The sequence below is a fragment of the Humulus lupulus genome, chromosome 4 (assembly GCF_963169125.1).
Source record: "Humulus lupulus chromosome 4, drHumLupu1.1, whole genome shotgun sequence".
Taxonomy (NCBI): domain Eukaryota; kingdom Viridiplantae; phylum Streptophyta; class Magnoliopsida; order Rosales; family Cannabaceae; genus Humulus; species Humulus lupulus.
Genome location: NC_084796.1, coordinates 52,327,749 through 52,471,927, shown reverse-complemented (window position 1 = coordinate 52,471,927; position 144,179 = coordinate 52,327,749). Strand labels below are relative to the sequence as shown.

At 38.9% G+C, this 144,179-nt stretch overlaps 1 non-coding gene across 1 annotated transcript; it reads left to right on the top strand.

Moving 5' to 3' along the window:
• Window positions 1-67,669: 67,669 nt before the first annotated feature.
• On the top strand, window positions 67,670-67,773 carry LOC133833276 (small nucleolar RNA R71). Its single transcript, XR_009892668.1, has one exon. It is a non-coding gene; the product is annotated as a small nucleolar RNA R71 (small nucleolar RNA).
• Window positions 67,774-144,179: the final 76,406 nt, after the last annotated feature.

The following is a 144,179-nucleotide window of genomic DNA, read 5'->3' as shown; positions in this document are numbered from 1 at the left end:
TGGCTCATCATGAAATCGTCACGACCCTATTCTATTTTCTTTTTCACGTTTTTCACGATTCAATAATACAAATTTATTACTAAATGATAGAAATTAAAACTAAACCTAAAAAAAATTAAAATACTAAAATTAAAGTGTTCATAATCCAAAACTTAAATAAAAATGCAAATAAAAGATTGAAATGCCTCCAAATTCTTTGTCCTTAACGTCATTTAGTCGGATGCTGAACTTCTTCTTCAAAATCAACTTGGATCCAGACCACCCCTCATGTCCTTGAGAGCCATAGTATCATGAAGAGATGCTCTTTTCTAGATATTGCATATTTTTTAAACTTTCTACCGTTCATGAAACAAGCAAGCTTTCTCACTAAAGATCTTTTTCACTTTCTGACGAATTGTTCGCTTTCCACCTTCAATCATAGATTTCTTCTTAGTAACTTCCAACCTATCACCCTCACTTTCCACCACAACAACTCTAAAACAATTTGGAACCTCCGTTGCTGCAAAAACATTAAATGTTACCTCTTCTTTTTGCACTCACAACTTCTACTCGCCTTTTTGCACATCTATTAAGGCTTTACTATTGGGGTTTTATGCCCTAATTAAAACCCAATTTCTTTGTAATCTCATTTATTTTCAATAAAAGAATAAAAATCATTTTTTTGACTTGGTCAATCACTATGCTCACATGTTTTATTTTCATAATTATTTGTTTAATATAAACTTCTATTAAATCCCGAGCATATAGCTAGTCATATTTATAGTGACGTAATCACAATGGAATATAAATATGATTATATGTTCAAAATAAGTTAGTCCTAAGTTTAGTCAGTGCACAGGATTTACACTGACTTGCCAATCTACGATATGATCTACTTACACATCGCAGCGTTATGTTCTTTCCAGAACATTAGTAAAGTAGATAAGATCAGATGTATTTGTTACATCGGACTGGACTGATATTGACAGTAGATAGGATAAGTAAACATACCGTTATTATCTATTCTAGTCATATCATATAGTTGACCATAGGTCAATTCAATCTCAATTCTGAGTGGTTAGTATTCTAACTGACTGTATTATTTGAGTTCTTTGACTTGTTCGTTACCAGCTTACCCTATGGACTAGCCCATACTTACATCTTGGGAACTCGGTAGTATAATTGAGTGGGAGTATTAATCATAGATATGAACATCTATAGCTTCTGATGAAGAAGTGAAACGATAGTTTCCTTTTAGTTTGGTTCAAAGTGCTAAATGATAGAATCTCATTTCACTAATTAATATTAGTTTGTTGAAATATCATTTATAAGGAACTAAGTGTTTTAAGGATAATATACAATGAGGGGTAAAACGGTATTTTAGTCTCATATCATTGTAGGCTGTCTATAGAGGAGTGAGTGACAATTATGGTTGTAACAATGGATAATTAATAGTGTATCTATATTTCTTATAGAGCGTTCTATGAATTCAAGAGTGCAATTCCAAGTCTTTAGTGCAGTCATGAGGAATTAATAAGTTAGTAAATTTATTTGTTTGATTTATGATAACTTATTGGAACTTGATTTCATAGGCCTATGGTCCCCACTATACCTTGGATAAAATCTTCTAGATAGTCTCAATTAATTGATTTAATTATCAATTAGAATTATCAAAGTTGACCAAGTCAATTTTGGATAGTTCCACAGAATTATGTAATTTAGAGAAGAAAAAAGAAATTAGGGCAGATTTATTAATTAAGATAAATTGGTATCTAAATTAATAAATAATGTTAAATCAATGTTCAAATTATAAATAATTAATTTGATAAAGGATTTAATTAAATTAATCAATAGAAAATAATACAGACCTTGATTTTAAGTCCAGCGAGCTTATAATCATAAGGGAAATTTCACAGGCCTAAAGGCCATGATAATTTCGGCCTAGGGCTGTTAATTGGCTATTATTTTATTGATTTTTTAATTAAATAAGTGACCTAATTGAGTCTATAAAATGAATGTTAAGTGAGAGTTGAAAACACAAGTCAAAACACAAGTTTAATCACTCGTTTTCTATTATGTTCTAGATTCTCTCTAGACATAAGTCATTTTCTAAGCCTCATTGTTCTTTTCTCTTCTTCTCTCTGTATCTATCTCATGTGTTGAGAATTGTCCACCCTAGTCTAGGTGATTCTAAGGATACTTTGGAAGGAGGTGAAGAAAATTGAAGAACAGTTCAGTTTCTTAGTAATGCTTTGCGACAGAAAGGGTACAAGGGTTAGAGAAACTGAAGGAATGACTCTTTTATTCTGTTGCTTATTATGTAAGTATTCTTATCATTATTTCTCTTTGAATTAAATTTTAGAAACATGTTCTAGGTTGTCTCTTATTAACTTGTTTAATATTACAATCTACATGAAAATAAATAAAGATTATGTATAAGATTTCCCAACAACTTGTCTCAGAGCCTTTGGTAAACTTTATTTTCATGCATGAACATGTTAAAAATTGAATTAGATGATGTGTTGAGTAATTGGATGGATTTCATGATTTTATGAAGCATATTGAATTCTATGTGATTATTAGCAATTTTTTGGTTATTTTGTTGTGTTGTCTATGCCATTAATTTTTATATATGTTTTATTTTGTGTTAAACATGGTAACAAATTAATTAGAAAAAATTTTTGGTTTGAAAAAATTTCACAAATTTTTTTTCATAAAATTTGCCCTGACTGCCCACGCGCTCGCACACCACACTACCACCACGCGCAGCGAACAGCCACCAGCGCGGTGAACAGTACCCGTCATGGGTACTGTTCACCCATAATTTTTTTTAAATAAAATGTGAAAATTAATTATTTATAGCAAAGCCAAAAATATCTGATTTATTTTTGCATTTAAAAATATTTTTTAAAATCAGATATTTTTGTTATTTGAGATTTAAATAATTAGATATTTTTACAAAGATTCAAATTCAAATTTAAAAATAGACTAACAACTTAATTTAAAATATTTTAATATATTTAAATATTAGAACTAAGATATGAGATATTTAAGATATTTTCTTTTAAATACTTGTTATTTTTATTAAACCTTTATTTGAAAATATAAATATATGTTTATTCTATAGTTTTTAATATTTAAATGTAGAGTCCAAGAACTTTACTTAGCTAGTTAGATAGTAGTAGTAATAGTAATAGCTAGTAGTAGTTGTAGTATATTTATAACTGTGGATTTTGGTTCAAGCCGGGACTTAGTTGGACACTCGTAGTAACACTTGTAGAATTTCTAAGTTTAACCTATAGTTTAAGAATATTAATTATAACCTAAGGTTTGATTAATATGACTGATTATGAGGGTGATATTTATTATATTATAAGGTTTAGATAGACCCAATAAGATATTAACACTTGTCTTGTGTATGTTTAATGAGAATTAAGTATTTTTTAGGAATAAGTTTATTAAGAGTAATATTTTAACATCCTAGGGTCTGCCAGCAACTTTGAAAACGTTAAAGGACTTAGTCAAGGCTGTTTACTCAATTCAAATTAGGCTGAAAAAGTGTAATTACGTGTATAATATTTCAGCGTATGTCGATATATCGCAGCTCTAGGGGGCGATATATCGCCATACGGGGATACGAAAAACACGTAGCTTCGCACGACAACCTCGACGAGCCTTGGGCATATGAAGCCAGGCGATATATCGGTCCATGGGCATAAAATTTGAATGATTTTGAAACCGAGCTCATTTTAATCCTTAACCTCTTGATAAGTCCAGAATCTTTCTGACCGAGTCTTCAGCCTCTGCTGAACAATTATTCAAATGTTTTTCAATTAAAAAGCCATTATTTTGTTCAAGTTAAATGAAGATCTTTTCATTCTTGAACTCTATAAATAGGACCTAGTATCCAGCCATTTCTTCATTCATCAAGCTGAGTTCAGAGCCTACAAGCTGCTAAGAGTACTTTAGAGTGTTAAACACTTGGGTTGGGGTTATAAGCTTAATAAACACTTGGGAAGTAAGGTTTATAGTATATTTCGGTTCGAGGTATAGTTCGGTCGTAGAAGCATTCAAGGTATTCCTAATTCTAGTTCCTTTCTGTATTGATTCTTACAGTTTTTCTACTCAAATCCTAACTCGTATTCTCTATTCTTGGTTAGGCATCTAAGATCTTGAACGAAGATTCTTGTTGGTAAGTATCATTTTGATGGTGTAGTTATGCTTTTAATCTCTATTCATTAGTATTCTCACCCCTCTATTATGGTTTTTAGGAGTGTTCCAAAGTCCCGATCTTGTTCTCACATCCCGGTATATTGGTAAGGAATATAGGATAGTTTTATATGCTTATATGTTATGTTGATATGTTATGATAAGTTATGCTATAATATGTTATGTTATATTTTCTTATGTTTCATGGTTATGATTTTCCCTACCTCAGATATTAGACAGGGGACGTAGATGGGTTATCATAAACCTACCATGTGATCTAACCTACCTCAGATATTAGAAAGGGGAAGTAGATGGTTTATCACATGTTTTAATGGCCATTAATAGTATAGTCTTATATGATGTACGTCTTTATAGATATATGTTTATAGCTTATAGTTTATGTGTACGATCATGTTTCATGCTTGTAGTAGATTTTCTTTGCTAGGCATTAGGCTCATTCCTTTATGTTTTATATGTGCAAGAAAATAGTTATGGCGGCAGGAAGGTTCTTGGCAGCTTGAGAATGTGTATTGAGGCAGGATGGAAACGGTGGATTGAGCGTTCGATTCGAGGATGAAGTTTTTAAGTCTTTAGTTATGTTTCTATGTATTATTTTTTGCACTTAATTTTGTAACCAATTTATTTAAGTTATGTTTTGTTTTATTTTCAAAACAATGGGATCCCATATCCTACTTATGAATTTTTGTATTTTTGAACCTTTACTTTACACTTTTAAATAAAGTTATGGTTGTTCCTTATGTACGTTTTCTTAAGATTAGTATAGTAGTTTCTAATGGTCCAAGTCTAGATTAGTTGGGTCGTTACATTAAATAATGTAAAATTTGTTAGATATTTTCATGGATATTTGAATTTATTTAACTGTTTTGAGATATTTTAGGGTTGTTATAACTATTAATATTTTTTTTAAATGGTTAAAATATTAGCTTATTGTTGTAACAACACAAGATCTTTTTTGAAAAATAGTTAAGTTATTGTTTTTTAAAATTTAAAATTGGTTAAATTTAGAAAAATATCATTTTTTTAACGAATTATCAAAATATTTTTTTTAATGGGATTTAAATTAACTTTGGTTAATTGTTGATAAATCATATTTAAATTAAATTAATATTTTTCAAATTAACCTAAACCAAGTTGATTGTTAATAAATGAAATTTAAATTAACTTTTGTTAATCGTTGATAAATATCATTTAAATTGACTTATTTTTGTAAAAAATTAATCAATTTTATTTTTTTATAAATTCTAGATAATTAATTGTGGTATTTTTGCAAATGAAATAAATTGTGGTATTTTTGCATAAATTAATAGAATTGCTCATATAGTAACATGATTAGACCCATCCAACTATAATGTCTGTTTGCACTATATGTGGTATTTTTTCAATTGGACTTAGATGCATATAATGGCTCATATGTTTGCTAGATATATGATTTTTGTCAAATAAAATATTCATAAAATGATAGGTTTTATTGGGGACCATTAGAAAATGTAAAGTTTAAATTTCTCTCTTGTGGGTGATCCCACTTGTGAAGGCCCATTTGTTTTGCAGGACTATAGTGGGTCTAATCAATTAATAACAATTAATAAAACGAATGTTTAAATTCACGTCTTTTGGACCTTGTATGGAAGTTTGGGGGCCTTTGTAGTGCGAACGACTTACGGGACTCAGCCCTCCTCCATACAAGCCCAATTGTTAAAGCCTATTTGCCTGAGTTTGACTTAACTGTATAGGTTCATTATATTAGTTAAACCTAAATATTGATTAGCAAAAATTAATTCTAAATTAATTGAATTTGTTTCAATGTGACACTTTAGAATTAATAGGAAATTATAGGATTTTGGTTTTAAAAATTTAATCTTTTCATATTTTTTGGAGAACCATAGTCATTAATTTTCTAAAAATAAATAATAAAAATACTATTTTTTATTTTATAATGAGCTTATTTTAAGAATTATATTCGATCGCCACCGTTGGTTTAACACAATCTATAACTTAATGGGGCCTCGAGACGCTTTGATTCGTCCCCATACGGAAGGTGTTTATTAGTTATTTTGCCCAAGGTTAGATTTCGAAAGACAGATAATTATTGGTCAAATTCTACTAGACTCACCCTTACGGTGACTACTAGGATTAAATCTATGATTATTGAAACCATTGGTCTAGCTCATAAAATAAGAGATTTTGTTTTCTTATTTTGATCGAATAGTAGGTTGCTAATAATGATGTCCATTATTAAATAAGTTTATAACTTTATTTAACTAGTGGTATTTTTTACTCTCGCCAACTGGGACAAGGATATCACAGATTAGCTAAAAACCTAAAGAAATAGGGATTTGATTATTTTGGTATTTTTTCTCATATCTTACATATTTTTGGTATATGTTGTGCGATTTCTTGAAATTTGTGTGAATATGAGTTTTATTGAGCAAAATTGATTGATTTCTATTTTATTGATCATTTGTAGCATCATTACGGTTGTGTCTACTCCCATCCTTTCTCAACTTTCGATAGAGAAACTCACTGGAGAAAACTTCCTTAAATGGAAGCAAAACATCAACATTGTGTTGATTGGTGACAACTCCAAGTTCGTCATGACCGAGGAATCCCCAGAAGTTCCAGCTGAAGGAGCTACCAAGTCTGTGAGGGATAAGTATGAGCATTGGCAGGCGGCTAACAACAAGGTGCGGTACTACATGTTGACTAGTATGGTCGACACTCTCAAGACAAAGATGGAGAATGTCGAGATGGCCTACGAAATCATGGATCAGCTCCACATGTTTGGTGCCAAGTCAACGCTGGCTCGTTTTGAGGCCACCAAGAATTATGCCAATGCTCGAATGGCACCCTCTCAACATGTTCGTGATCACCTGATCAAGATGACAAACTACTTTTAGGAAGCTGAACTGCATGGAGCAACAATAGATGAGGAAACTTAAGTTGACTTAATCCTCAACAGTCTCTCTCCAGCTTTCCTGCCATTCACCACCAACTATGTGTTGAATAAACTCAACTATGGTCTGACACAGCTCATGAACGAGCTTCAGACTTTTGAGTCTATTATGGGTGGAGCAAGGGAGGAGAAAACAAGACAACTGCTACTACTATTGCTGATCCAGCTAAGGTTAAAGCTAACCAAGCTTCATCTTCGAAAGCTGGAAACAAGAGGAAAGGTGGACAAAACAACAATCCCAAGCCTGCAAAGGCTGCAAAGACAAGTGCACAACCAAGTGTACAGAAGCCTAAGGGGAAGAACAAGAAAAACGAGAATGGTAAAGGTAAGTGTTTTCACTGCAAAGAGAAGGGGCATTGGAAACAGGATTACCCCAAGTTTCTAGCAGCTAAAAACAAAGGTAATGATTATAATTCATATATCTTAGAAAATGTGTTTTAGAGAATGATAAATCTGTTTGGATTATTGATTCTAGATCTACTAACCATGTTTGTAACTCTTTACAGCTTCTTGAATCATGGGAGGAAGTGGACGCAGGAAAATTAAAGCTTAGAGTTGGGAACGGAGCGTTCGTTGCGGTCCAAGGTAGAGGAATAGCTCGTCTGAAGTTTGGAAATAAATTTCTAATTTTAAACGACGTATTTTTTATTTTGGATTTTAGTAGAAATTTAATTTTAGTTTCCATGTTGCAATTAGAACAATTTGTTATGACTTTCACAAGTTCTAATATATATTTCATTCAATGGATCACAATTGTGTATTGCATGTTTTGAAAACGGGCTTTATATTCTGCGACCTAATGAACCCCTCACTCTTAGCAATAATTTATTCAAAGTAGCTAAACCTAGGACCAATAAACGTCAAAAGATCAATAACGATAATATGACGTATTTATGGCAATTGAGACTAGGTCACATTGGCAATGATAGGATTCAAAGACTCACAAAGAAGGGCCTTTGATGGAACTCACCTTAGGTAAATTACATGTCTGTGAATCTTGTATAGAAGGCAAACTGACCAAGCATCCATTCTTTACAAAGGGTGATAGGGCCAAAGAACCACTTGGACTTGTTCATTCAGATGTTTGTGGACCTTTGAATGTACAAGCCAGTGGTGGTTTTGCGTATTTCGTCACTTTCATTGACGATTACTCTAGATACTCATGTCTTTACCTAAAGCATAGGAAATCAGAAACATTTTCAAAGTTTCAGGAATTCTTAGCTATGGCTTAGAACCAATTAGGTAAAACGTTAAAGATCTTGCGATCTGATAGGGGTGGAGTATATTTGGATATGTAGTTCCAAGATCATTTAACTGAACTTGGGATTTTATCACAACTTACTGCCCTAGGTACTTCGCAACAAAATGGTGTAGTGGAATGCCAGAACAGAACTTTATTGGAAATGGTTAGATGCATGCTTAGTTACTCAACTCTACCAACTTCGTTCTGGGGACATGCAATTGAAACTGCGAACGACATTCTCATTGTCGTGTCGTCTAAATCAATCCCCAAAACACCTTTAGAATGCTGGAATGGTTATGAACCTAGTTTACGCCATTATAGAATTTGGGGGTGTCCAGCCCACATCCTGAGGAAAAAGCTAGAACCGCGAACTGAAGTTTGCATGTTTGTTGGCTATCCTAAAAGAACTCGAGGTGGAATTTTCTATAGTCATTCCGAAAAGAAAGTGTTTACTTCTACGAATGCTACTTTTCTGGAAAATGACTATGTCCAAAACTTCAAAGCACGCAGCAAAGTAGTTTTAGAGGATGAAATTCCCACTCTTCATCGTCATCAATGCGAGTTGATGATGAAATTCCCACTCTTCATGTCCAACCGACGCAAGTCAATTTAAATGAAGAAAGTACCATTGTTCCTGAGAAAACAGTCACAGAGCCTCGTCGTAGTGGGAGGGTTTCTAGGAACCCAGTTCGCTATGGTATGGATGGTGATGTTGGGAATTGTGCCTTGAAAGCATATGTAGTAGACATTGTTGTAAGAAATAAACAAATAAATTGAATTTGTTATGCATATATTTTATGGACTATATTATTCTGTGATAATATTATGTAAATATTAGAAAAATTCCTAAGTTCATATATGTGATCTCAAACATGTATTGGTATGAGAGGATTTTGTTTGAGATAAATGAACTTGAATAGTTCGTAGTAAAATAAAGTTACGGGATCTTTAGATTAATTACTGCAAGTACGGTCCACTAGTATTATGAATACATGTGATTTAGATTCGGATAACTAATGTAGTAGGACACTTTCGTGGAGGTACTTTATATATTAGAGAATATGTAGAACTAGACCAGATATGTTTATTAATACTTAGTTAAATACCATTTCGAAGTATTAATTAAATATATCAACTGATGATCATATACAAATAGATCTTAATCCTGAAGTTACTATGAACTCATGTTTATGTTATATGAGTTCTTTGATTCACTCATTAGGGCCTGTCAGAATGATCAGGCTAGAAACTTTTATTTTGAGAACTCATTAATGTAAATAGCTGGGGACATAGTATACAGATATGGAATCTATGCCTTCTTGCAAGAGATTGAATAATGATTCTCTTAAGGGTTGACTTTTGGGACTGAAAATGTTATTGAGCTCAAATTCATAATTAAGTTATGAATTAACTTTCACTAGTAAAATCATTGATACTTAAGGAAACAAGGTATAATAAAAAGGGTAAAACGGTAATTTTATTCCCGATTAATTATGAACCAATAGTAGAGGGTTAATTTGTATGCAATGATTATATCAATGGGCGCTTTATCATTACAAAGAACTTAGTAAATGAAATGTCTATAATTATAAGAGTGCAGTCTCATATTTATAGTGGAGTATTCATGAGATTAATAAATTAAGATTATTTAATTAAAGAGTTTAATTAATAATCTCAAATTTATTGGAGCTTAGAATTATAGGTCCATATCTCCCCACAACGGCTCTATCAAAACTATTCAAGGCAAGAGTTGATATAAATTGAAAAATAGTTGAAAGACATATTTAAGAAGAAATTTGTTCTTCGGGCCAAATATGCAATTATATGATAATAGTGATTAATTAATTAATTACAAATTAGTTGTAATTAACAAAATTAATTACTATTTAATCATAATATAATTTTTGAAATTATATTAAATAATTAAATTAATTTCGAAATTATATTAAATAATTAATTAAATTAATTTTGAAATTATATTAAATAATTAATTATAATTTTATAAATTATAATAAATTAAATATTTATTTTCGAAATTATTAGTTTTAATTAATTGGTAGAATTAATTAAATATATTTATTTGAGTGGGAGATAATAATTTGATAAGTTCAAATTGGATTTGAATTTAAAAGATTGATATTTATTCAAATAATTAATTATATTTGATAATTAGTTAAAAAGATATTTAATTTAAATTTGATTTCAAATTTTATTTAATTATCAGGTTGTTAGATTTTTATCACACAAAGTAGTTTGAATAAATAATTAAATAAAAAGAGAAAAATCAAATGTCCCTAAAAATTAGGGTCGTGCACGACCACACATAGTCCATGGACTGTGTGTGGCGTGCACTGCATATTTTTCAGGGACAAATTTTTCAATTTTATTTATTTAATTAATTAATTAATGGTCAAAGATTGGCCAAGGCCAAAGAATGCTTCTGAGGCTAGAAGTTTCCTTAGATTGGCAGGTTATTACATGTGTTTCATGGAAGGGTTCTCTAAGATTGCTACTTCCTTGACTGAGTTGACACGCAAGAACCAGAAGTTTGTGTGGTCAGACAGGTGTGAGAACAACTTCCAGGAACTAAAGCAGAGGTTGATTACAGCTCCAGTTCTAAGTCTTCCAACTAATCAGGAGAAGTTTATGATTTACTGCGATGCTTCACATCAAGGTTTGGGTTGTGTTCTGATGCAGTCAGGGAAGGTGATCGCTTATGCTTCACGTCAGTTGAAGGGGTATGAATAGAGATATCCCACTCATGATTTAGAGTTGGCGGCTGTGGTCTTCGCTTTAAAGGTATGGAGGCATTACCTTCATGGGGAGAAGTGTGAGATTTATACTGACCACAAGAGCCTGAAGTACTTCTTCACACAAAAAGACTTGAATATGAGACAAAGGCGTTGGGTGGAGTTAGTAAAGGATTATGACTGTGAGATTTTGTATCATTCAGGAAAGGCCAACGTGGTAGCTGATGCTTTAAGCGAGAAGGGTCCAGGATAGATTTATAGTGCGAGGCTAATAGCTAGAGAGTTAGTTGATGATATGACCAGAGCTAGTATAGAGTTGCTGGTGGGCCAGTTGACCAATATTACGCTACAGTCTACACTGTTGGAGAGAATAAATGAGGGTCATTTGGATGAGCCACAGCTGATCAAGATCAGAGAGAATATACAGTGTCTGATTTGGGCTTGCTGAGATACAAGGATCGAATATGTGTTTCGTTAGACACTGCTTTGAGGCGAGAGATTCTTGATGAATCTCACACTACACCTTATTCTTTGCATCAAGGAACCACGAAGATGTATCAGGATGTGAGATCGCTGTATTGGTGGCCGGGGATGAAGAGGGATGTAGTGGAATATGTGGCTAAGTGCTTGACATGTCAACTGGTCAAGGCTGAGCATTAGAGGTCGGCATGGTTATTGCAGCCTCTGGATATCCCAGAGTGGAAATGGGAGGACATCACGACGAATTTCGTGGTGGGGTTACCCAGGACTGTTGGTCAACATGATTCTATTTGGGTTATTGTGGATCGCTACACCAAGTCAGCTTACTTCTTACCAGTGAGGACTACATATACAGTTGACCAGTATGCAGATCTCTATGTGAGAGAGATCGTGCACCTCCATGGAGCACCGAGGTCGATCGTGTCAGATCGGGTCCCCACTTTTACTTCCAAGTTCTGGGGGAGTTTACAGAAGGCCATGGGAACACAATTGAAGTTCAATACCGCTTATCATCCTCAGACAGATTGACAATCTGAGAGGGTGATTCAGATATTAGAGGACATGCTGCGAGCATGTGTGCTGGACTTTGGTGGATCCTGGAGTAAGTATCTACCTTTGATAGAGCTTTCCTACAACAACAGTTATCATCAGTCTACCATTGGGGTTGCACCTTATGAGATGCTGTATGGTAGGAAGTGCAGATCTCCCATTCATTGGGATGAGACAGGAGAAAGGAGATACTTGGGCCCTGAGGCAATTCAGAGGACCAGTGAGGCCATTGAGAAGATTAGAGCTCGGATGCTCGCTTCTCAGAGTAGACAGAAAAGTTATGCAGATCCCAAGCGCAGGAATGTGGAGTTCCAAGTGGGAGACTATGTTTTCCTTAGAGTCTCGCCATGGAAAGGGGTGAGAAGATTTGGGAAGAAGGGCAAGCTGAGCCCTAGATTTGTACGTCCATTTGAAATCTTGGAGAGGAACGGTCAGGTGGCTTACAGGTTGGCCTTACCACCGGCGTTGTCACCGTGCACAACGTGTTTCATGTTTCAGCTCTTCGGAGGTATGTATCTGATGTGACTCATGTTTTGAGTTATGAAGATCTGGAGCTTGAGGCAGATCTCTTCTATGAGGAATAGCCAGTCCAGATACTTGACAGAAAGGACAAGGTCCTCAGGGGTAACGACCCAAAATTTACTAATAAGGCTTAAGGGCCTTGATTAGTGTGTCAGGAAGGCATAATTGCTTTATATGTGATTTAAATTATTTAATGCATGATTATGTGATAAGCATGCTTATATGATTATATGGGTATATGAGATGCATGATTATGAGTATTAGTATACATGTAGGCCCTGTTAGATTATAAGGGCATATTCATAATTTTGGCCCGTTGAGGGCATAAACGTGATTATTTGTGCTAAATTGTTAAGACCACAATACTATGTGGATGTATTTTCATTATATGACTCGAGGCGATCCTAGTGAGCGGTTTAGTGAAATAGTCACGGTGGGAATTTATACCCGGCTCGAGGGAGCCTGTGGGTATTTTTGGGAGTTTGGGAAATATATTGGGGATTATTGGGCATTGGGGAAACTAACTGGTGATTAATTAGATGACCTAATTTAAGTGGTAAATATTAGGAACACTTGAGGAATTAGCGGGAATTGGGAGCAAATGACCAAAGTGCCCTTAGAGTGATTAAAAGGCTTGGGGTTAATTGGGAGGGAAAAAGGGTCTTTTGATTTTTAAAAGGAGATAAATGATACATTCTGCTCATTTAGACTTTAGTGGAAAATTGTAGAAGGGTTAGAAACTGAAGGAAAAGAAAAGGAAAGAAAAACAAAGCACTCAACTCACCATCACTCTCCGACACAATTTCTTCTTCCCCTCTCTCTTTCTTGTGGATTTTGGAGCTGTGAACTCAGAGGAGGTCCAGGTTAGGTCTTGGGACTTTGATCCTTGGAAGTGGAGCTTAACTAGAATTAACTACTAATTAAGGTAAGGTTTAAAAGTTTTGTCTGAATTCTTCTGGAATTGTTGTGGTTGATCTCTGAATTTGATTATTGGATGGGAATTGAAGGACTTGAGCTTAGGTATTTGAGGAACTAAAGTCTGGAAGGGCATAGAAGGCAACCTAGGGTCAGACTCTCTCAGTTGAGGTAACAATTTCTAGTCTTGACCATTTGAGTTTCTGGGTTTCAAATGATGTTCTTGAGCTTCAAGCTCAATTCTAGTTTTCTGTGTTTGATGATGCTATTAGCTAAGTTTTGATGTTGTTAGGTCATGTTGGACGAGATATAGTGGATCGTAGGCTCAATTTGGAGTGGGTTTGTGGAGCTTTGGCTCAGGGAAGTTCAAGGGAAAACCCAAAAAAGTTTGCATGTGCTAGCTGTAGCGCTAGGTAAGGAGCGCTACAGCGCTAGGCCACATTTTCTGGGGAGCTTGAGTCTCTGACTCTAGCGCTATAGCGCCCACCATGTAGTGTTGTCCTGCCTCTAGAAATTGAATTTGGATATTTTTCTTAGGGATTTTTGTTTGGGGCTCGAGAGTTGATTCCATCACCCCATTTGGTGGAATTGGGCTTCCCGAGAGCTTGGGATAGGTTCCAAAGTTGGGTTACAGAATTGAATGTTAATGAGGATTTTATCTTACGGTTGTAACTAGGTGTACGCTAGGGCTCGGACGGGATCGTGCTCGAGGGTAATCTCAATTAGCCAAAGCGCTCGAAATCAAAGGTAAGAAAATTGCACTCGGTTATGTGGTAATGTTGGGACTTAGAGTTCCCTATACTTGCATGTAATATTATATGATGGTATTATGCCATGTGAACATGAAATAAATGGCCTAAGAGTTCCAGAATTAATATTGGCGCACAAGGACATGGCTCGGCCACTGGTAGGTGAGGTTAAATATATAATCACTGAGCTCTGCCTAAGCGAGTCTGAGTCAGTGGGACAATCAGAGGGTGCGGCCAAAGAGCGTTGACCCTGTATATTGTGATATGTTTATTGTTATTAATCTGATGGTTATGGCATGTTTATTATCTGGATAAGTGATGGTTGAATTTGCATTTGTATATTATTGATTGTGTATGCAATGTGACCTGCTAAGTATCTAATTGATGATTTGTGAATTATCTGACGGTTGATTATTGTTTATGCTTTGCATTATGGTTTTCTTGTTGGGCCTTGGCTTATGGGTGCTACGTGGTGTAGGTAAAGGCAAGGGCAAGGTGGACCATTCTTGAGTTGGAGAGCTCTAGGGCAGAATGTACATAGTCAACTGATCGGCCACCACGAACGAGGGATGGTACAGGGACAGAAGAACTTAAAGTGTCTATTTCGCCATTAGAATGGCTTGTGGTTGTACATAAACTTCAAAATTTTGTAAACTGTCCTTTAAAACCTATTTTGGGATCCCATGTATTAATCGTTTATTTTAATGAGAAATTTCCTGTTTATGACCAAAATATTTTAACCCTAACCTAATTACAACTTTAGGGTCACGTTTTCAACTATATGACTTGACTAGCAAGTCTTGCACCTTTATAATCACAAAGTGTAACAACCTTGGTTATTCAGGGTGTTAGAACTTGGTATCAGAGTGTCCTAGGTTTAAGGGTTCCTAAAGACTGGCTGGACTTGTACATTCGCCGCTAATGACAAGCTCGACTCAGGGTTTGGTAATTGTGTATACATGTTTATGTGCTTAAATGATTGGAAAGAAATATGAATGCTGATATCTGTTTGATTAATATGGAGCATGAGATACTGATAGGGCCTAGCCCTTGACTGTTGTGTGATGATATTAAGGCATGCTTATTAGCATTGTTGTGCATGTGGATGAATAATTGGATAAATTGTTATACCTTGACTGCTTGTGATTGGTTGTGTTTACAATGGTGATGCATGGAAAGATTGTTACCCTGTCATCATAGTCTGACCGCCGAATCGTTGATTGCAGATTAACTTGGATAGCTATACGTCCAAGACGATCTGTACGACTAACCAACACTAGGTCTGAGGCAAGGGATGATGACTAGGGCCAGAACCCTCCGCCAGTCCCTGAGAACTGGCAGCAGATTATGGGAGATATGCAAGCACGGCTTCAGAGCCAAGATGAGCAGATCTGACTTCTGAGACAGCAGGCTCCATCAAGGAGTGCTGCATCCATTGTGCCACCTGCAGTGGCACCAGTAGTACAGCCAGTGGAGGTTGGGAATAGGTGGGAACCATTGTATGAGCGGTTCAGGAGACAACATCCTCCAACTTTTGAGGGAGGACCAGATCCTCTAAAGGCTGAACAGTGGATGAGTATGATTACTACTATTCTAGATTTCATGAGGGTAGAAGTCCATGACAGAGTGGCCTGTGCCGCATATATGTTGAGAGAGGATGCCCGCATTTGGTGGGAAGTGGCATCACAAACCAGGGATGTTACTACCCTGAGTTGGGATGGATTCAAGGATTTGTTCAGTCAAAAGTATTACAATGTTGCAATCAGGGCAGCGAAGGTTAATGAATTTGTGGGATTGGTTTAGGGCAACATGACAGTTACAGAGTATGCCCTGAATTTCGATAGACGTGCGAAGTTCGCACCAGATCTTGTGCCTACTGATGTAGCTAGGTAAGACAGCTTTATCAAAGGGCTTAATGCTATGATAGCCCAGGATGTGAGAATTACAACAGTACCTAGGGGGACGACTTATGCCCAGGCTGTTGAGAAGGCTCTTACCACTGAGGAAGTGAAAAAATAAGATCTGGAGGGAGAGTGCGGCAAGACAAGAGGGTCGTAGAGCGGTGCCTCCATATTCTGGGTCTGGTAGGGGTGGAGGCCCCAGTGATCTAAAGAGGAAGAACCCTGACACTTCGACCGCTGCTGGTCCTGATAGGAGAGGCCGGGGTACTCAGGGTGGCCGTCAGGGAGGCGGTGATACATGGAGGAGCTATCCAGAGTGCACGAGGTGCAGAAGACACCATCTAGGTGAATGTCAGGCTAAGGCCTGTTATGTGTGCAGGGTGGTGGAACACCTCAAGAAGGACTACCCAACAATGAAGAAAGGGGAATCAGGGAAGGTGGACAGCTTGAATCCTGCTCGAGTGTTCACCCTGACGCAGGCAGAGGCCGAGGCTAGTCCCTCAGTGGTGACTGGTCAGCTTTCTAGCACTGGCTCTCCTTTTACTGTATTGATTAACTCTGGTGCTACACATTCATTTGTTTCTAGTAAGGTTATTGATAGACTGTGTAGACGTAGTGAGTATTGTATTGCGAGGTTTGGGACTATATTGCCTACATGGGAACTGATAGTTTCTAGGAGGTAGATTAGGGCACTGCCAGTGATGGTTGACGGTAGGGAGTTGTCAGTAGACTTGATTGAGTTAGACATGGAGGACTTTGACATGATTTTGGGCATGGATTGGCTGGTTAGATATGGGGCTACCATTGATTGTAGGAAGAAGATGGTGACCTTTGAGCCGGAAGGAGAGGATCCCTTTGTTTTCGTAGGTACAGTATGTGGACCCCGCGTACCCATGATATAAGCACTGAGAGCCAAAGACTTATTACAGGGAGGATGTATAGGCTTTCTGGCTAGTGTGGTGGATACCACTAGGGTTTTGCCAACAGGGACAGGGGAGACTAGATTGGTTCGTGAATTCTTGGATGTATTCCCTGAGGATTTACCAGGGTTACTGCCGCACAGGGAGATTCAGTTTGTTATTGAGTTGGCACCAGGGACAGAGCCAGTTTCGAGGGCACCATATATAATGGCACTGACAGAACTGAAGGAATTAAAGATACAGATGTAGGAACTTTTGGATTTAGGTTTTATTAGGCCTAGCTACTCGCCATGGGGTGCTCCAGTTTTGTTTATGAAGAAGAAGGACGGGACTCTAATGATGTGTATAGACTTCAGGGAGTTGAACAAGTTGACTATCATGAATAAGTATCCTCTACCAAGAATTGATGACTTGTTCGATCAGCTACAGGGAAAGAAGGTATTCTCAAAGATTGATCTTCGATCTGGTTATCACCAGCTGAGGATCAAGGATGAGGATATATCGAAGACGACCTTCCGAACGAGGTATGGGCATTACGAGTTTTTGGTCATGTCGTTGGTTTGACCAATGCCCCAGCAACCTTCATGGACTTAATGTCGGGTATTCAAGGATTTTCTGGATCAGTTCATCATTGTCTTCATCGATGACATTTTAGTATACTCCAGTTCAGAGGCAGAGCATGAATTACATCTTCGACAGGTCTTGCAGAGGTTAAGAGAGCACCAGTTGTACTCCAAGTTTAATAAGTGTGAGTTTTGGCTACCAGAAGTGACATTACTTGGAAATATTGTTGGGAAAGATGGGATTAAGGTTGATCCATCCAAGGTGGAGGTAGTGAGGGATTGGCAGCGGCCAAGGAACGCCTCGGAGGTTCGAAGTTTCCTCGGGTTAGCAGGTTACTACAGACGGTTTGTGGAAGGGTTCTCAAAGATTGCTGCATTGATGATGGAATTGACACAGAAGAATTTGAAGTTTGTCTGGTCAGACAAGTGTGAGAACAACTTTCAAGAGTTGAAGCGGCGACTTATTACTGCACCTGTGCTGAGTCTTCCTTTAGAGGAAGGAAAGTTCGTTGTTTATTATGACACATCGAGGTTGGGTTTGAGGTATGTGTTGATGCAGAACGAGAATGTTATAGCTTATGCATCACGACAACTGAAGGAGTATGAGCAGTAGTGGTATGCGCACTGAAGGTTTGGCGGCATTATCTGTACAGGGAGAAGTGTGAGATATACACTAATCACAAGAGTTTAAAGTACTTATTCACGCAGAAGGACCTGAACATGAGGCAGAGGCGTTGGCTAGAGTTGGTAAAAGACTACGACTGTGATATTCTATACCATCCGGGAAAAGCCAACGTAGTGGCTGATGCGTTGAGCCAGAGGGGCCCGGGTCAGCTATTTAGTTCCACTTAGATATCGAGACAGTTAGCTGATGAGATAGCCAGAGGAAGGATAGAGTTGGTGATGGGTTGGTTAGCCAACATTATTCTGCAGTCAACCCTACTAGAGCAGATTAAGGAAGGTCAGCTAGTGGATGCTCAATTGTAGGACGTTAAAGAGAATGTCTTAGCGGGGGTAGCTAAGGACTATTCTATTTCTGAGGTTGGTCTGCTACAGTATCAGGGTCAGATTTTTGTTCTGGCTGATGTGGGAATTAGATGTGAGATATTGGATGAATCGCATACTACACCATACTCACTTCATCTGGGTACCATGAAGATGTATCAGGATCTACGGACGTTGTATTGGTGGCCCGAGATGAAGAAGGATGTGGTGGAGTACGTGGCCAGGTGTTTAACCTATCAGCAGGTGAAGGCTGAGCATCAGCGACCAGTAGGGTTGCTTCAACCTTTAGGTATCCCCAAGTGGAAATGGGAGGATATTACGATGGACTTTGTGGGAGGTTTACCCAGGACATCAGGGCTTCATGACTCGGTGTGGATAATAGTGGACAGATACACCAAGTCAGCTCATTTTCTTCCGGTAAAGATGACTTATACAGTGGATCAGTACGCATAGTTATATGTGAAGGAGATTGTACGTCTCCACGGGGTTCCTAAGTCTATAGTGCCAGACTGGGATCCTATCTTTACCTCCAAGTTTTGGGGTAGTTTGCAAAAGGCTATGGGGACTCAGTTAAACTTCAGCACGGTCTTTCACCCTCAGACTGATGGACAGTCTGAGAGGATGATTCATGTGTTGGAGGATATGCTTAGGGCATGCGTAATTGACTTTGAGGGATCTTGGAGTAAGTACCTTCTGTTGATTGAATTTTCATACAGCAATAGTTATCAATCAATGATTGGAGTGGCTCCATATGAGATGTTATATGGGAGGAGATGTAGATCACCCATTCATTGGGACAAGATGGGTGAGAGGAAGTATTTGGGACCGGACATGGTTCAGAAGACAAATGAAGCTATTGAGAAGATCCAAGCTAGGATGCTTGCTTCACAGAGAAGACAAAAAAGCTACGCTAATCCTAACCGTAGAGATGTGGAGTTCCAGGTTGGGGATCACATGTTTCTGCGAGTTTCACCACTACGAGGGGTGAGGAGGTTTGGGAAGAAGAGCAAGTTGAGCCCTTGATTCATTGGACCTTTTGAGATCCTGGAGAGAGGATCAGACAAGTGGCTTACAAGTTAGCTTTGCCACCGTCGTTGTCAGGAGTTCACGACGTATTCCATGTTTCCATGCTGTGGAAGTATGTCTCAGATACGACACATATGTTGAAGTATGAAGACTTGGAAATACAGACCGATTTGTCTTATGAGGAGCGACCGTGTAACGACCCTAAATTCGCTAATGAGGCTTAAGGGCCTTGATTAGTGTGCCGGGAGGGCATTATTGGGTTAAATGTGATTTGAATGATTTTATAGATTTCAATGCATAATTATATGATTAAAATGCCTGTATGACTATATTGATGTTAATGTGATATATATTTGGTATTTGTGAGAACCACATTATTATGTGGGTAGGCTTGCAGAGCACGACTCGAGGCGATCCAAAGGCTAGATAGCGGGAAAAGTCACAATGGGGCTTAGCAGTTGACTTTGGATAAGTCATGGGTATTTTAGGTATCGAGTAGTTATTTAGACTATCGGGCTATGAAAATAAATATATGGAGATATATTTGAGGTTAGAAAGTCTAGTCGGGAATATTGGGGAATTTTACCATTTTTCCCTCAGGGACGTTTCCGGCACCCCGAGCCTCGGGTTTGATTTAACGGGATAAGGGTAGACTGAATTAGAGGAAAACAGTAGAACACAGAATAAACCGACCCTTTATTCAGCCTTTTCTCTCTCTTCTCTCTCAAGGAAAACACAAGAAGTAAACAGAGGAATTTGGAGGATTTCAGCTCGAATTTAGTGAATTGAAGAGAGGATTTTGAGGTTTAACTCAAGGATTATCCAAGGAACTTAATCAAGACTAAGGTAAGCATTGAATTCCCTTCTTTGTGGTTAAAAATTCTGAGTTCTAGCTGGGTGTTGAGATAGTTGCAATTTTGATATTTTAAGGTTGAATCAAAGCTGGAAGCGTGGGAATTAGCTGGGAACCTACCTGGATTTTTCTTAGAGAAGGAGCTCAGCTGAGGAGGTAAGCTATCACTCATGATGTAGAAGCTTAAATTCGAGTTTGCATGGCTGGTTAGGTGTTTTGAAGTTCTTGAGTTTCAGAATTGAAAAGAGATTTTAATGTGTGTTAGGTTGGGTTTTTCTGTTGAATTATGTTGTTTAAGTCATTCTAAAGGTGTTGGGATTAATTGGTTTTGAATTAGGGAGCTTTGGGATGATTTTGGATGAGGTTTAGATGTTGGAAATGGAGGGATTTCTGGGTTCGACGGGAAGGGTCGCGGCTCTGTTCTAGAGCGCTGCGGCCCTAGGATGAAGATGAGCCAAGAAGGCTCAGCCAAGGGTGAGTGTCGCGGTGCCCAAAGCAAGGGCCGCAATGCGTGTCTTCTCTCAGGCATGCCCTTGGTTCTGTTTTGAGGTCAGGGCCGCGGCTAGGCTTCAAGGGCCGCAGCCCTTAGATGCATACTTGAACGTTTAGGGCTTTAAAGCACGGGAATCTAGCCTAGAGTGCTCGGAAACCCTTGTTTGAATATTAATGGAACCCTGCACCTTGGTTGTGACTAGGTGATAAAAGCTAGGGCTCGGGAACGGATCGTGCTTGAGGAGCGTGCTCGTAATCAGTAATCGCAAAGATCAAAGGTAAGAAAACTGCACCCTGGTTGAATATCTGTAATGGGACTAAGGGTTCCCTATTATGTATGCTTGAAAGGATGGTATTATTTCATGCAAGCTAATTAGTGAACCAACGGCCTAAGGGTGCCAAGGGTTACACTAGCGCACAGGGCGCGGCTTGGCCACTAGTAGTCGAGGACAGCTTAATATGCACTTAGCTCGGTTTAAGCGGGCCGGAGTCAGTGGGGTAAACAGAGGGTGCAGCCTAAGTTTTCGACCCTAATTATTATGTGATATGAAAGTTATAAAGGATTGATTGCATCTTTGATTATGAATATATGTGCGGAATGGCTAATGTGTTTTATTTGATGAGAGTTCATGCTTAGTGAATTTACTATCTGTTATTATTGTTTATGTTGCACATCATGTTTTCTTGCTGGGCCTTGGCTCACAGGTGCTGCGTGGTGTAGGTAAAGGCAAGGGCAAGCTTGACCAGCCTTGATTTGGAGAGCTCTGCGAGCGGAATGTACATGGCCAGCTGCTCAGCCACCACGGTTGAGATTTAGGCAGGGAAGCGAAACCCAGAAATTGTTCATTTTGCCTTAATATGGCTGACAGTTGTCTGTATTTTGGGAAGTCTGTAATCCAACTTTTAAACTTTGTTTCGTTTGGGATCCCATGTATATAACTACTTAATTATATAAAATGAGACTTTTGAGACCAAAACCTTTTTAACCCTAGCTCATACATGTTTAGTGACATGTTTTTTTAAAATTAATGACTTGATTAGCAAGTCTTGCACCTTTATAAGTACACAGTGCAGTGGTCTTGGCTATCCAGGGCGTTACAGATTGGATCGGATTTTAGATCGGAAGGATAAGATTCTACGGAATAAGACAATTCCTCTAGCTAAAGTGGTGTGGAGGAATAGTAGGATCGAGGAGGCGACCTGGGAGCTTGAGTCAGCAATACGGGATCAGTATCTTGAGTTATTCAGGTAAATTTCAAGGACAAAATTCTTAGTAGGAGGGGATAGTTGTAACGACCCAAAATTTACTAATAAGGCTTAAGGGCCTTGATTAGTGTGTCAGGAAGGCATAATTGGTTTATATGTGATTTAAATTATTTAATGCATGATTATGTGATAAGCATGCTTATATTATTATATGGGTATATGAGATGCATGATTATGAGTATTAGTATACATGTAGGCCCTGTTTAGATTATAAGGGCATATTCATAATTTTGGCCCGTTGAAGGCATAAACGTGATTATTTGTGCTAAATTTTCAAGACCACAATACTATGTGGATGTATTTTCATTATATGGCTCGAGGCGATCCTAGTGAGTGGTTTAGTGAAATAGTCACGGTGGGAATTTATACCCGGCTCGAGGGAGCCTGTGGGTATTTTTGGGAGTTTGGGAAATATATTGGGGATTATTGGGCATTGGGGAAACTAACTGGTGATTAATTAGATGACCTAATTTAAGTGGTAAATATTAGGAACACTTGAGGAATTAGTGGGAATTGGGAGCAAATGACCAAAGTGCCCTTAGAGTGATTAAAAGGCTTGGGGTTAATTGGGAGGGCAAAAGGGTCTTTTGATTTTTAAAAGGGGATAAATGATACATTATGCTCATTTAGACTTTAGTGGAAAATTGTAGAAGGGTTAGAAACTGAAGGAAAAGAAAAGGAAAGAAAAACAAAGCACTCAACTCACCATCACTCTCCGACACGATTTCTTCTTCCCCTCTCTCTTTCTTGTGGATTTTGGAGCTGTGAACTCAGAGGAGGTCCAGGTTAGGTCTTGGGACTTTGATCCTTGGAAGTGGCTAAGGAGCTTAACTGGAATTAGCTACTAATGAAGGTAAGGTTTAAAGGTATTGTCTGAATTCTTCTGGGTTTGTTGTGGTTGATCTCTGAATTTGATTATTGGATGGGAATTTAAGGACTTGAGCTTGGGTATTTGAGGAACTAAAGGTTGGAAGGGCATAGAAGGCAACCTAGGGTTGGATTTTCTCAGCTGAGGTAACAATTTCTAGTCTTGACCATTTGAGTTTCTGGGTTTCAGATGAAGTTCTTGAGCTTCAAGCTCAATTCTGGTTTTCTGTGTTTGATAATTCTATTAGCTAAGTTTTGATGATCTTAAGTCATGTTGGACAAGATATAGTGGATTGTAGGCTTAATTTGGAGTTTAATTGAGGTTTGGAGTGGGTTTGTGGAGCTTTGGCTCGGGGAAGTTCGAGGGAAAACCCAGAAAAGTTTGCATGTGTTGGCTGTAGCGCTAGATAGGGAGCGCTACAGCTCTAGGCCAGGTTTTCTGCGGGGCTTGAGTCTCTGACTCTAGCTCTGTAGCGCCCACCATGTAGCACTGTAGCTCTCTCCTGCCTCCAGAAATGGGTTTTGGGTACTTTTCTTAGGGTTTTTGCTTGGTGGCTCGGGGGTCGATTCCACCACCTCGTTTGGTGGAACTGGGCTTCCCGAGAGCTTGGGATTGGTTTCAAAGTTGGGTTACAGAATTGAATGTTAATGAGGATTCTATCTTACGGTTATGACTAGGTGGATGCTAGGGCTCGGATGGGATCATGCTCGAGGGTAATATCAACTAGCCAAAGCGCTCGGAATCAAAGGTAAGAAAACTGCACCCGGTTATGTGGTTATGTTGGGACTTAGAGTTCCCTATACTTGCATGTAATATTATATGATGGTATTATGCCTTGTGAACATGAAATAAACGGCCTAAGAGTGCCAGAATTAATATTGGCGCACAAGGACGCGGCTCGGCCACTGGTAGGTGAGGTTAAATATATAATCACTCAGCTCGGCCTAAGCAAGCCAGAGTAAGCGGGACAATCAGAGGGTGCGGCCTAAGAGCATCGACCCTAGATATTGTGTGATATGTTATTGTTATAAATATGATGGTTATGGCATGTTTATTATCTTGATAAGTGATAGTTGATTTGCAGATTGATATTATTGATTATGTGTGCAATGTAACCTGTTGAGTATTTGATTTAAGAATTATCTAACAATTGATTATTGTTTATGCTTTGCATTATGGTTTTCTTGCTGGGCCTTGGCTTACGGGTGCTACGTGGTGTAGGTAAAGGCAAGGGCAAGTTGGACCAGTCCTGAGTTGGAGAGCTCTGGGGCAGAATGTACATAGTCAGCTGATCGGCCGCCACGGCCGAGGGATGGTACAGGTACAAGAGAACCTAAAGTGTTTATTTTTCCATTAGAACGGCTTGTGGTTGTACATAAACTTCGAAATTTTGTAAACTGTCCTTTAAAACCTATTTTGGGATCCCATGTATTAAACATTTATTTTAATGAGAAATTTCCTGTTTATGACCAAAATATTTTAACCCTAACCTAATTACAACTTTAGGGTCACGTTTTCAACAATATGACTTGATTAGCAAGTCTTGCATTTCTATAATCACAAAGTGTAACGACCTTGGTTATCCATGGTGTTACATCAGGAATAAGACGATACCTTTGATTAAGGTATTGTGGAGGAACAGCAAGGTCGAGGAAGCGACCTGGGAGCTGGAGTCAGACATGCAGAATCAGTATCCCGAGTTGTTCTGGTAAATTTCGAGAATGAAAATTCTGTATGGAGGGGTAGCTGTAATGCCCCAAAATCCCTAATGCAGTTTAAGGGTTGGATTAATAGGCTAGGAGGGGCATAATTGATTTATTATGCCATTAAGTTATTATATGCATGTTTATGTGAATTATATTATAATATGATGTTAAATGCATGCATGTGGGTCCATATTTCATCATAGGGGCATTTTGGTATTTAGCCCATTGAGGGCGTAATTGTATATTTCTATGCATATTGGTGAACTATTGATGAGGCCACATTATAATGTGGATTTGTTTGAGATATTCGGCATGAGACGGTCTTTGAGTGTAAGTTAGTGGTTTGGTCATAACAGGATTATGTTCGGGGCTCAAGGTGAGTCTCGGGGTAATTTGGTGAATAGAACGTTACCGGGAATTAAAGGGTAATGGGATATGGTTTATAGGAATTTGAGAATATTGGGAATAACAAGATAGGTGGGAAAGGACAGTTTTACCCTTGGGAGCCTTTAAAATACTTTAAATGACCTAGGGGCAATATGGTCTTTTCACCCTAAAGATATATATTAGCCATTGAAGGCTGTAGAACCTTGCAAGAAACAAAGCACTTATCTTTCTCTCCTGTACAACATTTCTCCTTCTTTTTCCTTTGGATTTTTGAGCTTAATTTGAGGAACCAAGCTAAGGAAGTGGACCTTGAGGGCTTACGGTATTGTTCCACCATTGAAGAGGGTTCTAAACTGAGCTTGAGGTGATCGCTAAGGAATCAAAGAGTCGATTGATCTCAAGGGTCATTCTTTTACTATTTCTCGCTCGAACCAGAGGTAAGAGAACTGCACCCCATATGTGACATGCATGGTTATTATTGAGACATGTTGAGTGTTTAAATGTGGACATTGATTGCATATCAAATGCTTAGAAAATCTTGCTTACTTGTGAATGGCACTGACCTATGAGTCAGGAATCGGCAATGGTGTAAGTATTAACTGTGAAGCTGTGAGCACTAGTCGTATGGTATTGGCTTAAGAGTCAAGAACTATTTTAGCGTGTTTAACGCAAGCTGAAAAGATTAGATCTAATCGACATATGCATTATTGTCTTGAGCATGAAATGCTTGACTGACCTTAAGTTCGATGATAAACAAAAGCGCTTGTCTAGTCTCATTGCTAGTCACTTAGAGCTAGGGCCAGAAGGCCTAGGTGACTACATCGCCACATGGCTTGGGTGCGGAGCCCAGTTTAGTGACTCACACAATAGTCACTCATCTGATTCAAGCTAGTGACTTACTCATCAGTCACTCATCTGTTTAAGCTAGTGACTTACTCATCTATCACTCATCTAGTTCAAGTTAGTGACTTACTCATCAGCCACTCATCTGATTAGGGCTACAAGCCCCAACAAGGTTACCAAAACCTTGAAGTGATATTCACTCATCTGTTCAAGACTATAAGCTCTGTATGATTATCATGATCATCATTTGATATTATATACATGCAGTAATGAGTTTTCTTGCTGAGTCTTGGCTCAGGGGTGCTATGTTGTGCAGGTAAAGGGAAAGAAAAGCTCACCCAGCCTTGAGTGGAGAGCTTAGGTGGCGATGTGTACATATGCGGCCGCTTGACCACCATGGACAAGGAGTTTCTCGGAGGAACTAAGGGTTAACCCTATTTTTGCCACTTAGGTCGGCGAGATGTAACTTTTGTACTGTAATGACCATTTTGTAATTGTAAATAACTTGTAAACGTTTTTATGGGCCCATGAACATTTTTATGTTTTATATAAAGTATATCATTTCCTTTTGATCGAGTTTTTCACCTTAACCTATTAATAATACCTACATGCACGTTTATAACCAAATGACTCGATTAGCGAGTTAAGCACGGTTCAAAGCTCACAGTAACGGTGTAATGTCCCGACTATTTCTAAGACCTTGGACCATTAAACACTTCTATGACATAACTACTATTTTGATACAACATAAGAAATAACATAACTTTATTTATAACCCAAATTATTGTACCAAATACAAAATAATGTATGAATATAATATATTATGGTATAAAACATGGTATGGGATCCCAGTGATATAAAACATAAAACATAAACTTTAATTTTTTGAATACCGATTGCGGAATTACATCAAAACATAATTTAAAAGACATAAAAATAATGTCATCCTCGATCAACACGCAGTCCATTCAATCCATTCATCCTTAACACACAAGCCAAGCTGCCATGAATATTTCCGCCTTCCATAATCATTTTCCTGCATCACACTAAAAATAAAGGAATAAGCCTAATGCCCAGTAAGGAAAATCTACAGAAAACATACATCATAACTCATAAACAGAATACTATATTATAAACATATACTATAAAACATATGACTATAAAAACATATATCATATAGGACTACAATATTAATGGTCATTAACTCATTAACATGGCATGTGTTAAACCATCTAGGTCCTCTGTCTACTAATCGAGGTAGGTTAGATCGCATGGTAGTATATGATAACCCATCTAGGTCCTCTGTCTACTAATCGAGGTTGGGTAAATCATAACTCTAAAGCATGAAAATGATAAAAAATCTTGGGGCTTGCTATCTAAGCAAGTCATATGCCCAAGCGACTATAAAACATATTCTTGGGGCTTGTTGTCTAAACAAGTCATATGCCCAAGGAATATAAAACATATTTATACATATACATATTATAGCATAAAACATATCATAACATAACATATAAGCACATATAATCTATCCTATTTTCCTTACCAAAAACTGGGATATTTTGGAATAAGAACGGGATTTTGGAATACTCCTAAATCCAATAGTAAGAATAGTGAGTATCTCTACAGAAAGAAGATGAAAAGAGAACTAAACCATCAAAGAAGAAACTTACTGAAAAGAACCTTAAGTTTTCAAGAAACTTAAACACCTAATCAAGAATCATAAACAAGAGTTAGGATCTGAAAGAAAATAAAAGAAAACTAAAGAACTATGAAAAACTGAACTTAAGGATAAGAATACCTTGAATGATCTTATGACTTGACCTAAACCTCGATACCGAAATCTCACTATATCTCACTTTCCAAGTGTTTAGAAAAGCTTAGAATGATAAAGCTTTTAACCCAAAACCCAAGTGTTTCTCTCTATAGTAACCTTAGCAACTTGGAGGCTCTGAACAAATGCTTGAAGAATTATGAAAATAGCTAAGTACTAGGTCCTATTTATAGATTTCAAGGAGTGAAACTAACCCCTTTTAATTTGAATAAATAAATGAATATAAAATGAAAAATGTTTGAATTTTCATTCAACAGATGCCCGGAACTTGGTCAAAATCGTTCAAAGGCAAGTCCAAGAGGTTAAGGGATGTTTTAAGCTTGAATTCCACGGAGTTTGAAAATGCAAGGGTGGGGCCGATATATCGCCCCTTATAGGCAATATATCGCCTCCTCTATGATCCCGAGCATCCGTGGTTTCGGTCGTGCAAAGTCGACGTGTTTTCCGTATCTTCCGTAGGCGATATATCTACCCCTAAGCTACGATATATCGACATACGTTGATATATCAAAAATGTATTTGCACTTTTTCAACATATTTTGAATTGATAAAACAGCTTTGGCTGAGTCTAAACGTGATCCTAACAGTTTCTGGAAAGTTCTAGAGCTTTTAGATCTTTCTTTTAATTAAACTATTCATCAATAATACTTAACCCCTTAATAAACATGATTATGACAAGTGTGACATTCTTAATAATTCTATCTAAACCTTAGGTTATAATGAATAATATTTCTAGAATCAACAGTATTAATCAAACCTTATGTTATAATTAATATTTCTAAACTATAGGTTAAACTTATAAAATCCATAACTGTTGCTTTGAGTTTCCAACTAAGTCCCGTCTTGAACCAAAATCCACAGAATTTAACATACTATATAAACTACTACTACTATCTAGCTAAGTAAAAATTCTGGGACACTACAAACGGTCTTGGAGTAACCAGGGCGTTACAATATTGGTCTAGACAGAATTAATAGGCTTGTAAAGGATGGTCCTTTAAGAGAACTATCTATTGGATCTCTCCCTGTTTGTGAATCCTATCTAGAAGGAAAAATGACCAAGAGACCTTTCTCTGCTAAAGGTTCAAGAGCTATAGAACCACTTCAGCTGGTACATACGGATGTTTGCAGTCCACTTTATGTACAAGCAAGAGGAGGTTATGAATACTTCGTCACTTTTATTGACGATTATTCAAGATATGGTTACCTATATTTAATTCAAATGAAATCTAAAATTTTTGGAAAGTTCAAAGAATTTCAAGCAGAGGCTAAAAAATAATTAGGTAAATCACTGAAAGTTCTTCGATCTGATCAAGGAGGAGAGTACTTGGATTTTGAATTCGAGGACCATCTGCGTGAGCATGGCATTCAATCCCAACTCACAGCACCTGAAACGCCACAACAAAATGGTGTTTTAGAAAGACAGAACAAAATGTTATTAGATAGGGTTAGATCAATGATGAGTTTCTCATCATTACCACTGTCATTCTGGGGCTATGCAATTCAATGTGCTCTATACATATTGAATGTTGTTCCATCTAAGTCTATCCAGAAGAAACCCATGAAATTATGGAATGGTTGTAAACCTAGTTTACACCATTTTTGAATTTGGAGGTGTCTTACACATGTGGTTGAAGGAAAGACCGAGAAGTTGGAATCATGCTCTGAAGTGTGCATGTTTGTGAGATATTCCAAAGAGACTAGAGGTGGAATTTTCTATAGTCCAAAAGAAAATAAAACATTTGTATCAACAAATGCAACTTTTCTTGAACATGACTATGTTAATAACCACAAACCTCGCAGTAAGGTTGTACTGGAGGAGATGGTCTCGAATGAAGCTGCAAAGTCACCAGCAACAACCAATGAAAAACGGCAAAAGGAAACTGCTAGTTCTAGTTAGAATAGTAGAGAGCCTCGTTGTAGTGGGAGGGTTAGTAAGCAACCCACATGCTATGAACACGAAGTTCAAATGCTTGTGTCTGACAAAAAAAAAAGATGATCCATTGACATTTAAAGATGCAATGAATGATTCTGACAAGGACAAATGGCAAGAAGCCATGAACCAAGAAATGGAATCAATGTATTCCAATTCTGTCTAGGTTCTTGAAGATCCACCTGAGAATATCAAACCTATTGGTTGCAAATGGATATTCAAGAAGAAAAGAGGAGCGGATGGGAAAGTAGAGACTTTCAAAGCAAGGCTTGTAGCCAAAGGCGACACACGGAAATAAGGGGTTAATTATGAAAAAACATTTTCTCTTGTAGCCATGCTAAAATCCATTCGTATACTCTTGTCCATTGCTGCGTGCATGGATTATGAGATTTGGCAAATGGATGTCAAAACAACTTTTCTGAATGGCTACCTTGACAAAACCATTTACATGTCTCAACCAGAAGGGTTCGAAGTAAAAGGTCAAGAGAAAAAGGTTTGCAAGCTTCTTAGGTCAATTTATTGACTCAAACAAGCTTCTAGGTCTTGGAATTTTAGATTTGATGACACAATTGAATCGTTTGGTTTTGAACAAAACGTTGACGAACCATGTGTCTATAAACAAATCAAATATGGTGTAGTAGTATTCCTTGTTCTTTATGTTGATGATATATTACTGATTAGAAATGACGTAACATCATTATCAAAGGTAAAGAACTGGTTAGCTGAACAATTCCAAATGAAAGATTTGGGAGAAGCCAAGTATGTTCTAGGCATTAAAATTCTTAAAGATAGACAGAACAAAACTTTGGCACTGTCTCAAGCAACTTGTATTGATAAGGTGCTAGAACACTTTAATATGCAAAACTCCAAAAAGGGTGATATGCCAACCCATTCTGGAGTATTCCTTTCCAAGGAGCAGTGTCCCAAAACACCTCAGGAAGAGGAAGATATGAGACAGTATCCCTATGCCTCAGCGGCAGGCAGTCTAATGTATGCCATGTTGTGTACAAGACCTGACATTTGTTATGTAGTAGGGATAGTCAGTCATTATCAATCCAATCCTGGATTGAGTCATTGGACTGCAGTGAAGAATATTCTTAAGTATCTTAGAAATACTAGAGATTATATGCTTGTATATTCAGGTGGAGACCTGAACCTCACTGGTTACACTGATTCTTATTTTCAATTAGATAGAGATAGTCAGAAATTGACTTTTGGATCAGTGTTTACTCTTGGAGGAGGAGCAGTAGTCTGGAAAAGTATTAAACAAACCAGCATTGCAGACTCCACCATGGAAGCCGAATATATAAGAGCTTGTGAAGCAGCTAAGGAGGCTATGTGGCACAAAAAGTTATATTCTGATCTGGAAGTAGTACCATATATGGATAAGCCACTAGTCCTATACTGTGATAATACTGGGGTAGTAGCTAACTCAAAGGAACCACAGAGTCACAAGAGGGGAAAGCACACCAAGAGGAAGTATCACTTGGTAAGAGAGATAGTTCATCGAGGAGATGTTGTAGTTATGAAGATAGCTTCAGAGCATAATCTTGCAGACCCTTTCACAAAGACTTTATCCATGAAATATTTTAAGGAGCATGTAAGAAACATGGGAATGAGAGAGATGCCTCATTTGCTTTAGGGCAAGTAGGAGATTGTTGGGAATTGTCCCTGAAAGCATATGTAGTAGACATTGTTTTAAGAAATAAATAAATAAATTGAATTTGTTATGTGTTGATGCTGTTTTTCTTCAACTTAAATATTTGAGCTATTAAACAATAAAATATTGGTGCAAATGAATAAAGAGGAAAACCAGAGGATTTTTATGTGGTTCAGCAGTTAACTCTGCCTAGTCCACGAGTCTGTGTCATTAAGACTTGGGAGTTTTCTGGAAACTTTTCAGAGAAGAGTTGCCCATAGTTTTCTCTCCAGACATCAGAAATTGGTTCTTTAAGAATGGTGCTTCCTTCTCTATTTATAGAGAAGGTTGCAGAATTCATTCCCACATATCTCGAGAAGATATTCTGTAAATAGATTAATATAATGCTATCTAATGCATTATTCCCTTTATACACGGAAATGTCCCATGAAGATTGGGAACGGATAACAGATTAAATGATATCCCTTAGATATTGGGATTGTACAACAATAAACATATTCACACATAACTGATTAACCGAGATGATTCATTAAATCTTTGAGATCAACAATTGTCATTGAACTTGCCGAGATTATCAATCGATCACGAGCTCGCCACCCAACTTCGTTTATGCTCGGAATAAGTAGATGTTGACGATGTTGTCACATCCGAGCTTGCACTTCCCGAGCTCAAGCCATCTCGCATGAAGGCAATCAGGGAAAAATATATTCATGTTTCAAACCATGGCCATTGCGAGCTTAGAGAATATTCGAGGCTACACATCCTCGAGGTCGTTGTTTACTTCAAAGAGGTCGGACGGTTGGATCACATGATGATCGCATATGTTTTTAGCTCACACCTGATGAACACAGTTTTCGAGGTCATAACTTCTTATCTCGAAATCTGGGTGTGACATTTTGCCCCTTCAAAAGTATCAGTTCAAATCCCATGAGAAGGAAACTTTTGAACTGCCCTTCTTGGAAATTGTACCATCAATTTTACTCGAGTGTGGACACGCTTCAGGCAGGTACTGGATGATCAGTGTACTTGAGTAGGTTTTCACCATGCCCACGTCTTCTCATCTGCCACTTTTTTACCGCCATTGCCACGCCTGTACCCGTTCGTTTGATCAGATACCAACTTGACCAACGGCCCAGATTAATTCGTTGTTTGACATTCTTTTGTGGCCTATAAATATGCTTGTGCCATCTTCTTCCCTTACTTTCGCATTCAGAGTTTTCAGAGAAAAGAGAAGAACAAAACACCAGAACTCAAAAATCGTTCGGCTCTTGCATGTTCTCCAAACCGAGGAAGCAAAATAACGTCGGCCTGTTCAACTCTGTGAGATCGTTCTTGCAACCTCTCCTTTGGTCATCCATTTCTTTGTACCCACCATCTACATTGTGTAAGTATCTGTTCTTGACCCCATATGTTCGTGTATATACTTTGTTTTTCCATGCATGTTTATGTTGTTGCACTTTACGCACATTTACTAGTTTTGTATTAGAATGCTTTAGTCAATATCGTGTAGTTCTTAGGCTCATCTGGTCTCATGGATTTCCAAGCCTAGACTTTGCATAAAAAATGCAAATATGGCTTTTAGTGTGTTATTTAGATTTTCAGATATCATACCGTGTAGACCAAGAAATGGGGTATAGAATTAGGGTTTTCAAATTGCACGTTTCCCCAAAAATATCACCTTTTGAGTAACCGCCAACTTTTTCCCTTAAAATTCGGGATCTTTTAAAAATAAATATGCCTTTCCCCCTTTACGTGGAATACACACTCCGAGCCTGATCTCGTTCTTTTGATCGAGCTTGTTTCGTAGTCTCGAGCAATCGAGCTTAGACCGTCTTGATTTTTGTCCTTAATCTCTTGTTCGTCTAGCCCTCACCTTTTTTCTTTCTTGCTAGATGTTGCAGAATTTGGAAAAGCGGTGGGGGTCAATGCTTGCGATTCCTTATTCACTGACAACCCCGGGCCTAGATTCACCCTTTACTCAGAACCAACGGCTGATTCGAGAGCACAAATTGAAGTGTGAGCAAGAGGATACTCAAGCTCATTTTCGACGCCAGATCGACGAGGTCGAAGAGAGAAAGAGGAAGAAACTTAGGGTCACAATCTATCCAAACCCAAACCCCGAGCCCAGACCAATTCCTCTCGATCCTACTCTTAAAGCGACGGTCGCATTTAAACCGGGTGAACTCAAATTTTCATTGATGGAAGAATCAGCAAATCACCCATCCACCTCGCAGCCAACCGCCATTCCCACCTCGAGGGGAGAAATTTTCGACGTCGAGCATTATTAGAGCTCGGTCTCCTCATTAGGGTAGATAACCAACATCTTAGCTTGCCACGGCCTAGGATTATCAGGCTCGATAAGGTTTTGAGCTCCCACCTCCAATGAACGGAGTTATTACGCCCCAGGAGATGGCCGTCCCGACAATAAGTTGAAGCTCGTGGCCTATAGCCATGAGCATATGAGGGCAGGAGCCTTATTTCCCTTGAAGTCCTTTTTTAAGGACTTTCTAGATTTTTTTGGGCTCGCGCCCTTCCAACTCCAGACCAACTTATACAGGGTCTTGTCAGCCCTGAGGTCGCTTTACCACGAGCTAAAGTGGGAAGGACCTTCACCAAAAGAGATTTTGTATCTCTTTTGCTTGAAAAGCAACCCCTCCCGAGCTCGGGGAGGAGATGGATTCTACTACCTCTCTAGCTATCCCAAGGAGAAGAAGATCATTGAGGACCTGCCGAACCATCCTCCCAACTTCAAGTTGGCATTCTTTTGGATGGACGGCCTAACTCCCTCCAGATATTATTAATTCAGAAGAATCCGTAAGTACACGATCCTTTTCCTCTCATGCTCAATTTTTTTTAAGCTCGAACCACTCATAATATATTCAATTTTCTAGCCAACTATCACCGCCCTACTCCCACAGACGAGATGAAGGAGCACAAGGAAACTTTTCTTCAACTCCCTTATGGTAGGCGCTCCTTATCTTTTCTTCTTCGTGAAGATAATCTTCGAGCCTGTGGTCTCCTGGAGAAGGATCAATCCATAGACGATAGGGCCTACAAGAAGTACACCAAGTAGGAGTTTGTGCCTCTTCCAACTGGCAGCCTTCCCCTGAGGCGAAGCTCTAAGGCATGATCCCCAGCTTTCCATCCTAGGAATCCGTGCTTGGGGAATGATGCCAATGATGAGGCCTCGAGCTCGAGTGATAGAGGTACGGTCATCCTTAGCTTGGCATTATGGTCTCCTTCGCTACTTAAGCATAAACCCAACACCCTGATCTTATGCCCAGATGATAGGGACAATTTTTATGTATGATCTTGGGTAGACGATAGGGTCCATAGGTTTGATAGCTGGCTAGGGAAGTACGACACAGTGTATAGTCTGAATGAAGTTTGGGATGGAATAGCCGTCCAATATGGGACAAACGATTATATGGATCTTTTGAGGTTGACTTCCACATATAGGGAAGGGACTCCCCCTGCCTCCTCTGAAGACAGGGGAATTACGTGGTCGTCGAGCACAAGCTCGGGGGAGAGTTCCAGTTAGGTCCCTCGTCACTTGGCTTTAATTCCTTTAACTGTCTGCATTATGCTAATTTTAGCGTCTTGAGATCGTTTTCTAATGTGATTTGATTGTGCATGTACTATGGACTCCGATCTCGAGAACGTGCTCGCCAAGGGTGAGGGGGCCAAGCAGAGCAAGTGCCTGAGAGCCTCGCAGAGGTCTAGTCAGCCTGCTAAGGTCCCCAAAAGGACCGAGGTTACTCCTCCCCCAGCTCCTACTATTTCAAGCCCTGTAGCAGATACTTCCCAGGTCAATGCTTCCACAATAGATGTTCCTCCCTTGCCTCCTGCCATCAAGATCCACCCAACGCTCAGCCCAACTCCGAAGAAACCAGCGACCTCAAAGGGGTTCCTGTTGTCGATTTCTACTCATGTTAATGAGTATGTCGTCGACAATGCTGCCGGGGCTCATGGAGCCACCCTTGGCTCGGACGTCCTCTCTCAGGTAGGCCAAAGCATGAATAGTCTTGAGGATCCTCAGTGACAGTTTTTGGTCAACGCTCGAGACTGTAACATCCTCTAAGACAAAAGTGTCGAGCTCACCGCCGCGGTAACCTCTCTCACTTTACTATTTGTAGAAATTTCATTTAGAGTACGCTCTAACTTGATTCGTTTGTGTGTCAGTCTCTTACCGCAGTTGCCCAACTAAATTACAAGCTGAAAAAGGAGGCCCATGCGAGCATGTCCTATGCTCAGGAGTTGAAGGATTCCCAGCTCAAGCTCGCAGATGAGTACAAAGCTGCGAAGTCAAAACTAGAGGCCGAGGTCAAAGAGATGAGCTCCAGAGTTAAGGAGCTTGAGGAGCTGGAAGCCAAGCTCGAGGAGGCAAAAAAAGAGAGCAAAGAGTTGAGCTCCAGGGTTGAGGATCTTGAGAAACTGAACGCCAAGCTCGAGGAGGAGAAAAAGTCCACCTTCAAGATCATGGAGGGCGAAAAGGCTCGTCTCCTTGAAGAGTTCGAGGAGAGGAAGGATCGGGCGGTTGACCTGGCCATGTACAGGATCTGGGCCAGCAACGCCAATCTTGACACCAGCTTCCTAGGCTCTTTTAAGGACAAGCTTTTAGCCGAATGGCAAGCTCGGCTGGAGGCAGAGGAGGATGTTGAGAAGGCTAAGGAGGGCGCTCCTTCCTCCTAGATCTCGATCCTGGGCTGCGTCCCTTTGAGCCTTTTGTAATAGTTTATAGCTTTTGTTTTTGTTTTTTATTCCCTTGGGGCAAAAACAGTTTATAGCTCGTACAAGAGCTACTTATGATATTTGTGATACCATATTTGACTTCCCTTTAATATTTTTGCTTTACATCTCTTAAATCGAAATATTAAGCAGTTTATATTAAAAGTTTGCCTTTATGTATGTTTATTCATACAAACACATGCTGGATTTTAGCTCGAGTTTCTATGCATTCTCGCATAGTTTGTTCGGTATATCCATGTCCAATCTTGTTATCTGTCAAGTTCGGAACTTACTTTTACCATGCACTCGAAAGTACTTATATGGCGTGTAAGGTAGGTAGTTTAGTTATATCCTACTTTTCTAGTTACTTTTCCTCGTCCTCGGGTAGCTCCCCAAAGTTATGAGGTTGAAACTATCTTTTTGCAATATATTCCATCTTCGATCTCGACTTAAATTGAAGTGGGTTTATTTATATCCCATCTTTCTGTCGATTAGTTTTAGCTGGTTTGTTCCAAACCTATTTAGGTCGTGTTTGGTTTGTAATCCATACACTTACATATTTTCAATCTAGTTATATCTAGATCACACTGGTTCACATATCTAGTCATATCCAGACACCTTTTAATATTTTGGTTATATCCAAATTATCTTGATTTGTGCATTTGGTTATATCCAAACACTTTATTTTTAATAATCTGGTTATGTTCGAATTATCTTGGTTCGCGCATTTGGTTGTATCCAAACATTTTACTTTTAATAATCTGGTTATGCCCAAATTATCTTGGCTCGCGCATTTGGTTAAATCCAAACACTTTACTTTTAATTATCTGATTATGTCCAAATTATCTTGGCTCGCGCATTTGGTTATATCCAAACACTTTACTTTTAATAATCTGGTTAACGGTCCAGACATTTGCTTGTTTTTGTGTATGCTTATTTTTGAGCAATTTTTCAAACTTATGGTATGTATAACATGGATGCCCCCTTAATATCCTATGAGTGTGACCATAGGTTATTAAATTAAGAGAATTTGCAAAAAAAATACAACATATTGAAATGGAAATGAACTTTATTCAGAGTTGACCAATTTATTAACAGAAGCTTAGTAATGATAAACAAGCATGGTTACAGGAAACATCATTCCTACATTATTGATAGTAAGGTCGCAGATGTTTGACATTCCATTCTCGTGGTACCAATTCTCCATTTAATCTTGCCAATTTGTAGACGCCAGGTCAAATAACTGACTCGATTTGATAAGGTCCTTCCCAATTAGGCCTAAGCATGCCAACGGCTAGGTCCCGCATAGCTAGGAACAAACGCCTTAACACCAAGTCTCTCAATCTGAATTTCCTGTCCCGAACCTTTTTATTGAAATATCGGGTAGCTCACTGCTGATATGCTGCATTTTTTAGTTGAGCTTCGTCCCGTCTTTCTTCGATCAGGTCCAGACTTACTTCAAGCTGGGATTGGTTCGAGGCTTGGTCATAAGCATGGCTATGAATAGTGGGTATTTCGAACTTGATTGGTAACATGACATCGCATCCATATGCCAGAGAAAAAGGGGTATGTCATGTTGAAGTGCGAGCTGTGGTTCGATAGGACCACAAGACTTGGGGCAACTCCTCGGGCCATTTTCCCTTAGCTTCTTCCAATCTCTTTTTCATAAAAAAATTTAGAGTCTTATTCACAGCTTTGACTTGGCCATTTGCTTGGGGATGGACCGCAGAGGAGAAGCTCTTCATCATTTTTCTCACAAAAATTGTTAAATAGTTCACTGTCGAACTGAGTAACATTATCTGATGCTATCTTCCTTGGTATTCCATATCAGCAGATTATGTTTTTCACCACAAAGTCCAAGACTTTCTTCGAGGTAATCGTTGCCAGAGGTTCAGCCTCGATCCACTTTGTAAAATAATCTACCGCGACTACTGCGTACTTAACTCCACCTTTGCCAGTTGGCAACGAGCCTATGAGATCAATTCCCTAGACCGCAAATAGCCATGGGGAGGTCATCATAGTTAGCTCAGAAGGTGGAGCTCGCATGATTGTAGCGAACCGTTGGAACTTATCGCATCTCTTAACATAATCAAATGAGTCTGCTTTGATAGTGGACTAGAAGTATCCTTGTCGTATGATTTTCTTCGATAGGCTATGCCCCCCAGTGTGGTCCCCACAAAATCCTTCATAAATCTCTTCTAGGATTTTCTTGGCCTCGGGTGGAGTCACACATCGGAGTAGTGGCATAGAGTATCCTCTCCGATATAGCCTTCCTTCCACAATAGTGTATCTGGGAATCTAATATATCAGTTTTCGAGCCTGGTTCCGTTCTATTGGGAGAATGTCGGTTTCAAGGTACTCAACTATTGGGGTCATCTAGGTCGGCTGGGAGTTAATCATGCAGACATCTTCCTGTTCAAGCTCGCTAATACTGGGTGTCGACAAGTGTTCAATCGGCACGACATTCAGCGCATTGACCTCGGTGGATGTGGCGAGCCTAGCTAGTGCGTCTGCATTTGAATTTTGCTCTCGGGGAACCTGCTCTATTGTATAGAACTCGAAATGTTCGAGTGTTGTTTTTGCTTTTTCTAAATATGCATCCATCTTTGTTCTGTGAGCCTGGTATTCCCTAAAATTTGGTTGACCACCAACTGCGAGTCACTGTAGCAATGTATCACCTTAGCCTTGAGTTCCTTTGCTATTCGGAGTCCGGCCAATTGAGCCTCATATTCATCGTCGTTGTTAGATGCTTCGAAGCCAAACCTTAAGGCAAAGTGAAATTGACTTCCAGTTGGAGTAATCAATATGATTCCTTCCCCCGATCCATTCTCTTTGGAGGACCCATCGACATAAAGTTTCCACAGCTTGCGGGCTGGGGTTATAACTTCGTCATCAGTCATTCCAGTGCATTCCACTATGAAGTCTGCCAGAGCCTGCCCTTTTACAGTTGTTCTCGGATGATAACTGATCTCGAATTGTCCGAGCTCAACAACCCATTTTAATAATCGCCCCGAGGCTTCTGGCTTAGACAAGACTTGCCATAGTGGTTGGTCGGTCAGCACATGGATGGGGTGTGCTTGGAAGTAAGGTTGGAGCTTTCGAGATGAGTGAATTAGGTTGAGAGCCAATTTCTCCATTAAGGGGTATCTTGATTCTGCCCCCAGTAACCTTTTGCTTACATAGTATATTGGCTTTTGTACCTTCTGGTCTTCTCGGACGAGCACGACGCTGATGGCATGCTCGGTTGTAGTGAGATATAGGTACAAAATTTCTCCCGTGATAGGTTTCGACAAGATGGGAGGTCCTGCGAGATGCTTCTTGAGCTCCTGAAATGCCAGATCACATTCCTCTGTCCATTCAAATTTTTTCCTCCTCTCAAAAGGTTGAAAAATGGAAGACAACGGTCTGTAGATTTCGAGATAAACCTACTTAATGCCGCCATCTGTCCTGTCAAACTCTGGACATGTTTATGTTTCTGAGGTGAGGGCATGTCAATTAATGCCTAGATCTTATCAGGATTAGCCTCTATTCCTCGCGCGTTCACAATGAAGCCCAAGAACTTCCCCGACGATACCCCAAAGGAGCATTTCTGGGGGTTGAGCTTTATGTTGTACTTTCGTAGCACGGCGAAGCATTCTTCGAGGTCGTCCACATGGTTATTGTTATGTGTAGATTTGACCAACATATCATCAACATAAACGTCCATGTTATTACCTATCTGCTCGGAGAACATCATATTTATGAGCCTTTGGTAGGCGGCTCCAGCATTTTTGAGCCCGAAAGGCATGACATTGTAACAATACAGCCCTTTATCTGTCACAAAACTCGTATGCTCTTGGTCTGGGGCATGCATGGAAATCTGGTTATATCTAGAATAAGCGTCCATGAATGACATAAGTTCGTGCCCAGCTGTGGCATCTACGAGCCGGTCGATCCGAGGTAAAGGAAAGTAGTCCTTAGGACATGCCTTATTGAGGTCAGAGTAATCAATACAAGTTCTCCATGTTCCGTTAGGTTTTGGAACTAGTACCAGGCTAGCGACCCAATAAGGGTAGAAGGCATCTCGTATAAATCGATTCGCCTTCAACCTGTCGACCTCTTCCTTCAGGGCTTTCTTTCTGTCATCGTCCAGGAGCCTTCATTTTTGTTGCTTCGGGGGGAAGTTCTTATCAATGTTAAGGGCGTGGCTCATCACATTCTGAATTATCCCTACCATGTCCGAATGTGACCATGCGAAAACATCCTGGTTCTTCCTCAAGAAGCAAATTAAGTGCTACTTTGTTTCTTCTGGAAGGTTTTTCCCTACCTTCACAGTTTTCGGGGGATCAACCTCTTCGAGCTCTTCTAGAGGCTCGAGGTCAGCCCTTTATTCTATTCTTGGATCGATCTCTTCATCTATTTCAAAGACTGTCCCATCCTTACTCTGAATTACTACAAGTGTTTGTGCACTTGTCTGCTTCTTCCCTCTCACGGAAATGTTGTAGCATTCCCTTCCTGCGAGTTGGTCTCCTTTCAGCGTCCTGATGCCGCTAGAAGTCGGGAACTTGATGGCCAGGTGCCTAACAGATGAAACTGCCCCCAGCCCTAATAGGGCGGGTCTCTCGAGCAGTATGTTGTAGGCCGATGGAAGATCCACCACTACAAACTCCATCATCTTGTTTGTCGAGACTGGGAAGTCTCCCAAGGTTACGGGGAGTTCGATGGATATCATACAGGCAATCCCTTCTCCTGAAAAGCCATACAACGTCGTTGCACAGGCCTTTAGGTCGCGAAGCGCAAGTCCCATCTTTTCTAAAGTGGACTTGTAGAGGATATTTATTGTGCTCCCATTATCAATCAAGACTCGGTGTACCCTCTTGCGAGCTGAAGGGTTATGACCAACGGGTCATTATGAGGGAACTATATGTAACGTCCTGCGTTTTTGGGTACCTTTAAACGACTTGGGTCGAGATTTTTTCCCCCGGGTTAAGAATATTATTTTAAATAATATTATATTTTGTTTGTAAGTATTCCATGAGTTATTGCTAGCCAAAATATGAATTTTGTGATTTTAAAAGTCAAGATAAGACTTTCGGTTCTGGACCGACACAAAAACCCTGATCGGGTAAAAATCTCGGAAAATAAAATGAAAAATCATGGCAATTATATTTTGGGCATAAAATACATTCATAAAAGTTAAAGTTTGGTCAAAAATAATAAACCTAAAAGAAAATGGAAATTTTAGGGCATTTTGTGTTAAATGCCTAATTTTACCGAAATGGGGAATTTTATTCCATGAATGGACCTTAGGTTAAATTTTATTATGTGATTAATTAAATTAAATGTGAGAGACATTTAATTTAATTAATTAATGTTAAGTTTGGTGATTAAAACTTAATAAGAGTGAAAAAGGTGTCAAAAGCCAATTTGGACTTTTCTTCTTATGAAACATTAATAACCTTTTTATAAAAAAATAAAAAAAAATTTGAAATGATCATATATATAGCAAGGGTTGGCCAGCCATGTGCTATTTTAGGTGGTGTGAACCCAACTTAATAAAGATAAAATCTCATTTTAACTAAGTCAAGTCAAGTGGGCAAGTGGGAGGAAAACACTTGAGTGTTTTTGAGATAAATTAGATAGTATATAACTCTTCCATTCCTCCCCAACCGACCACACCACCCTCTCTCATTCACTCATCGGATTTTTTAAGACCATTCAAAGTGTTCTCTCAATATTCAACCTCAAGAACACCAAGGAAAACTTGGAGGCTAAGTCTTGGTCTAGGAAGTATTTTCCCTAAGGTAAACCTTCACTAATCTAGGCTTTTGTAAAGTTTTAAGCTTAGAGTTTCAAATATCTAATTAACTATGTTGTTGGGGGAAGTTGGTGAGGGTTTTTGAAAGGTTTTGGAGGAGCCAAAGCTAATAGGAAGGCCCAAACCTTAAGCAAGAACACCAAAGAGGTAAAAAGTTTACTTTTGATGATTTTGTTGTAGGGTTTTTAGTTTTAAGCATTATTTTGTATATCTAATGCTTAAAGTTTCTTGTTGGTGATGTAATAAGGTTATGGTAGTTGTTTAATAATTTTTATGATGCATGTGTATTGATTTTTGAAAATGGGAACCAAAACCCCCAAGGGTTTTGTAGGATACCCTAAAACAAAACATGTTTTGAGCTGTGACTTCCAAGGGGTCAAGCAGCAACTGTATATTCTTTTTGTAAAATTAAATTGTACTGTGATGTTGTTGAGATTGAGTACATAAAATTGAGCTTTTGAAACACAAAAAAATGTTTAGAAATGAGTAAGTTATGCTATTTCAAAGTTTAGGTTAAAAACTGTTTTTTCGTATTCTTATTTTCGGAATCAAGTTTGGACAGCCACTGTATAGGGCAAATGAACCCAGTTTTTTCTAAAATTTTGTGGACATATTACTGACATAACTTATTATTTCACTGTAAAATTTGGTAAGAAAATATTGAACGGTTTGAATGTTATTAACTGTCAAAGTTTGGGAAAAATAAGGACTTGAAAATAAGGTCATTTTTACCTCATTGTTGGAAAATGATTTCACCAATCAAAAATGCTCATTTTGACCTAAGATTTTTCAAAGACCTAAATGGCATAACAAAAATGGAATTGGGAAATTTTGGTAACAATTGGGTAAGTAAATTTCAAGTTATGAACTAACGAAGTATATAGTTAAAAATGTGAAAAATAGGTTTTTCACACTTAGTGTAAAAATGAGATTTTGGAACATAAGGTAAAAAGTAAAATTTTGTTTATTTCAAGATATAAAATGGTAAGTCTTGAAATCATATTTTCACTAAAATTAACCCTTTGAGTTTAAATGAATTATTTTTATTAAAGAGTTTTTATTCTTTCTAAAAATAAGAGATTTAATTTATTAATAGTTAATAAATTAAAAGAGGGTTTAAAACCCTATATTTTGAGAAAATAATTAAATAAATTATTTTCCTAGTAAGTAAAATTGATTAATTGCTTTTGGAAAATTAATTAGTCAAGATGAGAAATTTATAACGGTTTTCCTAATTAAGACAAATTAGGCAATTTTCTTAAAATGATTTTTAGATATTAAAACCTTAAGAAAAATAAAAGGAAAATTTAAAGAGATTATTTTCTTTAAAAATAATTAAGGAATTTATTTGTATTTTCTGGATATAATACCGGCTAAAATCTTACATATTTTAACCGACTAGTCGAAAGTGCGGGTTAATAGCGATACCTTGAAAGAATAAGATTTTTAGCGGATTGTGGGAAATACCATTGTGATACCCGAGCCTAGGTATCGAGACCTTAGGATAGGTCTCCCCGAGACTTAGGGTTTAGTCTCGAATATTTTGTATGACTTTCCTTAATAGGTTTAAAACCAAATAAGGATTATAAATCCTTACAAATGACTTTTATTAAAATGACCAAACTGCCCAAAATAATAATAATGAATTATGAGTGCCATAATTAATCCGAGTATACTGTAGGGATAACTACAGTATTGGCTAAGCGTAACTGGACTGAACGTTGGAGGGTGAAAACCTGCTGAGCGCTAAGGACTCCAAGTAAGTCAACTTATATTGTATGGCTGCAACATGAAATGATTATTGTCTTGTATGTTAGTATAGGGATACATGCATATATATAGGCTGTCATAGAAAGTTGCTTAGAGACGTTAGTCTAGTGAGTGCTGATTTAGAAAATATGAACGGTAGAAGTCCGTCATATCCTAGACGGTTGATCCCCGTCACACTGCTTGATTTTATTTATGTCCGGTTCATTACCGCGACGAGTGGCCATGAGATGAGGATAAGCTGGTTAAACCTAGGGGCGCCAAGATAAATGGGACCTAAGGGCCCTCATGCTTACTTAATCATTGGACGGTTAGAATCCGAGCAAGTGCTCTGATAAGTTATTCCCGGATAGCAGCCGTGAATATTGGCCATTCCGTGAGAGTGCCTAGAGATACTAGGGGATGATAAGATTGAGTGAGGTTGAACACCCTAGGGGCAGCTGCTCACCAGCACCACTGATTAACATAGAAGTCTCCGTAAAACCGTGTAAATTGGATTGCACTCTTGAATAAGTAGCGATGCCCTAGGTAACACGATAGTTACCCTTGATGAGAATATTTATTGGCTAGATCTTAGTGTGGAGACTCGGTTCTCTTTTACAGATTAGCAATTATGTTGGAGGGCGCGTTATGCATGAATTGTTGGAAATTGTCGAGCATTGGTCTCGAATTATATTGTGATATAATATATCTGCTTGCTCTGGGATTTTTTTAGTGCAGGATTTTTATCTAGATGTGAATTAATTTATCCTTGGTTATCAGGCATGACCATAAGTTTGCCAGGACGCTTTAGCGTTCTTGAAATTGATTGTGTAGGGTCCGGATCCCTATTTCTCTATCTTCTTTGTTTGAAAGTTGATCTTACTAAGCGTTTTCGCTTACCTAGTTGTTTCATGTTGTAGGTAAGAGCAAGGGCAAGGCAGAGCAGTGAGCGCTGGAGTCTTCCTTGCAAATGTACATGTGGACCGACCTTTTGGGAAGCCTTTTCATTTTTGGAAATGTTGTGTAATTTTCCTAAACTAGGCTCACTCTACTCTTTATAAAACATGTTTGTAACTAAATGTTAAGTATGGCCATACGACTTTTTAAAAAGTTTTTTTTTCTATGGGTTTTTGAGACATTTTGTTAAATGAAAACATTTATATTTCCGCATTATCGAGTCTTGGAAATCCGGGTCGTTACACTATACATGGGATGCGTCATCTTCAGTAAAAGTTATGGGTTGTGATTCAACTCTTTGCTATTTCGGAGCTCTGGGTTTGGGTTCGTAGGGAGACCCGTCACCAGTTTTCAGCTCATTCACATATCTTTTCTGGGCATTCCTGCCCGATCTTACAATATGGGGTCCCCTTGAGATGGTTATGACATCTTCTCCATCAATCGAAGGGGGTCGTTCATCTTCCCGTACTCGGGAGTTGCTGTTTTGGGCAGGTGGTGCAGCTGCTGCCCTTTGGCTAGTGGAAGCCTGATTGGGGTTTTGATTTCTCACATATTGCCTGAAATATCCTCTCGATATCATACCTTCAATCTCATCTTTCAATTGCCTGCATTCATCGGTTGTATGTTCGATATCTCTATGGAATTTGTAGTATTTGTTGGAGTCTCTTTTCGCCCTTTGGTTTCTCATGGGGTCAGGCTGTCTGAAAGGGACCTGGTTTTCATTAGCTTGGTAGATATTCTCCCAAGACTCATTGAGCTCGATATACACCTTGTATATGGAGAAATATCTTTCCCCTTTCTTCTTCTTTCCCCCTTCCGCCTCGGGATTATTCCCTTCATTTTTCTTTCTTTTAGAAGGGTTGTCCCCTGAAGGTTTTGAGGTCGTAGGATCCGCCGAGGTCAAGGCAGAGTTTGTGTTTGTTGTTGTAGTTATGGGCTGAGAGGTCATATTCAACACTGACCTCGCCTCTTCTACATTAACAAATCTCTGAGCTCGTCGATTGAACTTGGTTAAGGACCTTACGGGATTCCTTTTCATATCCTCCCAGAGAGGACTTCCAGGCATTACTCCAGCTCGGACAGCCATTAAATGGCCACTGTTGTCGACATCACAGGCTCGAGCGACTTCCAAGTTAAACCTTGTGAGATAGCTTTTCAGTGTCTCATTTGGCTGTTGTCGAACATTGGTCAAGGCAGACACCTCGGGCCTAATGTCGACCACCTTGAATTGCTTTTTGAAATCTCTCCCAATAAGAAATCAAATGTCTCTTGTATTTTTCAAACCAGTTCTTTGCTGGTCCTGTGAGTGAGGCTGGGAACAGCATGCATCTGAGCTCATAGCACACATTACTGGCTCGCATGATTGTGTTGAACGTACTTAAATGACTGTACATATCTGAATTCCCATCAAATGGTGGGACATGAGGAATTCTGAATCCATGAGGAAACGGAGTGCTAGAAATATGCGGGGCGAAGGGCTAGAGTTCTTCATCGAACTCTTCGTCTCATTCCCAACCTCGTTCATTTTGTAAGAGCTTGAATGCTCTTTCCAACTGTTCAATCCTTTCTTGGACTGGATCTACGGGGGATCTGACTTGAAGCAGCAGGAACTGGTTATCGTTGATTACAACTCCAGTTCCCCGCCTCGGCGCGAGATGCTTGCGCCCGTTGAGATGGTCTCTCAAGTCCGAATTCGGGGGAATGTAACACCCCCGATTATGGTTTAAATGCTCCCGTAAATTTGTGTGATCACCTCGATTTCTAGTGTTTCTACGTTCCTGGTCGTATACACTTACAGACCTGATGTCACCTGAGCTTTCACTGACATGGCTCATTGCACGATTATTTCAAGATGGGTTTCTTGTTGGTTGTCTCGTCTCAATAGTGTGAGATCAAGACATTTGGCTTCTCGTGGGATGGGGACCCCTATGCTCCCTAGTAGTTTCCCCATTTCCACGCCTTCGCCCAGCTTGCCTTTCCTTATCACCATGGGTCGGTTGTTTGTTCCTCCGAGTTGGTGAGGGATGCCTTATTGGCGATGGTGGGTCCCTTATTTACAATGATGGTTGCCATCCATTACAGGGCCTAGAAGGCCCTGAGTTCGCTCGATCAGGTTCTGCAACATTCTGCGCGGTACCAGGATTTCGAGTTCGAGCCTTCGAGGGGGCTCGGCTATTCCCTACTCCGGTTGGTGCCTTCGCAGCTAGATTGGCAGGACCTCCAGCCCGGTTACTTCTCTGGGGCCTCGGCGGAGCAGGCTATTCTACTGGTGGCGGAGGCTGCTCCGCTCTTCGGGTGGCAATGTTTTTGCGCGGCCGCCCCCGAGGCCTACACAGTGAGATGTGAACGTCCTGTGGAGGCAGATCCTGGGCATCTTGCGGAGGTGGGGCCTGAGCCGCTTGCGCCTTAGCAGCTAGTCTGGCTAGTTCTTTGTTGCGTTTCTTAGTTTCTGCCAACTGCTTTCGCAGTTGATGATTTTCAAGTTCCACTATTGGGACGTATTGTTCAGGATTGTAGTACATGTCCTCGTCATCCCTGGGGGAAGGTGGTACCCAAGATTCGGATGAACCACTCCTCTCATCGGGGTCAGAATTCACCATAGGTTGCTTTCCAGGGCGCCAGGGGTATTCAACTTCATCTAAAATTTCCTCCTCGGGGATATTGGGATCATTTGCAGCCATTGCTAATCCGAGAAGCTTCCTGACCAAATAGACTCACGCACGTATTGTTTAATAGCTCTCAATGAAAGCACCAAACTGTTGACACTGTTTTTCGTCAACTTAAATAGTAGAGCAATTAAACAATAAAATATTGGTGCAAATGAATAAAGAGGAAAACCAGAGGATTTTTACATGGTTCAACAGATAACTCTGCCTAGTCCACGAGTCTGTGTTATTAAGACTTGGGAGTTTTTTGGAAACTTTTCAGAGAAGAGTTGCCCAGAGTTTTCTCTCCAGACATCAGAAATTGGTCCTTTACAAATGTTGCTTCCTTCTCTATTTATAGAGAATGTTGCAGAATTCATTCCCACATATCTTGGGAAGATATTCTGGAAATAAATTATTATAATGCTATTTAATGCATTATTCCCCATATACACGGAAACGTCCCATGAAGATCGGGAACGGATAACAGGTTAAATGATATCCCTTAAATATTGGGATTGTACAGCAATAAACATATTCACACGTAACTGATTAACCCAGATGATTCATTAAATCTTCGAGATCAAAAATTGTCATTGAACTTGTCGAGACTATCAATCGATCACGAGCTCGTCACCCAGCTTCGCTTATGCTCGGAACAAGTAGATGCTGACGATGCTATCACATCATACCATGGCCATTGCGAGCTCAGAGAATATTCGAGGCTACACATCCTCGAGGTCGTTGTTTACTTCAAAGAGGTCCGACGGTTGGATCACATGATGATCGCATATGTTTTGAGCTCACACTTGACGAGCCCAGTTTTCGGGGTCATAACTTCTTATCTCGAAATCTGGGTGTAACATTATGCATATATTTTATGGACTATATTATTCTGTGATAATATTATGTAAATATCAGAAAAATTCCTAAGTTCATATATGTGATCTCAAACATGTATTGGTACAGGAGGATTGTGTTTGAGATAAATGAACTTGAATAGTTCGCAGTAAAATAAAGTTATTGAATCTTTAGATTAATTACCGCAAGTACAGTCCACTAGTATTGTGAATACATGTGATTTAGATCCTGATCACTAGTGTAGTAGGACGCTTTAGTGGAGGTACTTTATATATTAGAGAATATATAGAACTGGACCAGTTATGTTTATTAATACTTAGTTAAATACCGTTTCGAAGTATTAATTAAATATATCAACTGATGATCATATACAAATAGATCTTAATCCTGAAGTTACCATGAACTCATGTTTATGTAATATGAGTTCTTTGATTCACTCGTTAGGGTTTGTCAGAATGATCAGGCTAAATGTAAATGGCTGGGGACATAGTATACAGATATGGAATCTATGCCTTCTTGCAAGAGATTGAATAATGGTTCTCTTAAGGGTTGACTTTTGGGACTGAAAAAGTTATTGAGCTCAAATTTATAATTAAGTTATGAATTAACCTTCACTAGTAAAGTCAATGGTACTTAAGGAAACAAGATATAATTAAAAGGGTAAAACGATAATTTTATTCCCGATTAATTATGAACCATTATTAGAGGGTTCATTTGTATGCAATGATTATATCAATGGATGCTTTAACATTATAAAGTACTCAGTAAATGAAATGTCTATAATCACAAGAGTGTAGTCTCATATTTATAGTGGACTAATCATGAGATTAATAAATTAAGATTATTTAATTAAAGAGTTTAATTTATAATCTCAAATTTATTGGAGCTTTTAATTATAGGTCCATAAGTTCCCATAGCAGCTCTATCAACACTATTCAAGGCAAGAGTTGATATAAAGGGAAAAATAGTTGAAAGACATATTTAAGAAGAAATTTGTTCTTCGGGCCAAATATGCAGTTATATGATAATAGTGAGTAATTAATTAATTAAAAATTAGCTGTAATTAACAAAATTAATTAATATTTAATTATAATATAATTTTTGAAATTATATTAAATAATTAAATTAATTTTGAAATTATATTAAATAATTAATTAATTATAATTTTGGAAATTATAATAAATTAAATATTTATTTTCGAAATTATTGGTTTTAATTAATTGGTAAAATTAATTAAATATCTTTATTTGAGTGGGAGATAATAATTTGATAAGTTCAAATTGGATTTGAATTTAAAAGATTGATATTTATTCAAATAATTAATTATATTTGATAATTAGTTAAAAAGATATTTAATTTAAATTTGAATTCAAATTTGAATTAATTATCAGGTTGTTAGATTTTTATCTGACAAATTCATTTGAATAAATAATTAAATAAAAATAGAAAAATCAAATATCCCTAAAAATTAAGGTGGTACACGACCACACACAGTGTACTGCATATTTTTCAGAGACAGATTTTTCAAATTTATTTATTTAATTAATTAATTAATGGATAATGCAAAAATTAGTTTTTGGATATTTTCATTAATAAGATAATTAATTAATTAAAAGATAAACTGTAAGTTAGTTACAAATTTATTTTTTAAATTTGAATATTTTCTTTCTAAGTAAGACTTATCAGAAAATATACAGATGATTCAAGATACTGAATTATTCGCTTTATGAATAGAATGATACTTTTCTATCTCTCCTTGAAGAAAAAAAACAGAACCAATTTCAGGCATTATTCTCTTGATCTCATGTGTTGAGTACATCAAGTAGAATCACAAATTAACTATCCTTTATTCTCTAAATGCCCACACACTTCTTGAGGTGTAGAGAACGTTGTGGAAGATCTTGGTGTGAGTACCTTGGAGCAGCGTGGATAGGAAGTTCGTTCAGATTACGAAAAGAAAGCAAGGACACTTGATAGGCATCAAGAGGTATGTTTTCTATTTTCTTGCTTATGATTAATGTATGTATATTAATGGATCTGCATATTTAAAGGTAGTTTAAATATGTTACAAAAAAAATTGGTTGTACACTGGGCCAACCCACCACCTTTCCGATGCGTATTAAGAAACTCGTTCCTAACAGGTGAAACCAATATGGTTATTGGTGACACTAGTGATGATGATCCATTGTCTTTCAAACAAGCAATGGCTAGCCCTGAAAATGAACTATGGCTCGAAGCCAATAAACAGGAAACAAAGTCCATGTACTCAAATTCTGTCTGGGATCTTGTGGAAGCACCTAGTGACTTTAGGGCCATTGGGTGCAAGTGGATCTACAAGAAGAAATGAGGTGTTGATGGAAATATCGAGACTTATAAAGCTCGATTAGTGGCAAAGGGTTATACCCAAGAAGAAGGTGTGGACTATGAGGAAACTTTTAGTCTGGTAGCCACAATTAAGTCCATTCGCATCCTCCTATCCATAATAGTCGCTCTCAGCTATGAGATCTGGCAAATGGACGTTAAGACAACTTTTCTTAATGGAAAGCTTGGCAAAGTCATTTATATGGATTAGCCAGAAGGATTTAAATTAGTTGGACAAGAAGCAAAAGTTTGCAAGTTAAACAGGTTCATCTATGGACTTAAGCAAGCTTCTCGTTCCTAGAACCTTAGGTTTGATGAAATAATCAAAACCTATGGTTTTGGGCAAAACATTGATGAGTCTTGTGTTTACCAACTGAAGGCAAATCAAATAGTGTTATTCCTGGTTCCTTATGTGGATGATATCTTACTCATTGGAAACAATGTTAAGAAATTGTCAGATTTGAAGAATTGGTTGAGCACTCAATTCCAGATGAAGGATTTGGGTGAAGCAAGTTATGTTCTAGGTCCAAATCATTAGGGATAGAAAGAACAAACTCTTAGCTCTATCTTAAGCAGTTTACATAGATAAAGTGCTTGAATGTTTCTCAATGACAAATTCCAAGAAAGGGTGTCTATTGTCCCGCAATGGAATTCATCCTTCAAAGAAGCAGTCTCCCCAGACTCCTGAAGAGGAAGATGCAATGAGAAAAGTTCCTTACGCATCTGTAGTTTGAAGTGTGATGTATGATATGTTGTGTACTAGAATAGATTTCTACTATGCAGTGGGAGTAGTGAGCTGGTATCAGTCAAACCCAAGACCGAAACATTGGATAGCAGTTAAACATATCCTGAAGTATTTAAGGCGGACTAAGGAATATATGTTAGTCTACAAGGGTGGTGTTCTGAACCCTGTAGGCTACACCGATTAATATTTTTAGACTAATGTCGATGACAGGAAGTCTACTTCTGGAATGGTGTTTACTCTTGGGGGTGGAGCTGTGATATGGAAAAGTGTAAAGCAGTCTGCAATCTCAGATTCCACCGTGGAGGCTAAGTACATAGCCGCAACAGAAGCAACTAAGGAAAGAGTCTGGCTAAAGAAGTTTTATTCGGATCTTGGTGTTATTCCAGAAATGGATAAATCGCTTGTGTTGTTTTGTGACAATATAGGAGCGATAGCCAACTCGAAAGAACCTCGAAGTCACAAGAGGAGTAAGCATATAGAAAGGAAGTATCACATAATTCGAGAATATGTGGCTAGGGGAAATGTGAAGGTTATGAAGATTGCATCTGAAGACAATCTTGCAAATCCGTTTACAAAGACACTACCGGAAGCTACATTTGATAAACATATTAAGGAAATGGGATTAGTAGAATTAAGGCATTAGTTTCAATTAGTGCAAGTGGGAGTTTGTTGGGGTTTTATGCCCTAATTAAAACTCAATTTCTTTGTAATCTCATTTATTATCAATAAAAAAATAGAAATCATTTTTTTTACTTGGTCAATCACTTTGCTCACATGTTTTATTTTCATGATTATTTGTTTAATATAAACTTCTATTAAATCCCGAGCATATAGCTAATCATATTTATAATGACGTAATCACAGTGGAATATAAATATGATTATATGTTCAAAATAAGTTAGTCCTAAGATTAGTCAGCGCATAGGATTTACACTGACTTGCCAATCTACGATATGATCTACTTGCACATCGCATTGTTATGTTCTTTCTAGTACATTAGCAAAGCAGATAAGATCGGATGTATTTGTTACATTGGACTGGACCGATATTGACAGTAGATAGGATAAGTAAACATACTGTTATTATCTATTCTAGCCATATCATATAGTTGACCATAGGTCAATTCAATCTCAATTATGAGTGGTTAGTATTCTAACTAATTGTATTATTTGAGTTCTTTGACTTGTTCGTTACTAGCTTACCCTACGAACTAGCCCATACTTACATCTTGGGAACTCGATAGTATAATTGAGTGGGAGTATTAATCATAGATATGAACATCTATAGCTTCTGATGAAGAAGTGAAATGATGATTTTCTTTTAGTTTGCTTCAAGGTGCTAAATGATAGGGATCTCATTTCAGTAATTAATATTAGTTTGCTGAAATATCATTTACAAGGAACTAAGTGTTTTAAGAATAAAATACAATGAGGGGTAAAATGGTATTTTAGTCCCATCTCATTGTAGACCGTCTATAGAGGATTGAGTGACAATTATGGTTGTAACAATAGATAATTAATAGTGTATCTATATTTGTTAGAGCATTCTATGAATTCAAGAGTGGAATTCCAAGTCTTTAGTGCAGTCACGAGGAATTAATAAGTAAGTAAATTTATTTGTTAGATTTAAGATAACTTGAGCTTGTTTTCATAGACCCATGGTCCCCACTGTACCTTGGATAAAATCATCTATATAGTCTTAATTAATTGATTTAATTATCAAAGTTGACCAGGTCAATTTTGGATAGTTCTACAGAGTTATGTAATTTAGAGAAGAAAAGAGAAATTAGGGTAGATTTATTAATTAAGATAAATTGGTATCTAAATTAATAAATAATTAATTTGATTAATGATTTAAATAATTTTTTAATTAAATTAATCAATAGAAAATAATACAGGCCTTGATTTTAAGTACAACATGCTTATAATCAAATGGGACATTTCACGGGCCTAAAGCCCGTGATAATTTAGACCTAGAGCTGTTAATTGGATATTATTTTATTGATTTTTTAATTAAATAAGTGACCTAATTGAGTCTATAAAAGGAATGTTAAGTGAGAGTTGATAACACAAGTCAAACACAAGTTTAATCACTCATTTTCTGTTAGGTTTCAGATTATCTCTAAACATAAGTCATTTTCTAAGCCTCATTGTTCTTTTCTCTTCTTCTCTCTCTATCTATCTCATGTGTTGAGAATTTCCCACCCTAGTCTAGGTGATTCTAAGGATACTTTGGAAGACTGTGAAGAAAATTGAAGAACGGTTCAGTTTCTTGGTAATACTATGCGATAAAAAGGATACAATGGTTAAAGAAGTTGAAGGAATGACTCTTTCATTCCACTGCGTATAATGTAAGTATTTGTATCATTATTTCTCTTTGAATTAAATTTTAGAAACATGTTCTAGGTTTTCTCATATTAACTTGTTTTAATATTAGATCTACATGAAAATAAATAAAGATATTGTATAAGTTTTCCCAACACCTACTAGTTGCTAAAAATGGCCTCCCAAGAATAATTGGAATATTTTCATCTTCCTTCTTATCAAGAATAATAAAATCTACAAGGAAGATGAATTTGTCCACCTTTACTAGAACATCCTCAATAATACCCCTAGGATGCTTTATAGAGCGTTCAGCCATTTGCAAAGACACTGTAGTAGGTCAAGCTTCTCCCCATTTTAACTTTCTAAAAATAGATAGAGTCATTAAATTTATACTAGCCCCCAAATCATATAAAACCTTGGTTTCTATTGAACCCCCTATCGAGCATGGAATATTGAAACTACCAGGATCTTTAAGCTTGGGAGGTAGCTTCTTTTGAATTATCACACTGCATTCCTCAGTAAGTGGCATTGTCTCATAATCCTCTAGTTTCCTTTTCTTCGATAAAATTTATTTCATAAACTTCACATAGCTCGGCATCTGTTAAAGTGCTTCGGCAAAAGCAATGTTGATTTGAAGCTTCTGAAAGACATCTAGAAACTTAGAAAATTGCTTGTCTATTGTCTTCTTTTGAAACCTTTGAAGATATGGGATCTTAATGTGATGCTCTATACTTATTTCTGGCTCCTTTTCTCAAGGTTTTCATTAAACTCTTCTTCAATTTTACCCTTTTTCTCATCGACCATTTTCGGTAACTGAATAGGCTTCTTACTTGGCTCTTCCAACTTCTTACAACTCCTCAAATATATTGCATTAAATTGTTCTTTTGGGTTTACCTCTATAGTGCTTGGTATGTTCCCTTGAGCACGGTTTGTCATCAAAGTAGCCAATTGTAACGACCCGGATTTTCAAGACTCGATAATGCGGAAATATAAATGTTTTCATTTAACAAAATGTCTCAAAAACCCGTATAAAAAAAAAACTTTATAAAAAGTTGTATGGCCATACTTAACATTTAGTTACAAACATATTTTATAAAGAGTAGAGTGAGCCTAGTTTAGGAAAATTACACAACATTTCCAAAAATAAAACGGCTTCCCAAAAGGTCAGTCCACATGTACATTTGCAAGGAAGACTCCAGCGATCACTGCTCTACCTTGCCCTTGCTCTTACCTACACCATGAAACAACTAGGTAAGCGAAAACGCTTAGTAAGATCAACTTTCAAACAACAGCATGTAGAGAATTAGGGTTCCAGACCCTACACAATCAATTTCAAGAACGCTAAAGCGTCCTGGAAAACTTATGGTCATGCCTGATAACCAATGATAAATTATATTCATAACTAGATAAAATGCTACACTCAAAAAATCCCAGAACAAGCAGATATATTATATCACAACTATATCTTATCAACATTTATATCCCTGCACTTAGAAAATCCCAGAGCAAGCAGATATATTATATCACAACTATATCTTCTCAACAAATATATCCATGCACTCAGAAAATCCCAGAGCAAGCAGATATATTATATCACAATATAATTCGAGAACAACACTCGACAATTTCCAACAATTCAGGCGTAACGCACCCTCCAACATAATTGTTAATCTGTAAAAGAGAACTGAGTCTCCACACTAAGATCTAGCCAATAAATATCCTCATCAAGGGTAACTATCATGTTACCTAGGGCATCGCTACCTATCCAAGAGTGTAATCCAATTTACACAGTTTTACAGAGACTTCTATGTTAATAAGTGGTGCTGATGAGCAGTTGCCCCTAGGGTGTTCAGCCTCACTCAATCTTGGCAACCCCTAGTATCTCTAGGCACTCTCACTAAATGGCCAATATTCACGGCTGCTATCTGGGAATAACTTATCAAAGCACTTGCTCAGGTTCTAACCGTTCAATGATTAAGTAAGCATGAGGGCCCCTAGGTCCCATTTTATTTTGGCACCCCTAGGTTTAACCAGCTAATCCTCACCTCTTGGCCACTCGTCGCGGTAATGAGCCGGACATAATAAAATCAAGCAGTGTGACGGGGATCAACCATCTAGGAGATGAAGGATATCTACCATTCATATTTTCTAAATCAGCACTCACTAGACTAACGTCTCTAAGCAACTTTCTATAACAGTCTATATAGGTGCATGTATCCCTATACTAACATACAAGACAATAATCGATTCATGTTGCAGCCATACAATATAAGTTGACTTACTTGGAGTCCTTAGCGCTCAATAGGTTTTCACCCTCCAACGTTCAGTCTAGTTACACTTAGCCAATACTGTAGTTATCCGTACAGTATACTCGGATTAATTATGGCACTCATAATTCATTATTATTATTTTGGGCAGTTTGGTCATTTTAATAAAAATCATTTATAAGGATTTATGACCCTTATTTGGTTTTATACCTATTAAGGAAATTCATACAAAATATTTGAGACTAAACCCTAAGTCTCGGGGAGACCTATCCTAAGGTCTCGATACCTAGGCTCGGGTATCACAATGGTATTTTCCCACAATCCGCTAAAAATCTTATTCTTTCAAGGTATCGCTATTAACCCGCACTTTTGACAAGTCAGTTAAAATATGTAAGATTTTAGCCGATATTATATCTAGAAAATACTAATAAATTCCTTAATTATTTTTAAAGAAAATAAACTCTTAATTTTTCCCTTTTAATTTTCTTAAGGTTTTAATCTCTAAAAAATGTTTTAAGAAAATTGTCTAATTTGTCTTAATTAGGAAAACCGTTAAAAATTTCTCATCTTGACTAGTTAATTTTCCAAAATCAATTAATCAATTTTACTTACTAGAAAAATAATTCATTTAATTATTTTCTCAAAATATAGGGTTTTAAACCCTCTTTTAATTTATTAACTATTAATAAATGAAATCTTTTATTTTTTAAAAGAATAAAAATTCTTTAATAAAAATAATTCACACTAAACTAAAAGTGGTAATTTTAGTGAAAATATGTTTTCAAGACTTACCAATTTATATCTTGAAATAAGCAAAATTTTACTTTTTACCTTGAGTTCCAAAATCTCATTTTTACACTAAGCGTGAAAAGCCTATTTTTCACATTTTTAACTACATACTTCCTTAGTTCATAACTTGAAATTTACTTACCCAATTGTTACCAAAATTTTCCATTTCCATTTTTGGTATGCCATTTAGGTCTTTGTAAAATCTTAGGTCAAAATGAGAATTTTTTATTGGTGAAATCATTTTCCAACAATGAGGTAAAAATGACCTTATTTTAAAGTTCTTATTTTTTTCCAAACTTTGACAGTTAATAACTTTCAAACCGTTCAATATTTGCATACCAAATTTTACATTGGAATACTAGGTTATGCCAACAATATGTCCACAAAATTTTAGAAAAAACTGGGTTCATTTTCCCTATACAATGGCTGTCCAAACTTGGTTCCGAAAATAAGAATACAAAAAAAAAAACAGTTTTTTACCTAAACTTTGAAATAGCATAAGTTACTCATTTCTAAACATTTTTGAGTGTTTCAAAAACTAAATTTTATGAACTCAATCTCAACAACATCACATTACAATTGAATTTTACAAAAATCAATACACAGTGGCTGCTTGACCCCTTGGAAGTCTGTGCTCAAAACATGTTTTATTTTTAGGGTTTCCTACAAAAATCAACACGCATGCATCATTAAAATTATAAAACAACTACCATAACCTTATTACATCACCAATAAGAAACATTAAGCATTAACTATACAAAATAATGCTTAAAACTAAAAACCCTACAACAAAATCATAAAAAGTAAACTTCTTACCTCTTTGGTGTTCTTGCTTAAGGTGTGGATCTTCCTACTAGCTTTGGCTCCTTCAAAACCTTTCAAAAACCCTAACCAACTCTTCCCAACAACATAGATAATTAGCTATTTGAAAATCTATGGTTAAAACTTCACAAAAGTCTAGTTTATTGAACTTTACCTTAGGGAAAAAAATCCTTCCTATAGCAAGACTTAGCTTCCAAGTTTCCTTGGTGTTCTTGGGGTTGAAAATGGAGAGAACACTTGAGAGAGTCTTAAAAAATCAGATGAGAGTGAATGAGGGAGGGAGAGTGGTCGGATTTGGGTGGTTAGAATGGCTCACACAACTCTTCAAAATATCCCAAAACCACTTGAGTGTTTCACTACCCACTTGCCCACTTGACATTATCCCTAATTCTTAATAAAATGGGATTTAAACTTAAATAAATTTTTTGGTTCATACCCTTTTTAACACCCCACATGGCTGGCCACCTATCCTAAAATACCCATTTATAATATATATATATATATATTTAATGGTGAATAATTAATTCATGAGAAGAAAAGTCCAAATTGACTTTTGATACATTTTTCACTCTTATTAAGTTTTAAATCACAAAAATTAACATTAAATAATTAAATTAAATGTCTCTCACATTTAATTTAATTAATCACACAATAAAATTTAACCTAAGGTCCATTTATGGAATAAAATTCCCCATTTCGACAAAATTAAGCATTTAATACAAAATGCCCTAAAATTTCCATTTTCCCTTAGGTTTATTATTTTTGACCAAACTGTAATTTTTATGAATGTATTTTATGCCCAAAATATATTTGCCATAGCTTTTCATTTTATTTTCCTAGATTTTTACCCGATCATGGTTTTTGTGTCGGTCCAAGACCGAAAGTCTTATCTTGACTTTTAAATCACAAAATTCATAATTTGGCTAGCAATAACTCATGGAATAATTTACAAACAAATATAATATTATTTAAAATAATATTCTTAACTCGGGGACAAAAATCCCGACCCGAGTCGTTTAAAGGTACCCGAAAATACAGGATGTTACAATACCTACAATTTATAAAGGTTTCGTCCTTGAAACTTAAAACAAATGAGGATACAGCTCCCTCATATTGTCTTCTGTTTCCCAGGTTGCCTCTTCAATGCCATGGTTACACCATTGCATCTTTACCAACAGCACCGCCTTGTTCCTCAACACTTTTTCCTTTCGGTCTAGTATCATAACCGGTATTTCCTCATAGACGAGTTGAGGATCCACGCTCAGCTGCTCATAGCTGATTACATGCAAGGGATCGCGCATGTATTTTCTCGACAAGGACACATGGAACACATCATGCACCTTAGACAGGGCAGACGGAAGAGCTAAACGATAAGCTATCTCAATGATTTCGAAAGGTCCAATGACCCTTGGGCTAAGCTTTCCTTTCTTCAGCAGCACATTATCACCAACCTCAAACACTAGGGGTCTCCTACGTTGGTCGACATATTTGCGTTGTCGATCAACCGAAGTTTGCAAGCGTTGCCTTATCTGTCGGATGTCCTCGGTAATCTGATCAACCTCATCTGATCCAAGAAACTTTCTTTCACCAGTCTCGTGCCAATGAATCGGTGATCGACATTTCCTTCCGTACAAAGCCTCATACGGAGCCATCTTGATGGAATCATGATAGCTACTATTGTAAGCGAACTTTATCAGTGGAAGCTTCTCATTCCGTGACCCTTGAAAGTCGAGCACGCAGGCTCTTAGCATATCTTCTAGGGTATGAATTGTTTGTTCGCTTTGACCGTCTGTTTGTGGGTGGAAAGAAGTGCTAAACTTCAGTTTAGTACCCAACCTTGTTTGGATTCTATTCCAGAATGTCGAGGTAAAACGTTCGTCGTGATCTGATACGATGGAGTTAGGTACACCATGCAGTCTCATTATTTCTGCAATGGAAATATCTTCTAACTTATGTGCGCCATAAGTTACCTTGATCGGAAAGAAATGAGTAGACTTAGTCAACCTATCTATGATAACCCAAATGGCATCATGCCCCTTGGGAGTGGTTGGTAGACCTGTAACAAAGTCCATAGTGACCATCTCCCACTTCTATTCTGGAATTTCTAAGGGTTGTAACAATCCGGCTGGCCGTTGATGCTCGGCCTTTGTCTGTTGACAAGTCAAGCAGTGTGCCACATATTCTGACGTCTCCTTTTCCATCCCAGGCCACCAAAAGTACTTCTTCAAGTCTTGGTACATTTTCATGGTACCCGGATGCATGGCATAAGGAGCATTATGTCCCTCGAAAAATATCTGCTTCTTGATCTCGTCATCGTCTGGAACACATATTCTGCCCTTGAACCCCAATTCTCCATCTTCAGAGATATGGAATTGTAGTCGCCCCTCGTTTCTCACTTCGTACATCAATCCTTGAACCCAAGGATCGACTAACTGCCCGCCTCTTATAGCTTCCATAATGGTAGGCGCGATAGAGAGGTTAGCCAATTGACCAACTACTATCTCTAAATCCAAGGTAGCAAGGTCGGCTTGTAACTGTGGCGAAATCTCTTTCATTGTCATCACGTAAGCACTTGGTTGTTGACTCAATGCATCTGCCACCTTGTTTGCTTTTCCCGGGTGGTACAGAATGTCGCAGTCATAGTCGTTAAACAATTCCAACCATCGTCGATGTCTCGTATTTAATTCCTTCTGAGTGAAGAAATACTTCAGGCTTTTGTGATCAGTGTAGATGTCGCAATGTATCCCGTACAGGAAGTGCCTCCATATTTTTAGGAAAAAACCACTGCTGCAAGCTCCAAGTCATGAGTGGGATAGTTCTTCTCGTAATTCTTTAGCTGTCGAGAAGCATAAGAAATTACTTTTCTGTGTTGCATCAGCACTGCTCCCAACCCACGGCCTGAGGCGTCGCTATAAATAGTATATCCCTCTATGCCATTAGGGATTGTCACCACTGGGGCAGTCGTCAATCTTGTTTTCAGCTCCTTAAAACTCTTCTTACACTTGTAAGTCCATTCATATTTGATGTTTTTGCGGGTGAGGGTAGTCATTGGTGTGGCTATTTTGGAAAATCCTTCCACAAATCGCCGGTAATATCCTGCTAACCCAAGAACACTTCTAACCTCGTGAGCATTTTTCGGAGATTTCCACTGCTTAACAGCTTCAATTTTGGCGGGATCTACTGAAATTCCATCTCCCGACACTATGTGCCCCAGAAAACTTACTTTCTCTAGCCAAAATTTGCACTTCGAAAACTTAGCGTAAAGCTTTTCGTCTCGCAGACACTGGAGGACCAGTTCCAGATGTGTTGCATGCTCTTCCTATCTTTTTGAGTATATCAGAATATCGTCAATGAACACAATGACAAACTTATCCAAATACTCGTGAAATACTTGATTCATGAGATCCATGAATGCTGCAGGCGCATTGGTTAGTCCAAAGGAAATCACTAAGAACTTGTAGTGACCGTAGCGCGTTCTGAAGGTCGTCTTTGGTATATCCGTCTCCTTAACCTTGACCTGATGATAGCTTGATCGCAGGTCTATTTTGTAAAATACCGACGCTCCTTGTAGTTGATCAAAAAGATCGTCGTTCCTCGGTAATGGATATCGGTTCTTGATTGTCACTTTGTTCAACTCCCGATAGTCAATGCACATTCTCATCGTACCGTTTTTCTTCTTAACGAATAAGATCGGGGCTCTCCACGGAGAATGGCTTGACCTTATGAACTTCTTGTCCAGTAACTCTTGCAGGTGTGACTGCAACTCCTTGAGTTCAGCTGGTGCCATTCTGTAAGGAGTCTTTGAGATCGGCGCAGTTCCCGGAATCAACTCTATCTCAAACACAATCTCTCAGTCTGGTGGAATCCCTGGGAGATCTTCAAGAAATACATCGGAAAACTTGCACACAACCGGTACATCCGATGGTTGTTGACTCATCTCTTTATCCTTATCCACTATGTTTGCCAGAAAACCAATGCACCCGTCACTCAACATTTTTCTCGCCTTCATCGCAGAAATCATGGGACACTTCTATTCTCTTGACGTACCCTTGAACTCGAATGGTTCTTCTCCTGCTGGGGTGAAGACCACTTTTCTGCGCTTGTAATTGATAACTGCTCCATATTTGGTTAACCAATCCATCCCAAATATGACATCGTATTCATGTAGGTCCAAGACTAACAGATCCACCACCAGCTCACGATTTTCAACCCAAACTAGTACGGCTCTAACCCATGTCCGCACCAGGATATCCTCTCCCGATGGCAAGGATACCCCACAAATAAATAGCATAGGCTCAGGACTTCTATTTAATTTTTCCACAAAGGATTCAGATACAAAAGAATGTGATGCACCAGTATCCATTAATGCATATGCTAAGGTTTGGGCGATAGAAATCTGATCTGACACCATATCAGATGGGTCAGCTCCTTTGTCGCTTTGTGTAAGCGCATAAACTCGAGGTGGAGCTTCAATTTTTTTCTGTTGGTAATTTCCATTGCCCTTGGCTGGCATTCAATAATCCTTAGCAAAGTTCCCTGGCTTTCCACAGTTAAAGCATACCCCGCACTCACGCCAATGGTGTCGGTTACACTTGTTGCACAGTGGCCATTGTTCAAACTCACGTCTTGGCTATTTGTTGTGACTAGCCATTGCCTGATTGGGAGGTCCCCCTTTTCTTTTGTTATATCCCCCAAAAATTGGTCTTGTGCCTCTCGGGTTTTTTGTTCGCCCCGAGTTCTGGCCGAACCTCAGGTTGAACCTTCCCCTTGGGCCATTCTGATTGGCCTGAAACTGTCCGGGGTTGTTGGGAGTGTACCTCCTGTCTTTGTTCTACTGTGGTTCTGGCTTGTCTGACACAGCCCAAAACTCTTGGCGAAGAACCCATTCCACAGCTTCAGCATACGTCTCCAGGCCAGCTCTACCAGTGTCTACACATCTGGCAATGTCTCTGCGTAGGCCCTTCATAAAACTCCAGGTCTTATTCTCTTCGGTGTTCACCTAATTTTTCACGAACCTAGATAGTTGATCGCATGTTCGAACGTAGTCCCGCACACTTGATGTTCCCTGCTTCAGATTTGTGAATTCATTCACTTTGTGCTCGATCATTGCCTTACTAAAGTACTTGCCGTTGAACAAGGTCAAGAACTCTAGCCATTCCATCTCAACAATATTATGCCATTTCTTGGCTGCGTCCCACCAGATGCGAGCATCTTTTTTCAGCATATAGGTTGCACAGACTACCTTCTCTCTCTCGGTAGTTCCAATGAAATCGAAGATTCTTTCCAAAATACTAATCCATTCCTCTGCCATTAAAGGATCACTGCTCCCCTCGAATATAGGTGGATTCTGGTTGCCGAACCTTTCTGATATAGGTTTTTCTCGGGCAGCTCTCAGCGCTTCTACTGGTTGTACAGGTTTCTCAATGATAACATGCGGGCCAGGGTTCTGTTCTTCATTATTTATAGGTGGTACTTCATTATTCTGAGCATTATTGGGTGGCATGGGGAGTCGTCCCAAGAGGGTGTTAAATATTTCAGATTGGAGGGCATCAGTGTCCTCTTGTCTCTTTTGCCCTCTTTCTATTTGGGCTCCCTGCGTCTCCACTAGCCTTTGCAGATTATTCATCTGCTCAGCTATCTTGAGAACTCTAGCAGCTTGGGTTGGAGCTCTAGCGGCAGGCGCGTTCTGAGCTCTATCAGCAAGTACGGCCTGGCCTTCTCCAGCAACACCCCTTCCTCTTTGAGCCCATTTGTCTAATTTCAAATCAAAATCTCATAAGCGCATAAGGACAAGAAGTTAATATTGACACATTTAGTTAATCAACCTAATTAAGCACGCCAAACATATCAAGCACAACAAGAAATCAACACTTTTTAACAAAAGTTAGCAACTTCATTTCATAACCTATACCATATACAACAACGTTTTAAGATTGGGTCGGCCAATCTAAGGGATTTACAAAATTAGCCCTAAAAAAAACGGACTTGTATCCTTGCTAGACCAGTTACTATTTTCCTTAATCATATACAAAGTATGTACATATTTCAAAAGTAAATGGGTTTCCAACACCTATGCAACCCCTAACCCCTAGTCGGTGTCGCTGCCATCGACCATATCAAGACATCCATCTGGATCCTCCTCGGGATCTTTCTCAGTCTGGTCCATCGGCTCCTCATAAGAAATTTCACCCGCCGCTGAGTTTGTCAGCAGCCACTTCCTCCACTGGTAGGTTCTCAGCTACAATTACACCAAATTCCTACAACCTAGTAATTTTGCAAGGTCTTTACAAAAAGTATCAACAAGACCCTCACAGCATAACCTAATCTAAGTTTTCCATCAACATATCCAGCTCTATGTCAGTATCCTTGTTCGACTGCTCGAGATCCTCCTCTGGCTCTACCAAAGACTTCCGTCATGTACTACGTACATTGCCAAATGGCACGCAAATGTCGTCGTTCGTACTCAAAGTGGCAAGGAATTCTCATCGTTAAAGAGTCTTTAGAAAATCGATTCTAGGGATCATGGGTAGTTTTCCTATCACATGGTAACCTATCTCAGGTATATCGACCATAACCTACAATTTATAGAATTGAGGTGAATAAAAAGAAAACAACACACTAAAGGAAGAGACAGTACTTACAATGAGTGCCGGTCTATCTTTGTGAAATGTACATGTGGGTTGTCTACAGAACCGGCTCAACTCGAGCTTTGATACCAACTGTAACGACCCAGATTTTCAAGACTCGATAATGCGGAAATATAAATGTTTTCGTTTAAAAAAATGTCTCAAAAACTCGTATAAAAAAACTTTTTAAAAAGTCGTATGTCCATACTTAACATTTAGTTACAAACATATTTTATAAAGAGTAGAGTGAGCCTAGTTTAGGAAAATTACACAACATTTCCAAAAATAAAATGACTTCCCAAGAGGTCGGTCCACATGTACATTTGCAAGGAAGACTCCAGCACTCACTGCTCTGCCTTGCCCTTGCTCTTACCTACAACATGAAACAACTAGGTAAGCAAGAACGCTTAGTAAGATCAACTTTCAAACAAAAGCATGTAGAGAATTAGGGTTCCGGACCCTACACAATCAATTTCAAGAACGCTAAAGCATCCTGGCAAACTTATGGTCATGCCTGATAACCAATGATAAATTATATTCATAACTAGATAAAATCCTGCACTCAGAAAATCCCAGAACAAGCAGATATATTATATCACAACTATATCTTATCAACATTTATATCCCTGCACTTAGAAAATCCTAGAGCAAGCAGATATATTATATCACAACTATATCTTATCAACAAATATATCCCTGCACTCAGAAAATCCCAAAGCAAGCAGATATATTATATCACAATATAATTCGAGACCAACACTCGACAATTTCCAACAATTCATGCGTAACGCACCCTCCAACATAATTACTAATCTGTAAAAGAGAACTGAGTCTCCACACTAAGATCTAGCCAATAAATATCCTCATCAAGGGTAACTATCGTGTTACCTAGGACATCGCTACTTATCCAAGAGTGTAATCCAATTTACACAGTTTTACGGAGACTTCTATGTTAATCAGTGGTGCTGGTGAGCAGTTGCCCCTAGGGTGTTCAGCCTCACTCAATCTTGGCAACCTCTAGTATCTCTAGGCACTCTCACTAAATGGCCAATATTCACGGCTGCTATCTGGGAATAACTTATCAGAGCACTTGCTCAGGTTCTAACCATTCAATGATTAAGTAAGCATGAGGGCCCCTAGGTCCCATTTATTTTGGCGCCCCTAGGTTTAACCAGCTAATCCTCACCTCTTGGCCACTCGTCGCGGTAATGAGCCGGACATAATAAAATCAAGCAGTGTGACGGGGATCAACCATCTAGGATATGAAGGATATCTATCGTTCATATTTTCTAAATCAGCACTCACTAGACTAACGTCTCTAAGAAACTTTCTATGACAGTCTATATAGGTGCATGTATCCCTATACTAACATACAAGACAATAATCGTTTCATGTTGCAGCCATACAATATAAGTTGACTTACTTGGAGTCCTTAGCGCTCAGCAGGTTTTTACCCTCCAACGTTCAGTCCAATTACGCTTTACCCTTGGGGGTTTTAGTTCCTATTTTCAAAAATCAACACACATGCATCATTAAAATTATAAATCAACTACCATAACCTTATTACATCACCAATAAGAAACTTTAAGCATTAACTATACAAAATAATGCTTAAAACTAAAAACCCTACAACAAAATCATAAAAAGTAAACTTCTTACCTCTTTGGTGTTCTTGCTTAAGGTATGGATCTTCCTACTAGCTTTGGCTCCTTCAAAACCTTTCAAAAACCCTAACCAACTCCCCCCAACAACATAGATAATTAGCTATTTGAAAATCTATGGTTAAAACTTCACAAAAGTCTAGTTTATTGAACTTTACCTTAGGGAAAAAAATCCTTCCTATAGCAAGACTTAGCTTCCAAGTTTCCTTGGTGTTCTTGGGGTTGAAAATGGAGAGAACACTTGAGAGAGTCTTAAAAAATCATATGAGAGTGAATGAGGGAGGGAGAGTGGTCGGATTTGGGGGGTTAGAATGGCTCACACAACTCTTCAAAATATCCCAAAACCACTTGAGTGTTTCACTACCCACTTGCCCACTTGACATTATCCCTAATTCTTAATAAAATGGGATTTAAACTTAAATAAAGTATTTGGTTCATACCCTTTTTAACACCCCACATGGCTGGCCACCTATCGTAAAATACCCATTTATAATATATATATATATATATTTAATGGTGAATAATTAATTCATGAGAAGAAAAGTCCAAATTGATCTTGATACCTTTTTCACTCTTATTAAGTTTTAAATCACAAAAATTAACATTAAATAATTAAATTAAATGTCTCACACATTTAATTTAATTAATCACACAATAAAATTTAACCTAAGGTCCATTTATGGAATAAAATTCCCCATTTCGGCAAAATTAAGCATTTAACACAAAATGCCCTAAAATTTCCATTTTCCCTTAGGTTTATTATTTTTGACCAAACTTTAATTTTTATGAATGTATTTTATGCCCAAAATATATTTGCCATAGCTTTTCATTTTATTTTCCGAGATTTTTACCCGATCAGGGTTTTTGTGTCGATCCAAGACCGAAAGTCTTATCTTGGCTTTTAAATGACAAAATTCATAATTTGGCTAGCAATAACTCATGGAATAATTTCCACACAAATATAATATTATTTAAAATAATATTCTTAACTCAGGGACAAAAATCCCGACCCGAGTCGTTTAAAGGTACCCAAAAATACAGGACATTACACCAACTGCCCTATTTGAGTCTCCAAATTTCGAATAGATGCCCTTGTCTCAGTCATAAATTTGTTTAGTACATTAGGTTCTGCTTCAGGTTGCTTGATGGGTATTGGATGTTGTGGTGGTCTAGCTATTTTGTGGTTGATAAAACCCAGGAGGAGGATGTTGGAATTGTTGTTGGTTCTGTTGAAAAGGTTGTTGAACACTCTGATTATTATTTTTCCAAGTTTGGGTGATTCTGCCACCTTGGTTGTAGGTCATGGAATATGGGTTATTGGCAAGTATTTGGAAGTTTCATATGGCTTGGACTCGTTCCATTGTTATATTATTCATATCCATGGCAAGAAAATGATTTAATTGATGAACACTGCAACATGCCCCACATAAACTCTGTACTTGCATGGCTTGGACTGACATGTTTCTCTGTTCTAACTGTTTCGTTAAAGCGGCCATGTGAGCTGTAAGCATTGAGATGACATCTAATTCGATCATACCAGCTTCCTGCTTTGTATTTTCCCTCTCTGTAGGCCATTGGTAATTATTAATAGCCATCTTCTCTAGTTTGATCGAATTAGATGCCATCTCAATGCTTACTGCTCCTGGTGATGCATCTATGATAGTACCACCTAACCCATTGTAAAAATTATGGACTAACATCCATCTTTCAATCCCGTGATGAGGGCACTTTCTTAACAACTCTTTAAATCTCTCCCATGCATCATACAGTGACTATCTCTCCATCTGACAGAAATGATTAATCTCCCCTCTCAACCGTGCAGCCTTGGATGGAGGAAAGAATTTTCCAAGGAACTTTTGAGCGAGCTCCTCCCATATGGTAATAGAGTTAGCCTGTAGGGAAATCAATTAACTCTTTGTTCGGTCCCTTAGTGAAAACGGAAATAGCCTCAACCTTATTGCATCATCTCTCACCCTATTCATCTTAAAGGTCACACAAAGCTCTAAGAAATTAGCTATGTGTAAGTTAGGGTCCTCTGTAGGCAAGCCTCCAAACTGAACAGTAGATTGGATCATTTGCAGAATTGTTGGCTTAATCTCAAAATTGTTTGTGGCATCTCAGAATTTTACATAGCTAGATAGTAGTAGCTTGTGTTGTAGTATTTTAGTTTCGTAGTTATTGGTTCATGCCGGGATTTAGATGGAAACTCATAGAGATGGTTATGGATTTTATAAGTTTAGCCTATAGTTTAGAAATATTAGTTTTATCATAAGGTTTGATTAATATAGCTAGTCCTAGAAATATTATTTATTATAACCTAAGGTTTAGATAGAATAATTAAGAATGTGACACTTGTCACATGTATGTTTATTAAGGATTTAAAGATTTTAGATGAATAACTTAATTAAGGATAAACCTAGGAAGTCTAGAACCTTCCCTCAGCAGTTAGGATCTCATATTACTCAGTCAAAGGTGTTTAAACAAACTTCAAGTGTGTTGAAAGTGTGCAAAAACGTGTTTGATATATCAGCGTAAGCTGATATATCGTAGCTATAGGGGCTGATATATCGCCTATGATTGATACGAAAAACACGTCGACTTCACATGAACGAAACCATGAAAGCTCTAGAATATGGAGGAGGCGATATATCGCCTATATGAGGGTGATATATCGACTCCACGAGCATATTTTGAAAGGCCATGGAATCCAAGCTAGAAACAACCCTCAACAACTTGGACTTGCTCTTGAACGATTTTGACCGAGTTTTGGGCATCTGTTGGGAAAAAATTTCAATTTTTATTCATTTTAAAAGGAGTTAGTTTCACTCCTTGAACTCTATAAATAGGACTCTTCACTCATCCATTTGCATCATCATTCAAGCACTTCTCAGAGCCTCCGAGCTACTAATTTCGTTATAGAGAGAAACACTAGGATTTTAGGGTTAAAGGCTTTCAAATCTAGGCTTTTCTAAACACTTGGGAAGTAAGCTAGAGTGTGATTTCGGTATTGAGGGGTAGATTGAAGTTCTAAGCTGTCTAAGGTACTTTTATCCTCGAGTTTAGTTCATTATAGTTCCTCTTATTCTTTTCATTTTCTTCCAAATCGTAACTTGTTATAATGGCTTTTGGTTAGGTGCTTGATTTTCTTGAAACTTAAGGTTTTCGGTAAGTTCTTATCTTGATGGTTTAGATCTTCTCTTCATCTTTTTTTCTTTAGGAAACTTATGATTTTTACTGTTTGGTTTTAGGAGTTTCTACTCCCGCACTTGTCCCCAGTACTACGATTTTTGGTAAGGAAAATAAGTTAGATTTTATGTGTTATGATTATGTTTATATGCTATGTGTATGTATGTATGTATGTATGTATATATGTATGTATGTTGTTTTTATGTTTGTAGTAGCTTGGGAAATATGGTTGCTTAGATAGTAAATAAGCAAATCCTGAGATTTTTATCATTATCATAGACTATAGTTATGACTAAACCTACCTTTAAATAGTAGTAAGAGGACCTAGATGGTTTCTATCATATACTATATTTGTGTTTAAACCTACCTCTAAATAGTAGCAAGAGGACCTAGATGGTTTCTATCACATACTACGATAATGAGTTAATGCCCATTAATATTGTAGTCTTATGTTTTATGATTTATGTTTTTACGTCTTATTATTTATGATATGCTTTAGTAGTTTTTCCTCACTGGGAATTAGGCTCATTCCTTTTTATTTAGGCTGTGCAGGTAAATGAGCATGGAAGGCGGGACAGATTCATGGCGGATTTGGCATGTGTATTGGGAGAGGACTAAATGAATGGACTGATGGAAATGACTGAGGATGGCGTTTATGTTTTGAGTCTTTTTAATTATGTATTAATGATTTTCCGCATTTAGTATTTGAACAATTAAAATAAAGGTTTTCTTTTCTTTATGTTTTTATGTAATAACAATGGGATTTTGTATTTTGGATTTTATAATAAAGATCTATTATTTTATGTATGAATTCGAAATTAATAGTTATGTCTTAGTAGTTTTAATGGTCCGAGGTCTTTAAGTTAGTCGGGTCATTACATTGTTAGCGGAAATTATGGGGTGTCTGATGCATGAATGCACTCCCGTAATAGTTGGGAGTACATAATATCTTCAACTTCTAGCCCCTTGTTCACTAGGGACCTCAACAGCCACTACCCCTTCAACATTGTTGGCAACATTATTTACTACATTCCCTTGGTGTGCAGCCATCCTTGCCTCCAACCTCTTATTCTTCCAGTTCTGTCTACTTAATCTCAGGATTCACCGATAATATCTCAGTTGTTTTACCTCGTCGCATAAACCAAAACTACTTGTTGATTCTGAAATTGAGAAACAAGTAGAGAAACACGTCAGAAAAATTGTTAAAGAAAAGCCAAAGTAGAACAAGAATCAATTGTATTTGATAATGATTAAATAATCCCCGACAATGGCGCTAAAAGCTTTATATCGAAAATATAATGCACAAGTATACGTAATTGATTCAAGTAATATAGATAATAAATAAGAATCGTTCCCACAGAGACTATCAATCAAGTACCAATAATAAATTCTAACTTTCTATTTAGCTATAAAAAATAAAGTGATTGTTAACCTAAAACTAAAAATTGAAATAAACTATGCAATTATAAAAATTGATTCAATAATTAAAAACCTAGGGTAATAACTTCATCAACTTTTCAACCTGTTAATTTTACTAATCAGTGCATATAATTCTTCAAACTCTAACCTAATATCTGGTTAACTAAAACAATCCTAATTCTTTTTCAAGATAAAAAGATCTCAACTTATATGCCAACTTTCTACATATATGTGATAAGTTTTAACATATAGCAGGCATGAAACATAGAAACCCTAAACGCTACACAAACCATACAGGTACTCTCGTCCTATATGCAATTTACGTCTATATGATTATAGAATATTCAACTCTCCCTTCTTGGATCTCGAATAAAAATCATAAATCATGTAAATAGTGATCAATTATCCACACGCATTAAGCACAAATCATATAGATAAAGGATAGAAGAAGAAGAATAAATTATATAAACTTCATGGAAAACTAACAAATATTCCAAGTGACTACATTAAACCCTAGAACAGATGTTTAGTTCGTATCAGACATGACTAAAATCATAAAATAATTGTTCCGAAATAAAAAATTAAACTACTAAAAACTAAGAGAAAAGTGAAGAAAAATAGATTAGTAATTATAAATAGCTGCTAATCCCGAATCTAAGAACCCCCAAGAACTTCCCATTTACAAATGACCTAAAAATCATATTTAAACACACTTTTTTTCAAATTTTAGTGAAGCAGGTCGCGACTTGCCTATTCCTGAGTCGCGGCCCGCCTCTTTTTCTGCCAATTCCTTCCACCTCTAGAAACTCAGGCGCTGCGACTTGATAGACCAAGTCACGACCCGCCTGTCCTTAATCCCCTTCACTAAATCGCCTCTGTCTTCATGCAAGGCACGACTTGTAAGGGCAAGTCGCGACTCCTTGTTCCAAATTTCTTGATTTCACTTTTTTCACCTTCTTTTCGCATGAGAGTCGTCTGAATATTCCCGGCTCTCCCAAATTCACACAAAATGGCCAAAAGCTCCCAAAATACCCATTTTCATCATTAAATCTACTCATTTCCTCTGCATTCACAAATTCATAGCAAAAACCTAAAAACAAACTCACAATTTGACTCAAAACTAAGACTAAAACACACTCTAAAACTACCCTAAACTAGACTTATCAATCATATGCAAATCGATCTAAATCCTAAAGTTATCATGAGCTCCTATTTATATTATTTTGGTCCTTTGATTTACTCGCTAGGATCTGTTAGAATGATCAGGATAACAACTTTTGTTTTTGGGGCTCATTGATGTAAATGGCTAGGGACATGATTTACAAATATGGGTTCCAAGCCTTCTTCATAAGAAGGTTGAATAATGGCTCCCTTAAGTGTTAATTCTAGAACTGAAAAAGTATGAGACCTCTTATTTATAAAAGGTTTATAAATTAACTGTTCACTAGTGAATTAATGGTACTTAAGGATAAAGAGGTAATTAGAGGGGTAAAATGATAATGTAACCTAGCTCTAATTATGAACCAATTATTGGAGGATTAAATTGTATGAAGTGATTATATCAATGGACACTTAATAAAGTACTCAGTAAATATATGTCTATAATTACAATAGTGTAATCCCATATATTTAGTGGAATAATATTGGGATTAATAAATCCTCAGAGGATTCCAGTCACCCGACATAGCATGTTTACTCTCGGCGGCAAAAAGAAAGAAGAAAGCGGAAGCTCTTCTTAAGATGCAAGAAATAGATCGAAAGTTTCAATTTTTTTACCACGACTTAGCGAATCACTTGCAGGCAGGCATTAAATCTATCTCGTGCCAATGGATCTTGTGTGCCTTACCGTCCCTTGAGTGAGTTAGATATCCCATTCCTTGCCCCTGCTACCCGTCACTGCTCCTCAAAACCACGCTAGTTGTTCAGCGATGGGAGTTGATGGGCTAAGTAAAGCTTGAGTCGAGTTAAGTAAAGCAGCCTGGCTACCTATAAAGATCTCCCACTGCACACTTTCTATATATCTGCTTTATTATATTACATATTTTAATTAATAATCTAAATTTATTGGAGCTTGGAATTATAGGTCCATAGGTCCCCAAATTGACTTTATAAACATTGTACAAGGCAAGAGTAGCAATAAAACAAGTATCAGTATATTTGTTAAGAAAATTAATTTCCAGATATAGTGATCAATTTTTTTTTATTTGATAGGTTTTACTTAATTGTTTGTTTATTAGAAAATAATTTGAATTGTTTGTTTAATGGGAATTAGGATTTGATTGATTTATTTGGAATTATTGTGCAATGTTTGTTTAATTATTAGTGTTACATTTTATTAGGTGTGACAAATTATGTGAGTAGAATATGTTACATTTTTTTTATTAATTGTGTGTGTGCCGAATTTGGGTGTGTGTGTGTGTGTGTGGATATTTGTTTTATTTTTTTTATTAATAAAGAAATTAAAAAGGGAAAAGAATGATAGTTATCATCTTTTGGGGTAAGAGGACAAGGCTTATCTATTGGATTATGTTCACATTTGGATAGGGTTTAAGTAAGGTGTAAAGGGAGGAAATGGTGGAACTAGGCTTATTTGGTGGGATAGGATTGGAGTTTTCACACTTGGTTTCTTTCCTTAGGTTTAGGTCACTAGGGTATTATAAATAGAAGAACATATGAGCTTTGGAAAACCCTTTGGTAGTTGCCCAATTGTTGAGAGAAAGAGGGAGAGGAGAGCACGAAAAAGAGAAAGAAAAAGAGAGAAAGAAAGAGAGAAAGAAGGAGAAGAAGAAGAAGAAGGGGTTTCAAAAATCTCTAGGTATGTGTTCTTATCTTGATTTTTGTTTTGATTTTTGACCCTCTCAAAATAGGTTTCTCCTTCTCAATTCCAAAAAGTTTGTTCATCTTTTCTTTTGGTGGTGTATTTCGAAACCCCTAGGTGCCTAAAGATTAATTTGTTTTGTGTTCTTTAACACTACCAAGGAGGTAATGAGATTCTCTACCCTTTTGTTGATTTGATAATTATTTAATTCTTGTTTATGGTCGTGGATTAGTATTTAATGTTTTGAGAAAATATGTCTATGTTTTTTCATATGGTTTTGATGAATATGTGTATGGTGATGATCTCTTTATTAGAAGCATGATTAGGTTTTAATTAAATTTTGGAAACAACAGGATATCTTTGTGTATGTTTCGGCCTAGCATTGTGGTATGATTCATTTTATTTCTTTTTAGTTTTGATAAACATGTTTCTTGATTAAGGGATTTGTTGTTGTGGAACATTGTAAAATGCCCTAGACTAATACTTTGTAAAACATCTCCATGCTCATAAACTTATAGAAGAAAACCTCTTATTATATGAAAATTTCAATGGGGCCTTGCTAAAACATGCAAGTTAGGCCCAATAGTTTAAAATAAAATAAAAATTCTCATGCAAGGTTTTTTTTTAAATAAATATTGTTCAAGCCCCACTGATAAGTTTTGAAACCAAAATAAAACATAACATCATTCTTTAAAATTGGCGTTTAAGTTGATCGTTTACTTGCCTATAGGATACCCCCACGCCATACACACTTTGACGTCGAAACTTCCCACATCACCACGTGTGCCAAAGAGAGACCATATTTATTACCTGAAAGGGGGAAAGTAAGGGGGTGAGCTAAAAACTCAGTAAGTACAAACAACAAACAAAGAAAAACACAACAAAACATAATCATATCGTAAGACTCATACAACATCATATCCATACATCGTCATACATCGTACTTAAACATCATCATCATAAACACCATCAGCATCACTACAAGAAATTTGACATTTACCTACCAATATTAATCGTAGGTAAAAATAGTGTATTGGTAGGTAAATCACTTTACCTACATATTTTGACCAATACTGTATTGGTAGGTAATAGTTAGTCGAGAAAGGTATCATTGCCTAGGATTGACATATTGGTAGATAAAACTCACGTGGACCCCATAGAAATGACTTGGAGTTGTTTGACATGGTATCTAATGTTGCAAGTGACGTGGCAAGCCTTGTGGCAAATTTTTTATTGAAACACGTGGCACACATATATTGGACCAGTTAGAACTTAGTGATTGGGTTACTTGTCACTTTTTTATTGGATACATGGCAGTAAATGATTGATCCACGTGGTGTGTTGTAGTATACTTATTTTTACATACACTTATTTATTTGTGAGTAAATATACTATTTCTATGTAGGTAATTCTAATTATATATAAATTTAATTTAATATAAATAATAAATGAAAGTAATTAATTTGAAAAATATTTAACATTATTACTCAATTAAATTATTTAACTTTAATAAAAAAAAATAAACAAACATATATTATACAATATTCATTGCTTATTAAGAAGCACATTTCATAAAAAAAATATCAACAAGTCTATACATTCTTTTTAGGTCATTGCAAACTACATAATGTCATTTTTCTTGACATTCTTCCTATTCTTCACTTTGGGATCATTGCATGAGAGCTTCCTTTTCTCTAACTGAACTTCTGAATGTCGATGATGACTTTGGGAGGTGGACACCGACAATGGCCGGAAGTGGGGTTCGAACTGGTGCCAGTGAGAAGGACTATATAATTAATTTCAGCAAAATAAATATCCTCAATTTAATCATCATAAAGATTTCAGAAAATATATGACTTATTATTATGGGCATTTACGACACTTGAGATACCAACATATATTAAAAAATAAATATATGAGCACATCAAGTTTCATAATCACCAACATAAAATAAGTATATTTATTCTTGAACATCATAGGCCAAAATAATTCAAAGTAACAATGACACATACCACAACAGATTGCCTAAAAATAAATCAGAATACAAAAATATGGTGACCCAGATATGAAACACTAAAGAACTAAACACAACAAACCAGAGCAACAAAAAAGGATCGATACAGATTATAAAAAATTACCTCAAGCAGAGCATAAAAAAAATTTCTCAAAACAATCAATCATCATGAACCCTTCAGATTATTAGGGATTTAATCAACATAAATCATACAAAGTTACCTCAAAGCCACCAAGCCAACAATCAAAAACTCATAAAGCCACGAATTTGAAATTAACTCTTCAAGCCACCACAAGTAAATTTAATCGAACAATAAAATTAAAGAAAATATCAAAAACATACTAAACATACAAGATCATGAACTAAAACAAAACCAGTCTATGACCTTAGACAAAAAAAAAATAGGAAAATACAACTCAAAGCCTCAGAACAGATGACAAGCAACTTAGGATTAAGCAGTGGCGATGGCTGAATAGGCAGGTTGGCTCAATAAATGGAGAGAGCTAGAGGCCAAGGGTGTTACAAAATTCAATTAATAAAATATCCCCAAATTTAATCATCATAAGGATTTCAGAAAAAAGAAAGCAATATGAATTTTTATGGGCATTTACAACACTTAGTTAGCAACATATATTAAAAACACATGAGCACACCAAGTCTCATAATCACCAACATAAACTAATCATACTTATTATTCAAATATCATTGGCAAAATATCTAAAAGAACACATAAATCTTCAAAATAGATCATAAACCATACTCCAAAGCGATTAAAAATAGACCAGACACACAAATATCTTACACTTATCCTCATAATACCAACCAACAAGCTAAAAATCATATTCAAAACATGTTTATATACACATTGTTTATTATTAGAAAGACTCTTCAAATAGACACAAACAAAGATATTTCAAAACACACATAATAACAAGCTTTTCAAAATAGATCATAAATAATACTGAAACAGACTGACAAGTCATATTCAAACTCGTATAAATCTCACAATAATTAAACTCAAAATACCAACTAACAAACTTTAAATGGAACAAAGAAGATAAACACATAATATTAAGAAACTATATGAGATCAATCTAAGATAACTACAACAAAATTAAACCAAATTCAAGCCTTTTCTTAATATCAATATGAAACCTAATACCAATTTTTAGTTTGTTTGCATAAACTTTAAGCTTCTGTTTCAATGTGACTAACTTCCAGCTCAGAAAAACTACTAATAGTTATACAAGTTAGAAAGATTCAAATCATACAAGTTACTGATTTAGAAAGGACATAGAACCCACAATTTTTTTAAAATCAAATCAAAGAAAGAAAATAATACATTGTGTAAAACGCCATTAACTAGTACTTAATAAAACATTCACATTTTCAGTGGTTTATAATAGAAAGCCATTTATTATAAAGGTTTCAGTGGGCTCTTGCTTAAAACATGCAAGTTGGGCCCAAAAGTTTAAAAATAAAATATCAGCTTTATGCAAAGTTCTAAAACAAACAAAAGTTTAAGTCTCACTGACAATTTTAAGAAAAATCCCATTAAACATAACATTATTAAAAATTGGCGTTTAAAGTTGATCGTTTCTCGTCCATAGGATGCCCCATGCCATACACACCAGGACGACAGAACTCCCCACATCACCACGTGTGCCACAGAGAAACCTATTTGCTACCTGGAAGGGAAAGTAAGGGGGTGAGTTAAAAGCCCAATAAGGAAGTACAAACAACAAGCAAGTAAGATACAACAAATTACAAACATTATCATTCATCTTTATACATCATAACATCATCATAAAATTGTCATCAATATCATAAACATAAACATATTCACTTCAACATAACATCATCATCATCATATCATAAACATAATAGCATCATAACAAAATCACAAACATCACCAAACATCATAACATAATCATAAACATCACCAAACATCATAACATAATCATAAACAATTCATTATGAACATGGCCCGCTAACTTGTCCATGCCACCCTTTGAGGTAAACAAGAGTCTCTGGTCCTTGAATAACCTTGGCACGTCCGCCCATGGAGTTACGTCTTCATATCCTTAGTAACTCGGGTTACGTCTTCTTTATCCTTAGCAACCCATTTTGATGTGTTGCGTTCATCATGCTAACATCCATTCATATCATACAATATTCATACAAGCCAACATATCATCACATTATGGTATTCATAATTCATAACATTTCATTCACACAACAGTCTTACCATTCACAATATAACATTCATAAATTCTATCTAACTTCCTTACCTCAGGTTCAAGCTAAGTAAAACCACAACTTCTCAACGAGCCTATACCATAATCAAAACGACATTCCTTAGCTTCATATAATTACTATTTTGCCCTTTCATATAACTCATGTGTGCATGGGCCATGCACACATGGTAGGAGTTACACACAACATACAAATATGCTTAATTACACATAAGGTCATAAAAAAATAATGTTCATTCTACCTATATTGCATGCATGATCTTTCTATAAAAACTACATGGTTGTATAATAGACATTATTTTGGACGTAAAAGTGAATTTTCATGTAACATGCATACGTGAGAACGTTGCGTAAATGTGGCGTTTGAAACGATAATTCCATGCGTCTTACTTCTATCGTTTTAAAAATAATAGACTTGTAGCATGTTTTGTTTACCATTGTTTATCTTCTTAAAATTACTAGGTTGATTAAATCTCCCAAGACATTCTTTTTATTTCATAAAAAAAATTTTATTTAGCCATTAAAAATATATAAAAGACCCATTTATTATTTTTAAATTACAAAGAAAAGAAAATGCTTGGAAATTATTTTAAAAAGAAAAATACCTATGATTATCATGTCTCCTTAGAAAATGACAATTTAATTTAAGTTAATAGAATTACATAATTTGATGTGAGAAAATTAATAATTTTAAGTGTGGGAAAAATATATTTTGCTTGAATTATTTTTAATACTTAATTTTATGTAACATAAATTCATATGTGAAAAATAAAAAACTATTTAAAACTTTTTAAACTAAACTTCCAGCCATTATTTAAAAAATCACAAGTGAATAAAAATCCAACATTTTTCTTAATCCAATTAAAGAAAATCATAACTTGTAAAATAACCACTCATATTATATTAAAAATACTACTTTTAAATTTTACCATAGTTTAGGTTATTAATTTATTTTAAAATACCAATCAAATTCCTTTTATTGAAACACACTTTACATTTTTAAACAAAAATTCCAGCAATCATATTTATCATTAAAATTACCATTCTTATTTTTAAAAACTCATATTTTCTCAAAAATAAAAAAAAATGTAGGTAATTATTTGTGCAAAAACATCATTTTAAGTGTGAATTAAAACACCATTTTGTTTTCACAAACACCACATATCATTAGAGCCATTCTTATGCATACATATCCTTATTTCATCAATCTTTTCACCATTTAATCACAAAATCAGCAAGCATAAATCACCATGAATTTTATCTTCTACCTCATGCCTCATAAAATTCATACAAGATCATTCATGTTTCATAAACACAATAATTCACAAATCCTAACATGCTCTTATTATGAAAATAATTCAAAGAATATAACCAACACATATTCATATACAACCTTATAAAACCTTATTCTTTTTTCTAATGAGTTCATGCATGCAACCCAACAAAATAATAATACAACATGCATGAATAACATAACACAAATCCTCATATATGCATTTATATTAAACCTAACATGTTCCTATCATTTTTCATGCATACCATAATTATTGATACATGATCTCATATACACCCTATCATGTTTCTAGATTCACAATTTATTTTAAAACATACAAGAAAAATAATCATGCTTGAACATCACCCCTAGGCCGAAACACCTAGGATACCCAACAAGAATTTACACAAAATCACCATCTATATACACATGAAACCTAGCATGTTTCTAACATGTATGAAACACAATAAAATCAAACCATCAATTATGCCCAAACCACATAGGCCAAAATCCTAAAAAACAACCTTCCCTTTCAAACTCATCACCATGAACATAAGAACATTATCATTCCAAAATTTCACACAAAAACATAATTATGCCTAGATCAAATCTCCCATTCATATAAACTATCAACACATAAACCAAAAAGGTCAAGGGTTCATTACTTTTCTTGATTGATAGAATCAAGAACACAAGGTGACCAATACCAAATTTTACCACCCCTTGTTCAAACCTAGGGTTTTCGAAATCCACCATGAGAAGAAGAAAGATCCAACCACACACAACAATAAAAACAAAGTCAATATCATAATAATCAAGAGAAGAGAATAGACAAACAAAATCACAAAGAAAACATACTCTAGACTTGGTTTCTCTTCTCCTTCTTCCTCTTTCTTTCCTCCTTCTCTCTAGAAAATGGCAGCCCCTTTCCTTTTCTCTCTCTAGCTCGCCACTCTCTCTCTTTCTTCCTCTCTTCAACACACGGCAGCCCCAAGAGCATAATGCTCTTGCAATATTTCCATTTCCTCTTTAACCTAATTCTCTCCCATAATGACCCAATAAAAGAAAAGGGTAAGTTTCCTTTCTCTTTTTATTTTCTTTTAATTTCTTATTATTTTCTTTTATCACAATTGATAGGAGATAAAATGGTGATCACATTCCTTTCCCAAAATAGCTATCTCAAATTTTGAATTTATTTTCCTTAGAAAATAAATGGAAGAATTTCACTTCCTTTCCCACTACACCCACACGTCCAACACATGGTTTCCCATTCCCTTTTTATTTATTTATTTTTTTGTAAATAAATCAATTAAATCTAATATATGGAAACTATATGCATCATGCTACCATGCACTTGCACACACTAAATCACTACGGTACATCACTATCTACCATGGACCTTAGTGCATTCAACCAAATCTCACATAATCACATTTTTAAAAATCAAAATAAATAAATAATTATCATTTAACAAATAATTTCACCAAAATTCTACAAACAATTCTAACAATTAAATAAAATAGCAAACAATTAAATAAAACAAACAACAACCAAATAAAATAAACAACATTTAAATAAAACAATTCACCACACTTAACATTTAAATAAAAGAAAACACAAAAAAATTTAATAACTAATAAAAATTTGGTGCACTACACATTGATTAGAAACTATTTATTTAAAAAAAAAAGAACACAATAATCCAAATCTAAATAAACAAATTCATTTGAGGTTCAAACACATAAAACTGCAAATTCAGATTAAATAACAATAGCCAAATCTAATATATATTAACCAGTCAGATTTGTAAACCAAAGGCACACATTTAGATTAGATTCAAACACATAAAATAAAAAATGTAGATTAGAGAACTTTTATGATTCTTTAATTAGCTTGTAGTACTAAATTGTTTAATGTTCATACTAAACCAAATAATCATTTATATTTTAGATTACAAACACATCACAAAAGATTTCCTAAAAATAAACCAGCATACATAAATATGATGACCCAAATCTGAAACAATAAAGAACTAAACACAACAAACCAAAGCAACAAAAAATGATCGATACTTTATCTCTATATTTTAAAAAAAAAAATCTAAGGAAATAACTTGCAAAACTGACATGCACAAGAAATTCTTTTATTTTTTTAGTATAAACATGGCAATATACAAAACAAAGCAGTATAACACACTGCAAAATAAACATTGAAAAATACAAAATAGATTAGAAACACACACAAAAAAAATCTAAATCTAAAACTAATATCAACATAAAAAATATTCTAAAAATCTCAAATCCAAAAACATATCAATAAACAAAACAGAGTAGAAACATAAAATTCCTAACTCTAAATCTATCAATATCAAAAATATATGAACAATATATTATGCAATTCGAAAACTAAAAATTCAAAACACATGGCAGTACACAAACATGGAAAAAATATGCCTCATATTAATGAAACATCACTAATCCTTCAGATTATTGGGGATTTAGTCATTGTGATCATACAAAATACCTCAATCCGAAAAACTCAAATCCATCAGTTAGTCCGAAAAATTCATAGCCTCTAGGCAATCCAAAACCCTCAATGCCTCCAAGCAATCCAAAATCCTCAATCCAAAGCAGATATTACTAACTACACATATTCTAAGCAATAAACAGAAGAAAAAATTACTTTTAAAAAAAATGCGAAAAGAACAAAGGGCCTCAAGATCAAAGATCGCTTACAGAGAACAAAGGTTACAAGTGCATACAACACACAATAGAGGCTTAGTCATGGACGCGATGGCTTAGATCGGACGGTGGAAGTCTGGGTTCAAGATCGGAGAAAAGGTGCATGAGTTCAAGACCATAGATGAAGGCGTCTGGGTTCAAGATCGAAGATGAGCAGTATCTCAATTCAAGAATAATGAAGAAGACGTTTGGGTTCAATAACAAAAATAAGGCATCTGGGTTCAAGAAAAAAGGCGAAGGCATCTCAGTTCAACAATGGAGATATGCTCAGCCATGGTCTAATGGTGGAGGCGGTGCTCGGAGAAGAGAGAGGTTGTGCTCAGAGAAGAGAGAGGCGACTGAGTGTTTGGAAGAGAGAAGATGATTTGAGAGATATGTTAGGGTTTAGGTTATTATAAGTATATATTTATATGAAATAATAAATTTATTTATGTTTTTATTATATTATATGTACTGATAAAATGATGTGCAAATTATAAAATAAGTATGGTCACACACTAGGATGATGTTGTAGACACATCAGCATTAATTTTAATAAAATTTTAAAAATTAAAATAAAATTGGAAGGAAAAATAAGCTCCAAAAGCTGAAATTTTTCCCTCCAATATATATGTAGCTAAAACTCTTTACCTACCAATTTTATTGGTAGCAAAAAATAAATCTGAAATAGTTTATATATTTTTGCAATATTTACCTACGAATAGTTCTTACCATTAATTATTGGAAGGTAAAACTCATCTTTACCCACAAATAAATATAAGTAGGTAAGAAATTGGTAGGTAAATGTCAGATTTCTTGTAGTGCATATTCAAACATCATCATCACATTCTAGGGAACATGGCCACCTCTCTTGTCCATGTCACATCTTGAGGTAACCAGTAAAAGCATAAAACTGGAAAGCCCTCCTCTGTGAGGTAAACAGGAGGCTCTGGTCCTTGAATAACCTCGGCGTGTCTGCCTATGAGTTATGTCATACCTTAGTAACGCAGGTTACGTCTTTATATCCTTAGTAACCCCTTTTGTTGTGTCGCGTTCAACACGCTAACACCCATTTGCTTTTCATACAACATACTTAATACATGCAAACCAGTCATATCAACGCAAAGGAAATACATGATTCATCAAATTCATCATGTTGACCCTTGATTTGGCCAACGACACGGAGTCAAAATAACGACAAAGAATAAAAAGGCAATTAAGAAGAGAATCAAACGGGAAGAAATTGACACAAGTATTTTATAGTGGTTCGGCCCCAACTGTGTGGCAATAACCTACGTCCACTTAGTGTTCTTATTAATGTTGAATCCCAATGTCGTGATCAAAGAACTAGGTTCTTGAGTTTCACAAGCCTTAGGAGAATTACAACTTTTTGGTGGATAATCACACTATGCTCTCTCTATGAGTATTCAAGTTCAAGGTTCAAAAGTCTCTTCCTTGAGCCCTCTCATGCATATTTATAGGCTCAAGGGGGTTGCATGGGCCAATGGGCCTTAATTGTCCTTAATATCAGCATATCAAGGCAATAAAGAGAAAATATAATAAATGTAGTTATTACAAGATTGCGTATCTTAAAGGAAATAAACTAAAGCATGCGACCAGACTGGTCACATCTAAACACGTGATCTGATGAAGCAATAAACATCTGGTCGATAGGCGAACAGCACTCCTTCACTTTGACGCTGCCACGTGCCAACCACGTGTAATAAATTCTTGCCACGTCATCAGGAGTCATTTTTGGATAAACATTTGCCCCCAAGTTTATTTTACTGCAACCAGCATAAAGTAAACTTAGGAGACTGACCCTTTGCTTACCCCACCAAATCTGTCAGAGTCGTCCATGCCTTCTCGAAAAAGACAACCAATCATGTCTTTTCAGTTTCCCCAAAGTTGTCTGACGGCTGTCGTGCTTCCCCATGCCTTGAAAAAGTAATTCCATGATTACCTCTTTTACAGTGCCATGATCAATATAAATAACCATCATTTTCACTTTTTACCTTTTACCGATCCCTTTGCCTTCAAGAACTCTGAAGAACAAAGCAAAACTAAGCCCAGAAAAGTTCGTTGATCCACGGTGCGCCTGTCCGATCTTCTGAAATTTTCACTCCAATCTTTCATCCAAGTAAGTCTTCTAATCGATTCTTTTGTGTTATGCAAAATTAATTTTACTAAATGATATTCTAATTGTTGATGCGGTTCTTCGGCAACAGGTAATTAAGAGAGGGAGAGAAAGGGATTAGTGCTGAAAGTAGAACCGTCACAGATAGGAAATCTTAGAGGATGAACTTGGTGACTCAAGACACATTTTTAAGTGGTTCAAAGGTTAAAATCCTTCTACTCCACTAGTCAATATTATTGATCTATTCTGGGTATTTGGTTACAAAGTATATATCTCTCCAGAGACTATTTTTTCCAACCCTTATCAACTCCCAGGGTCTCCATATTTATAGGAGAAGGCACCTGGAAGTTGGTAAGGAGGTCATCTCGTGACCTTCTTATTTGTCATATCAACTCTGTGACATTCATGATTAATTCCTAAACCTGACACATAAGTATGGTCAAATCGATAGATAAGGAGATAATGGGCCGCACGGCCCAACCCAGCCGTGGGTGTCTGAATACGCACGTTCCTGCTGTGTGTCCGAGAAGTCAGGGAGATATCAGACACATGATGTCAGATATAGGCACGTTTATCTTGCGTGTGTTGACTTTACAAAGGGTCAGAGATCCATGAGAAGCTCGTACCACGAGCTGCTCCACTGACCCGACCTTCGGCCTTCAGACTCCTTCCCCCAGTCTTGGGCAACCTTGGCGAGTCCTTGAGGATACCTCGAGCTAATAGAGTACGACCTCGAAAACAGGAGCTCCGACCTGGGGAAATTTACGGACTAACCATGATTAGTCTCCGAGGCTCGACCTGCTAATCAGCCCGTGGGAAAACCAGGGCATACATCTGCCCCCCAAGCTCCTGCTCGTGGTATATGACGTCATATATAGAAGACCACAGTAGGGGCTTTTAGACTTCCCCACAACCTTTCACATTCCACTTTTTGTGCAGGCGTCTGATACGTGGAACGTCGTGGGTGGTGACGGTACGTTTTACGAGAACCGCATTTAATGGCCTAGTCTAAGCCCAACCGTCGTTTCGTATTTCGAGTGGAAGGCCTCGGATCCCTCACTAGGGTCATCCAAGAGCCTTCTACACGTGATCCTTCACGTATATAAAAAGGGGGTGGCCACCCTACGCACGGGCCACCCCTTCATTCAAAATTTCCCAAATATCTTTCCTTCTTCCCTCTCTAACTTTCAGAAGAACGAAACCCTCGACTCAGTTGCTGCCATTTTCATTGTTCAAGAAGCTTAGGCGCACGAGTTTCTCCGAAGCTTTGGAAGTTATTTCACCGACGAAGCTCCTATCAACGCAGCACTCTCTTCAACCTTCCAGCCATACACTGTAAGTTTCCTGACCCTGTTCACTTTGAAAACATGCTACTGTAGCTTAGGTAAAAAACATTACTGTAGCCGCATGCAAGGGTTTTCTGGGTTGCGTGGATATGGAGGGTGACAGCTCTTTTTGGGTTAGGACATACTTGTTGTAGGAAATCGCCTTAGAGCATGGGTTTCAGGATGCTTTTTCTAGAACAATTTCTGGGTAGGAGTTTTGGGAATTTTGAGTGCAAAACCAGGTAGCTTAGGGAACACGCCTCATGGGCGGTTTTGCAATTCCTGCCTACTGAAACTTTCCTCCCAAGGCAAATTTTACTCTGAACCCCTTGACACGCAAATTCCGAGTAATCTGGGATCTGTTGGGAGTATACGCGCGTGTTCACTGAACCGCGTGGTTCCACCTCCCACGAGCTGGGCTTACCTCAGCTCGTGCAAATAATAATTATTCTTCCTCCTGCTTGGGTCGCCTTTTCTAAAATGTTTTCTTGTGTTCACTAGGCGACCAGATGGCTCCAAAAAAGAACCTCCCTCAGAAGAACGTTGGAAGCTCGGCCTCCCAGCAGGAAAAAGGAAAGGCGGTGATGTCCAGCTCGCCGATCCCCCACTTTGGGCCGGCCGTGGAGAAACAGGTCGAGGTGGCCCCCGACGCATTCTTTGAGGCGGAGAGAATCGTCTCAAAGATAACCGACCAGGCGAAGATCAACAAACTCTTCCTCACCCACAACATTCCACTGGGGAAAGCCTCAGTTATTGCCCGACCTGCTGCGGAGGGCAAGCGGAGCTGCACGCCGCTCGACGAATCGTTCGCGGCCTGGAGCGGTGAACACTTCAAGGCAGGGGCCTTCCTCCCCCTGGATCAGTACTTCGCTGATTTCCTGAATTATGTGGGGTTGGCCCCATTTTAGCTCCCCCCCAAGTCCTACCGTCTTCTGGCAGGGTTGAGGTACTTATTCAAGAAGCAGGAGTGGGAGGTCCCCACTCCTGCGGATATTTTATACTTCTTTTGCCTAAAATCCAGCCCGGACCAGTGGGGGTGAGGTGACGGGTTCTACTATTTAACCTGTTTTCCTAATACGGCGGCGGTCATCGAGCTGCCAAGTCATCCAAATGACTTCAAGGACCAGTTCTTCATGTCAACTGGGTTCCGGAACTGCGAGCACCATTACTTCAACCGTCCTCGTAAGTGAACCCTGATCTTAGCTCGCCTTTTTAAGTGTTATTTTATTTTAGCTCCTCCCGTATTCCACTCTGATTCCAGCCAATCTTGCAGCCATCTACGCGAGGACCGAAAAGTCTGTGACCCTCGAGGGTCAATATGAAACACTGGCAGGCTTGCCCCCCAGTGAAAAGGACTATCGCGTGCTCGTGACGGACGAGACGATGGTGTTCTGCAAACTGATTTTCCCAAATCAGACTCTGAACCTGAAGAGGCCCCGGGGGCCTCCCCCAGCCCGCGACAACAGACCTATCATCATTGAGGAGGTCGCAGCAGAGGAAGACGAGGAGGACGAGACGGCTGAAGTTCCGCTCGTGAGGAATAGAAAGAGGACCTTGGAGGTCGCCCAGGGGATGGACGAGGAGAGGATCCAATCCGGAGCAGCCGTGGGTCCTTCCGGCCAAGGTAACCCTTTCTTGCTTAAGAATGTAGATAGGACCACTACGGACCCCCGGCTGGTTAGGTTCAATCCTAAGCAGATCGTCCATCGTCACCGAAGGGACCCGGACCTGAACACACTCCTACTCCATTGTGTTGACCGGCTCGTGCTGGATCACCAAGAGAGCCGGCCTAGGGGTACCGTAGTAGTAGATAACACCCTAGCTTTTAGGTCGATCATTTTTTAGGAGTATGGGACCAACTTACGCACGTGGCCATCACTCCAGAGGGGCATCTATGCTCCGGGGCTTAGGCAGTATGTAGAAGAGTCTAGCCCCGAGTCAGAACCGGACCCAGAACTTGCACCTGTTCGAGAAATAATCGTCTTAGGTTCTTTCAGCTCGGGGGGTAGGGCTCCCTTAGTATTCGTATACTTTTTGCCTTTAACCTTTTGCTTTTATTTCTGCTTGATTGCTAACTTGTAATAACCATGTTTTTTGTTTTTGGCAGAAGAGATGTCTCAGCCCGAGGATAGTCTGCGGGGCATAGACTTCGGGGGGAATCCCCCAGCAGGGCCAAGATTGAAAAGGCTCCGAGGGTCCAAGAGCACGGCTGGGGCTCCACCGAATCTCCGGCAAAGGAGAAGGAAAAAACCCCATCATCCCAGGTCGGGGGGGGGGGGGGGGCAATTCTTGCTTCCGGAGCAGGACACATGCCCCCGCCACCCCAGCGATCTCCATCAGCCACCCAGGATGTGGGAATGGAGGTCGGGACTCCGACTGCAGTGGCCCCCGGCGTACGCATCACGGTCGACCCCCAGGATCTGGAGAAGATCCCAGAAGCCTTCTGGGGGACGGTGTATGAGTCGGCGAACTACGCCGTCAACCATTTCTACAAGTTCAAAGAGAAAGAGCTCCGGGCTATTGAGACACTGAGCCCAGTCCACGTAATAGAGTCATCGATGGACATGACCCTAACGGTAAGCTGCCCCATTCTTTTAAAGCTTTAATTCTCACACACCGCCTTATTTTTCCACTTAGCCAATTTATCTTTCATTTCTCGCAGGGCATCGCTGCCGTACATCGAGGCATCACCAGGACCAGAGCTCAGCTCGAGGAGATGAGGGTTGGGCACCAGGCCGCCCTTCAGGAGGCTCAGGTGGTGAAAGATGCGCTGGCGACCTCGAAGGCCGAGTTAGAGAGGACCAGCTCGAAGGTCCAAGAACTTGAGGCATCCCTTGCCACCTCGCGAACAGACCTCGAGGCAGCGAAGACCGAGGCCCAGGCCGTTCTTGAAGCCGAACGGACCACCTCGGAACAGTCCATGCAGGAACTGTTCTATCGTTGCTGGGCCCACAACCCGGAGGCTGACTTCTCTTTCATGCCGTCGAGTCTCTGGGCGCGCTTGTTGGTGAAGTTCCAAGCCCGTCTTGACAAAGAGGTGCCGCCCTCGGAGACTGGGGAAGCCTCTGGCGCGGCGGAGCAGGATGAGACCGCGACCTCCAAGGGGCCGACTGACGGGGCTTAGGGCACTTTTTCTTCTCTTTTTTATTTTGAAGTATTTTGTGTAATCCTTAGCACGAGGTATTTTTTCCTCGAGACAATTTTCCTTACAATTTTAACTTATATATTTCATGCTTTTGGCTACAATACACATATTTTGTTTTTTGATAAACTTATTTCGTGTTAACCGTTATTCATATCTCGAGCCCTTTAAGAAGAACCACGATCCATAAATTTAAGTTAACTTCTAAGTTTTATGGCCTGGTTAACACTGGGAGCTTATTTTGAAAACTTAGTTCGCGCCAACTTTTATCCATATCTCGAGTTCTTTAAGAAGAACCACGATCAATAAATTTAAGTTTTCTAAGTTTTATGACCTGGTTAAAACCAGGAGCTTATTTTGAAAACTTAGTTCGTGTCAATTTTTATCCATATCTCGAGCTCTTTAAGAAGAACCACGATCAATAAATTTAAGTTAACTTCTAAGTTTTATGACCCGGTTAAAACCAGGAGCTTATTTTGAAAACTTAGTTCGTGTCAACTTTTATCCATATCTCGAGCTCTTTAAGAAGAACCACGATCAATAAATTTAAGTTAACTTCTAAGTTTTATGACCCGGTTAAAACCAGGATATGACTTAGTTGGCGTTAACCCTTATCCATATCTCGAGCTCTTTAAGAAGAGCAACGATCCATAGATAAGAATCAACATCTAAGTCGTTAAGGAGACCTGGTTATATCCAGGTACCATATGCCCCCCAAGAAACTGGGAAAGGGTCTTTCGTGGTTACTTTAAGATTACACTTGCAAATAAAAAGAAAAACTTGATTTTTATTAATACATAAAAAGTGGCCTTCCAGGCCTTACAAGTGGATCATTGATAATATTTCTTCAAGTGGATGGCGTTCCAAGTCCGTGGGACTGCCCCTCCATCAAGTCGAGCTAACTTATAAGTTCCTTCCTTGATGACCTCAATGACCTGGTATGGTCCTTCCCAGTTCGGTCCCAAGACTCCATCTTTGGGATCTTTCCCGGCCAGGAAAACTCTCCTTAGGACCAAATCGCCAACGCTAAAGGTACGTTTTTTGACTTTAGTGTTGAAGTAGCGAGTGATCTTTTGCTGGTAATGGGCGAGCTGGAGTTGCGAATCCTCTCGCCATTCATCGATAATGTCTAGGGAATGGCATAGGAGTTCGTGGTTCCTATCTTGGTCGTACGACTGGACTCTATGCGATAGAACTTTAACTTCCACGGGGAGGACTGCTTCACTCCCAAAGGTTAGGGAGAAAGGAGTGTGACCCGTAGGAGTCCGATGCGAGGTCCGGTATGCCCAAAGGACCTGGGGGAGCTGCTCTGGCCAGACCCCCTTTGCCTCATCTAATCTTTTCTTGAGGCTCGCCTTTAGAGTCTTGTTGACAGCCTCGACCTGGCCGTTTGCCTGAGGATAGGCCACAGAGGATAAGCTTTTCACAATTCCGTGCCTTTCACAAAATTCGGTGAACAGGTCGCTGTCGAACTGAGTGCCGTTGTCGGAGACAATTTTCTTCGGCAGGCCGAATCGACAGATGATGTTTTTAACCACAAAGTCGAGTACCTTTGTCGATGTTATTGTTGCCAACGGCTCTGCCTCGGCCCACTTAGTAAAGTAGTCGATGGCTACCACGGCGTAACGAACCCCGCCCTTTCCGGTAGGCAGGGCGCCTACTAAATCTATCCCCCAAACGCCGAATGGCCAAGGGGCCAAGATCATTTTTAGTTCGACTGGAGGAGCTCGGGCAACCACAGCGAATCGCTGGCACTTGTCGCACTTTTTCACATATGAAATCGAGTCTTTGGACAGAGTTGGCCAGTAATAACCTTGCCTGAGAACCTTTAAGGCCAGGCTTTACCCCCCAGCATGGTCTCCGCAGAATCCTTCGTGAATTTCCTGCAGGATGGCCTGTGCCTCACCTGGATGAACGCACCGGAGGAGAGGTAGGGAATGTCCACGTCGGTACAACACACCATCGACCAGCGTATACCTCGGAGCTTGATACAAGATTCATCGTGCATCGTTACGTTCCTCGGGCAACTTACCCTCGGTGAGATATTCAATGACATGAGTCATCCAAGTCAGCCTAGCATCAATCTTCTCGACCTCTGCCCGATCTCCTTCTATACTTGGTTCTTTCAAGAATTCTATTGGCACCAACCCCAGGGTTTCTGTCTCTCCCAAGGTGGCGAGTTTGGCGAGAGCATCTGCGTTGGCGTTCTGTTCCCGAGGTATCTGCTCGATCGATCCTCGCTCAAATGCGGACAGCTCAGTTTTTACCTTTGCCAGATAGGCAGCCATCTTGGGTCCCCGCACTTGATATTCGCCCAGAACCTGGTTTACCACGAGCTGGGAGTCACTGAAGCACTGGACGGAGCTCGCCTTTAACTCCTGAGCTACCCTTAGCCCAGCTAACAAAGCTTCGTACTCTGCCTCATTGTTAGACGCTTTGAACCCGAACCTTAGCACCGAGTGGAATATATGTCCCTCGGGGGATATTAGAATGATTCCAGCCCCGGAGCCGTTCTCGTTAGATGAACCATCAACGAAGATCTTCCACGATGAATGCGGCGAGGCGACTTGAAGTAGGCCTTCTGATGGATCCTCCTAGAATCCCGTGCACTCCGCCACGAAGTCAGCCAATGCCTGACTTTTTATGGCAGTTCGTGGAGTATAGAAAATCTCGAACTGACTGAGTTCGACCACCCACTTTAACAAACGTCCCGATGCTTCAGGCTTTTGCAAAACCTGCCTTAGAGGCTGATCGGTCATGACGTGTACCAAGTGGGACTGGAAATACGGTCTGAGCTTTCGCGAGGCTGTGATTAGGCAAAACGCCAATTTTTCCATCAGTGGGTACCGTGACTCTGCTTCGAGGAGTCTCTTACTGATGTAGTAGATTGGCTTTTGAACTTTTTCCTCTTCTCGTACTAGCACGGCGCTAGCTGCATCCTCAGTGACGGCCATGTAGAGGAAAAGAGGCTCTCCTGCCCTGGGCTTGGACAGCACGGGCGGTTCAGCCAGATGCGCCTTCAGATCGAGGAATGCGCTTTCGCACTCTACTATCCACTCAAACTTCTTGTTTCCTCGGAGCAGGTTGTAGAAGGGCAAACACTTGTCGGTTGACTTGGAAATGAACTGGTTGAGTGCTGCCACTCTTCCTGGTAGGCCTTGGACATCTTTCCGCGACCTGGGGGAAGGAAGCTCGAGCAGTGACCTGATTTTGTCGGGGTTCACCTCGATTCCTCCGATATTGACTATGAACCCCAGGAATTTCCCCGATGCGACACCGAACGTGCATTTCTGAGGATTGAGCCTCATGCCGTATTCCCGTAGTATTTTAAAACATTCTTCCAGGTCGGAAACATGGTTGTCGGCAGTCTTTGACTTGATGAGCATGTCATCAACATACACTTCCATGTTCTTTCCGATCTGGTCCGCGAACATTCTGTTTACTAGCCTCTGGTAGGTAGCTCTGACATTCTTCAGGCCAAACGGCATGACCTTATAGCAATAGACATTCATTGGGGTCATGAAGCTGGTATGTTCCTGGTCTGCCAGATTCATCGCGATCTGATTGTAGCCTGAGTACGCGTCCATGAAGGACATGAGCTCGTGCCCCGCCGTAGCATCCACCAGCTGATCGATCCTTGGCAATGGAAAGCAATCCTTGAGGCAGGCTTTATTCAGGTCGGAGAAGTCAATGCAGGTCCGCCATTTCCCGTTGGGCTTTGGAACTAGCACGGGGTTGGCGACCCATATTGGAAATTTGGCTTCGCGGATAAAGCCGCACTTTTTGAGCCGGGCCACTTCTTCTTCTAGGGCTTCAGCTCGGGTTGTTCCTAAACGCCTTTGCTTTTGAGACTTGGCAGGAACGCTTTTATCCAGATGGAGCGTGTGCATGATGACACTCGGGCTGATCCCCACCATGTCCTCGTGAGACCATGCGAATACGTCCAAGCTATTCTTCAGAAACGTAATCAACTCCGCCTTTCTCTTGTCGCCGAGGTTCTTCCCAAGCTTAACCGTCCGTGACGGATTTTGTTTATCAATGTTCACCTCCTCGAGCTCCTCAATAGCCTGGAGCTCGGATCTGTCCTCGCCTACTCGGGGGTCAATGTCCTCACTCAAGGCGATCTTTTCCTCTTCGGGATTCTGAGGTTTTTCAATCTCAGGAGCCGCCAAGGGTCCCTGAGATTCCTCCTCGTTCTGAATGGCCATTGCCAGCTGCCCGGGTTTAGACTTTCCCTTCATGGAAATGCTGTAGCATTCCCTGGCAGCGAGCTGATCGCCCTTGATGGTACAGATTCCTGTTGAAGTAGGGAACTTCATGGCGAGGTGTCGAATGGAAGTGATGGCCTCGAAAGCTATGAGTGTAGGTCGGCCCAAAATGGCATTGTAGGCAGCGGAGCAGTCAATGACCACGAACTCAAGTAGCTTGGAGACTGTCCGAGAATCTTCTTCTAGGGTGATCACCAGCTCGATCGTCCCTATCGCTGCCGATCCTTCTCCCGAAATACCATATAGCATCATGGAGGTCGCCTTTAGCTCGGCGACGGTTAGACCCATCTTTTCTAATGTGGATCGGAATAGGAGGTTCACCGAGCTTCCGTTGTCCACCAACACTCTCCTCACTTTTTGGTTGGCGAGCTGGACTGCTACGACCAAGGGATCATTATGGGGGAATTGGACATGGCTTGCGTCTTCCTCCGTAAAAGTAATCGGTTGCTTCTCTAATCGCTGCTGTTTTGACTGACGCTGCTCCGGAACGAACTCCGCTCCGTTGTGGGCCTTTAATTCATTCACATACCTCTTCTGGGCGCCTCTGGTCGTGCCTGCCATGTGCGGTCCTCCAGAGATGGTGGATATCTCTCCCTCGACCACGGGAGGAGGGACGTCCTGATCTACCCGAGGCCCGGGCTGACTAACTGGGACTTCTGGAGCGGGTCGACTCGCTGGGACCCTGTTTCGTGAGTACTGCGCCAAGGGGCCTGCTCGGATGAGAGTCTCGATTTCATCTTTGAGATGCCTGCAGTCGTCGGTATTGTGGCCGACGTCATTATGGAAACGGTAGAATTTTGAAGTGTCTCTCTTTCCCTTGTGGTGTTTCAATGGCTCCGGCCTCTTCCAGGGGACCCGAGCAGCGTTGGCCAGGAAAATACTTTCCCTGGACTGGGTGAGCTCGGTATATGTTGTGAACACGGGCTTAAATTTATCCACGGACTTATTCTTCTTTTGACCATGCTGGCTGTTTTCACCATTTCCCTTTCTTTTGCCACCACCGGGCTGGTTGTTCTGCGCGACCTCGGGGATCGCCACCACGATCTCTGTCCCCGCTCCAGCGGGCTTCTCAGGAACCTGGCTGGTCCCCGCGGCTAAAGCTTCAGCTTCTTCTAAGTTTATCCACTCTTGGGCTCTGTTAAGGAATTTGTTAACCGAGCTGACTCCCTTCCTCTGAATATCTTTCCACAGGTCTCCCCCGACCAGGATTCCGGTTCTCATGGCCATGAGCTTGGAGCTATCATCAGCGTCTCTGGCTCGAGCAGTGACATTCGCGAATCTGCTCAAGTAGGCTTTCAGTGTCTCACCGAGCTGCTGTCTCACGTTAACTAGGGAATCGGCTTGGACTCGGGCGGCCTGGGAGGCGCGGAACGCCCTTTTGAAGTCAGCTGAGAAAGTCTTCCAGGAGCTGATTGACTGCCTTTTACTCTGCTTGAACCACTGCCTGCCAGGTCCGGTCAGTGTGGAAGGGAAGATCAAGCAACGCAGCTCCGGGCCAATGTTATGGGCCATCATTAGGGTGTTGAACATCCCTAAATGGTCCGACGGGTCCCCGTCCCCGTTGAACTTTGACAAGTGGGGCATACGGAAACCAGATGGGTATGCCGTCGCTGCTATATTGGGGGCGAAGAGTTCCATTTCGTCACCCGAATCATATTCGTCTTTTTCTTTTTCTGATAGGAGCTTCCTCATCAGTTCCTCCATCTGAGTTAGGCGCTCGAGGGTTTGGTCCTGAGATCCTGGGTTATTCCGGGGCTGTTCAACAGCTCCGGACCCATTGTACATATTAGGTGGCTTGTTGCCCCTCCTATCTTGAGATAGGTTATTTGGGACATTCCCTCCGTTACGTACTTCAGATCGGACTCCCGTCGAGCGGGTCGGGCTACCATCTCTAGCTCGATCCTCTCTGTGAGAGTTGAGGCGATCTCGAAGGTCGCCTCCCTGGGTGGTCTGGTGACTTTGTGCTGAACTCAGTCGCTGACGCAGGTCTCCTTCGGAGAGATCACTCTGGCGGCTGCCGGTCCAATGACTCCTGCTGGACAGGCTTGGAGTGCGTCTTTGGCGGTGACGACCTGATCCTTCCCCCGGCACCCTGCTATGCCAGGAAAGTCCCGCTGATGGCGGGTCCCTCCTACTACTCCCGTAAGCCGGGACGTCTCGGACGGGCTGAGGAGACGGATATCTGATTGGAGAAGGAGGATGCCTGACTGGGGAGGCGATCCTAGTTCCGTCTGGACGGATCAAATTTTGTGGGGGCCTTTCGGCCCTGCCAGCTTGCTGGTCCCGCTCTGGGCGAGCTGGACGAGGCGCAGGACGGTCTTCTGGGACGGGCTGACGTCGCTGGCCCTCCCCGGATCTCCTTCGGGAATTTCCTCGAGCTCTCCTATGCATTCTCGAGGAAGGTTGAGAACTAGGAGTTGACATCCTGACCGAACGGCTGTATTGCTGTTGTCTGGTTCCAGGCATTTCCCTGAAGTTTGCCTCTTGATGGTGCGATGAAGGGGTGGAGTTGGCTGCAAGAAGTCTATCCAAACGGCTATGCCTGGGCCGATTACCCCGGTGAGACTTAGGAGCCTCACCTTGCCTCTCTCCAACGTTAACGTTGGTTGTGAGAGGGGGTAGTCGGGCCAGAATATCCTGGATTTGCCGACCGGCTGCTGCTAACTGGCTCCTCAGCTGAGCGTTCTCCATCTCCACCACAGTATAATAACACGGGTTCGGATTAGGTGGCCGGGGCGCCGAACTACCAGTATCGTCTTGGCCCGCCGGCTGCTTTCCTGGCCTCTGTTGGACTTCAGGAATTTGTTCATCAGGGATGGCAATATGGTGGGCCTCCTGCCCATCCTGCTGCTCTGTTTCGTTGCCATGCCTGGATCGAGTGGTCACCATAGTTGGATGTTTGTGGCAGCACTAATTGAACTTGCTCTCAATGAAAGCACCAAACTATTGACGCGGTTCTTCGCCAACAGGTAATTAAGAGAGGGAGAGAAAGGGATTAGTGCTGAAAGTAGAACCATCACAGATAGGAAATCTTAGAGGATGAACTTGGTGACTTAAGACACGTTTTTAAGTGGTTCAAAGGTTAAAATCCTTCTACTCCACTAGTCAATATTATTGATCTATTCTGGGTATTTGGTTACAAAGTATATATCTCTCCAGAGACTATTTTTTCCAACCCTTATCAACTCCCAGGGTCTCCATATTTATAGGAGAAGGCACCTGGAAGTTGGTAAGGAGGTCATCTCGTGACCTTCTTATTTGTCATATCAACTCTGTGACATTCATGATTAATTCCTAAACCTGACACATAAGTATGGTCAAATCGATAGATAAGGAGATAATGGGCCGCACGGCCCAACCCAGCCGTGGGTGTCTGAATACGCACGTTCCTACTGCGTGTCCGAGAAGTCAGGGAGATATCGGACACGTGATGTCAGATATAGGCACGTTTATCTTGCGTGTGTTGACTTTACAAAGGGTCAGAGATCCATGAGAAGCTCGTACAACGAGCTGCTCCACTGACCCGACCTTCGGCCTTCAGACTCCTTCCCCCAGTCTTGGGCAACCTTGGCGAGTCCTTGAGGATACCTCGAGCTAATAGAGTACGACCTCGAAAACAGGAGCTCCGACCTGGGGAAATTTACGGACTAACCATGATTAGTCTCTGAGGCTCGACCTGCTAATCAGCCCGTGGGAAAACCAGGGCGTACACTAATAAATACTAATCCAATTATGCAAAATAAATAATTGTGCCCTAGATTAATTTTATTTTTCTTTTTAATAAAAAGAATACCATTTTAATTTAATAAAACATTTTTATTGAATAAGAAAATAAACAACTTTTAAATTCTATTTACCATCTTAACTAATTAAGACTAAATTAATTATATGAGTTATCATATAAAAACATATCATAAATCCTAAGCATGTTTCTACAAAAAAAAAATGAGATGCGTGCTTAATATGTACTATGTGGGTAATATGTATGGCATGTTATAATGCATGATAAAGCATGAAACAATTTAGTCATGTTCAAGCAAATAAACAAATAAATGCGAGTTGGGTGCTTTGGGTATTTCTAGAAAATTACAACACTTGCAAAAAATACACAAAAAAGTAATTAAACTAAGTCCTAATGAAGAGCAACTCATTTGATCTTGGACCTTCTCTTTTAGTCTTTGAGCTATTACCATTTTAATTATCCATTATGAATTAAATAACCTTTTAATTATTTTAAACAATTTTTAAAATAATCAAACTTCAGGTTTTAATACCCAACAAGTTATTGGGGCCCAATTGGAATTCAAACTCACCACAATTAATTAAATAAAATTATAATTAAAACACTTTTAATTATATTGGGCTCAAAATGGCCCAAAAGGATAATTACACACTCATTAGGGTTTTCATGACACAAACCCTAATGGGTGTGTCATAGTGGGCGGCGACAAGGGAACCCGACGATAGAGGAGGGCACAACCGGCCATTGGTGGCGGGCTCACGTGCCTTGGGGTGCGTGCTGCAAGAGGAGGCCGAGAGGTGGTCAAACCACCATGTGCGCAAGGGGCGGACGAAGCACCAAGGCCGATCGGCCTTGGGATTTGTGCACGGCCACGGACGATGGAGGAGGGGGAAAACCCGATGGTGGTGAAGTCTTCTCGGGGTGCAAGCCATTGATTACAATATTTTTATAATATAAAATAGAATAAAATAAATTTAAAAAAAAATAAAAAAACTATGCCCCATAATGGCTTACGATTTTTGTATATCTAGAAAATTTAAGAACTTTTCAACAAACCCTTAAGAACATCAAAAATTCATGCATAAACATCCATCCATTAATATATTATACATAATATAAAAAATGCATATGATACACATACAATAATTAATATGCGCAGGGATTAAAGACCGCTCTGGTACCAATTGTAAGGAATTGTTCCTAGTGCGCAGCAAAAATTGCGGTAATGGTAGCATTGTATACAACAAATTTTTTTCATATAAACAGCTTTATATGTGGATCCTTTAATATGAAATATGTTAATCAACAAAATATGTATATGTAAAATTGATACGAAATGATTTACCTTTTGTAGCCTATCAAGAGTCCTTGAATCTTTTCATATATAATTCGATCTTCCTATCCTCACTTGAGTACTCACACCAAGATCTTCCAAGACGTTCTCTACACCTCAAGATGTGGGTGGGCACATAGAGAACAAGAATCAAATTTGTGAATCAAAAGTATTCTCAACACACGAGACTCTTGATTATAGGCTAAAGAGAAAGAGAGGTTTTTTCTTTTGTGAGAAAATGGTGATCACTTTTACTAATACTTCAAAAACTACTTCTTAACCTATTTTCTATCATATAGAATATGTAGGCATTATTATCATAATAATAATATTAAATAATAGTGATCATTTTAATAATAAAAAAATAAATGATAATTGAAGACAAATTCTTACGTTCCATTTTAAAACCCTTTTCAAAATGTTTTATTAATTAATTAAATAATAAAAAACCGAATAATTGATCACCATCAGTAGTGGTACACGTATAGGGCGATCCAAGATACCATATGCGTGCAACACTTCCTAAAATAAGGGGATTTGATTTTTTTCATACATATTTATTTTGATTAATTAATAATTATAAATTCAAATAAGGTATTATCTTTTTAAGGAAAAGATAACAACTCAAATTTAATAAATCCAAAATTTAAATTTTTATTATCATCTTATTATTAATTAAATAAATATAATAATCAAAACCAATTTGACTATCCATATTTATCATCTCTCACTTAAATAAAATAATTGATTAAAATCAATTTCTTTTATTTCTATACAATTTCGAAAATTGCATTAATGCAATAATAAATTTTGCAACTTCAATTATCACATAATTTTATATTTATCTTGAAGAATAAATATTCTCTCAAATAGCTCATTCACAATTTGACCCTTGTATCAACTCTTACCTTGACTAGTGTTGATAAAGTAGCCCCGTGGACCTATTGACCAATAATTCCAAGCTCCAATAAATAAGAGATTATTAACCAAAACTCTTTGATTCAATAATCATATGTATTAATCTCATGATTACTCCAGTATATATATGAGACTCCACTCTTGAGAATTAAAGACATATATTTATTGAGTACTTTATTGTAACCATAAATTGTCCATTGATATAATTATTACATACAAATTAACCCTCTATTGGTGATTCATAATTAAGTGGGAATAAAATTACCGCTTTACCCTTTTAATTATATATTGTTTCCTAGTGTACCATTGACTTCACTAGTAAAGGTTAATTCATAATCTGATTATGAATTTGACATCAATAATCTTTTCAGTTCCAAAAGCCAACCCAATAGGGAATCATCATTCAATCTATAAGAAGGTATAGATTCCACATCTGTAAAGTTATGTCCCCAGCCATATACATCATTGAGTCCCCAAAACAATGGTTCTTAGCCTAATCATTCTAACAAACTGTAACGCACGAATCAAAGGATCAAATGACATATATAGGAGTTCATAGTAACTTCAAGATTAAGATCAGTTTGTATATGATCATCAATTTATGAGTTTTATAATACTACGAAACGGTATTTAAACAAGTATTATCAAATCACATCTGGTCCAGTTCTACATGCTCTCAGTATGCAAAGTACCTCCACTAAAGTGTCTTACTACACTAGTAACTTGGATCTAGGTCACATGTATTCATAATACTAGTGGATCGTACTAGCAGTAATTAATTTATAGATTCCACAACTTTATTTTACTTCAAACTATTTAAGTTCATTATCTCAATCTAGATCCTCTCATACCAATATGAGATTGAGACCACATAGATGAACTTGGGAATTTTTTTATATTTACTTAATATTATTAACAATAATATAGTACATAAGCTACATATACACAATAATTGAATTCATTTATTCATTTCATTAAAACCATTGTCAACTACAATTTTTTTAAGGGCAGTATTCCCAACAGCTGCCATGTGTTTCATAGGGTTAGTTTTATCACTTGACTAACAGGCGGGGAGTTAAATGTAAGAAAATCCACTACTTAAGTAGTTTGTTGTAAAAATATTTACATGGGTATTTAACTGCAAGAATTTTAACTACTTGAGTAGTTTTTCCGTCAAAAATTTTATAAAGGTATTTAACTGCAAGATTTGTATCTACTTGAGTAGTTTTGTCACCATTCATCTAATTTAAAAAAAAACTCTATTTTAACGATAATCTATTTATTTGCAGCACCTCGACACTACGAATTATCTTATACGGAGATGTCTTATTGAGTTGCCAAAGGCGTACCCCGTGAATGCCACAATTGTTGATTCATCATTTGCAAAGTATATTCCTGCCAGATATGATGACTTCAAGAACAGGACCAAGTCTTACCATTAGGATGAGGACGTCCTTAAGTTCACGAAAGGAGATAAGAATAAATATAGGAAGCCTTGGGGAGAATGCAACAAGTTCTACTTCCACTAGTGTAGCGCTCGGAATTTTACTTAGTTAGATAGTAGTAGCTTATGTTGTAGTATTTTAGTTTTCGTGGTTATTGGTTCAAGCCGGGGTTTTTTTTTCTTGTAACTCATAGAGATAGTTATGGATTTTATAAGTTTAACCTATAGTTTATAAATATTAAGTTTACCATAAGTTTTGATGAATATATCTGGTCCTATAAATACTATTTATTAATTATAACCTAAGGTTTAGATAGAATAATTAAGAATGTGACATTTGTCATTTGTATGTTTATTAAGGATTTAAGGATTTTAGATGAATAAATTAATCAAGAATAAAGCTAGCAAGTCTAGAACCTTCCATCAGATGTTAGGATCACGTATTACTCAGTCAAGGTGATTTTAAACAACTTCAAGTGTACTGAAAGTGTGCATAAACATGTCTAATATATTAGTGTAAGCCGATATATCGCAGCTATAGAGGACGATATATCACCTATGTTGATATGGAAAACACGTAGACTTCGCACGAACGAAACCACGGAGCCTTAGGATTATGGGGCAAGCGATATATCGCCTATAGGGGGTGATATATCGCCTCCCTCAGCCAGTTTTGAAACTCCGTGGAATCTGAGCTAGAAACAACCCTTAACAACTTGGACTTGTTCTTGAACGATTTTGACCGAGTTCTAGGCATCTGTTGAGCAGAAAATTCAATTTTTATTCATTTTAATGGGAGTTAGTTCCACTCCTTGCACTCTATAAATAGGACCCTTCACTCAGCCATTTGCATCATCTTTCAAACACTTCTCAGAGCCTCCAAGCTGCTAAGTTCATTCTAGAGAGAAACATTAGGGATTTGGGGTTAATATCTTTCAAATCTAAGCTTTTATAAACACTTGGGAAGTAAGCTAGAGTGTGATTTCAGTATTGAGGTGTAGATCGAAGTTCTAAGTTGTCTAAGGTACTCTCAATCCTCAGTTTTAGTTCATTATAGTTCCTCTTATTCTTTTCTTTTTCTTCAAATCCTAACTTGTTATAATGGCTTTTGGTTAGGTGTTCAATTTTCTTGAAACTTAAGGTTTTCAGTAAGTTCTTCTCTTGATGGTTTAGATCTTCTTTTCTTTAGGAAACTTATGGCTTTTACTGTTTGGTTTTAGGAGTTTCTAATCCCACACTTGTCTCCAATACCCCAGTTTTTGGTAAAGAAAATAAGTTAGATTTTATGTGTTATGATTATGTTTGTATGTATGTATGTATGTATGTATGTATGTATGTATGTATGTATGTATGTATGTATGTATGTATGTATGTATGTATGTATGTATGTATGTATGTATGTATGTATGTATGTATGTATGTATGTATGTATGTATGTATGTATGTATGTATGTATGTATGTATGTATGTAGTCGCTTGGGAAATATGGTTGCATAGATAGAAAATAAGCAAATCCCGAGTTTTTATCATTATCGTAGACTATAGTTATGTTTAAACCTACCTCTAAATAGTAGCAAGAGGACCTAGATGGTTTCTATCACATACTACGATAATGAGTTAATGGCCATTAATTTGTAGTCTTATGTTTTATGCTTTATGTTTTTATGTCTTACGTTTTATGTTATGTTTTAGTAGTTTTTCCTTACTAGGCATTAGGCTCATTCCTTTTTATTTAGATGGTACAGGTAAATGAACATGGAAGGCAGGATAGATTCTAGGTGGCTTTGGCATGTGTATTGGGAGAGGACTAAAGGAATGGACCAATGGAATCGATCGAGGATGGCATTCATGTTTCGAGTCTTTTTATTTATGTATTTATGATTTCCGCATTTAGTATTTGAACATTAATTAAAGGTTTTGTTTTTCTTTATGATTTTATGTAATAACAATGGGATCCCATATTTTGGAGTTTCTATAATAAAGTTCTATTATTTTATGTGTATTCACAAATAATAGTTTTGTCTTAGTAGTTTTAATTGTCTGGGGTCTTTAAGTTAGTCAAATCATTATAGTTGGTACCAGAGCCACGGTTCATATGCACGAAGTTCTCCTTGATAGACACGCAAAAGCTCCAGATCTAACCGCCAATGTAAGTGTTTATGTTATGAATATTATGTTTATGTTAAAAGCTAACGTTTTAGTCATTATGTTTTTAGTCAAAATGACCGGATCTTTGACTTATCAAGATATCCGAGCCATTAAGGCATTGAAAAGGGTTTGAATTTTGAATGGCATGTTTGAATTTTGGTTTTTTGTAAATCTTAATTAACTTAGAATAAATTCAATAAATAATGACTAAGTTCAATGAGGGTTGATACAAATCAATGAATCGAGTTTTGTATTGAGAGTTTAGGGGGCCATAGTAGTGGGAACGATTTTACAGATCCCAGCCCTCCCTCAATATGGTTAACTTTGGAACAACGAAAAGTTTCGAGGCTGAGAATTAATTCATAGAGGGTGGTTAGAAACAGACTTAGAAAATAATAAAGATGGCTTAATAGTCTAAGTTTAGAAACACACTCTAATTTATAAAGATGGCTTACATAATTTTTCATAAGAAATCATAACAAATAGGCCAGAGTTATGTTTGCTTAGACTAAGTTTTGCCTTAGAAACTATTAGGGTAAGTTCTAACGTGTTTTTCTTGACTGTTAGCACTTTGCTGAAGATGTCACTCCGAAGGTCTGCATGCACGAACGGCAATGCCCCTAGCACTGTCAACGAGACTAATGAGGTCCCTCCAATCCAAAGAATGGGAATACGTGCTACCACTGTTGCTGCTAATAGAAATGCACCACCTCCAATTGACAACGACGCTAAGATTATCCAGTTATGGCAACAAGTAGAAGAACTAATGCAACAACAACGACAACAGCCTCAGCCAGCGGCTCAAGCACCCCCAGCAAGAGCAAAATGTAGGATATCCATATGGGGGATAGCCAATGGAAAATCACATGCCTTATCCAGCTTAGTACATAGAGTCAGTCTACAAGCATTTCTGAAAGCAGCACACTCCAAATTTTGAAGGGACAACCGACCCTTTTGAGGCTGAAGAATGGCTCAGGAATGTAGAGTCGATTCTAGCACACATGAACCTCGGCAATGTGGATCGCATATCATTTCTTTCTTCTCTACTGAAAAAAGATGCTAGAATCTAGTGGGATTTGGTATAGCAGACTCACGATACCACCACTGTGATGCCCCACGTCACTATGGCTACTTCCTGGAATGACGAGACTTAAATGGATTGACACCCCACATCACTATGGCTGCAAACCAACACGAGTCTTTCCAATGTGCTTTTCCCTCACTCACACGCTTCCTGGGAAAACTTCCTAGGAGGTCACCCATCATGAGACTACTCCAGGTAAAGCATGCTTAACTTTGGAGTTCTCAAGTGATGGGCTACCGAAAAGAAGATGCATCTTGTTGGTATAGGTAGTACCCATCAATCCATTTAAGTCTCTTCAACTATGTAGTCTCATACCTACACAATCTTAGAATCATCACACTTGACCTTCCCCAGGCGATGTGGGATTGCACAGCTTTTACCCGGTCTTTCCCAGTGTGGATCACGGGATTTTTATTGTCACAATCACCCCCCTTAGGAGTCTGACGTCCCCGTCGACCACACTTCCGACTGGGTCAAGGCTCTGATACCATTTGTGATGCCCAACGTCACTATGGCTGCTTCCTAGAATGACGACTGGCCCTGCAAACCAACACGAGTCTTTCCAGCATGCTTTGTCCTCACTCACACGCTTCCTGGGAAAACATTCTAGGAGGCCACCCATCATGAGACTACTCCAGGTAAAGCACACTTAACTTTGGAGTACTCAAGTGATGGGCTACTGAAAAGAAGATGCATCTTGTTGGTATAGGTAGTACTTGTTACCCCTAAAAAAATATGAGGATGACGTGGCGAATGAGAATGTAACACGTGACATCACAAATCAGGGAAAAACGACAAAGTATTGAGAAAAGACCAACGGGCGAAAAATATAGGTTCGGGACCTAGGGGAGTCGACCAAGCCTAAATCCCCTAGGGGTGGTCGGCCTGACCCTTATCCCTAGGGGTGGTCGGCCTAAGCAAGTCTAAGGGCCTAGGAGTACTCAGTCTGACCCTCTACCCCGGGGGTGGTCGGCCCCAGCATGCAGAAGGACCCTTAAGGGTGGTCAGCCTGACCCCAACCCCTAGGGTGGTCGGCCCCAGTATGCCCAAGGACCCCCTAGGGGTGGTCGGCCTGACCTCAACCCCTAGGGTGGTCAGCCTAAGCAGGTCCAAGAGCCACCTGGGTGGTCAGCTCACCCTATTTTTCATAGGGTGGTATGCCTAAACCCCCAAGTACACTTTACTGAGAAATAATCACTCTCGTTTAAACTAAGATCAGTAGGCCTAGCACCCCGAAGATCAACAGGCCTAGCACCCAGAGGATCAATAGGTCCAGCACCCAGAATGTCACAGGTCCAGCACCCAAGCTTTGGTCATCGGGCCTAGCACCTAAGTCTCATATACCAACAGACTTAACATCTTCCCAGAGGTTTCTATCGTGCATTATCAACCACGATCCAGAGAAGACAACTGGAAGACGCACAATCTCATAATCATGGGAAGGTGGACACGTATCTCCACTACCTGATAATTGTGTGCCAAACCACGATCCCAGTATTACTGATCATGTAACAGCCCTTGGGTACTATAAATAAAGGACCCAGGGCTTCATAAAGAGGACTTAAGGATCTTATCTCTTTTTCTGGAATTTTGGGAGAAAAATCTGAGTGACGAGTGAACTCATCAGTTTGTACTTGTAATTGTCAAGTGATTCAATACTAAAATCTAAGTGGATTAGGTTATTACTGGTCAACTGAACAGGGCTGAACCACTATAAAATTCCTGTGTTTTTATTTAAGATAATCGTACTCTGTCATTTATTTCATTTATTTCGTTCAAAAGGTGTCGTATACTACACATAAGATCGTTGGCCAATTTCACAGGTCAACATTTTGGTACTTTCTTTGAGAGTACGAAATCAAGAAACACACTTTCATCATTTTTGCGATGCCTCCAAAACCCAATCAGACCAAGAAGACTGCTCCCAGGGATTCCACCACCCAGGATCCCATAGATCCCGTTAACGAACCTCATGTGGAGGGAGATCAACCTGATGCAGAAGATCCATAGGACGCTCACCAGGAGGAAATGGCGCAATTTTTGGTGAGGCAGGAGGCCTTTGCTACAGAAATTGCCCTTCAAAGGGCGACTATGGAACGACAACGACGGGAGATCAATGAGCAGGTCCAGGGGATGATCTAGAGGGAGCAGGAGGCTGACCAGAGGCACCAAGAGGTTGTTGTGGCCTTACAGGCGGCTACTCAGTTAGCCCGAGCTAACGCTGAAGCTGCTGCTCAGGTGGTGAGGGAGGCTCAGGCCAAAGCAGCAGGAATGCGAGACCACAGTAACAGAGAGTCCCATGGGAGGAGTAGGACCCCAAGGACACTCTTAGAACCAGTTTCCCAAGATGAAGAGGCACGGTCCAAGACTGCCTCCTCCATGACTAAGAAGAATAACACTCCATCTAGGAGTAGGAGTATTACCAACCCGAAGGCCCCCTCCCAGGGGGACTGACGAAACAACACTGGAGATGAGGGTCAAACATCAAAGAGGCATGATAGGAATGGAAATGGCTGCTCCAAATATCAAAGTCATGTAGGAGGAGAGGCTCAGGGGCAGGGTCGCACTGACAGGGGCAAGGCGGACCTACCGCCCCTACACCCTCGGTCTCGCAAGGGAAATGAACTAATGAATAACACAAGTACTGTGTTCGATAGGCTGGGGAAAGATGCGCGACCTCACGATTTGAGGGAGGTCATCAACAGGAGGACCAGTGCTTAGGAGGGGGTACCAGGGATATCCACCCACTTGGAGCAGTGATCCCACCAGCAGTATAGGCTCAAATAGATGCACTCGTTATGGATGTTCAGGGTCTAACAAATAAACCTTCAGATATCGAGTTAGCTCATAGAAGTGGGAGCCCTTTCAATGCCAAGATCCAATCAGCCCAACCACCACCGAAATACAAGACCCTGAAACTTCCTACATACATTGGGAAGGAGGGCCCGGTACGGCATATTGGGAAGTTCGAGGATCAAATGGAGTTACTCGGTGTGGAACATGATTATAGGTGCAGGGTATTCCCTACCACTCTCTCTGACTCAGCTCAGGAATGGTATTGGAAGTTCAAACCTGGATCCATCACTTCCTGGGAACAGTTTAGGAAGGAATTCTGCAAGGTCTTTAGTGTCGAGCGGATTCAACCAGTTTATGCCAATCAGTTAGCTGACATCAAGCACGGGAAAGAAGAATCCTTGAAAGACCACATTAAAAGATTCATGAGAGAGGCAAACCAAGCTGCCACGGTAGGAGATGAAGGAAAGTTCGTTGCCATCTCGGCAAGAATAATTTATCGTAATCCCTTGTGGGATAGTATACACAGGAACCCTATCAACACCTTGCAAGAGTTCTAAGACCGAGCTGACAAATACATGAAGCTAGATGATGCTATCATGAAGGAAGAAAAAGGCATAAACCATCCGACCACTGTCAAGGCGGATAAAAATGGTTCAAACCCTCAGGGCAGCAGTTGGGTCCACGATAAGAAGAGGAATACCTCAGGGACCGAGCAGGGTGGAGAGAAGAAAGCTAAGTCAACACCTGCCAAAAAACAAGCTAAGCATCAACCCTACCAGCCTAGGTTCACTAATTATACCATCCTGAAAACATCTAGGGCTGAGATTTACTTGGAAACATACAAGGAGGTACCATACCGAAAGCCACCACCCTTGCGCTCAGAAGGAAAGAAGGATAAGAATAAGTTTTATCGTTTCCATAATGATTATGGGCATGACATAAACGAGCTCAAACAATTGAAGGATGAGATAGAGTTTCTTCTCTGATCAGGAAAAATCTTGACGTACCCAGGCAAAACCGAGACCCCAAGCAGGAATCCAGAATTCCGAAGGCAGAGGAGTCCATCACTTGAGCCGACAGCTGTAGACTTCACACTGGATACCATATGTGGAGGATCCCAGATAGCAGGCAACAGTAATAATGCTCATGAGTGGTATGCAAGGACCCTCAGACATGAGGTAGGGGAGTATTCCCAGTGTATGGCATTTGAGGAGCGGTCTCCAAAGAATCCAAAGTATGAAAGTGAAACTCTCACTTTTACAGAAGATGATGCCAGACACGTGAGGTACCCCCACAATGACCATCTGGTCCTTACCATTCAAATCGCCAATGCCCAAGTGAAGAGATGCTTGGTGGATACGAGAATCTTGGTAGATATCATCTACAAATCATCCCTCAAGAAGATGAAGCTCTCAAGTGCTCGTTTTGAGTGGGTTCTGGTAAGTTTCTCGGATACCTAGTCAATTCACGTGAAATCGAGGCTAACCCCAGAAGATAAAAGCATTGATCGACATGAAGTCACCTACCACAATCAAAGAAGTGCAAAGCTTAACCGGGAGAGTAGCTACCCTCAGTAGGTTCATATCAAAGTCTACGAACAAGTGTGTCCCTTTCTTTAACTTACTAAGGGGCAGCAAGAAGATCCAATGGACCAAGGAGTGTGAGGAGGCTTTCCAAGCCCTGAAGGAGCACCTCGGCCAACCTCCCATCCTATCGAAGCCAATATATGGAGAAGTACTTTTCATTTATTTGGAAATCATCGAGCATGCAATCAGTGCTGCTTTGATAAAGGAAGAGAACAGGGTACAACACCCTATATACTATATCAGTAAAAGGCTAGTAGGTGCGGAGTCTAGGTATCCTCCTCTTGAGAAACTAGCCTACTGTTTAGTAATCTCCATCCAAAAGTTGCATCCATATTTCCAAGCTCACTCGATCCGAGTCCTGACCGATCAACCGCTGAGATAGGTTCTTCAGAAACTAGAGGCATCGGGACGATTACTCAAGTGGGCAGTGGAACTAGGACAATTTGATATCACTTATCATTCGAAGATGGTGATAAAAGGACAAGCATTGGCAGACTTCATAGTTGAAGGCACCAACCTTGAAGACCCTTCCTACCAGTCGGACAATGGAGATACCAAGAAGGAAGGAGATACTCCTGTGTGGAAGCTATATGTTGATGGAGCATCCAATGAACATAACTCAGGCGCAGGAACCATACTGATCACTCTGGAGAATCATCGAATCCATTGCGCTCTCATATTTGGATTCAACGCTTCAAACAACAAGGCTGAGTACGAGGCATTATTAGCTGGATTACGCTTGTCTCGGGATGTACATGCACAGTCCCTGGAGATATTCAGTGATTCCCAGCTAGTGTGTATCAAGTACTGGGGGAGTATCAAGCCAAGGGACTTAGGATGGTGCAGTACCTAAACAAGGTGAAGGACTTGTTAGCGCAGTTCAAGAGATACTCAATTACACAAGTCCCAAGAGAGCAGAACGCCAATGTCGATTCTTTAGCCAAACTTTCCAGTGCCAAAGATGCAGACACCATAAATGTTGTTCCCATCGAATACTTGGCAGAAAGAAGCATAACTGAGCAAGAGGCACTACCTATTGAGTTAGGAGATACATGGATGACCCCTATTATTAACTATCTTAATCAAGGAGTAGTACCCAACGATCGGAACAAAGCAAGGAAGTTGGTGACACAAGCTGCACAATATATGATAGTCAAAGGGGTACTGTACTGACGAGGGTACTCCCTACCACTACTAAGGTGTGTTACATCTGACCAGTCAAAGTTGTTAATGATTGAGGTACACGAAGAGTTTTGTGGAGATCATGCTGGGGGGCAGAGCCTATCAAATAAAATCCTAAGACAAGGATACTTTTGGCCGACGATGAATGAATACTCAATGGAGTATGTTAGAAGATGTTGCAAGTGTCAGATGTTCTCCAAGATACCCCGAGCGGCACCTAACGAATTAACACTGATGCAGAGCCCTTGGCCCTTTGTTGTATAGGGGATCGACCTAATAAAAAATCTACCCATGGGAAGGGGAGGAATCCAATTTTTCATTGTAGTTGTGGACTACTTCACCAAATGGACTGAAGCAAAACCGCTTGCCACCATAACCTCGAAGAAAGTCTTAGGATTTGTGGTGAAGAATACCATATGTCGATTTGGCCTGCCAAGGAAGATAATCTCGGATAATGGGACTCAATTCAACAGTGATATGTTCACCGACTTTTGTACGAGGCATGGAATCACAAAGAACTTTTCCTCAGTAGCACACCCCCAAGCTAATGGCCAAGTAGAAGCAGCGAACAAGACTATCAAAGACACTCTAAAGAAACGCCTTGAACAAGCCAAAGGAACCTGGCCATAATTACTTCCTAAGGTCCTATGGTCACATCGAACAACGGCGCAAACAGCGACAGGACATACGCCATTCTCTTTGGCATTTGGATATGAAGCCATGTTGCCAGTTGAACTGACTCCCCCATCACATAGACAGTAGACATATGATCAGTGGAGGAACCATCAACTAATAGAAGAGTCGCTCAATTTAATCAAAGAAAGACGAGAAAAGGAAAGTCTTAGAGTAGCAGCACATCAACAAAAAGTGGCCAGATACTTCAACTCTAGAGTGAAAGATCGAAAATTTTAGGTTGGGGACTTAGTACTCAGGAGGGTGTTCCTAAACACTAAGGACACTACGGCAGGGGTACTAGGACCTAACTGGGAAGGGCCATACCTTGTGGAGGAGGTGATCCCACCAGGGACGTACAAGATAGCTCGACTGAATGGAGAACTAATAAAAAACTACTGGAATGGAGAACACCTCCGCTGGTACTATCAGTGAAGACTATTCAGCATCAACACAAGTTTTAATTAGCAAATGTAGTATTTACGAATTATCTATGTAACAGCCATTGTGCTTCAATGAATGAATTTAATTTCTAAAGTTTCTATAGTTCTTTAAATTTCTTTCAATAAGGGACTTGTCCTAAGGACCTGTCAACCCCATCGGATCATGTTCGATTCTGATCCTTGAGGGACCTATCGGCCCATAAGATACAAACAAGAGACAGGTCCTAGGACCTTGTCGCTCAAATATTGGATCATGTTCGATTCTGGTCCTTGAGGAACCTATCGGCCCATAAGATCCAAACAAGAGACAAGTCCTAGGACCTTGTCGCCCAAATATTGGATCATATTCGATTATGGTCCTTGAGGTACCTATCGGCCCATAAGATCCAAACAAGAGACAGGTCCTTGAACCTTGTTGCCCAAATATTGGATCATGTTTTATTCTGGTCCTTGAGGGACCTATCGACCCATATGAACCAAACGAGAGATGGTCCAAGGACCTTGTCGCCAAATTAATGGATCATGTTCAGTCTTGGTTCTTGAGGAGCCTATCAACCCATACGATCCAAACAAGAGACTGGTCCAAGGACCTTGTCTCCAACTATTTGATCATGTTCGATCTTGGTTCTTGAGGAACCTATCGACCTATATGATCAACAAAAGAGACCGGTCCAAGGACCATTCGCCATTATCGGATCATAATCGAATCTGGTCCTTGAGGGATCGATCGATAATTTGATCTAAGACTCATTACAGGCTCGATTAGCCCATCTAGACCCGATTGGTCCAACTTAGACATTTATGTCTACAATCATTATAACGAGTGCACGAGAGATTACGTAGATCGTGATCGACACTTGCTACACAATCTACATCTGTGTATAGGTATCATTACTACTGAGTATAAAACCATCACCCGACTACAAATGAGGGACAAGCATTTGTTGCTTGCATCATTGGATGAAAAGGATAGTACTATGTGTCTAAATGCTTGAAGCAAGGCATGGTCAAGTAGCAAGTGACCAAGGCTTTTAAACCCATGATCACTTGGGGGGCATATTGTACATATTGATCGAGTTATACATGAGCAATGAGGGCGTGACCTTAAGTACTAAGCAAGCTCAAGTTTTTCTAGGACATTTGTTCAACATATGTTTCGAAAATGCAAAAAACAAAAACAAAAAAGGCATTGGTATGAAGACTCCTAGCCATGTCCCTTATAGGGTGGTCGGCCATTCCATCAACCCGATAGGGTGGTCGGCCTATCACCCATGGGGTAGTCGACCTGACTGTTTTGTTCATGGTTAAGTACTATACTACTCACATTATCATGGTTGTTAGCATGAAAAACATAAAAGAGTAAGGTTAGTATGGCACACAAAATACATGTGTTCAGAGTATACTGATACTTGAACCAATGAGGGTTGTGAGTTAATATATTTAATAAGCATTGGAAATAAAAAAAATTCAATCAATACATTGAGTACTCATAACAAAAAGGCAAAAAGGCATAAAATGTCATATGTAAAAACTGTCAAGTACAAGGTGCCCCACCAATGGCATGATATGAAAAACATAATAAAAGACCAAGAAGACTAACTAGGGCAAGGAGTATCATCTGAAAGACTACCCTAAGCCTCGGCAGCCTCACGAGCCAGACACTTCCTAAGCTCTTTCGCTCACGTCTTCTCAGGAAGGAAATCCAAGTTCAGAGCTTTGTTGGACTTCCAGATCAAGTAGAAGCTAGAGAAGGCTATCTCTGAATACTCATCTCGAGCCTTGTCCCGAGCAGCTTTGACCACTTGCTCCTTCTCGACAAGAGAATCCTTCCACAATTGGTCCATGTCAGCAATTAGCTTCTCTTTCTCTGCTTCAGACTGTTGGAGTTGATCAGCAAGTTCCCCCTCCATCTTGGTTATCCTGAGAGTCAACTTGGTCACTTCTGTTTGAGCTCCACGGTACTACGAAGGGTGTTGATCTCTTCATCCTTTGAGGTAATGTCAGCATCCCTAACGCCAAGAACGTGCCTAAGGTCCAGTACCTCTTGGCGGACAGCTTCAAGCTCAGAACTAAGGTTGGAGAGCATAGAAGTACACTCTACAGACCTATCACAGACATGAGAGACTAGCATCAATGCCTACAAAGAGCATACAAGTGTTAGATAAACAAAACACAAGCTAAATAGATGAGAAGAGAACTGTAAGGGACTCACACTCTGAATGTCTAGGAGGGACTTCGTGAGAATGGTGTTCAGGTCCTTATTCTTGATCCCATTAAAAGTTTTTGTTGTTTGCACCAGAATCGATGCTTGCTCCATGAGGGCACTTAAGTTCAGTATAGCAGACTGATGTGGCTCAGATAAAGGAGCAAGCGCAAAACAAGAAGCACCCGCATTAGTGAAAGTGGGAGGAACTGGTGTAGACAAAGATGGCTCTACCTCTGCGATAGAGCTAGATGCCAAAATAATTAGACTAGATGTCAAAGAATTCGGAGGAGACACCTCAAGAAGAACCTCCATGACCGACTCAGCCTCAACCCTGGCCCTTTTTGCCGCTCGAATAGAAGGACTGGCCTCGGTGGGAGTCGACCTCTGCTGGGTATGGACAAAACCAAACATGTCTGAGCCTGCAAAAGAAGATCAAATGTTAGAAGGATATTAAGTACCAATGAACTATAAAATAAAAGTGATAAAGTGTCGAACCTTCTGAATGTGATTCGAGTTCAAACATAGCCACATCAAAGTCGTCAGAAGCAAGCGATGAGTATGTAGCAGATGCACCCACCTCATCACTCTCGTGTCTGGCTAATACCGGCGAAGAGGATACCTCCTCGACATGAATGGGTCCCGGGGAATCTATGGCTATCACGGGCTCACAACCATCGTCATCCGAAACATCTAATATGGTAGAAGGAAACAACCCCACCTTCCTAAGGTTCTCCGGAGTAACGAGGGTCTTGACATTCTTCTCCTCAAAGGTCATGGAAATTAGTGCCTTGGCCCTAACGATCATGTCTTAGGTCGGGAGTGGTCTATAAAAGGGCCCAATGTGCTTAAACTTGGAGAAGTTGGCCTTTGCATCGTTGGTAAAGAAATAGTTATCGGCATATCTAAATGCCTTGCTATTTCCAGAGATCTCTTCCAAAAAGGTGTTTGTACCCTCGCTCATATAATGGTGGAAGTGGAAATATCCCGAGTTGCGCTGAGAAGGGTTTGTCTTCAAGTCAAATAGATAGTGGATCTCATGAGGCACTGGGGCAGCCCATTTTCTGTGGTGATAAATGATGTGCAATGCAAACAAGGCCAAGATCGCATTAGCAGCCAGTTGAGAAAGACTAATACCAAAATAGTCTGCTACACTTCGAAAGTACAGATGAAGAGGAAGTAGAGCCACGTACCTAATGGCAGAGCGTTTCCAAGCGCACATACCCAGAGAGGGGTCCTCAGCTCTGTCATCTGAACCAGGGATAGTGATGGAAACCTAGAAGAGGTCAAAGGTCTTCCTCAAATTCTTTACCTTTTTCTCAGTCATGTTAGAGGCCGCCCCCTTGAACCAAACAACCTCATAATCAGCAAGGCGAGGCTTCTCAACCAATTTCCATATGATCTCACTGGCGAAGGTGGCCCCAGAATCTGATAAATGGAACTCCTTTTGTTGTCTCTTCTTTTGCTGCTCAGTTGGCGAGACTGTTTTACTCTTGGAAGGAGGGAGAACTACCTTAGGACGAAATCTGTGATTGGGACGCTCCTGAGGATGAGCAGTGTGGCTACATGAGCCCTCGGAATAATCTTGCCGAGAAGAAGATCGATGGGGAACCCGACTAGTATCTCGGTGCGAAGGGCGTTGCAATGGTTCTTGCTAACCTAACCTATCCTGCTGAGAAGAATGACTCCACTGAGGTGTGCCTTGAGTTCCTTGGGAGTCGCGGGGTGTACTGTGCTAACAAGTAATCTGAGAAGAACCCGGGGAGGAACCCTGAGTGATATGCCTGGAAATCTGAGGATCATCTTCAGAGGGTTGTCGGGTTGTCTGTTTCACTCTCGCCATTGGACAGTTGCTCTTTAAGAAATCTTCCTCACTAAATAAGTATAAATCGGAATGAGGGAGAATCCTTTTCAACCTTTCCAAAAACACTTGGGGATTACGCTCACCTTCTGACTTGTCCGATGAAGAAGAGCTTGACATCTGCAACAGAAGAAAAATAAAGATTAAAGTTAGAAAATGAGCATAATGAAGCCAACGGCTAGGGGCACATTCATGAACTAAAAAGTAAAAATGAAGAAATCAGGAGAAAATTTCTATATAGGGGGTCAGCCCAGTGAGCCTAAGCATAAGCCAACTACCCCAAGGAAGTAAGCTTCAGAAAAGTGCCTGAGGACCGTTCAAGTCCCTAGAATATTTTTAGGTCCACGTGGTCGGCTTATTGTAATTCCCCAAAAACCCTAATGAGGTTTAATGGTTGGATTAGTAGGCCGGGAGGGCCATAATTTATTTATTATGCCATTAAATGATTATGTGCATGTTTATGTGAATTATATTATAATATGATGTTAAATGCATGCATGTGGGTCCACATTTCATCATAAGGGCATTTTGGTAATTTGGCCCGTTAAGGGCTTAATTGTATATTTGCATGCATGTTGGCGAACTATTGATGAGGCCACATTATAATATGTATTTGTTCGAGCTATTCAGCATGAGATGATCTTTGAATGCTAGTTATAGATTTGGTCATAACAGGGTTAATTTCGGGGCTCGGGGTGATTTGGTGATTAGAACATTACCGGGAATTAAAGGGTATGGGGTATGATTTATTGGTATTTGAGAATTTTGGGAATAGTGGGAATTGGAGGGCATTAATTATAATTAATGAGATAGGCGGGAAAGGACAATTTTGCCCTTGCTAGACTTTAAATGACTTTATTTAACCTAGGGGCAATATGGTCATTTTACCAAGGGATCATATCAAACTAGAAGGTTGTGGAAGCTGAAACAAAAACAGAGTTCTTCTCCTTCCTATCTCACGATAACCATCCTCATTCTTCTTCCTTTCAATTTTTGAAACTCCATTTGAGGATTCAAGCTAGGAGATCAAAGTTTGAAGCTTAGAACCTTAGATCATCCATTGAAGGTGACTCAATTCAAGCTTGAGGTAAGGATTCAGCCATGAAATTTGGTTATACTCTATTTTTCTATTTGGTTTTCAGCTGAGAATTTTGAAGTGGTTAGTTGAGAATTTATGGAGGTTTTTGGGAAAGTTTGCTTGGGTTTTGATGAGGTTGAGGTATGGATGAAGTTTTGGGATTAAATTGTATGTTTGGATGATGTTTGGGGTTGGTTTAAAAGCTTGGTTTTTAGGGGAAATTGCAAGGGAGAAAACCAGAAAAATCTGGCCTATCAGTGGCGCCCCAACACTAGGCAGGGCAGAGAGTAGGGTTCTCTCTGACTTGGGGAAGCGCTACCTAGAAGCGCCCCAATGCTAGGTCATTCTCAGCATGGTATATTTTTAGGGCTCGGGTTGACTTTGGGGGCTCGGGGGATGGTTCCACTACCCCGTTTGGGTGGATTGGAAGTCCCTAGAGCACAAGATTAGTACCGGGATCGACGTTTTAGATTATGAACCTTTTATTGATTTATTTTATTGATGGATTCCATATTGGTTATCACTAGGTGATCGCTAAGGAATCAAAAGTCGATCGTTCTCAAGGGTTGTTCTTTTACTAATCCTCGCTCGAACCAAAGGTAAGAAAACTGCACCCCATATGTGACATGCATGGTTATTAATGAGGCATGTTGAGTGTTCTAAATGTGGACTTTGATTGGATAATAGATGCTTAGCAATCTTGCTTATCTGTGAATGGCACTGACCTATGAGTCAGGAATCAGCAATGGTGTCAGTACTGACTGTGAAGCTGTGACTTACTAGTCAAGTTCGGCAGTAGTACTGAGCACTTGTCGTATGGTATTGGCTTAAGAGTCAAGAACGGTATTAGCGTATTTAACGCAAGCTGAAAAGATTAGATCTAATCGACATAAGCATTGAATGACTCATCATGAGCATTAATGCCTGACCGACCCTAAGTTCGATGAAAAACAAAAGTGCTTGTCTAGCTAATGGCTAGTTACTTAGAGTCAGGGCCAGAAGGCCCAGGTGACTGCATCATCACATGGTTAAGGGTGCAGAACCCAAATTAGTGACTCACTCATCTTGTTTCAGCTAGTGACTCCATGGTCACTCATTTGATTTAAGTTAGTGACTTACTCATCAATCACTCATCTGATTAGGGCTACAAGCCCCAACATGATTACTAGAATCTTGAAGTGATATTCACTCATCTGTTTAGGGCTATAAGCTCTATATTATTATCATAATCAACATTTGATATTATATACATGCAGTAATGAGTTTTCTTGTTGTGCCTTGGCTTACGGGTGCTTTGTGGTGCAGGTAAAGGGAAAGAAAAGCTCACCCAGCCTTGAGTGGAGAGCCTAGGTGGTGATGTGTACATATGCAGCCACTTGGCCACCATGGTCAAGATATTTCTCAGGGGAACTAGGGGTTATCCCTATTTTTGCCGCTTAGGTCGGTGGGTTGTAATTTTTATATTGTAATGACCATTTTGGATTGTAAATAACTTGTAAGCATTTTATGGGCCCATGAACAATTTTATGTTTTAAATAAAATATATCATTTCCTTTTGGTCAAGTTTTTCCTTAACCTATTAAAAACACCTAGATGAACGTTTATAACCAAATGACTCGATTAGTCACGATTCAAAGTTCACAGTAACGGTCTTGGAGTAAGCAGGGCGTTACAACTTGGTATCAGAGCGTTACAACTCGATTAGGGTTCTTGTAGACTGGCTGGGCATGTACACTCGCCACTGAAGACAAGCTTATGGTTTGGTAACTATTTATGTGGTTATATATTTAACTGCTTAAATATAGTATAAATGCTTTTCCTGTCTACATTAAATACATTGATAAGGTTGTGCCTTGACTACTGCATCATCAGCAAGAACGTGCTTATTAGTACTGATATTGCTAGAACATGCTTATTAGTATTGTTCATTGTGAATTATCAACTGATACATGTTAAATGCTAAATGCCATGATCATGTATCCATCTGTATATCTGTATTATTGTGGAATATGGGTGATTATCTGTTGATCTTGGACTGTGAGGCGGCAAGAGGATTAGTTATCACTGCCTAACTGGTCGCATTTACTATTGCAGCAAGGTTTAAGTTGATAGAATGATTCCAAGACAGACAGATTCATCAACTGGCCAGGAAGATCAAAGCCAGAATAACAAGCAGGGTCAAGAGAATGACCAGAGTCAAATTCCACAGCCAGCTCCTGATAACTGGCAGTAGTTGTTTAATGATCTGCAGGCCAGAGTATTGAGGCAGGAAGAAGAAATCCACCTCTTGAGACAACAGCAGGTTCCTGCAGGGACCAGTGTACCAAAGGCACCACCTATATTGGTGCCAACAGTTGAGCATTTCCTGAGGTTGGAAACAAATGGCAGACTCTTTATGAAAGGTTCGGGAAACATCAACCTCTAGTATTTGATTACCACCATCCTTGACTTTATGAGGGTGAATGGTAATGAGAGGTTGGCCTGTGCCACATATATGTTTCGGGAGGATGCTCGAATTTGGTGGGAGGTTATATCCCAGACCAAAAACATCAATTCCCTGAGTTGGGAAGAGTTTCAGACACTGTTCAACGAGAAATACTACAATGATGCCATCTGGGCTGCAAAAGCTGAAGAGTTTATCATATTACTTCAGGGAAGTTTATCAGTGACTGAGTATGCCCTGAAGTTTGATAGATTGGCAAAGTTTGCCATGGAGCTGGTGCCCACTGATGGGACCAGAAGGGAGAGGTTTCTCCAGGGGCTATAGCCTAGATTAGCCTGGGACGTTCCTATCACCACTGTGGCGGGAGTTACTACTTATGCACAGGTGGTGGAGAAGGCGCTCACAGCTGAGAGTGCAGAGAATAAGATCTGGCGAGATAATGTAGCCAGAAAAGAGTTTAGGAGGACAGGTCCTCCATTTGCGGGTTCAGGTAGGGGTGGAGGCTCACCTTCCCACCTCTAGGTCCTGACAGGCAACCCCGCGGTATTTCAATGGGTCATCAGGGTGGCAGTGAGGCCTGTAAGACTTATCCAGAGTGCCCTAGGTGCAAGAGGTGCCATTTGGGAGAGTGTAGGGCAAAGGCCTGCTTTTTATGTGGAGCAGTGGGTCATTTCAAGAAGGACTACCCTAAGGCAAGAAAGGAAGAACTCAAAAAAGCAGACAGCTCAGCCCCAGCTCGAGTGTTCGCACTAACACAAGCAGAAGCTGAGGTTTCACACTCAGTAGTTACAGGTCAGCTTCTTAATGCTGGAACCCCTTATACTGTTCTAATTGATTCTGGTGCTACACATTCTTTTGTTGCTAGTAGAATTATTGATAGACTGTGTAGACCATGTGATTATTATGTTGTGGGGTTTGGAACTTTATTACCCACTGGGGAGTTAGTAGTATCCAGGAGTTGGGTCAGATCTTTGCCAGTGACAGTGGAGGGCAGAGAGTTGTCAGTGGATTTGATAGAGTTAGTTATGACTGACTTTGACATGATTTTGGGTATGGATTGGTTAGTAAAGTATGGGGCAACCATTGATTGCAGAAGGAAGATGGTCATCTTTGAGCCTGAAGGTGAGGATCCTTTTGTGTTTGTTGGTACTGTGCATGGACCCCATATACCTATGATTTCTGTTTTGAGGGCTAGAGATCTATTGCAAGGAGGTTGCATTGGATTCTTAGCCAATGTGGTTGACACCACTTAGGTCATGCCAGTGAAACCAGAAGAGACCAGACTAGTCTGTGAATTATTGGATGTGTTTCCAGAAGATTTACCAGGGTTGCCACCACACAAAGAGATTGAGTTCGTGATAGAACTGGCACCAAGGACGGAGTCAGTGTCTAGAGCACCTTATAGAATGGCCCCAGCTGAGTTAAAAGAATTGAAAGTACAGTTGCAAGAGCTGTAAGATTTGGGTTTTATCAAACCTAGTTTCTCACCTTGGGGTGCACCAGTTCTGTTTGTGAAGAAGAAAGATGGTTCTCTGAGGATGTGCATTGATTACAAAGAACTGAATAAGTTAACAATTAAGAACAAGTATCCTCTGCCAAGGATAGATGATCTGTTTGATCAATTGCAATGCAAAAGGGTATTCTCAAAGATAGACCTCCGTTCTGGTTATCATCAGTTGAGGCTCAAAGAGGGAGACATACCAAAGACTGTTTTTCGCACTAGGTATGGGCATTATTAGTTCTTAGTCATGTCTTTTGGATTGACTAATGCCCCAGCCGCTTTTATGGATTTGATGAACAGAGTGTTCAAGGATTATTTGGACCAGTTTGTGATCGCCTTCATCGATGATATTCTGGTTTATTCTCAGTAAGAGTCAAAACATGAGCAACATCTGAGGTTAGTTCTATAAAGACTGAGGGAACACAGGTTGTTTGAAAATTTCAAGAAATGTGAGTTATGGTTATCTCAGGTATCTTTCCTTGGGCACATTGTCCGTAAGGAGGGGATTAAGGTAGATCCAGCTAAGATTGAGGCAATCAAAGATTGTCCAAGGCCAAAGAATGCTTCTGAGGTTAGAAGTTTCCTTGGGTTGGCAGGTTATTACAGACGTTTCGTGGAAGGGTTCTCTAAGATTGCTACTTCATTGACTGAGCTCACACGCAAGAATCAAAAGTGTGTGTGGTCAAACAAGTGTGAGAAAATCTTCCAGGAACTGAAGCAGAGGTTGATTGTAGCACTAGTTCTGAGTCTCCCAACAGATCAAGAGAAATTTGTGATATACTGTGATGCTTCACATCAGGGCTTGGGTTATGTTTTGATGCAATCGAGGAAGGTGATTGCTTATGCTTCACGTCAGCTGAAGGGGTATGAACAGAGATATCCTACTCATGATTTAGAGTTGGTGGTTGCGGTCTTTGCTTTGAAGGTATGGAGGCATTACCTTTACGGAGAGAAGTGTGAGATCTACACTGACCACAAGAGCCTAAAATACTTCTTCACACAGAAAGACCTGAATATGAGACAAAGGCGTTGGCTGGAGTTAGTAAAAGATTATGACTGTGAGATTTTGTATCATCCAGGAATGGCCAACGTGGTAGTTGATGCTTTAAGCCGGAAGGGTCCGGGACAAATTTATAGTGTAAGGCTGATAGCCAGAGAATTAGCAGATGATATGACCAGAGCTGGTATAGAGTTGTTGGTGGGCCATTTGGCCAATATTACGCTACAGTCTACGCTGTTGGAAAGGATAAAGGAGGGTCAAGTGGGTGATCCACAACTGACCAAGATCAGAGAGGATGTTTTGGCTGGAGTATCTAGAGATTATTCAGTGTCTGATTTGGGCTTGTTGAGGTACAAGGGTCGGATATGTGTTCCATTAGACACTGCTTTGAGACGGGAGATTCTCGAGGAATCTCATACTACTCCTTACTCTTTGCATCCAGGCACCACGAAGATGTATCAGGATGTGAGATCGTTGTATTGGTGGCCTGGGATGAAGAGGGATATAGTGGAATATGTGGTTAAGTGCTTGACATGTCAACCGGTCAAGGCTGAGCATCAGAGGCCAGCAGGGTTATTCCAACCTCTGGATATCCCAAAGTGGAAATGGGAGGACATCACGATGGATTTCATGGTGGGGTTACCCAGGACTATTGGTCAACATGATTCTATTTGGGTTATTGTGGATTGCTACACCAAGTCAGCTCACTTCTTACCAATGAGGACTACTTATACAGTTGACCAGTATGAAAATCTCTATGTGAGAGAGATCGTGTGCCTTCATGGAGCACCGAGGTCGATCGTGTCAGATCGGGACCCCACTTTTACTTCCAAGTTCTGGGGGAGTTTACATAAGGCCATGGGAACACAGTTGAAGTTCAATACTACTTATCATCCTCAGACAGACGGACAATCTGAGAGGACGATTCAGATAATAAAAGACATGTTGCGAGCATGTGTGCTAGACTTTGGTGGATCCTGGAGTAAGTATCTACCTTTGATAGAGTTTTCCTACAACAATAGTTATCAGTCTACCATTGGGATGAGACAGGGGAAATGCAGATGTTGTATGGTAGGAAATGCAGATCTCCCATTCATTGGGATGAGACAGGGGAAAGGAGATACTTGGGTCCTGGTGCAGTTCAGAGGACCAATGAGGCCATTGAGAAGATTAGAGCTTGGATGCTCGCTTCTCAGAGTAGGAAGAAAAGTTATGCAGATCCTAAGCGCAGGAACGTGGAGTTCTAAGTGGGAGACTATGTTTTCCTTAGAGTCTCTCCATGGAAAAGTCTGAGAAGATTTAGGAAGAAGGGCAAGCTGAGCCCTAGACTTGTAGGTCCATTTGAGATCCTGGAGAGGATTGGTCAGGTGGCTTACAAGTTGGCCTTACCACCGGCATTATCAGTCGTGCATAACGTGTTTCATGTTTCAGCTCTCCAGAGGTATGTATCTGATGTGACTCATGTATTGAGTTATGAAGATCTGGTACTTGAGGCAGATCTCTCCTATGAGGAACAGCCAGTCCAGATACTTGACAAAAATGACAGGTTCCTCAGGAATAAGATGATACCTTTGGTTAAGGTATTATGGAGGACAACAAGGTCGAGGAAGCAACCTGGGAGCTGGAGTCAGATATGCAGAGTCAGCATCCCGAGTTGTTCAGGTAAATTTCGAGGATGAAATTTCTGTAAAGAGAGGATAGTTGTAATGCCTCAAAATCCCTATGAGGTTTAATGGTTGGATTAGTAGGCCGGGAAGGCGATAATTGATTTATTATGCCATTAAATGATTATGTGCATGTTTACGTGAATTATATTATAATATGTTGTTAAATGCATGCATGTGGGTCCACATTTCATCATAAGGGCATTTTGGTAATTTTGCCCGTTAAGGGCGTAATTGTATATTTGCATGCATGTTGGTGAACTATTGATGAGGCCACATTATAATGTGGATTTTTTCGAGCTATTTGGCATGAGACGATCTTTGAATGCTAGTTAGCGATTTGGTCATAACGGGGTTAATTTTGGGGCTCAGGATGAGTCTCGGGATAATTTGGTGATTAGAACATTACCGGGAATTAAAGGGTAATGGGAATGATTTATTGGTATTTGAGAATTTTGGGAATAATGGGAATTGGAGGGGGTTAATTATAATTAATGAGATAGGCGGGAAAGGACAATTTTGCACTTGCTAGACTTTAAAGGACTTTATTTAACCTAGGGGCAATATGGTCATTTCACCAAGGGATTATATCAAACTAGAAGGTTATGGAAGCTAAAACCAAAACAGAGCTCTACTCCTTCCTATCTCATGATCACCATCCTCCTTCTTCTTCCTTTCAATTTTTGAAACTCCATTTGAGGATTCAAGCTAGGAGATCAAAGTTTGAAGCTTAGAACCTTAGTTCATCCATTGAAGATGACTCAATTCAAGCTTGAGGTAAGGATTTAGCCATGAACTTTGGTTATACTCTATTTTTCTATTTGGTTTTCAACTGAGAATTTTGAAGTGGTTAGTTGAGAATTTATGGAGGTTTTTGGGAAAGTTTGCTTAGGTTTTGATGAGGTTGAGGTATGGATGAAATTTTGGGGTTAAATTGTTTGTTTGGATGATGTTTGGGGTTGGTTTTGAAGCTTGGTTTTCAGGGGAAATCGCAGGGCAGAAGACCAGAAAAATCTGGTCTATCAGTGGCGCTCCAGTGCTAGGCAGGGCAGAGACTAGGATTCTCTTTGACTTGGGGCAGCGCCCCAGTGCTACCTAGTAGCGCCCCATCGCTAGGTCATTCTCAGCAAGGTCTATTTTAAGGGCTTGAGATGACTTTGGGGGCTCAAGGGATGGTTCCACTACCCTGTTTGGGTGGATTGGAAGTCCCGAGAGCATGGGATTAGTCCCGGGAGTGAGGCTTTAGATTATAAACCTTTTATTGATTTACTTTATTGATGGATTCCATATTGGTTATGACTAGGTGACCGCTAAGGAATCAAAAGTCAATCGTTCTCAAGGTTCGTTCTTTTACTAATTCTCGCTCGAACCAGAGGTAAGAAAACTACACCCCATATGTGGCATGCATGGTTATTAATGTGCCATGTTGAGTGTTCTAAATGTGGACTTTGATTGTATAATAAATGCTTAGCAATCTTGCTTATCTGTGAATGGCACTGACCTATGAGTCAGGAATCAGCAATGGTGTCAGTACTGATTGTGAAGCTGTGACTTACTAGTTAAGTTTGACAGTAGTACTGAGCACTTGTCATATGGTATTGCCTTAAGAATCAAGAACGGTATTAGTGTGTTTAACGCAAGCCAAAAAGATTAGATCTAATCGACATAAGCATTGAATGACTCATCATGAGCATTAATTCCTGACCAACCCTAAGTTCGATGAAAAACAAAAGCGCTTGTCTAGTCTAATGGCTAGTTACTTAGAGCCAGGGCCAGAAGGCCCAAGTGACTGCATCGTCACGTGGCTAAGGGTGCGGAACCCAAATTAGTGACTCACTCATCAGTCACTCATCTGGTTTAAGCTAGTGACTCCATGGTCACTCATTTGATTTAAGTTAGTGACTTACTCATCAGTCACTCATCTGATTAAGGCTACAAGCCCCAGCATGATTACTAGAATCTTGAAGTGATATTCACTCATCTGTTTAGGGCTATAAGCTCTATATGATTATCATAATCCTCATTTGATATTATATACATGCAGTAATGAGTTTTCTTGCTGAGCCTTGGCTCAGGGTGCTATGTGGTGCAGGTAAAGGGAAAGAAAAGCTCACCCAGCCTTGAGTGGAGAGCTTAGGTAGTGATGTGTACATATGCGCCCGCTTAACCACCACGGCCAGGGTGTTTCTCAGGGGAACTAGGGGTTAACCCTATTTTTGCCGCTTAGGTCGGCAGGTTGTAATTTTTACACTGTAATGACCATTTTGGATTGTAAATAACTTGTAAGCGTTTTATGGGCCCATGAACAGTTTTATGTTTTAAATAAAATATATCATTTCCTTTTGATCAAGTTTTTTTCACCTTCACCTATTAATAATACCTAGATGCACGTTTATGCTCAAATGACTCGATTAGTGAGTTAAGCACGGTTCAAAGTTCACAGTAATGGTCTTGGAGTAACAAGGAAGTTACACTTAAGCTTGGGCCGACCACCCTGAATCTCTGGAAATCGCCTTAAGGAAGGCAAAAGGTACTCGGTCCATGGACCCCTAAGGTAGTCAGCCTAGCCCTAATTCTATCCCTGGAAATCACCTAAGGGAAGGAAAGGAAGTGCTCGATCTATGAATCTAAGGGAGTACTTGGCCCATGCCAAGGAGGAACTCGGCCCATGCCAAGGAGGTGCTCGGCCCAAACCTGAGCCTATCCCTAGAAATCGCAGGCACCAGGTTTGGAGTCCCAGAAATCGCCAAGACCATTGAGTGGTTGGCCTGGGGTCTTGCATCCCTGAAAATCGTGCAGACTAAGGATTTTTTACAAAGAAATCTTAATTCAAGAAGGTCAAATTATTTTTTATTAGGATACAACAAAGCAAGAAGATTCAGACAAAAATTCCTCAAAAATACAAAGTGTTTCTTATGAATCTAAGCACATTTAAATTAAATGATGTAAGGATTAGAAGAAAATACTTACCAAAGATCTAAGTTTGATGAGGAACTGAAGAAATCATACTTGGATCTGTTTGAATGTGGTGCATGAAGCAGGAATGGGAGAGAGGATCTACTTATAACCTCTCAGGCAGACAAGATATTTTTAGGAATTCAAATTTCCTTGAAAAATATCTAATATGGTTAAAATTTACATTCCTTGAAAAAATATCTATATTTTTAGGAATTTAAAATTCCTTGAAAAATATTTATATTTTTAGGAATTAAAATTCCTTGAAAAATATATTTTTTGTTTTTAGGAATTATTATCCTTGAAAAATATATTATATTTTTAGGACTTTAAAACTCCTCAAAAAATATGTTATATTTTTAGGATATCAAATTTCCTTGAAAAATATATTAGATTTTTAGGAAATTAATTTTCCTTGAAAAACCTAATTATTTTTAGGAAGTACTAATTGTCCCTGAAAAATTCGTACCGAGCAAAGTATCGATAGTAAAAAAAAAGTACTATGTAATGTCCCGGGGGACTTAAATATCTAACTACTGCTACGATATGTTTCTCGGGCCTGGATCAAGTTTACCGTAATGTTGAATACATTACAATAAACTTGGGGGGCAAATGTTATCCCTCAAAAATACGAGGATGATGTGGTGAATGAGAATGTGATACATGACATCACAAATCAGAGAAAAACGACAAAGTATTGAGAAAAGACTGACGGGCAAAAAAGATAGGTCCAGGACATAGGGGAGTCGACCAAGCCTGAACCCCCTAGGGGTGGTCGGCCTGACCCCTACCCCGGGGGTGGTCGGCCTAACCCCAACCCCTAGGGTGGTCGGCCCCAGTATGCCCAAGGACCCCTAGGGGTGATCGGCCTAAACCCCCAAGTACACTTCACTGAGAAATAATCACTCTCGTTCAAACTGAGATCAGTGGGCCTAGCACCCCAAAGATCAACAGGCCTAGCACCATGAGGATCAACAGGTCCAACACCCAGAAGGTCACAAGTCCAACACCCAAGCTTTGGTCGTTGGGCCCAGCACCTAATTCTCATATACCAACAGAGACTTAACATCTTCGCAGAGGTTTCTATCGTGCATTATCAACCACGATCCAAAGAAGACAACTGGAAGACCCACGATCTTATAATCATGGGAAGGTGGACACGTATCTCCACTACCTGATAATCGTGTGCCAAACCACGATCCTAGTATTACTGGTCATGTAACAGCCCATGGGTACTATAAATAAAGGACCCAGGGCTTCATAAAGAGGACTGAAGGATCTTATCTCTTTTTCTGGAATTTTGGGAGAAAAATCTGAGTGACGAGTGAACTCATCAGTTTGTACTTGTAATTGTCAAGTGATTCAATACTAAAATCTAAATGGATTAGGTTATTACTTGTAATGCCCCAAATTTCCTAATAAGGTTTAGGACCTTGATTAGGAGGCTGGGAGGGCCATAATTGATTTATTGTGCTATTAAATGATAATATGCATGTTTAGGTGTATTAAATATGCATGTGAACCCATTTCTGAGTAATTGGGTGATTTTCATATTTTGGTCATTTCGGGCATATTTGGCATATATGTGATATGTGTGTGGTGTTATATTATTATTTGGTTATGCAAGGGTTACTCAGCACAAGACGATCCTAGGAGATAAGCTAGTGGGAAAGTCACAACGGGATTTATGCTTGACTTGGAGTAAGTCAAGGGGTATTTAGAGCATTACCAAGATATTAAGTAATGGGAATCAATATTTGGTGATAAATTGGGAGTTAGTAAGATCAGGGGGAAATTCTAGAGGTTTTGACTATTTTGTCCCCGGGAGTGTTTTCGGGACCCCGAGCGTTAGGATTTGTTTGAGGCTACTTACGCTTGAAGTAACCTTTTAAAAGAATAAAAGAACGTTTAGGAAGTTTTCTCTCCCTCAAAGTTCCATTTTCGTCTCCCGGTCGCATTTTCGAAGGTAACTTGAGTTCTAGGACTCGGATTCAAGCGAGGATCAAGGCATAGCGATCCTAGGAAAGATTAGAAGCTTATTAGCCGGAGGATTTAGTTGGAAACAACTCAATTGGAGGTAATTCAAGTTTTAAGTTTTTAAAGTTTTTAAGCTTGAATTGGATTTTGTGTTTTGATGAGTTTTTGATTGAATTGAAGCTTGGGTTTTGTTGGTTTTGGATCATGGGGAAGTTTGGGAACTTTGATTTTTGGATTTGGGAGTGTTTAGGTATGTTTTTGGAGGGATTTAAAAGAGGAAAAAATGAGGTTTTTGGCTGGGATCGTGGTAGGGTTGCGGCTCTGTTCTAGGGCACCGCGGCCTAGGCTCGATGAAGAAGGTGAAGGTTGCTGGTGGACTATTAGGGTCGCGGTGCAAGTTGGAGCGCCGGGGCGCTAGGCTCAGGCAGAGAAGGGTTCTGCCTCTGTTCGGAGGCAGGCCGCGGTGCTTGGGAGTTAGGGCCGTGGCGCTTGAGGGTATTTAAGACTGAAATTATGTTTTAAGCTTGGGAACTCAAACCTTAGGCCTCGGGATCATTCCTACTACCCGGATTGGTGAGGTTTGATGTCTCGGAGGCTAGGTCTTGGTTCTGGGGTTGGTTTTAGAACTTGAACTTAATGGATCACCATTTGTGGTTGTGACTAGGTTATCACTAGAGGCTTGGAATCGGGATCGTGCTTGTGGCTCGTTTATTGGTAACCTGTGCTTGGACCAAAGGTAAGAAAACTGCACCCTGTGTATATGTGACATGCATGGTTATTCTTGATGCGTGTTGGATGTTTAAATGTAATGCATATGATGCACGAGAAACATGTGATCAGGGCATGCTATGAGTATTGAATATGAGATTGTTCAGAGCTTGAGCCTCTGTGTTTATGCATGGTCCTAATTATGCTAGCAGTTGTTAAGTAAGCATGTTGAATTCTCTATATTCGGATATTGGACATATGATATATGTTTGGTAGCATTGCTTGCTTGTGTGTGGCACCAACTGTTCAGGATCGGCACTGGTCGCGTATTACTGACCTGAGAGTCAGAAACGGCATAAGCGTCGAGGACGCAGGCCTGAATGAAGATTAGATCTAATCGATATCACCGTTGAATGACGCATATGGGGTATTAATGCTGGACCGACCTGAAGGTCGATGAAAACTATAAGCGCTTGGCTAGTCTAGGACTAGTTACTTAGAGCCAGGGCCTAAGGCCTAGGTGACTGCTTGTCACATGGCTAGGGAACAGTGTTCCATAGTTATGACTCTAGGGTCATGAGGAAGGTTATGTTGGTGACTAATCATCATGCACCTATCCTGTTTAAGCTAGTGAAAGGATCACTTATTTATAAAGGGAACGGAACCCACCTTAGTGACTTGTACCACTGTCACTCTTTTATTTAGGGCTATCATCCCGGTATGGTTACCAGAACCACCAGTGATAAATCACTTATCTGATGTGATTGACTTGATAGTCATTCCATCAGGAGGGCAGGATTCCCTATCCTAGATACCCATCATTATGTGGATTTGTTTGCCTGCTTGATTAGGGCTATATCTGCTAGGCGTGTGCCTTATGATTTGATGACATGTTATTACTGTTCATGAGCGTATAGAGTTTTCTTGCTGGGCTTCGGCTCACGGGTGCTCTGTGGTGCAAGTAAAGGCAAAAGAAAGCTGGACCATCCTTGAGTTGGAGAGCTTAGGTGAAGATGTATACATATGCAGCTACTCGACCATCACGGCCGAGGTTTGAAGAGGAACTAGGGTTAAACTCTGTTTTCCTGCTTAGATCGGCCTGTTGTAAATATTTTCTTGTAATAGACCTCTAAATTATATTTTTTGGATCCCAATGTATATAATGAAACGTTATATCATAACCAAAGTTATTAATCCCTAAATCGCTAATCATACTTAGTTACACAATTTTGGCCAAATGACTCGATTAGCAAGTTTAGCACTGTTTACAAGGTACACTGTAACGGTCCCTGGAGTTTAGGGCGTTACATTACTAGTCATCTGAACAGGGCTGAACCACTATAAAATTCCTGTGTGTTTATTTAAGATAATCGTACTCTGTCATTTATTTCGTTCAAAAGGTGTCGTATACTACACATATGATAGTTGGCCAATTTCATAGGTCAACAGTACCCATCAATCCATTTAAGCCTCGTCAACTGTGTAGTCTCATACCTACACAGTCTTACAATCATCACACTTGACCTTCCCCAGACGATGTGGGATTGCACAACTTTTATCCGGTCTTTCCCCCTGCAGATCACGAGATTTTGACTGTCACAACCACTATGACTTGGACCAAATTTGTGGATTTATTTCACAAAAAGTACTACAACACAGCAGTCATCGCTAGGGTAGAAGAGTTTGTCAGTCTGAAATAGGGCAATTTGACGGTAGTCGAATACGCTCAACAATTTGATCGGCTAGCCAAGTTCACACCAGAGTTAGTCCCAAATGACTACTTGAGGGTTACCAAGTTCACCAGGGGACTCAGACCCAAGATCGAATTAGGGGTCAAGATTACAAACTCTGGAAACACTTCTTACACCGATGTTTTGGAAATGGCTATAGAGGTGGAAAGGCTCCAAAAAAATGTTAGTAAGGAGGAGGCAAGAAAGTTTGAACCAAAGCAACAGAATCAGACTCAGAATGGTCAAAACCACAACAACAACAACCACCATAACAATAATGGGCAGAAAAGAAAGCATCCTGATAATAAGCATACCGACGCTGACAAAAGAGCACAGACTAATAATGGTAATAACAGGTCGGGTAATGTGGAATACCCCCAGTGCTCCATGTGCCAGAAAAGACATCCTGGGGAGTGTCATGAAAACACCAAGGGTTGTTACAATTGTGGCCAAGAAGGTCATCGGAAATGAGATTGTCCGCAACTCAAAACAGAAGAAAAGAAGGACAACAAGATGGTTCTATCCAGAGTCTTCGCCTTGACCTAGGGAGAAGTCGAAACTAGTAACAAGGTGGTCACAGGTCAGCTTCCTATCCTCGATAATATATGCTCACTATTGTTTGATTTGAGAGCAAAACACTCGTATATCTCGTTAGGAATGATAGAGAAATTAGACAAACCTTGTGAAAGATTTAGAACTATGTTTGTTACGGAACTGCCTTCGGTCGAAGTTGTTTTATCATCACGAATAGTACGAAGAGTTCTGATCAAAGTCGAGGGAACGAAACTAGAAGGAGACCTGATAGAGCTAGAGATCAAGGACTTCGACGTAATACTAGGCATGGTTTGGCTAGCGACAGATGGCGCAACCATCAACTGTAGATGCAAGCAAGTGATGTTTGAAACCCCTAAGAGTCAGAAACTATGTTTTATGGGAAAGGTTTCAGGACTACGAACACCGCTTATCCCATCTCTCAAAGCTCAGAGGATGATAGAGAAAGGATGTCACGCATTCTTAGCAAGCATCACGGATGTAGCACAGGAAACACCCTTAAAGGTTGGAGACATCCACATTATAAAAGAATTTCCAAAGATATTTCCTGACGACTTACCAGGGTTACCCCCTACTCAGGAAATTGACTTCACATTCGAACTAGTACCGGGAACCAAGCCTATCTCAAAGGCACCATACCAGATGGCACCTACCGAACTCAAATAGTTGAAAACGCAGTTACAAGAGCTCTTAGACTTGGGTTTCATCAGACCAAACCATTCGCCATGGGGGGCATCGGTTCTATTTGTGAAGAAGAAGGATGGAATCATGCAGATGTGTGTCAATTACTGCGAGCTGAACAAGGTGACAGCTAAGAACAAGTACCTGCTACCTCAGATTGATGACTTATTTGATCAACTCCGAGGAGAGACTATATTTTCAAAGATTGATCTATGGTCCGGTTATCACCAGCTCAAGGTAAGGGAAGAGGATAAACCAAAGATGGTTTTTAGGACTCGATACGGACATTACGAGTTCCTGGTTATGTCTTTTGGTCTTACCAACGCTCCAGCCGCATTTATGGACTTAATGAACCGAGTCTTCAAGGATTACTTGGAATAATTTGTCGTGGTATTCATTAACGATATATTGGTATACTCCAAGGACGAAGTTGAGCACAATGAACATTTAAGACTAATCATGCTGCAATTAAAGGAGCATCAACTTTATGCCAAGTTCAAGAAATGCAAATTTTGGCTATCATAAGTAGCGTTCCTCGACCACATAGTATCCAAGGATGGAGTCGCAGTAGACCTAACTAAGGTAGGGGCTGTGAAGGATTGGCCAAGACCTAAGAATGTGTAAAAGGTTAGAAGTTTTCTCGGGCTAGCAGGCTATTATCAGTGAATTGTAGAAGGCTTTTCTAAGATAGCCACTCCGCTTACTAACTTGACCCAGAAGCAACAAAAGTTTAACTGGACAGATAAATGTCAAGAAAGCTTTCAGTTGCTCAAAGATAAATTGTGTTTAACACAAGTACTTTGCGTACCAACACCCAATGACAAGTTTGTAGTATACTGTGATGTGTCCAAGTAAGGTTTGGGTTGTGTGCTGATGCAAAATAACAAGGTGATAGCCTATGCCTTAAGGAAACTGAAGGAATACAAGCAACACTATCCAACACACGATATGGAATCGGCAGTGGTTGTTTTCGCACTGAAAATCTAGCGCCGCTATCTTTTTGGAGAACGGTGTGAGATCTATACGGACAACAAAAGCTTAAAATATTTCTTCACACAAAAAGAGCTCAATATGAGGCAGCGTAGATGGTTGGAACTAGTAAAGGACTATGACTGTGAAATCCTATACCCCGCAGAAAAGGCGAATGTAGTTGCAGATGCATTAAGTCAGAAGAGTTACATAAATCCAGCAGCATTATCCGAAATTGAAAAACTGCTTCAGCAAGAGCTGATTAATGCCAGAATAGAAATAGTCATGGGTCAATTGGCTAACTTGTCCATCCAGTCAAGTTTACTAGATGATATATGGATCGGGCAAGGGCATGATGACACGTTATTATCACATATGGCTGCAGTCAAAGAAGGCAAGACTATGGATTTCTCTATATCAGGACAGGAGTTCTTGAGATATAAGGGTCGGGTATGTGTGCCGAATGACCATGGAATTAAGATGAAGATTTTAGAAGAGGCACACACTACCCCATACCTAGTTCAATCGGGGACGACCAAGATGACTCGTGATCTTAAGGCACTATATTGGTGGCCGAGAATGAAGAAAGACGTAGCAGAATATGTGTCCAAATGCCTAATATGTCAGCAAGTAAAGGTAGAACATCAGTGACCCATAGGCTTATTACAACCTCTTAGTATTCTGGAATGGAAGCGGGAAGACATAGCCATGGACTTTGTGACAAGATTACCATGAACAAATAAGCAAAACGACTCGGCTTGGGTTATGGTAGATAGATTCACCAAGTCAGCTCACTTCCTGCCTGTCAAGACTACTTACACAGTGGACCAGTATGCATACATTTATGTTCGAGAAATTGTATGACTGCATGAAATCCATAAGATCATTATATCTGATAGAGGATCGGTGTTCACATCGAGATTTTGGGGAAGTTTGTAGCAAGCCATGGGTACCAAGCTAAGTCTTAGTATGACATTTCATCCTCAGACCGACAAACAGTCCAAGCGTGGAGGATCGTGGAGTGCACTTGTGTACTAGACTTCGGAGGATCGTGGAGTAAGTATTTGCCACTTATAGAGTTCTCCTACAATAATAGCTACCAAGAAACTATCGGTATGGCACCCTATGAGCTACTTTATGGAAGAAAATGTCGATCACGGTTACATTGGGAGAGGTAGGAGAAAGACAACTTCTTGGACCCGAAGTTGTTAGAGAGGCTCAAGACGCAGTGGAACTGATTAGAAAGCATATGCTCGCTGCTCAGAGTCGACAAAAGAGTTATGTGGATGCCAAGCGATGAGATGTGGAATTCAAAGTCAGAGATCAAGTCTTCTTAAGAATATCTCCTATGAAAGGAGTGAAGCGGTTTGGGAAAAAAGACAAACTTAGTCCCCGGTTTATAGGTCCTTGTGAGATATTGGACAAGGTGGGACCAGTAGCATATAGATTAGCCCTACCGCCAGCTCTAGCAGATAGCCATAATGTGTTTCACATCTCGATGCTGCATAGATATGTGACAGACCCATCCCACATTCTCAAGTATGATACGTTAGCACTTCAGAACGACCTAAGTTATGAGGAAGGACCAGTTAGCATCCTAGAGAAGGGGTTAAAGGAATTACGGTCTAAGAGTATTCCAATAGTCAAGGTCTTATGGAGTAATTGTACAGAACGGGAGGCAATGTGGGAGTTGGAGGAAGATATCCAGGCACAATATCCAGAATTGTTTGGTAAGTAAATTTCGGGGACGAAATTATTTTAAGTAGGGGAGAATTGTAGCGTCTTAGAATTTTACTTAGTTAGATCGTAGTAGCTTGTGCTGTAGTATTTTCGTTTTTGTGGTTATTGGTTCAAGCTGGGATTTTTTTTTTAAAACTCATAGAGATAGTTATGGATTTTATAAGTTTAACCTAAGTTTAGAAATATTAAATTTATCATAAGGTTTAATGAATATAGCTGGTCCTATAAATACTATTTATTATAACCTAAGGTTTAGATAGAATAATTAAGAATGTGACATTTGTCACTTGTATGTTTATTAAGGATTTAATGATTTTAGATTAATAAATTAATCAAGGATAAACCTAGGAAGTCTAGAACCTTCCCTCGGATGTTAGGATCATGTATTACTCAGTTAAGTTGGTTTTAAACAACTTCAAGTGTGCTGAAAGTGTGCAAAAACGTGTCTAATATATTAGTGTAAGCCGATATATCGCAGCTATAGGGGTCGATATATCGCCTATATTGATATGGAAAATATCTCGACTTCGTACGAACGAAACCACAGAGCCTCAGGATTATGGGGCAGGCATTATATCGCCTATAGGTGGCGATATATCGGCTCCCTCAACCATTTTTGAAACTCCATGGAATCTGAGCTAGAAACAGCCCCCAACAACTTGGACTTGTTCTTGAACAATTTTGACTGAGTTCTGGGCATCTGTTGAGCAGAAAATTAAATGTTTATTCATTTTAATGGGAGTTAGTTCCACTCCTTGAAATCTATATATAGGACCCTTCACTCAGCCATTCGCATCATCTTTCAAACACTTCCCAGAGCCTCCAAGCTGCTAAGTTCGTTCTAGAGAGAAATATTAGGGTTTTGGGATTAAAAGCTTTCAAATCTAAGCTTTTATAAACACTTGGGAAGTAAGCTAGAGTGTGATTTTGGTATTGAGGTGTATATCGAAGTTCTAAGTTGTCTAATGTACTCTCAATCCTCGGGTTTAGTTCACTATAGTTCCTCTTATTCTTTTCTTTTTCTTCAAATCCTAACTTGTTATAATGGATTTTTTGGTTAGGTGTTCAATTTTCTTGAAACTTAAGGTTTTCGGTAAGTTCTTATCTTAATGGTTTAGATCTTCTTTTCATCTTCTTTTCTTTAGGAAACTTGTGGTTTTTACTATTTGGTTTTAGGAGTTTCTAATCCTGCACTTGTCTCCAATACCTCAGTTTTTGGTAAGGAAAATAAGTTAGATTCTATGTGTTATGCTTATGTTTATATGCTATGTGTATGTATGTATGTATGTTGTTTTTATGTTTGTAGTCGCTTGGGAAATATGGTTGCTTAGATAATAAGCAAATCCTGAGATTTTTATCATTATCGTAGACTATAGTTGTGTTTAAACCTACCTCTAAATAATAGCAAGATGACCTAGATGGTTTCTATCACATACTATGGTAATGAGTTAATGGTCATCAATTTGTAGTCTTATGTTTTATGCTTTTTGTTTTTACATCTTACATTTTATGGTATGTTTTAGTAGTTTTTCCTTACTTGGCATTAGGCTCGTTCCTTTTTATTTAGATGGTGCAGGTAAATGAACATGGAAGGCGGGACGGATTCTAGGTGGCTTTAGCATGTGTATTGGGAGAGAACTGGAGGAATGGACTGATGGAATCGATCGAGGATGACGTTCATGTTTCGAGTCTTTTTATTTATGTATTTATGATTTTCGCATTTAGTATTTAAACATTAATTAAAGGTTTTGTTTTTCTTTATGAGTTTATGTAATAACAATGAGATCCTGTATTTTGGAGTTTTAATAATAAAGCTCTATTATTTTATGTATGTATTCAAAAATAATAGTTATGTCTTAGTAGTTTAATGGTCTGAGGTATTTAAGTTAGTCGGGTCATTACAACTAGTGCATTAAAGGGAGTTATTGGGTCCTTTGTGAGATAAATGTGACAAATTGGATGATCACTGTATTTGACTCAAACCATTACAACGTTAGCAATGATTATTTGATTGGTTTGAGGGAGCCTTGGGTTAAGATGCTTCCATCTTTACTCAATACTTTTGGAATGTTTAAAGGACACGCCAAGTTGAAAATAGCTAGACCGAAGATTACCATTCCAGACTTTGATTGGCAGTGCATGTCGAAGGAAATTGTCCCACAATCTAGATCCAGGTATTGGACGTACAAACTTTAGTGTGTCATAACCTTGTTATCCTTTCATTTTCTATAAACTCATAAATGCGATCTATTGATTTCAGCGGAGATTGTGGCGTATTCGCCATCAAGCACTTGGAGTTTATTCTTGGAGACATTTCCCTATCATATGTCATCGACGACTACATTCAGTACTTTAGGGATAAATTATGCATAGATATTTTTTATGAAAATCTGTATCCTTGACTTTTTCTTACTATTAGAACAGTTATTTTGATTTCTACTTTGCTTTGTATATAAACAATGTCACATCGATGCCATTTCGATGGCCAATTGATGATAACTCGATGGTATATATTTGTAATTAAAAATTGTTATATGATACATCAATGCCACATCGATTCCATTTTGATGGTATATCGATGGTGATTTGATTTATAGCTTACATATCATAATTTTGTTGCAACATCGATGGTGATTCGATGCCATTTCGATGCTTTTGACTAATACATTTAAAATTAGTACTTTTACACATATCGTTGACATTTGGATACCTTTTCGATGGTAAATTATAAGGAAAACAAAATCCATTACTACACAAATTAGAAGTCCATCAAAGTCCATTAGTACACAAATGTAATAACCAAGGTTATTATTTTTCTTATAAGCTCCTTAATTATGACCTTAGATTATTTTATGCTATAGTTTATAACTTGAGTGGTGGAATTAGAAAGATAGTTTTAGAATTTTATTTTAAGATATTATTTTTATGAATTAGTAAAATAATTATAATTATTATGGTTAGTATTTATAAGCTTTTAGCATATGATTAAATTAGTATATAGTTTTCTTTAAGGAAATAAGAAATTATAAAATATGTACACATGTTATTTGGTGATAGATATAGTGTACATGTGGCATTAGTTTAAGTCCCAATTATTTGAATTTATGAGGCTTGGCCGAAATACCCTATAGTTTAAGCTTGGTGGAATTTTTCATGAATAAATAAATAAGTGACAAAGCTTACATTGAAGAACCAAGTCTTACTTGGTTAAATAACAAGCTAGGCAGCGTGGGAAGCTTAGAAATAGACAACAATGGACTAGTTTTGCACTTAAAGAGCTAGGTGTCAATCCAAGCTTACTATAGGGAGACTAGAAGACTAAGTAGATGATAGTTGAAGCTTGTTGGAGTGTTTTGAATTTGAAAACACTTACGTATAAGCATGGGAGACTATGTAGAGAAACGGGTAAGGACTTTGACTACATATTGTTGAATGTGAGTATGTGTGGCTTTAAAAGAGTATTTTTAGCAAATTAAATAAGTAAAATTGTGGCTGGCCAAAACTACATAGGGAGATGGAATTTTAAATTTTGAAAAATTGTTGAATATGTGTGAAGAGAAATAAGGAAGAAGGTTGGGGTTGGGGTTGGGAGCCTATAAATAGAGCATTTCACCTCTTCATTTTTCCACCCACAAACAAAGCTTCAAAGTGTTCTCCATTTTTGAAAAATCCCTCTTCAAAGTTCCATCTTTTTGCTCCATAAAACACCATATAGCCAAAACTACTATAGCATTTATAGTGATTAGAATTCTTTTTCGTCTATTTTTTCCATAAAGCCTCAAACACTATTTCCACTATACTACCACTATATAGCCGAAATACACCAAGCCTCTCAATTATTGTTATAGCCAAAATACCCAAATACCAAGTTCTAAATATTGTTGTTGAGGATAGACATCTTTGTGGAGGCTCAGGATTTTGGAAGTCTTGATATTTTGTTCTATGGTGAAGGTATGACTTTTATGAGGTTTAGATTTTTGAAAGTTTAGTTATTATTATAGTCTCTAACTTTAGTCTTTTATGTTATATATATATAAGGTTTGGGCAATTTTCACTGGCAAAGCAATCTCTCTTTTCTTCTCTTTTTCCACACACAAGGTAAGGAAAATTAGATAGATTTAGTTTATGACATTAAGTGATCTATATGACCCTAATATTTCAGGTACAATGAGATAAGTGTGGCTGGACCTAAGTGATGTCTGGTAGGCTCGGATACCAAAAACTATCTGACGGACCTAAGCGATGTTCGGGGTTTGATTGCCACCCTTTTATAAGCATTTATTATTTCTCTTGCCTGACTTGTTGTTTTGCTATTATGACCAATAGTGTATGATTATGACCTAGAATATTTTATATGATTAATTTTCTTGATAGAATAGTGTTGTTACGAATTCTTGTATGAACTTATGATGATATGTATTGTTATGATTATATGGTTATATGGCTTGCTTGTATGAATTTTCCTTAATGGGCTTAGAGACTCACTCCTTAGGATATAATTGTGCAGATCAAGGAAATTAAGGATAGAATGGCCAGTGGCGAATGGGACGTGAATAGTTGTTGTGGTGTATTTGTGAGGACCATGTAGCTGCTAGAAAGATCTAGGGCCTATGATTTCGTTTATGAAGCATTTTTCTTTAAGTATTTTGATTTCTTTATTTGAATGTTGTTATATTTAATTTTGTTAAAGATTATATTTTTATTTTAAAAACCGGGATCCTTCTGCTTTACATTATTTTTAAATAAAATAGCAACATTTATATTTTATGATCCAACGCTGTTTCTCGGCATTATTATTATGAGAAGTTATGGGGTTACAACAAATTAAAAGTCTAACAAAGTCTCAAATGACACAAATTAAAATCCTAACAAAGTCCTCATAAATTTTAAACTCGAACTTTAAAAGTTGCCCTATTATGGCCTCAACCTCCACATGTGTTGCATTTGTGTTCTACAACCAATTTTTCTCCATTGGAAGGATGGTGTTTCTTCTTCAGCCTACCTTGTTTCTTCCTTGAATGACCAACCTATTTTTTTTGCGCGGGTGTTCTCACTTTCATTGTCTTGATGTTGTGTGGATCAATCCACTCTTCCTCGTTACCAGTAGGATATATAGTTTATGTGTAAGAGGACCTCCATGTCTCAATTTTATAGTAATCTGAACACAGAGAATAAAAGTTCACCCCTCTCTTAAGGGATCCAGATAGTGTATGAACACATGAAATGCCAATAAGCTGAAACACACCACATGTGCATGTCTTATTCAGGAGGTGGACTTCACCATTTAACTCATCATCTAACACACAGAACTCATGCCTCCCTATTGCATAAGGGATCAAGAATCGATCTTTCTCAACCATATCCACAAAATCACTCTCGTATGTCGTTGCAAGAGTTGTAGTAGTCTTCTCGCTAGTTTCTCTCCTATCATAGAACCAGGACTGAAGTGTGAAGCGAATAAATTCGACAAATGTAGTTATAGGAAAAGCTCCTTGCGTCCCGGGTCTTATTGTTGAAACTTTCGGCGTAATTACTTGACATTATATTGTACCTAGTATTTGGGAAAACTAACATTTAACAATAATGTACATTTTTGATAAATTAAATTACAATTCACAATGACATACCTGTTGGGAATATATGGCTTTACTCTTTGCAAATCAACAATAAATAATGATAATAATGCAATATTCCAAACCCTAGATGTTAATCAAGATTCAAATTAAAATATGAGTGCAATTCTTAATAATCAAATAAACATGTTCATGATATGAATGTTAATCTTGAATATAAGAAACTAAATGATTAAATGATGATAAGATGAACTTAGATACATTTAATCATCTATACCAACAATGAAAAACATAATAGAATGACAAAATACAAGATTGGGGTTACATAGATACAACCTTAGTATTGAGCAACTTGAATCTTCAAACCTAAATCTCATTCTACTTAGTTGAAGCTTCAAGCAATTGGGAAGGCTTGGAATAGAGATTTTGGACAACAATATTCTTATTGTGTATAAGCCTTAGAAGTTCTCCAAGTTTGAAGATTCAAGTTGCTCAATACTAAGGTTGGAGAACTTCTAAGGCTTATACACAATATGAATATTGTTGTCCAAAATCTCTAGTCCAAGCCTTCCCAATTTCTTGAAGCTTCAACTAAGTAGAATGAGATTTAGAATTAAAGAAGCCTTGAAACTCATGCAAGTCAAACAATGTTTGATGAGTTTCTTGGAGAAAACTTTGGTCTTAGAAAGCTAGAGAGAGAATGAGTTTAGAGAGAGAGTTGGAAAGTGTGATTTAGGCATTTCAACTCTAATAACCCATATATATATAGTGTAGGCATCATCATTAGTCTAACCAATAGGATTAGTGCATTTAAAACACATCATTTGGAGCATTTTACGTAAATTGTACTACCCTAAAAGACCACCCATGCGATGTATCGCCTGCTAGTAGGCGACATATCGCCACCCTCTTTGACTTTGGACCCTTCATGGTACTAAAATGGCTCCAAATGCTACCAAACTTTTTGGGAATGTTTAGATACCTCATTGTACCACTTTAGACCCATAAAAGTCACTTTTAGATGCCTTCTACACAATCTCATGTTTTCACTTCTCTTTAAGTGAAAATCGTTAAGTGTTTTGCACCTCAACGTGTAAACAACGTAACCATTATATTTAACCAACTCCGAGTGAGAAAAAGAAATATTTGAAACCATCATCCTCAGTGACAAAATCTGTCAACGTCTCAGGATTTTTCTGTTGAAGCATGAACAAGTACGATGGTAACTTCTGGTAGGATGCTTCCAGTGTCCCCCTGACATAAGTAAGAGATATCTCTCGACATCTCCAAGCTTTTCCATATGACAGCTCAATGCCATAATCATTCTTAATGTCTTCTTATATGTTGTTTTCCATGTGCGCATTCGATCTAGTCTGATCTTTTGTCTTTATGCAATGAACAATAACCCAAGGTGCAGCTTGGCAATGACCTTTATGTTGGAGTTCAAGTGAGCAAGTGTGTTTATTGGTGAAACAAGTTATCTCGAACATATCAGATTTAGGCATTCTCTTCCCCCTCAATCTCCACCCACAATCAGGATCCTTGCAAGTGATATACCAAACTTCAGTACCTAACTTCTTCACCACAAACTCAAGTTATGATTCATTGCATATAAGTAGGCCTTCGTATTTGTAGAGTCCCAGAATGTTTACTTAGTTAGCTAGTTAGTATTAGTTGTAGTATTTTAGATTTTGTGGATTTTGGTTCAAACCGGGACTTAGTTGGAAACTCCTAGCAATAATTATGGATTTTATAAGTTTAAACTATAGTTTAAGAATATTAATTATAACATAAGATTTGATTAATATTGCTGCTTATAAATATGATAATTATTATAATCTAAGGTTTAGATAAAGCCAATAGGATTATGACACTTTTCATAAGCATGATTATTAAGGAATTATTATTTTAATGATAAAATAAGGGAATATAAGACTTAGTCTTCACCAGAAACTGTTAGAGTCGTAGTTTGACTCAGTCAAAGTAGTTATCCAACCTTAATTATGCTGAAAAAGTGCAATTACGTGTTTAAAATAATCACGTATGCCGATATATCACAGCAGTGGAGCCGATATATCGCCTGACGCTGAATACGAAAAACACGTTAACGTTGCACGATCGTACAAACGGAGGCTCGAGATTAAGGCCCAGCCGATATATCGCCACATAGGGGCGATATATCGCCTTATTTAACTATTTTTTTTGTTTGTTTTTAATTTTTAAAAACCATCTTTGACTCCTTAGACCTACCTCTATTAGTTTTGACCGAGTCTTCAGCCTCTGATTGACGAATATTCAATTAAATTCATTATTTTTATTCAAATCAAAATGGGGTTAGTTTCACTCCTTACCTCTATAAATAGGACCTAGTACCCATCCCATTCACTTACTCTTCAGCTGTGATCAGACTCCAAGGTGCTAGTGAGACCATAAGAGTGATACACTTGGGTTGGGAAAGAAAAAGCTTTACCATTCTTAAGCTTTATCAAACACTTGGGAAGTGAGGATTAGAGTGTTTCGGTATTGGAGTTAAGCCAATCCATAAGACCAATAAAGGCACTCTTATTCTTAAGTTCAATCCTATTTGATTCCTTAGTTTCTTTAGTTTTCATTCAGGTTCTAACTTTTGTTATGGTTTTGTAGTTAGGTTTTTAAGTTCTTTGAACTTAAGGTGTCTTTTCGGTAAATTTTCTCTTGATGGTTTAGTTCTATTATTTTCATCTCTTTCCTTTAGAAATACTCACTATTCTATTGCTGGTTTTAGGAGTGTTCCAAGCCCCGCATTTGTTCTCATATCCCAATTTTGGTAAGGAAAATAGGATAGATCTTGTATGTTTATATGATATGTTATGCTATCTTATGTTAACATTATGTATAGTATGTTTATAGACCTTGGGCATATTACTTGTCTAGCTAGCAAGCCCCAATAATTTATGGGCATATGACTTGCTTGACTAGCAAGCCCCACCAATCTATTGGGCATATGACTTGTTTAATTTACAAGCCCCAAGTAGTATAATGGCCATTGTAGTAGTATATGACATATGTTTATGATATGCTTATAGTATATGTTTATGATATGTTTATAGCATATGTTATGATATAGTTTTATGTATATGATTTATGTTGTGAGTAGTTTTTCCTTGCTGGGCATTAGGCTCACTCCTTTTCTTTTAGTGTGATGCAGGAAAATAGATGCAAAGGCGGAAGGATTCTTGGAAGCTTGGTGTGTGTATGGAGGTGAATGGAGTGGATGGGCTTCGTGTCAATTTGAGGACAACATTTTTTTTAGTCTCTTTAAATTATATTTTTATGTATTTTTCTGCATTTAGCTTTGTAAACAATTTTATTTAAAGTTATGTTTTATTTTAAAACAATGTTGTATTACAAATTTTCTTATGTATTACAAATATTATTTTTAAAGTTTTCAATAAAGTTATGAATTTTCTTATGTATGTTTTCTCTAAAGTTGTAGTTAGGTCTAGTAGGTTTAATGACCTAAGTCTCATAGATAATTGGGTCGTTACAATCTTCAACTCTAACTTGTTCTCAAAAACCTTTCCAACTTCTATTACTCCACAACTCACTCCAGATGATGTGGGGATAACATAAGAGGGCATGGTATATCTTCAGCAGTATATGTCGGAGAATTCCATCTATTTCTACCATCTAGTGTAGTTGGACAACTGCTCTCTGAGCCAAGAGTCTTGCGTCCTTGGCTTTCTTGACATCTTGGCTCGGGTCGTACATTACCATTATCCACTTGCTCCACATGTAGCATGGGTAACTGATCCTCAGAGTTATCATCAGAACTACAGCACCCCTCAACTCTATTATCATCATCACCCAAATGGGCAACTGGATCGACATTGACATAAGGCTCGTACTCATACCCATGACCATGTGGGAGATTTTTTTTAGGAAAAAAAGTTTCATTTTGACTAGGACCTTCGATGTATACACTTGGCCCAAGAGCTGTTTTTGGAACAACCGTTCAAGATTGATTATGATAATCCTTATTAATACTCGCTCTAGGAGATGGATCAAGAAGGGCAATGTTCTTTGCAATCGAACCGACACATAAAGGAACCCGATGTTTTAAGGACTTCAAATTGTCAAGAATAAAAGTACTCACTCATTCATCATACATGATTTCAATGGGATCTAAGCTAAAATCATTGCATGTAAATGACACTTCCAACTTTAAGTCAAACAATGACCTATCCACTTACAGCTTTGAATACAACTTCTCCAATAATTATGTGTAACCAACATCAATTGGTATGTGTATTATAGTGTTCAAACCACCTTTGAAATTTCATTTCTCTCCTTTTCGTTCTCAAACACCGTTGTAAGAAACAATTATATTAACTCTAGAACCTGCAAATTTACAAACAAAAAAAACTTAAGTAAATTATGAAGATATAGTAAAATTGATGATGAATTGATGCACAATCGATGGAAAATTGATGTCTGTATGATGTTATTCGCATTACAATGCCACATCGATGACATTTCGATGCAAAATCAATGTTTCTGGTTGGCATTTATACGTGATGCATTATCGATGGTTTATCGATACAATTTTAATGTCATTTCGATGCTGAAACACACCAACATACATGACATCGTATTACCATCGATATTATATCAAAAATAATTTCCAAATTCTATGTTCATCTCAGCATCGATGTGGCATTGCATCTAGCACCTTTGAGCACTTGCATCCATTTGGAATCAATTTATCGTCGATTTGGTATCGATTTATCATTGATTTTGAATTGCAACACACAGATTTCCAGATCTTTCAGATTCGAAGAACAAATCAAAAAATGCAAAAAAACAAATACCACACTCAACACCAGAACAGTTCGAAACCTCAATCTTGAAATTCCGTATTTTAATATTACCAAGTGATTTAAAATAAAAACTTAATTAAATGCGGAATACTGATTAAGTTTTTTAGACAGATTCCAGTTTTGTTAACACTACTTATGCAACTGTTTAAACAGAAACAGAAAAACAGGTAAAAATTCAACACACATGAATTTTTACGTGGTTCAGAAATCCTTTCAGATAACCTACATCCACGGGGCCACGCCCAGAGAATAAACCAATTAGTAAAGAAATAATGTGTACAAAATCATTGACTTAAACAATGTAAGACTCCATCTTAAACTATTACCGTAATCTTGTTGTACTCTTCTCTATGAATCTGGTTTTGATGAAACGCTGATTCTCTTGAAATCCCTTCAAAGAATTGTGAGTGCTCACTTCCTCCCAAAGTGAGACTTAGATAGAATCCTCTCCCAAAGATCCTTATGAACACGTTCACAATAGACACTACCTGTTTATAAGGGACTAGATAGATATCCACAAGTACACTCAGCACTCTCACAAAGATTAGGGTGAACAAACTTAATCTTTACAAATAAAACACTCTTCAAAATAACATAATGTTTACAAATTTTTCAAATGGAAGAGGTAAAATTTCCAAAGGCCTTAGCAAGGTATTTATAGGAAAAGAATTCGTCCAAGGCCAGCATTCTCTGAAATCTTTGTAATCAATTTGCAAATTCCTTTGATTTAGGAAATCAGCCAGCCAGATGAAATCTGTCGAAAACAAACATGACCATTTCTTTTGACCATGTTCATTTTCGAAACCTTCTTTATTCCCGAATGA